Consider the following 109,178-nt stretch of genomic DNA (forward strand, 5'->3'; position numbering starts at 1 on the left):
TATGTGTTTAATCTCTATTTATAATGTAAATTTCAGGAGCATATATATATATATATATATACACACACACACACATATATATCCCTTTTTAGAATTTTTTTTCCATTCAGAATTTATAAAATATTAAATTTAATTTTTTTCAACTTCTTACTCTAGGTCTCCAAAATTAACTAAAATATCTACACCCCTCTAAACATTCTTGCTCAGTGTTGAGAGGAGCAGCTTGAAGAAGGCAGATACACACAGGCAATATGGAAGTCAAAATAAATAGCTTCACAATTTCTATGAATTATGTGAATGGGGTTTTTCCCCTACTTGCACATACTTTCCTACTGTGACACCACAATACACATCTTGAATTAGGGATACAAAAACACACAGGAACTTCTAAATTTGAACATTTCCTTATGCTCAATTCACAACAGAAAATTAAAGAAATTTGGGATAGACGGCTTTGACTTTAACCTATGTGTTTCCTCTTTCCATGTGTTCCTGTACACTACATCATCCCCAGGATTTGCAGTTTTATAAACCAAGTGCTGATTTACAATTTTCGTTGCTCCATGCTTGGCTGTGCCTATCAGCCTATTAAGAAATTAATAGGGTCTCAGTATCTGTCATTGCTATCTTTAAGCAGGAAAAAGGACATGCCAAGCCATAACTCTGATGCATTTGTAAATATGTTAATTGTGCCTTTCTCATTATTTAGCTTACTTAACTACTTGCCAATATCACTTTACTAAATACAAGTCATGAGAGATTACTTCAATATTTTAAAGATTATATCTGGATTCCTTTGAAATGCCAGACATCTTCTATTAATTGAAAACCAGTTTTCATGAGGATTACTGTAGAGAGATCACCAATCAGAGATAAAAGCTAATGTAAAACTGGTACACACTACTGACTGATTTTTAACCTCAAATACTAATGGAAGTTAGGTTTCTGAACTCAGCAGAGTGGTAACTAGATTTCAGTACCAGCAGTTCTCAGCCTGGGTGTAGAGCAGCTGCCAACAGTTCAATCAGGCTTTTGTGGCAAAGTATCTGGGATAGTTGTAAAATGGGATGCAAGAAAGGGAGCATATTTTTCTCCCCAGCACATCTGGGTGACACTACTAATGCTAACACAAGACTCTACAATCCCTTCAGACTGTGAAAGGATGGTGTCACTGTGTATCAATGTGCATAAGGAAGCATAACAAATACTAGTGATGATTTAATACATAATTTTCCCCTTTCTACATGAAAACCTGTGATTCTATGGAGGGTCCTATTCCATTTTAACTTTTGAGAGGACACTAGATGTGGATTTTTTGGATGTGCAGGGAGTAATAGCTCTTTTAACATTTAAATGTAAAGTTTCCCGTTCTGGTATTTCATGAATGGGCTGCAATATCTTACGGGTTAACTGAGGTCTTATCTACACAAAATTTCAAAAATCGCCTTCCCTTTCTAGAGATGAAGTGAGATGGCAGCCTTTCGAGCAAGAAATCAGTGAATGTGAGCAAGAGAGGCAAAGAGTTGTGAGGGGGAAGAAGGGGGAAGAGCACATGCTTCTAAGAGTAAGCTAGTAATTTTCACCACTGGTATGCTCTTAAAAATAAGTGATAACCATCTTATGGGTTACAACTTTTTTGTCTCTATTGCTTGCCGTGTTTCTGTACCTCTCTCTTCTCTGAGACAGAAAGAAATGACTTATCCAAGGGGTGCAGAAAAAATTCACTCCTTAGCACACCAAACCACATTCATTTTGTATGTATTCATGCACATAAGATCACAAGCTGAAGAAGAAGAAAAAAGAAGGAAAAAGGAAGAATCAACCAAGACATAGATGGAAGAGGAGGACATGGGTTCAAAATGTCAAGAAGGGAGGAATTATGTTTGTTCAAGTTTAAAGAAAAACAATATCCCAGACGTAGAAATTCTCTGTAACTTTAGTGTCTAGTCTCTGATATTCAAAGAAACCTTTGCATGATCTGCATGATTGAGGACACTCAAATCCTCCCAAGCTGCACATAAGATGTTTGATTCTCTGCACATCTGCTAAAATAAGCCTAAATTTCAACATTATGTTTGATATCCTTATCAAATACTAATATTATTTATATCATTATGTATCAAATATTATTTATAATGTATACTGCATTCCATGCATTCTCACAACAGTGCTATGCAGGAAGGAAAAAATTCCTAAAAAGCCAAATTGACCATTCTACCTGTGATCTTAGATTAGCAGCCATCCAAGGAGTCCGTTTGATTTGAGGCCATGATAGAGCTGATGAATTTACAGCTTCTGGACAGCAGAGAACTCAGGGGCATGTCGAAGCCCAACCAGACAGTGCTGGTAACTTATATCTCAAAAGTTTCAGCATCTTTTTGTTGATTGCTAATTTATATGCCTTAGCATGGAAAAGAAAGTGTGATAGAGTTTCTTATGGAGTTTAATTGTAAATGAGTGTAAATTGCATATTGACTCCTGCTGACAAGAGCTGAACCATTCATACTCCATGTAGAATTCAAACAGGATTTTTGTGTCGTGACAGTGAGCATCCAACACCAGGTAAAGGATGAGGCTTGTATCAGATGGTGCAAGAAGGTCTGCCATGTTCCATGTCTTTGGAAACCTGTGCCTAGATTCCTTCAGCACTGGGACTTTTGTCCATGAGTGGTCCTGCTGGACCCCTAAATCAACCTTAAATCCAGGCCTAAAGTTAGCCCCAAGTTGTGAGGCAAACCAAACACATACTTAATGTTTTCAGCCTATAAAGGAAAAGCAAAAGAGAAAGTCACAGATCCACAGAATTCACTAGGTTGGAAAAGACCTTGGAGATCATCAAGTCCAGCCTACTGTTAAACATGACCTTGTGAACTGAGTGCTACATTGTTCTTTTCTTAATCACCTCCAGAGTCAGTAATTCCACCATTTCCCTGGGCAGCCCATTCCAATGCCTAATGACTCTTTCTGTAAAGATTTTTTTTTTCTAATGTCTAGCTTAAACTGGTGCAGTTAAGACTGTGTCCTCTTGTCTTTTCACAAGTTGCCTGAGAGAAGAGGCCCATCCTCAGCTGGCTACAATCTCCAATCCCCTTTCAGGCAGCTGGAGAGAGTGATAAGGTCTCCCCTGAGCCTTCTCTTCTCCAGACTAAAAAACCCCAAATCCCAAAGCTGTTCTTCATCGGGCTTTTGTTCCAGGCTCTTCACCAGCCTTGTTGTCCTCCTCTGGGTGTGTTCCATCATCTCAATGTCCATCCTCCATTGAGGGGCCCAGAACTGCACAGAGTATTTAAGGTGCAGTCTAACTAGTGCTGAGTACAGGGAAAAAATATCTTGTGAAAGGGGAGAAATTAGACATATATGCCTTAGAAATAGAAAAAATGTTGGTAGAGTTTGACTCTATTCAACTCCCTTTCCATCCTTTAAACCAAAAAATAGTGTGAATGTTCTGAATACAGTATGTTTCACTAGTTAGAACTTTTTCCAGTGTAAAAGTAAAAGATTTGTGTCTTATTCCATTGCAGCCCGGGCTTCATACTCTTTATTTTGGTAGGCCATGGCTAAAGACATTTAGTGTTCTGGTTGGTATTTGTAAGTTTTTAAAAATGGTAACATATTCTTGTACCAAGAACAAGCTGTGGCCAGTCGCAGCAGTAACTTCATATTGGGCCCCCCAAAACTGATTCCCCTGCAGTCCAGGGCAGGTGTAATGCAGTCAACAGCACTGACAGGTGAAAGACAAAGTCCTTGTAACCAAGCACTGCAAACCAAAGGAATATCATAAATATATGTGTAAAATGAAACTTGAATCAGAAGCATTAAGGGATGGAAGGCAGAAGAAAACACAGACTATATCTCAACTCTGTGCCACATGTCTTCCAATACAAAGAAAGAATTTATGACAAATCCTCCTTCATCTATTTTTCTTTTACACAATGGATGCCTAATGTATTTGGTGATTGATCCACTGCAGTAAGGAAGCAGTACAAGAATATACTGTCCTGACAGCGAATTCACTGTGAGAACTGCATTGAGCATCCTTCTCCAAACTTAAGAAATCCATGTTTTTTTAAAAAAAAGTTAAAAATATGTCTATATATGTGTTTCACAAAGTTTAAACATATGACAGGAAGCAGTACAACATTTTAACTTCTTTTCTTTGCTCTGCTATTTTTTTGTGGTGGCACTTTGGTCATACCTTCCATGAGTGTTTATCTTTTTTTCCCCTAGTTGAATTGGGTTTGTATAAGATAAATCGAGTTTAATGAGTTCCAGGTCTTTGAACTTCCTGATCACTGGTTCAGCTCTGTTATCCCTTTCTCTCTATCTGATGGTGTAAGAGTACATCATCAGCCAAGGAAGACAGTAAAGCCTCATCCCCACTCCCTGTCTGTTCACTCTTCAGGAGGCAGCAGGTAACAAAATGCTGCATCTAAAAAGGTGAGGGAATCATAGGGGAAGACTTTTACAGGAAGAGCTATGTTAGGTCTAAGCTGTAAATGGGAGTCTAAGATCTCTTTTTCTTCACCCTTAACCCAGAAAGCAGGAAAGGACAAGAAACAGTCATTTTCTAGTTCTGCAGTTATTGGTGAGGATCATGGGCTCTTATTTCACATGTGCCAGCTCATGGGAGACAGAATGGTGTTCAGACTGCATCTCATGAAAAGAAGCCTCAATGTTATTGAAGAGCAATGAGTAAAATGACCACTTAAACTGTGCTAATATAAAAAAAGCCTTGTCCTTAATAGGATGATGTTGCTCTCCAAGGTGCACATCTCCTCTTCAAAATCTTTTATTCTAGAGTTGGTGCATCTTACTATTAACCATGTACATGGGGAATTGCACCATTTGTTTTCAGGTTTTACATTTACAAAGAACGCTGATCTCTGATTGTAGAATCTCTCTCACAGTTACATGCAAAATATCTGAGGTATTACATAACCTCAGGTGTGGTCAAAGGGGAAAAAACATAGCTGTGGAATATTCCCTTTCTTCCTCATAAGAATGCCTCTACTGTTGCATGGTTTTAGCCATAGCAAAAGGTCTTCTGCTGCCACAGTAAGCACAGTCCTGTGATGTAAAAGAAAAGAGGGGGTGGGGAGAAGGTTTGCACAGCATTTTGTTCAGGGGAAAGCATGTGGCTCCCAATATACTCTGGAGACACAGTCAATCAATTTGTTCTATGCAAAGTCCAATCACAAGCTCATTAATCAGAAGCAAATGAGCTCCCCATACCCAAGAGGTGAGGCAAGTGATATGATTCCTGGAAGTAGCACTGCCTGGGATGCAAAATCAGAAATAAGAAATTCAAGCAGCTCCTCATCACTGATGCCTGCATTAAAGCAAGCTGTGAAAGAGAGGGAGATGGTAAGGAATAGAGATAGGTGATGGGATAGGGAGAGGGAGGAGAAAGAGAGGAGAACATGCATCCTAACATGACTTTTGGCTCCTGCCCCAGCACCTGCATTAACAGCAAAGACTTGCAATTGACAGATGCATAGAAATAGAGGACAGGCAATATCCCAGTCCTATAGAGCACCACCTTTACTTCGATGTTGCTTGAATTGTATTGTTTGTATTTCTGAATCTGCAGGATGTCCTAAAGGGCATCAGGGTGCCACTGAGTGCAGTTGAATGCACCAATAAAGTCTTCCACAAGTCACTCATCCAGAGATTGCCAAACACAAAAGAAGTGTCCTTTCAGTTTCTAGTAGTTCTCCACTACATATCATGGATCCCAAAGCCCTGGCAGCAGCTGCAGAGGACATAGATGGATGTGTGACTGCATGATCACTGCAGAAGGGCTTGGCTCTATTTACTACAACCAGCCAGGGCAGCAGGGCACATTCCTCCTCTCCTTTAATTTGATGTTGCTTTCTCACTCTGGAAAAAAAGAGGTAAAAGACAAGTGGTTTTCCACCAAAAGAGGCACAGCACAGGAAGAGTTAAAATAAGAAAGCCTGAATGTTTAATCTGCCAGAAACATATGAGAGGAGCAATCAAATCTGGGATAAGTAGCTCTGAATGAGGTATGCCTGATTGCTTTAGACCATGCTGTTTGTCAGTCTTTTAAAATTCAAGTCATTACCAGATGCTGATCTGCTCTAATATTGTGATATTTTATCTGATTACACTTATGTGATTGTGCTATATCTGCTATTTGCCTTCCCATTTTTCCATGTATATTAAATGCAGGTGGTTTTATTATTCAAAGAGATAGAAAGTGTTGACTGCTCTGAATATAAATGGGGATATTATATCATTACCTTGCTCTGAAAGCAGATTCATTCAGTGTGTAAATCATATGCAAGGTACCTAGTGGAGACACAATAAACCATAATGTCTTGAGAGAGAGAGCAATGAGAAAGAGATAAGGAGATAAAAATTTAAGGCATTGTTAAAAAAGGATAATCTTCGTAATCCTATTTAGTTCTTTCAAACCACCATTTGATAATATAACCTTTATATTAAAAACTTTTTTTAAGTTCATTGAGTATCTCTTGGTGAAGTTATTGTTACATGGAACCTTATCAATATTGAGACTGAATAAAAAACAAGATCACCAACCAACCAGGCATTTTAGCCGATTTCAAAAAATGCAGAAGAGGCCCACACATTTCTGCAAAGGCTTTGTGGACCCTTTTTCTAAAAAAAAAGTCTTACTGTGGGTAAAGGGATTTGGGATACCTTAGAAAAATATTTAGGAATCACTTACAGAATATCTGAAAAGCAGATCAGGATAACAGGGCAATCTGGGAATCCCTTTTTCTTGCAAGCAAGAAAATTCCCTTCAAAATTTCACAGTGATAAATTGAAAGCATGATAAATCCCACTGTGAGGATGTTTAGAAAAGTTACTGGATCATAGAAAGGCTAAGACTAGAGACACCTCTGAAGAAGAGCTAGCCTAGCTCCCTTGATGAGCTAGAGTAGGTTGATGAAGATAGTGTGAAGTTGCATATTGGATATCCTTCAGAGATGGAGATTCCACAACCACTCTGAGAAACCTGTCCAATTTCTCAAAATCCCACACAGGAAAAAAGGGTTTTCTTATGTTTAAATGAGTACTCCTGGTTTTCAGTTTGTGCCCATTACATTACATTATGTCCTGTCACGAGGCACATCTTCTTTACCTCCCCATGAGGTACTCATATATCTTGATAAGGTCAGCCCCAGCCTCCTCTTCTTCAGGCTGAACAGCCTCAGCTCTCTCAGTTCTAAGAAGAGGTGCTCCAGTCCTCTGATAATCTTTGTGGTGCTTCTCTGGACTTGTTCCAGTGTGTCCATGCTACTCTGGCAGGGGGAGCCCAGGACCAGGCATTCCAGGTGTGATCACCTCCAGATGTTGCTCCTCTCCTTTGGCTGTTGTCACATAACCTCTGGTAGTCTTGCTCAACCTCCAACAGCTGTGACAGACAGATCAAAGTAAATGCACAACAAACAAGTGAAAAAGTAAAATAGCTAATGCCTCCCCATCCCTGCCCCCATCAGTTCTGCTTGCATCTGCTTCTGCATCGTTCTGCTTCAGGATGACACCAGGGCTGCCAAGTCCCCTAAAAAGGTTACAGCACAGAGCCCCACCTCCTCTGTGTTACAGGAATGATTTCAGAGATTACAGGAATGATTTCTAGGAGTCCAGAGAGACATAGAGTTGGCCAAATGAGCAGTGTCTTTAAGTAAAGCAGAATAACCTTATGTAGATGCTGATGGGGGAAAATGTATAGAAGGCAGACAAGGGGAGGCTATACAATTAACACATATCAGACATCAACTTTTCTGAAAAATAAGAATGCAAAAAAACCAAAAATATAAGGAGAAGGGGAAGCCAGTGAAAAGCCATGGTTGAACAGTTCAGAGACATAGAAGCTTAAGAAGAAAAGCTAGCAAAGAAAGAAAAACAAACAGGAGAGGGCCATAACTATCACAGGTTGGTTTAAGCTTGCAGGGTAAAGCATAACTGCAACAAAAGAAAAGTAAACTCTAGTGTAAGGTGACAGAATTTAAAGTAGAGGTGGCTTGAAGTCCAAACTGAGGAAACAGAAATGCTCTCCACTCTGTAAAGTGCACTTTCAGAAGCAGAAACCACAAAAACTTTGAAAAAAAAAAAATAGACATAGTCCTCCAAATAATGGCAAGAGTCAGATGGGCAAACCACTGGCTAAATACCTCTCTCACGAATCTTTACTGATTTTATCTGCCTGGAAAATTTTAAGTAACAGCCTATTGACATTGTCAATACATACAAATCTGGGCACTAAAGGAACTAACTGCCAAGCTTGAAGAAAAATGTGTGATTTTATCACAAATATCACAGAATCTTATGTTGATTAAGCCTCTGCTACTGCAGCCATGTGGCACAGGGAAATCCTTGTTTTGAGTTTGTATTTCCAAAGTAAGTTTTTAGTCCCATCTGTGAGAAGGATATTAAAGACATCAGCCTAACATTAAAAGTGCATAAAACAAATAAAAAGTACTTCATGTTTAAGCAACTATGTTTTTTAACATTTTCCAGAATATAATTTTCAAGAATTTTGAAACCTTGATCTATCATGCTTGAGCTCAGTTTCACTTCTTTCTCAAGTCTCCTGCATAGAAAAGCTAACAAGTGCCATACTGCTTTTCCCTGATAAGCTGTCTTTCTAATCACCATCTCATACATACAAAGCTGACCAACAGTGGGAAAAAATGGAGGACAAAAATATGAAGACAGTTCAAAAACTTCAAGAACTAATGGTTGAAGTGCAGTGTCAGTTCAAAGTATAGAGATTTCTGCAGGCAAGACACTTGCTGAACTGAACTAGGGCATTTTTAGAACTTTTTATCTCCTTCTGTTAGCAGTTCTTCAGAGGAGGAGCACTGGTTTTACTCAGCCTTCAGAATGAAACTGCTTGAGCTAGCACAGAGGCTCATTCCCATATCTGCTTGGCTGCAGCACCAGACCAAGGATTTAAAGATAAAATATGACCAAATGGAACCATTTTTTCTATTATTTGACTTCTAAGATTGGAAAATAAAGGGAACATGGGACTAGATGGACTGTATTTGCATGTTGATAAAGCATTTTCGTGTTTTCAGGTTTCAGCATTTTTAAGGAAACTTACCTCAAAACTCACTCAATTTTGTTTGGATAAAAAACAGTATTTTACAGAATCTGAATGGAAGAGTTAGAAGTGTTAGAAGACAGTGCTGTAAATTTTCAAAGGTACCCAGATATTCATGGAAAAGGAACTCCGTCAGTCTCGGCTCTATTTAAAGACTTTCTTGTATTCCATTTTAGAGTGAATAAATATTACATTTGTGAAAGCTGCAAATTATACTAAATGTAGAGGGTCTGTAAACATCAATTAAGTCAGAATGAGGTCAAATCTCTTTTTAGGAGATTAGAAAGGCAGATTGATAAAATTTACTACAACGCTCCGTGTATGTTATTCTGCCAGGTGGTGCACTCAAGGTTAGAGGCTTTCCCAAAGTGCAAATGTGCCACCACAAAGACCTACGAAACCATAACAGGTAATCCTGGATGGATTTACATCAGACTTATTGGTCAAAAGGAGACATTTGAAACCTGTGGGTTTCAGATCCCTCTCTCAACTATTTTTCCTCTTGGTATAAAAGAAGATGGGAAGAGCAAGCTGGGCATTTCTCAAACAACTGTGACAGGCACAGAAGAGTTTGTCAATTCTTATTCACATTCATATGCAATAATTTGCCTTCCCCTAGAGAAAAGTCAACTCATTTGAGAAAATTATATCAGAAGAAAAACAGCTTGAACAGTTTCTTGTCTTTCTCTTGCATTTTTTATATGCTAATTCCTGTAATATCTCTGCTAAAAACACAACTTTGTTTTGATTGTTAAAGAGCAAGAAGCATCACTACAAACAGAGCCTGCAAAGTTGTGCAGTTCATTCTTCCGCCTTACAGAAAAGCCCTTCAGGCACAGTGTTGCAAAGCCTGAACGAGCTCTTCATCAAATCTACCAACAGCACACGTTTTCCAGCTACACACTGTGAATTCTCTAAGTACTGTGTTCCACTGCTGTGGCCAGGAGTGACTCTAGGCTGTATAGTATCCATTTTTATTTGATGAGAAAGCTCAGTCAGCTTCTTCAAGAGACCTGTTCAGACTGCTGTGGGAATTTTACAAAGACTTAATCTGGTTAATACATGTCCAGGAGTGTCATTTTCCAAAGGCCTCAATGACCTCTGAGTAGTGACAAAAGCGACTTTTTGGCTTTTATCACTCAGGTCAACCTAGCAAGAAATTACTTCTGGAACTATAATTCAACAACTTGATATGTTACAGAAATGGTGCATGCAGGAAATGGACTAACAATTCCTCTGCTAAAAACTGTCACTGGGATAAACAGATGAATGTACAGTTCCATGATGCAATGTGTATTAGAATTAGAGAATCATGGAATATGCTGAGTTGAACGGGACCCATCAGGATCATCAAGTCCTGCTCCTGGCCCTGCACAGGACATCCCCAAGAGTCACACTATGTCCCTGAGAACATTGTATAAATGCTTCTCAAGCTCTGTCAGCATTGGTGCTGTGACCACTTCCCTGAGGACTCCGTTCCAGTGCCCAACCTCCCCTCTGAGTGAAGAACCTTCTCCTAATATCCAGCCTAAATCTCCCATGACCCAAGTTCAGGCCATCCCCTCAGGTCCTGTCACTGTCATCACAGAGAAAAGATCAGTGCTGCCCCTCCTCTTCGCCTCATGAGGAAGCTGTAACTGCAAGTGAGGTCCCCCCTCAGTGTCCTCCAGGCTGAACAGACCAAGTGACCTCAGCCACCCCTCATATGGCTTCACCTCAAGGCCCTTCACTATCCTCATGCCCTCCTTTGGATACTCTCTAACAGCTCAAGGTCTTTTTTGTGTTGTGGCACCCAGACCTGTCCCCAGTACTTGAGGTGCTCAGCTCAGAGCAGAGCAGGACAATCCCCTCCCTTGCCTGGCTGTGATGCTGTGCCTGATGCACCCCAGGACACCGTGGCCCTCCTGCTGCCAGGGCACTGCTGGCTCAGGGTCAGCCTGAAATCAACCAGGTCCCTTTCCATGGAGATGCTCTTCAGCTTCTCATTCCCCAGTCTATACAGACAACCAGAGCTGCCCCATCCCAGATGTGGAATCTGGTACCTGGCCTTGTTAAATTTCAGAGCTTTGCAGATTTTAAGATACCATGCCACAGACTGTTGTTCCAAGGGAAATGTCAGTTTAAGGAGTACAAGATGCTGGGGCATTATTCCCTGTGCTGTCCCACAGTTACAGTGACACAACTTTCAGTAAAGAATTTCCTTGTAATATCTAATTCAAACCTACTCTCAGTTTGAAGCCATTGCCTCTTGTCCTATTTCTACAGTTCCATGTGAAGATTCCCTCTCTGGCTTCCTTGTAGGCTACCCTGGGATACTGGAATGATGCTATGAGATCTCCAGGCAACCTTCTCTTCTCCAGGCTGAACAGTGTCAACTTCCTCAATCTTTCTTCACAGAAGAGGTGTTCTTCTCATGTTTTAATGTTCCATTAGCTCTTAAAAAATGATGAATGCATTGGTGTAACACAGAATTATTTTATTAAGAAATACGTCCTGCTTTGCTCACATCTGACCATCAAAATACATAAGCCAACCATTATTTCTGCCATTACTTAAAATGTTTCCATTTACAGATGGAGAAATTAAAATGTACACCAAATCTCTTGCAATGTCTTGTCTATTATTCCCTCTACAGCTATAGAGAAACTCATATTAAACAACTACTAAAATAAACAAATTTTTGTGGAATCTATGATTCCTCCTGACCCTCTCAGCAAAATGCAGGGATTCAGAAGAGAATCCTGCCTAAAGAATGTTTAGTTCAAGCATATTCATCAAATGAGTCCACTCAGCTTTCACATACTATGGCAGTGGGTTTTCATAGAATGAAAACATTGGCAGCCACTAAATTCATCAATCCTGGCCATGAGCTGTTTCTGATTTTTCTTTCAAGAACTTTTGTGCAGTAAACTCATCAATCCAGAATCCCATATTGTTTTCTAGTCATTCCTTTCCCAAGAACAATCTTTGTTACCTCCATCTGCTGGTAAAAAGAGAGGCTTATTGTTTATGTATGTATGAACATAGATGCTGAGCATATTTGAACACATGGGAACCAGTAGTAGTGTGCTTTTATTCCACTTTAGCCACATGGAAACAGGCTTTTGTAGCTGTTAAAACCTTCACAAGCCAACACTTCTGCTGCATTTCTGAGCCACAAAAAAATTTGCAGACCTGAAATAACATGCCTAAAATTTGACAAAAGAAATCACCCCTCAGTTGAATTTTGCAGCATGACTAGCATACAAATTCAGGCAGTCTAAAAAAGTATGTAGAAATCTGTTCCTGATTCTTTGCAGATGGCCCCTGAAATATATATCTAAATATGACAGCAGTGTATTCATTAGCAGTGTCATCAAAATAAATATTTTCAGTGACAAAAATACATGAAACGTAAAGGAAATATTGAGTCAGAGCATCATACTGTATAAACAAGCACAACACTGTTCAGAAAATTCTTCTCTTTTTATATAATAATCTATAAATGCAAGTAATTCAAACAGTATGGAGAATGATAGGCCAGTCATTTGGAAATAATTGGTCTTATGTGGAAGAAGAGGACTTATGCTACAGTAGGGGACATACGACAAAGACTCTAATGAGGAGTATGCCCTTCTAAAAAAAAAATAAAATGGGTGCCAAACTATTGTAAACACTCTGCCTCAGTTTTTAATTCTTGACTAGTAGAAATATAGACCCTTAAATATTTTTTAATGCTATTCACTACTTAGAGACCTCATGATAAGCTTTCTTTCTGCTTGAAACTTTGCACCATCTGGGTACCAAAACATGCTTTAAACACTGTAAAGTAAAATATGTACAGCAGAAAAACTTTCTATACCCAATTTTGAGAAAAATTCTACTATACTCTACTACTCCTAATAATTTATGAAAGCATATTTTTCTAAAGGTAAATGCATATTGGAATTTTTCAGTTCTGTATTAAGGACAATATTATATTAAAAACACCGAGAAATCTTATTACCACCTTCTTTGGAATTTATAACTTAGGTCACAAATCCGACCAATTCTCTGTAAAAAAACAATAGATCCTCTTTTTCTCTCTTTCACCTATATAAAACATCTGCTCAATACCTTTTTCCCCATAGACCACATAGTATGTTAACCTCTAGTTGCTGCCAATAAAAGCATTGTTGGCTATGAACAACAAAAATCCTTTCTCATTAGCTGAGTGAAAGATAGGGCTCATTAAAACTAGACTCTTCTTCTCAAACAGAGAAGGAAGAGAAAAAAAGATATGAAAGGGACAAGGTCAGGAAGAATGTCTGGCAGGTAGGGATGATATTTTTAATTGTTTCCTCCATAAAAGTCTCAGGTTTACTTCAAGAACTGCCTGTATTTTAATGACATTAAGAAAAATTTCTATTTATCTGGGAAGGCATATAGGGTGGTCCAAGAGATCAAAACATTGCTAGCAAAAACCTTCACAGAGAGACTGAGCCATAACCTAAAACCAGAGAGACAGGAGCAAGGAGGTATGAGAAACAGGTGCAGGGAACGTAAAAAGATAATAACTAGTTTGAACACAACTGCAGAGGTGCATGAGTTCTTTTACTGTGAAAACTCCACTTGTATTTACTGTAACTGCACAACACCTCTAGTCTCAGAGGCAAGTCTGCAAGACCCAAATTAATATGCCAAAACAAGAAGTTTTACAGGTTATCAGTTTTTCCCATAAGAGTGTCAGTTTTCTCTCATAGGTATGAAAGAGGTAGTTCTGCCACCACCAAACAGTAGACTGAGAGCAAACCAAGACATCATGAAGACACAGTGAAAAGGATGCCTGATGCCCATTTTATTGAGAAAATAAAGAACAAGGTGGGAACCTCAAGCTCACAGAACAGCAGCTAAAAAAGGATATCCACTCCAATAGTCAGCATGACATTTGGGTAGCTTTGTGGAGTGGAATTCAAATTTCTATGCCTTAGCTGACCAGCTCAGTAAAAAATATCTTAGGATGCCCTGCTCCACAGTGCAGTTCATTCAAATTCTCATTTGTTCTGAATGCAGAGCTCTAAATCAAGAAGAATGAGGGTTTTTCATCATGGGCTTACAAAAATAAAACCAAGGAGCTGACAAAAAATGCTGTGGATCCCAGATCCAGTACAGTTGCAATTCATAAGGTGGGACACTACTGCAGGAGAACATGCCTGAGTGGAGAAAACTAACAAATTATCAAGGAGTGGAGAACGGACATGTACTTTCTAGCTGGCAGGTGTGCTAGAGCTAATAAATAATCTCTCTAGTTATCATGTCCATCACAGAGATCAGGATATGCAAAAGAAAGGATCCACCATGCCTCCCATGCACTTGAGGCAGTAGCACTGTTCAGCTGTGTTCCAGTCAGGCAGAGCCCCAGCAGCATTGACAGTGGGGCCTGGCACAGACCTGAGGATAAGGTCCTGTGTCCTGCTGGGCACAAAGCCAAACAAGGACAGAGAACCTGGAGATAAGGGAAATATTTTTCTCCATAGGAGAAGCCACAGCTGGCTGTATGGCCTGGGAGGTGGTGCTCTCTCCCTCCTTGGAGGGTTTCCAGCCCCCATGGGACAGTGCTCTGAAACCTGGTATGATTCTGTGGCTGAGCCAGGTGGAGGGGGGTAGAGCACAGACCTCCTGAGGTCACTGCTGGCCTTAAGGATTGTACACTGATTCAGTGTTCTCAATTACTCCTCAAAACAGAGGATATCAGAATGTTAGAGAGGATTCCTGGAAGACCTGATTAAGGATGAATTAAGTAACTGGAAAAGGTGCAGTGCAGAAGAAGGTTTTAGGGATCTCAATCTTTTTACCTTATTAGAAGCAGGTTAGTGGATGCATTGATCACCTGTTCTTAAACACGACTTAGGAAGCACAAACCTGGTAACTGAGGGCTCTTCAGTCTGCCAGAAGTTACAACTTCTCAGTGACTGAGACAGAATAAAAGCTACAGAAAGAAAAAAGTATGGACATTTATAAAAATTAATATAATTAAGTCAGGATTTGTGACAATCCTCTGGTCTCAACAGAATGTAGGTAAGCTCAGTTACAATATTTGATCCTTTTATTCTGAGAACCTAAATAACTCTTTGTTTTTTTTTAAATAGTAAACGTGGGTCAGAGGTTTTATTCTAACCAAAAAAATTAGAAAATATATATATTAACCATTGGGTAATGAAGAGACAAAAATAAAGTCTAGGAAGAGAGCTTATGGAGGGAAAGAAACCTAAGTCAAAAGGAAACCAAGGTATGGAATTGTACAGGCGACAACTATAAACTGGCATAATACAGAAGACTGAAAAAAGAGATACTTGCACTAATTCAGTTCATTCTGTCTTTGTCATGACAGGTCTGTAGAGTTATCAAAAATTCACATGCCCAGCAAATCAGGCATTATGTCTATAACTTTGCAGCATACACGGAGAAGGAAGATTATGTGGAGCAGGAACGAACAGTCTTTGTGTTGAGAAGGTGGTGTCCCACTAGTACTACTATTGGGCAGTACCGTTAGGAGCTGTCAAGGCATAATAACAGCATGGCCAATGCTGATGCACAGGCAGAGCAGTCCTTTATTGTGTTCTGGACCCAAACCAATGTTGAACAGGGAAGAAATGTGCCTTACAGTTCCATAACAAGTGGATGGAAAGGCAAATCAGAAGGTTAGATAAATGTCAGACAATAATAACAGCCTGTACATGGTTAATATTTATTTTTAAGTACAAACACAACAGAAAAGAGCAATGATTAGCTGAAAATGCAGCAAGAATACTGTTAGGCATAAAACACAGGTGTTCGAGAGAAATGTCATAAGTAATGAGTAATTTCAATATTGTTTGCAAGTCTGGTGCTGAGCTAAAAGCAGAAGCTACAGTCAGAACTTGCCCTAATACCAGAGTGACATTAAGAACATATTATACAGAGTTTTCAATGTGGTCGGATTCACTCTTCTTTAAAGGACACAGAAAATAACTAGAAAACCTTTCTCTTTGTATTACAACCAATGTTGGCTGGTGCTTTAGTTAGGGGTGTTTGTGTGGTGAGTGAAGAGCTTTGGCAAAGGAAAAGGTAAAACTGCTTAAAAAAAAATTAGAGTTGGCAAAGAAGTTTGAGGATGCCTTCCAGGATTTGAAACTGCCTTTTGTAACACTTACAAAGCCAAGTGGCAAGATTAATTTTATCTAAAAACTGTACTACATTTGAAGTCCCTCTTTTCCACTAACATTTTTCTGTTTCCTAAGTGCTGCATGGCAGGCAGTATGGTGCCAGTACATGTCTCGCCATGTAAAGGGTCAGGGTAAGGTTTCTAGGAAAAAGCCAGGCAACAAGGAACCTGCCATATGAACAAGCTCTGCCCTCTCCTCTATAAGCATATGCTCACAACCACCCCAATTATCTTTGATGAAATGGGTTTGGGATCAGCTGGGTTCTTCAACATCAAAAACCTGAAAGGAATCAAATTTTTAAAATTACAGAGTATAAGCATAATTTGTCACTGAATGAAAAATGCAATCTGAATTATAAGAGCAAGTTATAATTCCTTTCTGGCATCATCCCTCCAAGGCTACTCTATCACACTGCTGTTGGACTATGTGATGGAAAAGTCAGAAAACTTAGTTTGGAAAAGACCTCTGAGATCATGTCATCCAACTTTTGACTGATCATCACCTTGTCACCCAGACACCATTGCCCAATCGTTTCGTGATCATCTTCACAGATGATGACTCCACCACCTCCCTGGGCAGCCCATTCCAATTTTTAACAAACCTTTCTGTAAAGAAACTTATCCTGGTGTCCAGAATTCCTTCTGATGTCCTGATGTCCACATTCAATACCAAGAATCCTTCTTCTGCAAAAGTTCAAGAACCTTGCCTATCATCAGCAATGCTTCTTCCAGCAAAGTGCACTGAATCACCACAATATGCTTTCTTGATAACTGATCTGCAGATTTTATTTGTAAGTCAATGAAGAGCCCAAGTTCTGTTTAATTGCTGCATTTTTATTTATATTAATTCAATGCATTTTAAAGGCTGCTGTGGTAGGAATTAAAAGATTGTTAGAGTACTGAACATTTCTCCTTTAGGCTGACAAAAACAATCTGTCACTTAACCTGACAGCAATGAAAGACAGTGAATGAATCACTGCTTGAGGAAACCTATTTTTTTAGTCACTGTGTCATTGTTATTTATTACTTATCAGCACATGCTGTTAGTTCAATTAAATACAAAAACCTAAAGTTCTCTTCCAGTCTTCTTCCCTTCTCAATTTTTAAAAGCACACAACAAACCAGAAAAGTATTACTAGAATCTGCAGTGCTAAGGATGGACCCTTTAGGTTGATTGTGCTTCTCTTGTTTTAATTAAACTTTGTTTATTAAACTTCTGCAGCTAAATGGGGATTATTAATCTTATTCAGTAATTAAAAATATTGGTAGAGAGAGGACAAAAAAAAGAAATTAATATTAAGATAAAGTGTTGATTGCAACATTTTACCAATAAAAATACAGGGAGCTGCAAAGAGCAAATATTTTCTCCCACCTGCTTACAAAGGAGTAAGAAATAAAAGTTCCTAATTTTTGTGTATGTGCATGTATGTCATTTAGAATGTTAGTAGTAAATGTATCTGCCATTTCACAACATAATCACAGATGTATAAAACCAACTATAATCAGTTCAGTACCATCTTTCCTCCTGCTTTTTGTTTCCTGTGTTCTTTATTTGAGACATGATGAGAACAGAATTTTTGTTCCTCGTGAGAGGATTCTCTGTTCTTTGCTTAATGTTACAATTAACATGAAAAGACTTTCTCATTAATAATTCAAATATAAAAGGTAAAATAAGTAAGTGTGAAACCTTCTGGTCTGAAGACCAAAACTGGCACCAAACTGACATTTGTAGATCTGCTTAGGAAGTACCATTGCTGAAGTAACAATAAATTAGAATTACTGTACCCAAAACCATTTTAGAAGATTAAAGGGATAGTCTGAATCGCAATTCCAACTAGGGTTACACATCAGCTGTGTCAAACAATGCCTATTAATTCCTGACTCTGATTCCAGCTTGCAATGATAAGCATGTATTATATCCCAACAATTTCAGGGGCTGCCATTCATCACTGGCCCTCACTTCAGGTAAATTCATTCATTTTGGACAGTTGATATTTAGTGAAAAATACTGGCAACACTACCTTTCTTCTGCAGCAAGCAGAGGTATAATTAGGGGTCCAGGGGTTCCTTGTTCTCACCTTTTTTTCTTCTGTTTGGCTTCCCAATATAAATTTTAGCGTTAAGTGGCAGTGAAGGAATATATTTTTTGCAAAAAAATGGTCCACTGAAAAGTGTTTCAGGCATTTACATTTTTGACATGCAATTCTTTTAATGAGACAATAAAAATCTTAGTTAACTTCATTCTCAGTTGTTAGGCAGACAATGTTTTTATTACAACATCCCAAATCAGAAAAAGTAGAAGGAACAGGATTCACCAGGCTGTACCCTACCCAGCAAAACAGGCAGAGATGCCTGCAGAGCCTCACTACTTATGCTAAGGACACAAGATGCATCAACCAGAAATTCAGTAAAACCATCATCTACCAATCCCAGTAGATAGTTTGTGTCACCAAAGGAGAGTAATTTACTTATGACAAATATCACTATGACAAGATATGTATGGAGGCATTCTTCATGAACAATGAAAACACAGAAATTCTCTCCATGTTCTCTACTGCAAAGCAGATATTACATCTATTTTTTTGAAAAGAATATGCAGATTAGTTTAGCAAGTAAGGAAACTCCACTATTATGTGATCTAATGCTAATATTTGGTAGGAAGAGACATATTTGAATGGTCTAATCCTGATACCTGACTCTCACTGATAGGGGCTCTCAAATAATGTGAAAAAGTAAGGCTCAGTAATTTAAAGGAAATTCATATTGCCTAAATAAGGTCCTGCTATAGTAAATGCTGCCTATTTTAACTTCCTTGCAACAGCAACAGCTTTTCAATATTTCAATACAAATATATATTCCATAAGAAACCCGTTTCTTTAAAATACCCTTTTCTCACCCATTTTTAAGAAGGTAATATATTAATAGAATTTTTTAGATCAGTTAAATGTTTAAAAGGTTTAGTAGAAACTGAGGATAGAAAAGATATTACCCACCTTTACAGTGACAGGAGGTGACTTCAGTTTATTTTCCAATACTGCATCCACTTGAGCTCCAGTATACCTCTATGTCAATGTCCTGAGGCCTGGAAAGCAAGTTGGAGAAGATACCAAAAAATGCATCTCAATTTTATTTGGGATATAGAGCAAATTGCTTCATAAAATGACAGTTTAAGGAGTGCCATATCTGTAGCAAAGCAATCTTACATCCTATAGTGACGACATGTGAACTGGTGCAGTCAAAGAAACAGGGGACTAATGCAGAAGCACTGGGATATGCAGTGAAACTGGGACATGCTCTGTATAGAAAATGCCCCTTTACGAAGAAAAAATGCTACAGGTTGCTAAATATTGATGAAGAGCAACCTACCTGTCCCCAGTTCCAGCAAACTGGGTTAGTGCATCCTAGGTGTAAGGAGTCATGCCATGACTGAAGTAACCAGGTCTCAGCCTTTCCACTCATCTCATGACAACAAGAGCATCACTTCATCCTTCAACCTTTCAATTTTTTATCAAAGCACACAGATAAAAAAGTTTCTTTGCTCCTATACTATATTTGTCTAAATTGCAAGTCATCCCCCTTTACTATTCGGCTCCCATTCACTTTATTATGTAGGGAAAAGTACTGCTTACAAGTTGTTTGGGCTCTGCTTAGTACATTACTGCTCAAAACAGACATTGTTAAAGCAACACAGCCCCCTAGTGTGGATGTAATACAAAAGTTTAATTCACATACAATTAGGAGGCACTAACTTTCACCAGACTACAGGTAGTAACAATTACAGACTTCAACTAAAAGCCTCTAACCAAGCAACAACACCAACAAAAAACCCAAAACCTACACACAGAAAAACTGCACCAGCCAATAATCAAGAATTTAGATTTAAAAAAAATTTACTAGATTAGATAGTTTATATTTGGAACGGCTCATCTAGCATTTTTGAGTGAAGATCTACATGCTTTCAGAAAGATGGAATGAAGTCATGGCCCTTAATTCTGATGCCTCATATCTTAAGAACTGGAAGAACGTGGGGTATCAGTTATGTAATATAGTCCAGCATCATTCAGCAGCTGGACTTTCATTAATCATTCTGTTGTGCCAACACAGCAAATTCAATCAGAATGGTGCCCCAGGTTAGAAGCAGATAGGCAGGATTCCCTATGAAATGAGTGAATGAGTTTCCTGATGTGGTTCTGTACATATCCACATAAACACTAGCTGCACAACAGCAGGGAGGGGACCAGAGACAGCCTGGGAATAAGCAAACCAAAATGAATACATAGTTCCTCACCAGCACTCATACTCAGCTTAAATGTCTTTCCCAGTATTCTGTTTCTGCCTGCCTTGAAGGCTAGGTTCAACATGCTTAGATTAAAACTCTTTCCTAGCTGTGGCTCATGTCCTGTGCTCTTCTGGAGACCTTGGAAGACTTCTCCTTCATCTGTTCCACTCCCAGTAGATACACCTTCAATACAGCTGTGCAGAGCTGCACACAGTATTCCAGTGAAGTAAAGCTGAGAATTCTTAAGTAAAGTAAGATTGACTGGAATCTGGAAACACAAGATGGAATGCAAGGCTTTAGATTAGACAAGTCATGGCTTTGTGGAACCATTAGATACAAAAGACAAAAAATCAATTTTGAGATTGACAATAATCAGTGAACCCACAGACAAAAAATAACATTTACACACTGTTTAAAAAAATGATGATGACATGAATGAACAAACGAACATGTCCCATTTTCTGGTTATTTTTGGTTTGGGGTTTCATGTTTAATAAATGTGCTGTATAATGCAATAGCGTGTAATATTTAGATTTAAACTTTTGGGATCTTCCTTCCCTGACTACACAGTCAGCCTGATTAAGTGGTATGTGGCTAACCCTTCCTACAAGCAGGAGATCTTTTCTTTTACACCTTTTATGTATTATTTGGCAATATTTTGGCAATATTAATGCCAAAAAGGCCCATGAAAAATGAGATTTCACACCCTTCCCCACAAAACTAAGTATTTAGACATCTATATTTTGCCACAAATAAGGTGAACAATTTTTTTTCTTCTTTACATATATTGCACATTGACTTAGCAATAAACATGAAGGTTTACATTACTGGGATTAAATTGCAGGGCTTTATAACCAGGTTTTAATTTGGTGCCTATGCCCTAAAGTAATGCTGTTCTTATGTTTCTGGATCAATTAACCACCTCATCTCCCTTCCTGACTAAAGGGCTTATTTCACAATTAATCTTCAATTATCTTCTGTGAAAAGGGCATATTTACCAGCGTCAGTGATCTTGTAAAGCTAAATCAGTGTTTATAATTTTAAGATAGGCAGAAAAAATGCCATATAATAATTTACTCTGCACTCATGTGCATAGAGCTGCTTTCTTCAGTTTCCTTTCAGTTGCTTCTTTCTTGATTTAGAGAATGCTTTAGCCACAGAAGGAAAAAAGAGTAACTTTAGTTACAGTAACTGCTTTTGTAAACTAATTTTTTTTAAAAAGTAGTAGTAACCAAGCAACCATATAGAAACCTTAAAGCTGACATTGTACTGTATCAGCTGGTGAAAAGACATTTTGTCCCACTACAAGGTACCCTGAGATGGCTGCTGTTTTTGAAACTGTGCTCCATTAAACACAGACAAGGCCGCAGTGAAGTGCTATCCAGCTGACTCTTTTGGCAAGACTCACAATGCAGTGCTGAACTGCTCATGTTTCAGGTGGCGTTTCAACAGTATCCAGTTAGAACAGCAGCATCTTATGTCCCCTACACAGATTATCCGACTCCGTTTTTTCAAATACACTTAGAAACAACCTGTAGTTACCTGTGATCAAAATTTCATTTACTACAATTAACAATTATAGTAATTTCAAACAGTAAAGAACATATTTTATAAAATAGCTTAAAGAAAGTTATGTTACTAAGTCTCTTAGGCAAAATACTTTTGAGAGTAAATTCTATATTGAAAAGTGTTACAAGGGGAACACTAGTTCTTTTCTGTGGAAATTCTATTTCTATGGAAATATTTGTGATTCACCTCTCAAAACTGACATCTTGCTATCTATTTATTATTCTCTATAAAATCACTATAACAGCAAAGCCTCCAAACAGAGATAAATGCTTTTGGCTCTCTTTGGAGTCATACCTTGTTATTTATCTGGTACACACCCAATCAACCCTCCTCCTCCTCAAAAAATCCATGAGGACAGCCAAAACTTTTTAGAAAATATTGTTGCTGCTGTCCAAAATACAATCAAGATCATGCTGACCAACTCCCAGTGCTTAATATTTATTTCCTGAAAAAATGCTTGATCAAAGCCCAGTAACACTATTTCAATGTTTCATAAAAAATTCAATATATTCTACATACAAATTGCCTCTTCTTCCAAATGAAATAATAAATTTATTTTTCAAGGAAAAATCACAGACATATTTAAAAGTGAAAAACGAAACAGCTATATAATAAATATTTTAAATACACTGAATATTTTTCTCTTCAGTGATACAAATCAATGCAAGAACACATGAAATTTAGCTGATTTGTTTTTAAACTAAGCAGCAACAGTACAATATCCTAAAAAAGAATTAGCACTTGTGTAACCAATCACATTAAGTATCTCATATGATTTTTTTTTTATTTTATTTTTGTAAACAGCTTAATTGAATTTTCTTGGAATACTTCTCATCTTTTAATTTTGAATTTAATTAGTCTGCAATTACAAATCTTCTCTGTCATATGCATAGTAAACCTGTTTCATCTCTGTCACACTACATGCTAAAGTTAGCACTTGCAACTTTATATAGAGCTTGAAATAACCTTTAACAGTTCAACATGCTATAAAAAAAAATTTTAAGGGTGACCTGGGAAACCAGAAGGAAAATAGCAAGTACCATACACCTCCTCAAAGTAGTCAGTAGAAGGCAATTACATTCTAGTTTATCATTACTTCTAGCAGTGTTTTTGTGTTGCCCAACAACTGAAGTGTGTTGCTTTGCAACTTCACTGAATAAACCTTATACATGTGGCTTCTCCTGGTGACACAGGAAATGCCCTTGCAAGCAAGATTTTCACTTCCACCACAGCAGGCAAGGTGAGGTATTTGGTGCCTTAATGACCTAAGTACAGCAGCACTAAAATATATCTTTGAAATCTAACATAGCTCCACCAGCCTATCAGCACATATAAGTTTTGCCAGATGTCTTTCTTGATTACTTCTTTAGTTTCTCTCTACTCAAATATAACACAAGTTGACCAAACAGCTAAATTAAATCAATCAAAGACAACACCCACAAATTTTGAGACAGTAAATCTACCTTTTGAATTGTGTGTATGTATTTTAACTTACATCCTCCATTTGCTACAAAATAATGGAAAAAATGTTGAGGCTGTTGATAACACTAGAGTTAGGTACACTTTACCCAGGTCACTGACATCACTTAGTGGATGCACACTGTAATTTTCTCAGATGTATTTAATGAAAGTTTTAGTTTATTATCAAATTTACACTGCACTAGCATTTTACAATAATGCTGATTCTAGAAGAAATCAATCATACTCAAGAAATATACAAGAAGCTTGCTACAGAAAAGGGTTTAAAAGGAAATAGGAAAAAAGAAAGGGAATAAAGAGAAGAAAACGGATAAAATGGAAGAATAAAAAGAAAACTATAAACCTTAAAAGAATTCAAGACATAATATCTGAATAGACTAAAGTTTGCAGTAATACTACACAATCGTAGGGGAAATTATCTCTGCTACTGTTGCAAAGTATGTAACCAGTTTTCTAAGTAACTACCAAGGAAAATTCATGAAAAAAAATACATAATACATTATTTTACTTAACAAAGACTATAATTGTAAACTTCATACCTTTAAAGAAAAAAATTGGTATCTGCATGTGTAAACAAACACACAAATATTTTAACATGCTTTGATTAGCAGCCAGATATAAAAACAGCACTAATTCTAAAAAAATTAAAATTACTTTAATTGTTGTAAGATATTATAGCATGAAAATTAATTCTAAAATTCAATTTATTTCTAAAGGAATGCCATGAAGTGGATAAAAATATAATTTATATTTTAAAACCTCATAAATCAAATGCCTTTTCTAAAAAAGCATACTGAAATTAGGTGGATTTTTCTACTTTCAGGGGACATGAAACAATTCATCAGCTGAATGCTAAAAGTTCAAGGTCTTCTGAATGGTCTGATTTGCTAAATATTGTACCAAATATTCAAAAGAAAAGCTTTACAGTTAGGAAGAAACTCTGCTTTCTTCAGTTACAATACAAAAGATAAGAGTGGACAAAACTACATGGCAGTGTAAACTCTGCTCTGTCTCTTTCAGGCACTTTCATAGCTCTGAAAATAACATGTTCAACTGTTTATTTATAAGTTAAAAATTGTTCCTTTTATGAATTCAATTTTTAAAAAATGAGTATGCTTTTAAGCAAATCATCACATTTTAATTAGAATACCTACATTATGATGAGATGGGCCCCAAGAAGAATTAAGCAGTCTCAAATCCCTTCCAACTGCAACCATTCTATGATTCTAAGTTTCTACAACAACCTTTTTGGAAGGACCAGGTTCCTGGCACAGCTCTGTATGTATTGTGACTCCTTAAGGAGGTGACCCAGCACAAGGACACCATCTCAGGGGAACATCAGCATGTCTGTGCATGTCATGGAAGCAGCACACTGAAGGCAACAAAACCACTGGACCACAGGTCAGTATACACAGCACAGTCTGAATGAGGAATGTCATACCCAACCCAAACATACTATAGCACTGAAGAGAAACAGACATCACCTTCTTCAAAACATACAGTGAAAACGAAAGCTGAACAGTCTCAGGGATGTTTTTTTACATCACCAGCTTTCATCAGAGCCTTAATAGCTCTGGCTCTCATCTCGAGTTCCAGAAGCTCCAGCTGTTGTGCTGATGGCTGAACATCTTCTGATGGAGGAACAGCTGAAGTTGCTGCCTTGGGCTCCTTCGGGCTGGACTCTGCCAGCCCCAGTATCTCATTCACACTCTTCTCAATGTCCTTCTGAAGGTCATCTATCTGACCAGCTCCACTTCTGACAGTGCTATCTTGCACATCTGGGCCATCCTCTTCATTGCATGGGCCTTCTATATCACTATCATATGCATCTGCATTTATGCTGAGGACATCACTATCTTCTCCCTTGCCTGAAACACAAACACAACTATCACAGAGTTGCCTAACAGGACTGTTTTTACCTCAACTTACAAAATCACTTCTGCTTAAAGTGTTACTGTTCAAATTAAAAGAGTGAAAAAAATCTACAAGATAACCAATTCCTCTTCTTTTTCTCCTCCAACTTTTAAAGCTAGTTTATAATACATTTTTATGCCAATCTAAAAGAACATGCAGTACGGCAAAGCAGCAGTACCAGAAAAATGTATTCCCCCTATGAAGTTACATGATCTCTTTTCCTGAGTTGCCACAGAATTTTATATTAAAGAAAGCTTTTGCAGTACAAAACCGATTTTTGTTTATTTTTTAAAGCAAACCTAATTTTCAGAATGCAACTTCAAAAATTATGCTCAACTATCTTATGTATTTTAAGAGGAGTGGGACTATAGTGTGATGCAACACTAAAAATTAATAGAAACTCTAATGCTTATATTGCAACTACTCAGATTTTATCACTAGTCTTCCAAATGTATTCAACACAGATGTAAAAGCATGGAGGAATTTATTATTTTGGTTTTTAATTGTGGGTTGAAGTTGGAGTTTATTTTTAAAAACATAATTAGAAGAAGCAGCCAAATAAAATAAAAGCAAAGCTCTAACAGAACCTGATTAATTGTTCTCTCAATTTAGCTACAACAAGACTTGCTTCTGTCACACTGGCCTCAGAAGCTCATACTCTTTCAACAGCTTTTGTAAATGTGGAATCTTAGAGCAGGATTGGTTATAGCTTTATATAAATAATGTAAATGTACTCAGATGATGGAAAAGTTACTGATTATACAGACTTTATATTACTTTTTATTACTTTTGGTAATACCATTTTTATCACTTGCACAAGAAAAACAAGGGTTTATAAAAATGTTACACTTTTTTAACATTTTAATATGCTCTATGGTACCTGTATGCACCTGGTATTAATACACGAAAAGTGCCCAAAAACCTTAGGAAGATCTGTTTTTCTTGGGGGTTACAACGTTGTCCCATCCAGAGGGTGTGGAAAACAAAATCAATACTGAGTACTTTGAAAGCCAAAAATGTAATTTCTCTACTTAAAAAACAAAGATAGGGAGCAAAGGAGGATTAAAACATCTCAAAATGGTTTTATAAACAATAGTAATGTTTTAAAACATTAGGGTTTTGTTGATTCATCATTGAAAATTTTTTGTACTACAGATACTTAATTCAGTTACTTGCTCCTGATCACTCTGTATCAGGCTATGACTGTCACAGCATTTAAGTTCAGATTTAAGAATGCACACTCACTCTGAGAATGCACTCACATACACAGCTAAGGTATGTGGCATCTCAAAAATTCCAAACAAAGCCAACAGGAAAGCAAATTCAGCTCAAGAAAATGTATGTTAAGACATATAAAAAAAAATTTACAGATAACTTTTTACCATTTTTTCTTTTTGCAAGATAAATCACAATTTTGAAGTAATAAAATATGAAAGCCTAAAATATAAACAAAGCTACAAAAAAAATCCTCCTCACAGCAATGTGTATAAAAATGACTCATGAAATGAACATACAAGGGTTGTCTTTGATTCTAAGTAGTTTGGCCTGTTTCTACTGTGACAGTAACTTCAAGATTAATACTGACATTTCATAAGCAGTTTCCCCTATTTCCCATACCAATTTAGTCATCTTTGAACAATATCTTTCTAACTTTACCTTGCAAGCCACAACCTATATGAAAGATCAGACCATTTTTTTCAATGGGAATAAATAGGATTAAGAAATTATAATTTTTCTGTCTTGCTTCATAGCATCAGTCAGCATTTACCTATCATGCTGGTCAACCAGGCAGCATTTACATGGATCAAAAAATCAGCTGTATCACTGGATCACAGGTCAAAGCCTGAAACTCAACATCTGAGCCTGCTCATCCTAACTCACTTCCAAAGTTAAACTGTCCTGTACTGATTCTGGCTGGGATAGAGTTAATTTTCTTCACAGAAGAGTGCATGATGCTGCTTTTGGATTTGTTTCTGAAGCAGTGTTGATAACACACCAGTTTGGCTACTGCTGACTAGTGCTTGCACAGCCTCAGGGCTTTCTGTTTCTCACTCTGACCCCACAGAGAGTAAACTGGGGGCGTGCAAGAGGCTGGGAGGGAAACAGCCAGGAGCAGCTGAGACAAACTGACCTAAGGGATATGCTCCACCATACAACACTGGCATCTGCCTTCCCAAGTAACTGTCATGCACGCTGAGTCCTCTGCTTTCCAGGAAGAGGCAAATAATCTTTCTGCCAATGGGAGACTGTGACTAAGTCTCTAATTTTGCTTTATTTCAATGTACAGTATTGCTTCACTTAGTGAAGAATCTTCATGTTGACTCATAAGTTGTTTTCATTTTGTTTTGCTGATTGCCACCTTTACCCCACTGGGGGACAAGAAATTCAGGGCTAGGGATGCGCCTACTGCTGGCTGGAGTCAGCCCACCATTGGATTCTTTTTGGAACCAATTGGTCACATTAAGAAGGAACAAAATATTAAGTAATTCATGTCTGTCCCAGACTTATTAAGGATGAGAAGCTGGGCAAAACAACCTTGAGTTCTATTTAGAAATTGGAACATCCAAATCTATGTAATTCAGTGTTCATACAAGCTTTTTGGCCAACAGATGTTTAATGAGCTAATAGGCTTTATTTCCCTCTTTTGCACCTGTGTTTTTACAGTAATAAGGATCATTCCTGGCATTTCTCATTATCTTTTTCTTTTTGGTAACTTTTAATTTTTACTTCATCTACAGTTGCAAAATTCATTTTAGCACACTAAGTTCCATTTTCAAATTTTATTTTATCCACTTTTGCTTATTCTCTAATTCTCTCTTCTTTTTCGCACAGCTTCTCAGGCTGCAGTGAAGGAGAATGACTACACAATATTCTCTAAAGTTCTTTAAAGCTAAAACCTTGAGTGGAGCCACTGTTACAGCCCAAAGCCATCATGATACTCTGGTTAAGTCATAAAAAACAATTATATCACTTGCAACAGGTGTCAATTCCCTTTGATAACACAGACATGCAGGAAATCTGCAGGAAATTTGTCAGTTCTAAGGTTCCACCATATAGTACAGCAAACAACATTTAAAAGATTATTCACAGTCATAGCAACTCACTCCTAAGAGTTTTGATGCTGTTATTATGTTTGACTCTATGACTCCTTCCTTTCCCATTTAACCCTTCTCACTAAGCAATTCAGAAAAGAAACAAGTTTCACAAAGTCATTCCAAGAGAAATCTTTTAGGCAGCATTCTGAATTGTGAAATAGCAGTTGCAAAGAAGCAAGTTAGATCTTTGCTGAAGAGAAATGTAGCTCAGAAGAATTTGCAACATTCTTTTATTGGAAAAGCTGTTTCTGATCTTTCTGCTTAGAGACAGTAAAAATGAAAATAAACAGACTGAGACAGAAACATCTATAGTTCTAATGCTTCATGCACAAACTAACATTGGCAATTGTATGTGCCAATTTAATGACTGAATAAAACAAATACTACTGCAGGCTAAAAATACTGCTTTCTTGTGTAGAAAGTACAAATGTGCACCAATAACTTACTTATCTTTGCATTTTCTATCCTGCCAATCACTGTAGTACTTGAATGTCTCACAAGCTGCATTTTTGCATTTAAGAAGAGAAAGTACACAAGACAAAATATTCTTTCTCAATGAATGTTCATTCCATGTTCACAAGAGACCTGTCAGTTACCTGGAATTAGTCACTGGCCAACATCGAGAGCACAAAATTTCAGCTTTCTCTACTACATACCTTGTTTTGATTCCTGACCTTCCAGCTTGCTGTCTTCTCTCAGAGAAGAAGTTGAGTCTACACTGTTATCCTGTCTGGAAACAATTAAGAACACATTTTAATCACCGTAATTTAACATTTAAGAGAACATTTTTAAGAAACTGAAAAATTTATTAGCTGGTAGGCCAGTAAGCCAGCTACAGTAGGACTAAGGGGAGAAGGAATACACAGAGAGCTAATCTGAGCACTCGAAAATGAACTTTTTTTGTTTCGCTTTGTGATACACAAGGATAAAGCAAATACTTCCACTACATCCTTGCATTTCAGAGTAACAATCCTCAATGGTTATAACTGAGGAACTACAGATGAGCAGTTATAAAGGAAAAGCTCCTCATATTAGGAGTTTTCTAAAACTCAAATTGTCATATAATTAAATGGTTAAGGAAAACAATAGTTTCTGCTGCACTCAAATACTATTTACTGTCTTATTTTGAAAGTAAAAAGATATTTTCATGAAATCATCATCAGCCCATCACCAACCTCTCCTAAATCAGAATCTTCTTGTTTCACAAAGGGATACTTTTTAAAATGAAACTGTTTACAACTCAGCTATTACAGTGTATTCAGTACCTGCGTTTCTCCATTTCTCCTATTTAAAGACTTATACCCTTGACGTGTAGAGTTTCAACCCTTTACACAAGGGTAAGGAAGAGACTTCAGTGAAATGTTAATGTCCATCACATACTTCACACATACTAGTTACACAAACTGTGAAAATAAGGTAAAATACAGGAAGGGCACAGGTGTAAGGATCCAGAATCACAGGAAGAGTTCAGCTGTCACATCCTGTGAGCATTTTGACAACAGAATATCCAAATTCCTAAACTGAATGTTGGTGTGGCATTGGTTTAATCTGTATTAATATGGAATCCATGCAACTCTCCTGCCCATGGAAGCTTAACAACACCATAAAAAGGAAGCACTATTCCGGTATCACAGATGTAAATATAACGACTAACTTGTTTTTCAGTAATAGTTTTTAGGGTTTTCCTGAAAGTGAAGACATATCTATTGTCCTCATGCTCTACAAGTTGGGTTTTTCCCATGTGTCTAATGGTTTTATCAGGAGGAGGAACAGTTCTGGCCATCGTGGCCCGAGAGTAAGTTATTTTCATTTCTGTTTGCTTTTCTGAAGTGGCAAGGCTACATCAACAGACTCTCCTTTTTCTCCCACTTTTTTATAACCATTGGAAAATAAATATGTAAAGTATCATGCCATAGCTCATTAAGGAGAATAAACAGGTCAATACACTTGCCTAGCAAAGCCCTGGACATGGACCAACAGTCCATTTATTAAAGCACATCGCTATACTAACTACTTTTCCAAACAAGATGAGAACAATCTAAATCTGCCCACACGTGTGCCAGCAACTGCATAGGGAACCACATATCAGAAGGGCCTACAGGACTGTGCTGCAAGAAATCAGACAGAATGAAAAATGTATACTTTCTCCAGGATTTTCAGTGTCATGCAGCTCTAATTAGATGCTTCTAATTCACCAGCAAACCTCAAGCTACTCTAGACAACAAGCATGATGTGTGGTTTGGGACTAAGGTATCAAATAGACTGCAAGATCAGAGGTCAAATTCCAAAAACAGATGAGGTTCTGCAAGTAAGAAGAGGGGACCATAACAGAGAACTAGATACCTCAGAGATTAACAGCATCAGCTACTGGGGACAATCACAGGCCTGCACCTGCCATCAGAGAAGCCTGCATGCACAAGGAGGTCTGAGCAGCAACTACAGCAAGGATACAAATCTTGCAGACTTCTGTGCCAGCAGCCAGGGAGAGATGTGGATTTCGGACCAGGTACTGGTCAGCAGATGTGGATGGAACCACCTGTTTTTTTGGCTTGCTTGCTTTCTTTCTTTTTTTAAAGCAACTCCTAACAATTTGTTATATTTAATTACTTGACTCTTGACCAAAATTAGGTTGTGATATACCCTGATCATCACTAAGAGCAGAAGCAGCTTAGGCTGCCCTTGTCCCATCCTCCTTCACACACATACTTCGCCATTTTGAACTCTGTAGTCATGGCTGCACAGGACAGCAGTGTCACTTGAAAAAGCCTGATCTTGCACCAGGAGTATCCAGACAATGTATTTAACAACTCTGGTATCACCTTGATGTTTGATGAGGAATTGTAATCATCACTGAGAGAAAACTCAGTGACCTCTATAGTTCAAACATTGACTGTGAAACTATCCACAACCATTTTAACAGCCATGTAAAAGAAATTACCAATCTTAAAAAAATCACACAAGGAAACTTGTAAAGTTTTCTCCTGATGCCTTGACTTTAACAATTACAGAAAACCCACACTCCTTTAGAAATTACCTACTATCAGCAAAAGAATTTTTAGGACACAGAAGTACTTCTACAGCATATCTTACTCCCTCAGAACTGATTGGATTGGACTCCATTGCTTCATGGCTTTCTTTCATAGGCAGGCATTCTGCACCATCTACTGGCCCAAAAGATGCATTTTAAGTTCTCTGTTCAGTTTGGCTTTCACCTTGTTAGCCGTGTTTTATTTATTTGCTAGTGAGAAACAATTTTTCCCTAATTACCTGTACAGTGGTATACATTTAAGAAAGGGTAGCACAATACCATGCCTTCAAACAATGGCAGCAGAAGACATGTTATTCTAAAATGTGCATATTACCTTTTCACACTCTCTTCTTTCATGTTCACTCTCTTCTTTCATGCTATGCTGGCAAATGACAATAGTAATTTGGAGTTTCTCTCTTTTGTCAGCGTTTTTATTTCTCCCTCAAGATGACAGTTAAGTTTGAAGTCCATCTCCCAAGCAGTAAACTAAGCATTTTTAATTTACTTTTTAAACGGAATACCATTTTCACAGTATGATCTTTTCAGTAGTACAGTTACAATTTGTTGACAACCAATGTTGTAAATTTAAATTTACCTTATTTTACATAGAGAATGCATTTCACATTGGCATGCACCACATTAGTGTAAGACCTAACTGGGTTCACACAATCAAGGTTCTGTACACAATTTGCTACAGGAATTTGTACAGCTCTCAAAGACCTCTGGGTTTGAAGATGATTTGGTACCCGACTCCAGTAGATTATGCAAAGTGGGGTAAAAACTCAGCAAAGGTTAGGAAAAGGAGTACTGGCAGAGGAGCAGATGGCTAAGGATTAAGACAGTAGCTCTCCAATACTGGTGGTGGGACACCACATTTCAGTGGTAACTGGGGCTGGAGCCCAAAAGGAAAAGTATCATTCACCTAAGACACCAGTGAGACTTGAGATCAGGACCTCTGTTATTTTTGACATGATGTAATTTCCTGGATTAAAATTTGCCTTCGCACCTAGTTTCAGGCCTAAAAAGCATTTCCACGAGTCCCGAGTCCTTGAAAGATTCTTGCAAACTTTTGTTCCAAGGATAGTTCTCAACAACAAATGAGAACTAAAATAATTAGCAAACAATAAGTAGCAAGTTAAAAAAACGTAGTTAAAAATTTAAAAAAGGAAAAGAAGTCCTTACAAAGTAGTGTTTCTCAAGAAAGGTATCTCAAAAGACAAGTGTTAATCAAATAGTTTAATGAGTTATGAAAAGTCCATCAGTCCTGTTAGAGGTGAACTTTGAGGACACTGCAAGAACAGAAGGCAGAGAAGCAAATTAGCCAAATGCTAATGTATTCCAAATGATGAAAATACCCAAACTGTCCTACAGGAGTAAATATCAGATGGCAATTGCATGCTTGTGAACAGCCCAGTAGCCAGGAACACAACACATTATAACAAGACAAAACTTTAAATTGCTAACCTTTCCAAAAGAAAGCAAGCAAAAACTGCACTTTCGACTGCAAAGTAATAAAAAGCCTACAAATCCTTGGAAAAGCAAATATTAAACTGTGAATTTTCACTCGGTGAAAAAATAAGCCCATTATGATTTTTGAAGGCAAAAAATCATTTACCCATGTGAACATTGATGATTATAATGCTATTAAAATGCTTGTGCTTTTAATAATATTTTACTACTACAGCATGTAACTTACTTTCTCTTGTTCTGCTGGAGGATATTTGAAGAATCAATTCAGGTAAAAGAAATAGCTCAAAAACACATTAACAGCTCTTGAATGAGATGAAGAATACCTGCTTGGTTTTACAATTTATTATTTGGTTCCTATCAGTTAAATATCTGATATTTAATTGGAAGCTTTATATACAGTAGTAGTCTTTGTTTAACAGCATTCCACTGCAGATAGTAACACAGAAACAGCAACAAAAATCTGGTAACTGCTCTATACAGAGCTCTCAAGTAATGAAAGATATCTACTGCAACAGCATTTTCCAGTTACTGGCAAACATAGGCCCTGCTTCTTCCGTTCTTTTGCATGGTTATTGCAGATTTCTAGTGCTTAACACAGAACAAGCTGGTGAAAAAATAAAGGAGCAAGTGTTTTACATGCTAATGTAAGCACGTGAAGCTTTTACATAGCTGAAATTTAGGAAAAGCCACAGGACTTCCAACTCTGGTAACAGAATAAGGATATGTGCAAAAACCATAAAAGGAAGATTGCATTCACAATTAGATGCGACACCATCTAAAAGCTTCACAAAAAAGATCTTAATTTTGCAACTTTCCTGTACCTGAAGAAACTTCCCTAATTCCTGCTACTTTTAGCTGGTACAGACAGGAAATAAGTCATTAGAGACTGAGAGTCATTTGCTTATTTAATTTGGAATTTCTTTATAAGTATTGATTCAAGCTTTCTTGAATTTCTGCTGATATATTTTTTCTGTTTGATCAATTTCTGTTGATATATACAAATTGCTAAACATTATGTTTGTTGAATTTATTTTCTTCAAAGGACAATAATGAAAGAAACAAAGGGATATTATCAAACAGTTAAAATATTTTTGATGAGAGTACAACTTGCTACTCATTTTTTCCCTTTCCACATTTACATTTCCACGAAAACAACTGTGCTGGTTGTGCATTAATTGATATTTGGTGACCAGGGAAGAAGCCACTCACAGAAGTAATCTTTCTTAGAGAAGCTGCTAAGAGCTCCCTCTGTGCCTGGCAAAAACCAATAGCTGGCTAGCTCTGAGAACCGACAATCTATTAAACCCTTTAGAAGTTGGGTCTGCCTCTGTGAAATTCACATTTTAAAGACAGGCAAGTCCAGGAAAGCTCTCTTCCTTCAGGCTTTGAAGAGGTGTGGACTGACCCCACTCTGCCACAGCCTGTGTGGCCCCAGCGGCTGCCGGGCAGAGGGAGGAGAAGCCATCAGCCCGCAGCTGAAACTGAGGGAAGCAGGGGCTGGAGATCAGTCATGCAGCCAGAGCAGCCACCACCCTTGTGGTCAGGCCCCTGGGATCTTGGCACAGCCCCCAGCACAGCCTGAAATCCACCACCGTGACTGCTTCGGCCACTGCCCAGCAGAAACCATCATGACCATCCTCAGGCCCCAGGTGAGGTATTAACTCTTTCACAGCACAGATGAAATTTGTGATTATGAAAACATTGATCCTCTCTAGAGTTAAAGACAGAGTGAAGACACATAGAGGACAACATGAAGACACCAAGGTCACCAAAGACGGAGTCAAGTCCCAGATGGAAGGAGAATGAGGAGATGCATTAGTACTGGGCTGAAAGCTCTTTTGGCAGTACCATGGAGATGAACAATGATACACCAAAATATCCCCTTCATGAAAAAGGTTTGGAGGGCTAGAGTGTTCAAACTGTAGACATGAGCAGAGGCCTCCACAATGAAGCAAAGCTGATGTTGAGGTAGCTGTGATCCCATGAGAAGCTTTAACAGAGATGACCATGATGATGAACCTTTGCCCCCAGGGAAAGACCTCTGTTCCCAGAGATGATCGCAGAGACAGATGAAGAGAACCTTTGTTTCTGAGCAGCTCACCCTTAAAACAGTACCCGATAATGTGACATGGCCCATTAACTCAGCTGCAGGTCGGCTGTGAAAATGGGAGAAATTTCACAATTGCAGATTTTTCCTAAGCAACTGCTATTTGTGAAAATTCAAATGCATGAAAAAACCATTTCTTGTGGAAAAGTCTCCATGGCATGCAAGAGAAACTTTTCTCCCTACAAGAACTGATGAAAGACTATTTGTAGGGGTGGTAACTGATTTAAAATCCCAGGTTTTGTCTCTACATTGTGAGTTGGGAAAGAAGTGAGCAGAGGGTGAAGTGTTCTGTATGAGGTGCCTCAGGGAAGCAAAGATTTAGTTTCAGATAAACATTGTTAAAGTGAGAGGCATGGCTGTAAAGCCCAGCTAGTGTGAATTCTGAACTTCTGCCTCGGGGCCTGTGCCCTGTGAGCCCAGGGTGTTCTGACTGGGTTTGAGCCCCTGGGGTTTCTCCCTTGTTGTGTTCCTAGTGGTCCCTGACCCTGAACTCCACCCTGGTTCTGTCCCTCAAAACCCATCACCCTGCCTCTGTTCTGGGCTCTCTGTCTCTGGATCTGAGTTTGTTCTTGTGCTGAATAAATGGTTTCCTGAGCAGAAGCCCATCTTGTTGGTGTCCCATGCTAGTTCCTGGTAACTACAGCTTCTCTGGATGTGATCCTGTGGCTGTGGAATGCAACAGTTCTGAAGGCTTTATTCTGATTCTTCTTATTTTAGTTCTGTTAATAAAGTTTTCTTTATACTTTTTAAGTTCTGAGCCTGCTTTGTCTTCCTCATAACTCATATCTCACGGCAGCAAGTGAGTAAATAATTCAAGTAGGTGCGCTGGTGATGTTAGCCAGTGCTAAACCCACTACATTATTTGGTGCATTGGCTGGGAAACTCCAATTGGTGAACCTAAACCACTACAACAATACAAGTCAGATTTAGAAAAAAAAAGCTGTAAAAGAATGCAAGAAAAAGAAGTCATTTACATGAAAGCCACAAGTAATGAAGATGACCTAGCAAGAAGTGAAACAGAGAAACTGCCTTTTTTTTTATGAAGTCTTTTCTGTTCTCAGGGCAAACAAATTCACCTACTTAAATCCAGATTATAATTAATGATTGCAAACAGTGCTTGCTTATCAATACAGTTTTCACTATTTTTTTACAGTTGCACCTTGAGCCTCTCTGGTGGCTGACTTGTTGCTGAAACACAGTTTTCTGAAGTTTTGAAAACTTTCATTTATAATTATTTACACACAGGTAACAAAGAAAATGACCTAAGGCTCTAAGATTTACTTAGTAAAAAGGACTTGTGACTGTTTACAGTTGTAAAAATATCATATTTGGTCTACTTACTGAGCACTGGACTTCAAGATTAACATAAAACCTTTATTCTCCTAATTTTCTCCTATCCCTTTATTTTTTAATCATCCAAACAGCTTTTCTGTTTTGTTTTCTTTTTGTTAATGCTAGCACACAGCTGAACCATGGAGCTAAAGTTCTCAGATAGCACCCAGCTATGCAGAATTTTTGAAAGGGAGAAGAAAATCCCCAATACTTAAAACATCCTATCTTATCTTATCATCCTGCCCAGTTTGGAGAGGTCTGAAATCCTCAACGATCAGGATACAGATTCAAGAAAAAGGGGCACCTCAATCACTGTTTGTCAAAGGAAGCAATTTGCTCTACAACTATGACCAACATAATTTCTTCTTGATTTACTGCCAGTTACTGAAACCATCCTAACTGACATGGGAAAATAGGCTAAGTGTCTTCAAATACCCACTAGCTAAAAATTGGTAAATTCTGATTTTTCCTATTTTGTAGTTTTATTCATTTATTTCCTCTTCTTGAATTTTCACCAGCTCAAATAATTTCCATATAAGAATTTACCCAATCTACTGCATCAAAGTATCATAAATACATCTCAACAGCAGCTTTGAAACATCTTGCGACACAGAACAACCTTACTGAAATACAGAAGCATTATTCCTGCCTACATCTTGAAGATAAAGAACATTTTAAGTATTTTTCAATAGTAAATAGCTTGTGAGATAGTCCTTAAACAAACACACAAAGTGAAAAATCACAACATATAATTTCTCCAGGAATCAAAATCCTAGGGTATTTTTTATGGCTTATTTAATCAGCAAGTCTGTCTTCTAATTCTATTTAGAAGTTCACTGGCAAATTATCAATCACTTAACAGACACTACTCTACATAAATAGACCACAAAACTACATAAAGAGACAAAATATTTAGTATATTTAGTATTTTTTAAATTTTTCTATCTGATTTTCTAAACACCCAGCAGAGGTCAATGTCCAAAATAAGAAAAATAATTTTTAAAGCTAACTAATGCTGACCGCATTCAGAGATTATGTAGGCAACAAATATCACAGAGGGGTATATTAATAATGGACTCCAAAAGAACCTTAGAAGAAACAGCATCAAAGGGTATTAAAACTGTATTACAAGGGAAAAAATGAAACATAATGTTGTATTCACTCCATTTTCTAGTATATTTGTATGACGAAAAGTCATCAAAGAAAATTATGCAATAACTTCAGAGCTTTTTTTGAATCAAAGACAGGATCAGAAAACAGGTCTCTGCTAAGGAAAAATACTGACCAGAATGTGAAAGAAGTTGGATTAGTGTTAGTACCTTTCCCATCTATTTGTTCTTATTCAGGAGGTTTAGATAAACTAACCAAACCAGTAGCTAGGAGGTTACTTTAATCTGGTGCATTGTCTCTTACTGTCTCTGAGGTTTATTAAGTGTATCCCAAACCTGTGAACCACCTGTAATCAGGTCAGTATTAAAAATATAAAAGCTTATTAGTCTTCTAGAAACAAATCAGCCTCACTAAATTTGATGCATTGTGCGTTATAAATAGTAACTTTCTTTTTCCTTTCAGTACTTCCATAGAAATTGTCAAACAGGTGAACTCCTGACAAACAAATGGTCTTTAAATAGCAGAGAAGCATTTTAAGAAAAGGTTAACAAGTGATGTCTTTTACAAAACTTACAGATGCCAAGGTAAGAGCAAGAAACCAGAAGCCTCTGTTCTTGAAACTACATTCTGTAGCACCTCTTATACAGAGTACATTGAACAGGCGAGTGTCAGTGCTGCTTCAGCTGGGGCAGGAATGAAGGACCAGAATGAGAGTTGAAGAGAAGGGATAAATCTCACCTGAACTGAAAGTACACTTAAACAATTCACTGACCTAAGTGGGAGGGGTTTACTGCTTTAGCTCACACAAAGACAGTTAACCTAAATCATACCACTTCTGTTGCAGGACACAAGCATAAATGTTTAATTACCATAACTCAGCTGATGGCTGATATGCCACAATGAACCCAGCTATGTGCCCAAGACACAATGTCGCAAAGTGACAAAGTCATGTCTGTAAGTTTACTGCTTGCTAGTAGTCACAGTTCATTGTCCTTCAACTAGAGTAATTAATTAAGGATATAGAAATAGGGTCTCTCAATGATATATTTGATCATTTCTAATGAAAAATCTCTGAATTGTTCAGTCTCCTTAAATTAAGTTTAAGTGTTTTGTCTTTTACTCACTGACTGACTGAATCACCTCCAGTCTTGTCTCCTCCATCTGCCTCCTCGTCAGTATCAGAATCAGCTCCAATCTTGCCTAGATATACACAGTTTCAAACATGAAAATTTAGGAAAGGGATATAATTAATACTACATAATTAGGTTTACTCTTAATAATTAACTCTATTGCAATCAGCAGAAGAGGATTTTTCCCAGTTAAAGCAGAAGTTCTAAAATTAGACTTAGTTAAAACCAAAACCCTTATTTGTGAGTCTTCTGTTAGCTACACATACATTTATACTGGATTACAAAAAATCTGATTAGCTATTCTTACTACAATATTATGAGCGCTAAAAATAAAGTACAGATTAACAGCAAGATACTCTGAAGCACTCAGATGCAAAGAGTTTATCTTCATTGACAAAACAGCAATATGTTTAAAAAGAAGTTCTATATCCCTTAAATATCAAGTGCAAGTTCAATAAAGCCATGAAAAACTGGAATGTCATATCCTTAATCAAAGTACATGAACTGTGTGCCTTGCTGGAACTGGGGGATTATATACACATTAACATATACTTCCTAGTGTGTGTTTGCATATATACATATATATTTAAGTTGCTAGAAAAAAATGCAAATTCAGCTGAGGCAGACTTTCTCTTGAGTACAGTGGAGTCTCAAAGTTTCATTCATACCTTCAAGTATCTTCAATAGTTTTTTTTCAGATAACAGCTCCAACTGCTCCATGCAAAGTCTTTTGATTTCGTCCATGGAACAGCTCTAAGAAGACAGATAAGACAGACCAGAAGCTACTAAAAATTTCTGAGAAGAGAGTAATTAAAAATGTAAGGAGTAGTCCAACTGTAATTAAGAGTTAACTTGGATTAAAGCCTCTCCCATATTCTGATCTGCATTAATGCAACTGCTATAGAAAACCAGGTCTTTCAGTTTTAACAACCACAAGAAATAGCATATGTGTGGGTGCTGTCTGAAAAATTAAGCAATCCAGACTATCAGTTATTTGACCTATGGCTTGGAGTTTTTACTGCAGCTGCAACACTGAGCACCAGAAACACCAGAGCATATGTGTGAAGCATGGAACAGCACAGACCTGGTTATTCTTAATTTTCCACCACTTAGGGGAAGACGCTTAATGTAATTAAGCTTGTAAAGACCAGAGGCAACTGTTGAATCTATGTCCACAAACTGGAGAAAATAATGCTATTGACAACACACCAACAATCGCATATCACAACACAGAAATAAAATAGAAATAAAGAAAATAAAGGACGTATGTAAACTGAAATCCATTTCTCATGCTCGGTACATACCGTACATTGCCACGTTATTTTACTTGTATTCCAGTTACTTTCACATCTCATACTTCCTGGTGACATTTGATAATTTCACATGTTCAAATGAGCTATGATGCCACATACATGTACCAAAATTAGGAGGTGCTAAACAGGTTGGAACACTCACAGTCCTACTGTAAGTTTGATTCTACACTATCAGGCAATTTCCCTACAAACTCAGTAATGTCTTTCCTTGCAGCTTCTCAACTTCCTTTTCTTCTACCAGAGATGAGAAATGGACAAGCCTGTGTGCAATGTACCATGTGTTTAAATGAAGAAGTCCTGTTTCACTTGTACTAATAATACAACTCCCTAAGATAAAAATTTATGACAGAAAATTTACAACTACTAACAAACATTAAACGGATGACATTTCACTTGCAGCCTATTCTTCTGTACAGGCTGCTAGCCTAATTTATTTTTACTAAATCCTACTGTTCATAAAACAAAAGGTATATGTTCTAAGCCAGTAAAACTCCAGCTTCAATCCACAGGAGTTACAGCTTCAGAAGCTGTTTATGAAGAATGGACTTTATTTTATGTCAGACATTGCTTTAATACCATACAAAGAAAATAAGCTGCCACAAACAGAAATCAGTATTTTATTTACAAATCAGCATATTGATTATTGAACAACACTACTGAATTTACTCCTCACAATCATTAAAATCCTTCTGCATTTAACTAACCAGTACAGTGACAGTCTAAAGCTAAACCTGAAGTTCAGAAGTGGCTGAGCAGTAGCAAAAGGAGTAACCTGAAATAACTACAGCAAATCTTTAAGAAGTCTCACTTCCAGACACATGATTGGGAGTTACTTAAGAAAGGTACTTGACTTTGTAGAAACTTCTTTAGTTGAGCAACGAACAGGCAATTTTAAAATGTAATGCACTAGGCTTCAGAGATAACTATTCTTTGTTACACAAGCATTCAAGGTCATGGTAAGCATATAAATAGTAAGTCTATTTCAGTACCTTTAAAGTATCAGGCAGCATCTTCTGTAGTTTCTTCTCCCCTATGACACAGAAACACTGTTGAAGCATTTCCTTTTTGTCCCCAATGTAGAAACTGACAGGTTTGAGTGACACAGTGAGATCTAATCCTCCTTCTTCTATATCACTGGGTTGTTCAGCCTCTTCCACTTTTTCTCCAGAGAGTACACTGCATTTTGTTTCCTAAAATCAAGGAAGGCACATTTTCTAGTGAATTAGAGAAGACAGAAACTTACAGCTCTACCTGTGCTTGCAATAATTTTCCCTTCATAAATGCAAGATACGTCTTAATGTGGACTTTTCAAGTTCCAGTGTTTCATATTGCAAGGTAACTGCAATACAGAAGTTACATTTTTTTAATAAATGACAACATTCTTGTGCCAGGAAAATTTTTTAAAGCTTCAAAAAGTGAAAAGTACTTATAGGTACTAAGTGGGAAATACCATCTTTAAATACTTCGGTGATGCTTACACATGAAAGCATACTTTAAATCAGAAGAAATCCATCTGATTGGCTGGGCAATTAAATCATAAAGCCCATCATTTACAATTATCCCGCTAAAACAGAATTTGGCATACAATTCTGTGTGTGGCACAGTCTTCATAGAATTAAAATGAGCTTCGCATTAGAAAATATGTCCTCCATACATCAGTGGAAGACCTCTAGAATTAAAAAAAAAAAAGTAAAAAACACAAAAAAACCACCCACCAACAAAAACACCACGACTGGGACCACCTGAACTTGAAAGCCACATCTCTTACACCTGGAAAACACCTCCCGGTGTTCCCGGCTCCGCCTGCCCCCGCGGTGCCCGTGCCAGCGCTGTCCCTCTCTCTCCCTCCAGCCGCACACCGAGCATTGCGACTGGACCCGGCGCTTCCCGCAGCCAGCCCACGGCAGGGACCGCAGCCAGGCCTCTGCCGCCAGGACGCCGCGGGATCGGGACGAGCCCGGGAAGGCAGCGGCGGCACGGCACCGGCCAGACACCGCGACTCCGCCCGCGCTACCTCCAGGGCACCGTGGCTGGACTCGGTGCTCCGCCGCTTCCTGTCGCTGCCGTCCGGCCCCGGGGCTCCCTCCGGGCAGCAGGAACGCGAGCGGCGCCGCTTCTTCTCCTTGGAAGACTTCCTGCCCGGCATGGCCGCGCCGCGCGCACACCGCGCGCCGCCACACGCGAGCCGCTTCCGGCGGGAGTCGCGGGCAGCGCCCCCTGGCGGCCCCGCGCTGCGGCCTCCGGCGGGGCCGCTCCCGAGGCCTGAGATGCCCTGGGCATGTACGGGAGCATGGAGCGGCGTTAGCGAGGCCACAGTAAAACTGCAGCCACATTTGGGCACGCCGCCTGTTTACATAAATATCCGTGATCTAGGGCCTAGAAAACACGTCTTATGAGGAGCGGCTGAGGGAGCTGGCGTTGCTTAGTCTCCAGAAGAGGAGGCTCAGGGTGACCCCATCACCTTCCAGAGCTCCTGAAAGGATGGTGAAGTGAGGAGGGGTCAGTCTCTCCTGCCGTGCCTGCAGTGAGGGGACAAGAGGAAATGCCTTAATCTGAGACACGGGACATTCAGATTAGACATTAGGGAAAATAAATATCATTACTGTGGTGGAGTCACCATCCCTGGATGTTTTCAAGATGAGTTTGGATCTGGTGCTGGTGGTGTGGTTCAATGATTCAGTGGTTACAGTGATAATGATGGATGAATGGTGGACTTGATGATTACTTGAAGTTCTCTTCCGACGCTGATGACTCTATGATGATTCCACAGTTCTATCCTCTGTAACTGCTGTTAAATTCTGAGCTTTTCCCTGACTTTCAGCCTGTCTCAATGGTGCGAGGACCTGCATACTCTTTTCATGGCAGCTGTTTGGTATTGCCAATAACTTTGGAATAACAGTAAGTTTAATTTTTCCATGATATGTAATGAGTACTGGAGAAGTTTTTTCATGGGATGCAAACAATAAGGAATTGCAGCAATTGCAGAAGCCTGTTAAAGGTAGGTGACTGCTCTGTGTGATTCAGTAAGACACGGATCAGCTTTCTGCCACCAACAAGATTAGTTACAGAGGGAACTCTGTCTATTATCCTAAAGAGGTTAGTCAAAATTAAAGATTAGTAGAAAAAAATGTCTATAATTATATAGAGAGAATTTGTATTAAAAATATCCTTTTCTGTGCAGAGATATGCAGTAATTTTCTCCTTTATTTAATAGAACAGAATGCCTGTTCTTTTGTGTCTACTTTCTTTCCCAGAGTCAAACATGTTGCCATCCATTTTGTCCATATTGTGTTGGATCTTCAAATGGGAGGTACTAGCCCATTTAGGTAGAGGTCCACTGAATCCAAGTTGTACAAAGCTAGAGGTTATCAAAAGTGCTGTGGACAGATGACACACATTGCATGGTCTGATACTGTTTTCAAAAAGGTTAGAATTTACTAAGTAACATTAGTTCTTTTTCAGCAAGTATGAGTTCCTGCAGAGGTGGACATCGGAGTCCTGATTAGTCTATGTTGTTAAGATTACCTGCATAGGTGGGAATAGATGCTTATATTTATCATCAGCAAATAATAGCCTCAGCATAACTGAAGGTGGCAGAGGTAATGTAATTAGGAAACATTGAAGAGGGGTCTAAGTTTGGGAGGAAAATCGGATCCCCTGAGCAACTATAAGGAAAGTAAAAAGTTCAGCAATGGATGCTTAGGCATGCAAACTGTGTTTTAAAGGTGTACAGAATACAGAAGCTAACCGGGCTGTTGATAAAAATATTTGTAACAATATTCAAATTTTAGTGCTCACAGGTTTCAAATTCTGCTGTCAAAAAGGGGTAGTTCATACTTTAAACTATTTTTTTAAAGTGTTTTCTAGAGACAAACAGTGTTATGAACATTGCAAATTTATCTTTGCAATTGGGAAGTCTAGAAACAAAATTTCCCACCAAAACTGAACCTTCAGTCTCTACAGTGAATAAGCATCAAAAAACCACTGGAAGAATAGGACATGTGAAAACACCTAGTCTTCAGGCTGTCAGCAGCTGCATATGGCATCTTGTTGCCAAACATTTAATTTCACAGTCTATTCAGTACACTTTTTGAAAAGATGGGAAGCATCTACTGTTCATAGACTTTTGATTTGTTGATAGTTCAAGGAGAGACAAAAAGAGGCAAGTGATCATAGTATATAATAATGGATCACATTCAGCTAAGATGCTTAGCTAAGTATTTTTTAAACAAAAAATTTCACACGATTGAAAGCAGCAGGTTTTATTTCCCAGAAGCATTCTGAATTGCCCCTGTAGTACTGATCTATGGTAGGACTCCTCCTGTAGATTATAATAGCATATTACATTATAAAAAAGTCACTGCACCTAATGATTCATGAATGTATAGTTCAGTGTAGACACCTTTTAATGAAATAGGTTTGCAGACTGAAGTTACTCTATTTCTGGCTGTAGCCTGAACATGACTGAGTAATTAACAATGCCTAACTAGGTTCTGATATGAGTAAGGTGCATAATAAGACATTACAGAAACCTTGTGATAGATTAGCCTGATTTATGTTACTGCAATCTTCTTTAATCTTGGAAAGTACAGCGGTTGGTGTTGACATAAGTCAGCTTTGACTCCTTACTTAGTTCTTAGGAAGGCATTTTATACTTGTCCTGAGTTTTGATCTAAGTAGATCCCAAGTTCTTCCACTTCATAAGAACTGAGCCATGCCTAATAACAATGCTTTAATGCGAGATGCTACTGTGTGCTGTTGGCTAGTCTTTCTAAAAGCTTCCTTGCAATCTTAGGAAAAGATGCCAAAAAAATTCTGTCATCTACTGAGATACTTTGAATTCTTAACAGAAGACACAGCCTCTCTTCAAGGGGCCCTTGAAGTCTCTCAAACATATTTCAACTATTCCCCTGATGAATGAAATCAGGAGCCATTAGCACATAGATCAACTTAATCAAAATTTACTGTAGATAGTAGATAGGAAGATGTAGATAGGAAGCCAGCTCCCAGTTATGTGCCAGGCATGTACTTCTTTTCAATGGCCTCTGGTCTCAAAAGATTGCACACCGTGAACTTCATGTCTGGAACGTTTCCTCACTATAGATACCACATTCTTTCACTGCAACAGGAACTTCATGCTGCTGACATTCCTAAGAAATTCTTCTTATTGGTGGTCCCAGCAGCAGATTGTGCAGTACCCTAACATGCATTTGTGTGTTTATGCATGTGCAAGCTGACGTGAACCACAATCAAGCTCTAAACAGCACCATTTAAAACAAAAGCAAAAGCAGTTCCCCACTCCCTGTTTCCTCAGATGATGCTAGATCATGGAAGAGTTGGTATCACAGTACCCAGAGACAGCATGCACCTTTCCCTCCAAACAGTCCTGGCCTGCTTTATCTCACCTAACCTTTAGTGCCGCAGTTCCCAGAAGGATTTTTTGCTGTGCCTCATCATTTCTCTAAGAATTCAAGTGAATTTTGTTTTATCTTTTAATATACCATTTCTTGGGAGTTGCCAGAGTATGTTTATTAATATAAACATAAATTTTTGGTCTGGGAAATTCATAACAATTTTCATGTAAAGAGATAATCTATAACAGAGCAATCCCACAATAATAGAACAAAAATATTAAGACAAGTATAATTTTTTAAAATAGCACAGGTACAAACACAGTTGAAGAGTACAACATTAGAAAGCTGAAGCTTCAAGAACAATTGTATAGTAGGCAACCAAAACTCAACAGACAGGCACATTATTTCACAGACATGTTTCCTAAAGGTAGCTTCTTAGATGCTTTCCCAGGAAGGAGTTCATCTATTAAGCACTGTAAATCACAAATAATTTGTCAGACTGCCTCATATAAGAACCTCCAATGGATCAAATCAGAAAATGTTTGACTCAGACCATGATCAGGACTGTGAGGGTATTATTCTGGAAATCCATTCGAAGTGTAACTGTACAAGTGTGCAACCAAGGATCTGAGAGACAAAGTTTGCTGCAAGCAGTTAACTCAGTTTAGGTAGCTGGAGCACAATAAATGTTAAGATCTCTTGGTCACAAAATCCTTCATATCTGGCATAAACATAGGCAGGTATTGTGATACGGAGCTCATGTGCCAGAAGTTTGCCCTTTTTTTTTTTCTCCTCTTTTCTATTATATAAGACTAATGAAAAACTTAGCTTAAACATTGTCTTCAGTTCATCTTAATTCTAAACCCAAATTTAACAGTTGCAGTAGTAGAAAATAACATTTCCCTTTTGAGCTGATCATCTTAGATCTGCTGGAACAATCTGAAAAAGTATTATTTTCCCTTTTAACAGTCACCACATGAAGTTAATGAAGTTTATGAAGTTAAAGCTACTTCATAAAACTTGACTTTAAATTTGAGCAGTTTACAACAGAGTATTTCAGTTGAAAAAGACCTGACTACTTCTGGACTAACCAAGTGGTAGAGCCTCTTGTCAAGGACACTGTCCAAATGCCTCAAACACTGACAGGCAGGATACACTGACTACCTTTAGGAAGCTTCTTCAAGCTTCTGCCATTCAGCCTCTTTTCTGGACGTAGACTGCTGTCCCACTCTTCAAGATGACTTTTTAATCATCTAGATTCTACAACATAGAGTAAGACACCTGCTATTAACTAGTGGGGTATTCCTGTCCTTAAAAATTAAAAAGTCCAGTTAAAGGCTTCTCTAGAAGTTTATGCCATTTTACAAGCTGCAAGATATAAATTTATGAGTGAAGCACATCTGTATGGCAGGTAGAGGTTTTACCTCTGAAAAAGTCATCTAGCCCCTAGGGTTAAAGGCAGTATGAGCCATAAAAGTTAAGTGTCAAAAGGAAGTTGAGGAAACTAACAAAAAATTTCCTACCAGGCTGTTTGACAAGGGTTAATATTAACTAATGTTAATATTAACTAATATTAACTAATATGCTTGTAATAATAACTAATATGCTTGTAAAATGCACTGTTGAACTTAAAGAGATCTCAGGGCCTCTCATCTGAAAAAAACTCCACAGTCAAGAAACGGATTAATCATGCTGAAACACAGTATGTGATTGGGATGGGTGTCAGAATTGACAGACACAAAATAGCAGCCATTTCCTACTTTTCTGTCTGGATGACTTGTAAATACTGATATGGTTTGACTTCTTGGTGGTCTATTTTTATCTGAGCAATGTCAAGACTCCTTGCAAAGTTCCTGTACACTGATCACTTCAGAAAAGCAGTCCAATGACAAACAGTGAAAAAAGTTTTATTTGCTCTGTGTCTTGCAACAAGTCAAATGTAATTAATCCACAGTATTTTCCCAAGTATAGTCTGTCAGAAAATATGAACAAAAGCATCTTTTTTCTGCATACACTGTCTTCCAAATGCTAAGAAAAAAATTATTATAACAGATTAAGAACAAACCTACAGCATTCTTTTACTTTAGCTGGTTCTGATACAGAGGCATACTTTTTTATTTGAGCATCAACTCCCAGAGACTTAGCTAATTGTACAGCATTTGTATCATCACTGATTAGCGTCCCAAGAGCCACAAGAAGTCTAAAAATGGCTTCAAGATCTTGAACAACTTCCATAACTGTGCTGATTACTGATAAACATTGAGCTTTTCCCTCAACGTTGTTGACTTTATGTAAACATACAGCGTAGTTCAATGTCAGCGTGGCCAGTGCAATGTGGATGTTCTTATTATTGCCTGATTTAGTTTCTATCGCTTGTGTCATTATTTCATCCCTCTGTTCCATCATGAGCTTCTGGCCTGCATGGCTGACAAAACAATTGCAAAGAGCTCTAAGTGCCAACAGCTGGTTTGCTTGCTTGCCTTTAGGATTTAGAAATTTAAGGAGGAGGATGATAAATTGTACGTGCTCCTTTTCACTGCAGAAGTTTTCATTCACAGTGGGATGCCTGACAGACAATCTAAGAATGTCTAGAGCTGGAAAGACAATATCTAAGAAACAAAACAAAACAAAATGTTAGTATTAATACTGCATTATGTATAAATTTATCAGTGAGTTTCTTTCAGATGCAGAGGTTCTTAGCCCTGCAGGTTTGGGAACAGACAGTAACAGTTTCATGCATACGTAAAGTATAAATTGTTTCACATTCATAAAGACAAATACTGACAAATCCATACTAGTAACGCTTCAATTATCATTAAAAAAATCCATAATCCTTAATTTAGGATTAGCATAGCACTTTGCAGAAAATTTTAATATCTCTTCTAAAATCTCTAATTGATAACACTGAAGGTAAGTACAAGATATGGTAACTAATCCAAAAATGTCTCTGAAAGCTGAAAGTTCAGTAACTGAACACCCCTACACAGACAGCATCTCCCGTTGTCCTCATTCTGTAACTTACAGAACAGTATAGCCACAAAACTCCTCACAGGAAAAGAAAATTAAAAATATGCCCTTAACTGATGAGTTGGAAATCTTATTGGAAATGTAAGCAAACCGAAATGAAAGTCTGTAGTGTCCTTCCTTTGCCAAATTCTAAATATATCTGGCTCCTTGGATCTATTACTGGTATCCAGTGCTCACAACCAAATCAAAGCTGAACCTGCTCAACTACTTACAGAGGTTTTTCCTTCAGATATGCAGAAACTTTAGAATTAATGCTTTGTACAGTACTAAGAGTCTGGAAGGTATGACACTGGCCATCACCAGCTCCTTGTTATGCAAAAGTTTGATTAAGCGATATTATAAAACGAGCATGAATTTTTAGTATTAGAATGTTCTTCCTGTTAGTAAATCTTTAACTGCAATTTTAAGAAAGTGCTTAATTTTGACCATGCTTAAAATATTTGTATATGCAAACAATTGTTTTTTCCAGAATGTGCTGTAGCAACCAATATTAGATTCTTCCAGCATGTCATTTCACTAATGCAATTTTGATCATAAAGCCTAGCATCAGCTACATTTGATTTTTTTTTTTCCCATAATTTATCTCCATAATTTCATCTCTTATTTGGTAACATCTTAGGATGCCAAGTTCACACTCCCTTACTTTATTTCTTGACAAGTCTCACACCTTTGTGAGGATGGCCCTGCTAATGAAATTATCATAACTGATTTTTATATGAAGTTTCTCCTTTATGTTTATTATTGTGACAACAAAACCTGACAACCAATTGCCAAATTTTCCCCTGAAGGTGATCACTGCTGTTAGCACCTTTTAGTTCTCTTCTGTTTTCTACTTAGGCTACCAAGTCTTTGGCACAGACTCAGTGTTACACACAGCATGACAAGACTTTTCGTTCCTGGTGAAGGACTGATGAGATGACACATAAAACAATTGCAGGAGTTTACCTTCTGGCCAGTTAACTGCTCTCCATAAAGTCTGAAGTTGCTGCGCTGTAGGTGTTTCCGTAGAGGTGTTGCATGTTGCAGACAGTAGCTTTTCTAGGATTATCAAGTCATCTTCAGTGAGCTTATGTTCTTCAGCTGCACTGCCATTAAGTTCTTTTAATTTGCCTGTAATACCAATAGAAGAGGCACACCTTTCTGAAAATAGAACTTCACAAACCAAGATCTCAACTGAAATGCTACAAAATCCTGTTATAAACAAATAACAACTATTGCAAATCAGCATTTTTGGAGGGGTCAGATTTTTAAACACTTTTCCCAGTTTGACAATTTCTAATTTTAAGCTTTTAATTATCGGTGATTGCTATTATTAATTCCACTTTAACAGCGCAACACAAAGATTCAGAATTTTTTCAGAAAAAATTCAGAAAATGCCTACATAAAGATAAAAATGCAGAAAAGAGTCATAACAACATTAAAGCTTTCATAATTGACATACAACTTATTTTTGTTCTTCTTTCTTATTAGGTAGTAAAAACAGTATGTGATCACAATTTTTTTTTATTTTTACTTAAATCGTGATCATGTTTTGATTATGACAGGTGATATATTCAAACTTCAGTGTGATTTAAAAATCCAAATATTAGATTAATGTAATGGATCTAGCATTAAGGGTAGTTTTTTAAAAAAAGCTCAGTCAATTAAGTTACTTCAAAAGCATTTAAAAAAACATCCTTGATATTAAAACACTGACCCAGTATCTGTGTAGGGTTGGCCTGGTCAAAGGTGACAGCATCTTTCTTCGGAAAATAAATATTTTCAACTTTAGCCGCAGCTGACTGGTAGGCACCCATTCCTACAGAAAGACAATACAGAGCATTCAAGCGTGTACAAAGGAGTCTGACATAGAAAGATGTCCTAGCAGTAACCCTCTACTTTCTCAGAAAAATACAGCTTGAAAAAAAAATTAATGTCTATGCAAATAGCTGTCATTCCTTACATTATTTTTACACTCAAGGGTTAAAGCTGAAAGCAATACCTTCAAAAACTGTTCCCCCCTCAAGTAAAAATCCACAAGCTGAAATTATTAACAGCCCTTTCTTAATTACGTGAATTAAATATACAGTCACTTAAAGCAATGGCTACTGTAGTTAATACATGAAAATGGCAAGGGTCTTTTTAGAAAAAGGATCCCTTCTGCCCCTGAAGTCTTGTATTTTTCTTATTTTCATATTGAAAGTGTTTACAAATTAGATATGCACATATGACCAACTTATGGCACATGTAATAGTAGCCTAAAATTGTTTTAAAGAGTAATAAAAAGCTTTCATCATCACCTATAATTATTTCTTAAACTGACAGGTCATTTAGTGGCTGATATTGTGTAATGCCCATTAACTATATATCAGTTTCTGTGATAACAAGGTAAGTACTAGGAGATCAATAATCCTCTCAGATTATTATTATACATTTTAAAGCTCGTGTGCATGATTTCTGCACATAAAGGAAGGATCTGTTATCCCTATTTTATGAACGATTTCAGAATATAATCAGCTTCAATCTTCTGTTTTTAGTACAGTATGAATTTGCATCAATGCAGAATTCATATCAGACAAAAAAAAAACCAAAAAACCAAAATATCAAGAATGTCTTTCACTGGCAGATATTGTCTCTTACCCGTAAATGGATCAACCCCACCCAGTGGAGGTCCTGCATTTGATGCTGAACCAGGAACATAGCGACCAGCACCTAACAAAGATGTTAAGTTTTTAAACACCACCACCAGTAAAGAGGTAATGTATACCTGTTTAAAGCAGTTAAGTAAATATATAAATTATATATTTATATTATATATATATAATAATATTTTATATATTTGTATTTATTTGTATTTATTATTAATATCTATTTATAATATATTTATATATATTATATATTTATTATATAAACAAAGTAAATTATACCTGTTAAAAGTAGTTTAGCCACTACTTTTCAAACAAGACTATTAAAAGGGATTATTCTGCACTAAAGGGATTACAAAGTAGTGTTCAACACTTCTTTAAGGATTAAATCCATGCTTGTGTGAGGGTGATGACAGCATTCACGAGCCCACAGCTGGGAGACACTCTCTTGCACTGAAGCCTCAGTGAGGCCTCCATCTGCAGAGACCACAGAGCTGCAAAAGCCAGGGAGGAGGAACAGCTGGACACAGAAAGACTGTCAAGATAGGGAAGACTGAAGACTGAGTTTTTCTAACAGCACAAAGGCTTCTGTTCTACCTGTACATCTGCAACTGCAGAACAGAGAGTGAGTGCCCTGGCACTGGTGAGGACTAACACCCATCAGTGATGTGTTAAGAGTCAGCTGAGACTGCACCTCACGTCTGCAAAAAGAGGAAAGGCAAGCAGCAGTGATGGAATGCAGAGTAACCTCCTGCAGGGTAGAGAGGCACCTGCCTATGCACGTGGCCTGGTAACTTGGGAGATGTGTGTCTGGTGGGGGCAAGGATTTAGGATTCCAGAGATACTGCCAAGCCTTGCCTGGCCTTCAGACTGTTATCCTGCTGCTCATCTACATAGCCTTCAATGGTTTTGCCATGGTATCCTCAAGGGTATCAAGAGTGATTAGAGAGCTCTGAGCACATGGATGAAGAGTGCAGGATGTTTCTTTGATACTCTGAACAAAGCAAAAATGCTTCAATAGAAATGGACTCATCAAGCAGGTCAGCAACCCACTGCATGGCTCATTTTGCAGGTGAGACTTTGGCATTGAGTGATTACAGGAACCTCTCTGAGGAGCAAGAGCTATTAACCAGAGATGGGGTAAGTCTGCCAATGCAGGGCTGGAACTGGGAATGTCTGCAAGGTTGCTAAACTAGTGAGGAGGACTTGACAACAGCTGTACCAGTGAGGATCAGAATCTAAAATACAGGGTGGATGGTATCAATAAAGATCATGTAAAAAATAAGTAAAAATGAGAATAGAAAACTATCTCTATGAATTTACCTAATCTTGTGTGGTTCATTCATGTAAAGTCTGGAAAACAAAAGGTTTAGGTCCTTACCCTTCTACTGCATTGGACAGAGCGACAGACATGAGGCAAACCTGACAGCAGAGGGCTCCCCTCTACTGATCAGATCTCGGTAGGCTTTGCTGTGGCCGAGCCAAACTACTGCCACAAACAGAGAACGGCAAGAAACAGCTATCTGGGGCTAAACATGGAATGAAACAGAACATGACTCAAATGCATATTTTAAGTGCTAGCCAGACAGATGTGAATTTTACATTACCTGTAAATGGGTCTGCTCCAGGTATCGCACTTGATCCGGATGAAGACCCTGGAACATAACGTCCAGCTCCTAGTCAAACAGCGAGAAAAGCAACAACTATTAAACACACCTTGATGTTATTAAAATCCAGAGAGAGGTTACAAAGCTGGTGAAAGGCCTGGAGTGCCTATCCTATGAGGAGCGGCTGGGTTGTTTAGCCTGGAGAACAGCAGGTTCAGGGGACACCTTACCACACTCCAAAACTCCCTGAAAGGAGGATGTAGCCACCTCTTCTCCCACACAACCACCGACAGAAGGAGAGGGCACAGCCTTAAATTGCACTAGGGAAGCTTTAGGTTGCACATGAGAATTTCTTCACAGAAAGGGTAATTAGATGTTGGAATGAGCTGACCAGGGAGACAGTGGAGGTGTTTAAGGGAAAACTGGATGTGGCACTTAGTACCACAGTCTAGCTGACATGGTGGTGTTCAGTCATAGGTCAGACTCGATCTCAGAGGTCTTTTCCAGCTTAATTACTTCTGTGGTAACTGCAGCTTTCAGAGCTACACATAACCTAACAAGTCTGTATTTGCATTTACAGTCCCTTAAAAGAAAAAGATTTAGCTAAATTATTTTATTTTCTTCCTAAATTCATCTTTGTGAAATTAATTGAATTAGTTTGTTTTGTCAATGTCATAAGCAGGGTGTAATTGAGTAACATGGTTCAGCTTATCATTACTCAACTTATTCTAGTTCCATTTCCTGCCTGAAAAAGGTAATTTATGTATTTCACTCAGTTTTGATTAATTCTCTGGTTAAATTTTTGTATTTTTTTAATTGCCTTAACAGCATCTGGCACTTCTTGTATGAAAACTGGACCTTTCACTGGAAAAAAAAGACTAGAGTAAAAAATAAAATTGGCTTGATTAGAATTTTGCTGAAGATTTTTTTATTATTATTTTTTTTTTATTTTTTGGTCCCAGAGCTATCTGTGCCTTTGCCCTCAATCACTTAAGGGTATGAAAGTATACTGTAGAACTGTAGAAGTTGTTCAAGAGCTACAATATTGAAGTCTGCCTGGACAGACAAGTCTATGAGGTTGAACAAGACCAAGTGCTGGGTCCTGCCCTTGGGTCACAACAACCCTGTGCAAAGATACAGGCTGCGGGCAGAGTGGCTGAAAAGCTGCCCAGCAGAAAAGGACCTGGCAGTGCTGATCATGACCTGCCTGACCATGAGCCAAGAGTGTGCCCAGGTGGCTAGGAAGGACAATGGTATCTTGGCTTTTATCTCAGTAGGACCAGGATGGTGATTGTCCCTTTGTACTTGGCCCTGGTGAGGCCACACCTCAAATGCTGAGATCAGTTCTGGGCCCCCAATAACAAGGAACACATTGAGGTGCTGGAGCAAGTCCAGAGAAGGGCAATGGAGTTGGTGAAGGGTCTGAAGCACAAAAGAGAAGCAGCTGAAGGAAATGGGAGTGTTTAAGTTCCTGGAGGAAACTGCAGGTAGACCTTACTGTTCTTTACAACTATTTGAAAGGTATGAAGGTGGGGGTCAGTCTCTTTTCTCAGTAACAAGTGACAGGATGAGCAGAAATGGTCTCAAGCTGTACCAGCAGAGGTTTAGATTAGATATTAGGAAAAAGTTCTACTCTGGCAGGGTGGTCAGGTATTGGAACAGGCTTCCCAGGGAAGTGTCTGAATATCATCCCTGAAGTATCCAAAAAAACTATGTGGATATCTCACCCGAGGATATGATTTAGAAGTGAACATGGAAGCAGTCAGTTAATGGCCGATCTCAATATTCTTAGAGATCTTTTCCAATCTTAATGATTCTATGATGTGAGGTGGATTGAAAACTGAACAACCACAACCAGAGGATGGTGACCAGTGCAACAACACTACTGGAAGCCAGCCATTGATCGTATACCCCAGGGGTCACTACTGCATTCAGCCCCGCTCCACATCTTGGAGCAGGAGGACTGGATCTCCAGTCCATCATACACCTAATGATGGTGTGGAAGATCAGTCAGAGTGCATCTTCAGCAAGTGTGCTGAAGACACAAAACTCGGAGAAGTATCTAATATCACTTAAGTTTAAAATATTTACCTGTAAATGGATCTGAAAATTGATTATTTGTACTCAACAGTGTTTGCCCCTTAGTGTTGTCCATAATAAACTTGGCCACTTGATCCAGAAACATAGGATTTAGATCATTCTTTTGCAGGAAGTTGTATGCAGTCAGCCAAGGATCATCAGTGATGTTATATGGCAGTTTGTAGGAAGGCCCATTTTCATTTACATCAATGGTGAAAACATAGTCATATTCCTTTAAGCAGAATAAAAAATAAACACTTTAGAAGTCTTCCAGCACTTTTTACATAAAGATGTATTAAATGCAGTCTAACCAAGAGACTACCCCAAGACCTAAGCCTAAAAACTTAAAACACTGCAACTTACAGAACATCAGTAATATTCTCCTGAGAGACTGCAAGTAAACATTTGCTGATTTAGGGTAAACACTAAACATTACTTAGCAACAGCCAAAACATCAGTGTGTTATAACACTGTTGCTATACTATATCCAAAACACATACTACTGCACCGGCTGCTAAGAATACAAACTCTATCCCAAACAAAACCATAACAGACTTAAACCTGTATTTTCCAGAATTCTCTGCTCAAGAAGAGCAGAGTAGAACAACATATCATGATAATGTGTGTACAGATATACTAGAAAATGCATCAGGTCACTCTCATGACTCCCTCCAAAGCTATACAGCAATCAGATGACTCAATAAATTTCAGTCTTGAAAGCATATTTTTAATGCTAGCAAATGATTTCTTAATGTTTCTTTAAAATCTGTGAGAGTGAAAGGCAGTATCTTGGAGGCCTTTCTTCTGTGGTGGACCCGAATAAGCTTTCTGTGTATATTTCAGTAAAGGAAACATTTTTCAGCTCATATGTCTTTAGGCCAGCTTACCTGTCTTTAGGTTCAATAGGTACTATAGAGAAGTGTTACAGAAGGCCTGGTACCTAATACTTTAGGTAAGCCTTGCATTATGAATTACGAAGTTCATTTCCTCTGTGAAGGATATTAAAACTAATTTCTCAAGGTATTAACAATAAATACAATAGAACTTGACAATTTCTCTACTGATTTACGTTTCTCCAAAATAATTTGTGTCCACTGGTTTGCTCATTTTACAAAATATGTTTCGTAAGCAATAAAGTAAACTGTACTTACTTATATTTCTACCTCTGAGATGTCTAAATTGTATTTTATCCGAATATCTGAAAATTATATTTTCTGAACTATATTTTATCAGATAAAATTATATTTTATCGGATATTTTGTACTAAAAGTCCAGTAACTTAGGAAAGAATGAAACAAATTAAAGTTTGTATATACCTTTCCTTCAAATAAAACTTTTCCAGATGTTTGTTGTGTAGCTCCAGAAGAACCAACAACATCACCAATCTTTATCCATCTTCCCTCGCTAACACTCCATTGATATGCTTCTACTTTCCCATTATCTTTAATAAGCCGCGTCTGTCCATCTCTTGTTCCTGTAGGTAGGAGTTCAAACAATTTCAAGGACATGATTTACTTTGAGACAGAAAAATATTCAAATGGTGCTCAGCATTAAAAGTTAAAAAATAGTTCAAAAACAGTTGAAGTAAGGGCACAGGAATTAAGAAGATACATGCCATGGTTTAACCCCAGGTGGCAACTAAGTACCACATTCACTGGACTCCTGTCTGGGATGCAGGAAACAATCAGATGAATAGAAGCAAAAAATCTGGGGATTGAGATACACTTAAAAAGGCAAATCAAAAACCACATGTACAAGGAAAGCAAAACAAGGAATTCATACACCACTTCCCATGGGCAGGAAGGTGTTCAGCTTAGTCTGTATGTTGAGCATAATGCTAAATGGTATAGGCTATCCCTTGGGTCAGCTGTGCTTGGCTGTCCCAGCTATGTCCCCTCCCAGCTCCTTGCACAACCCCAGCCTTCTCACTGGTGGGGTGGGTGAGAAGCAGCAAAGCCTTGGTTCCGTGTCAGCCCTGCTCAGCAATAACAAAAACATCCCTGTGTGATCAACCCTGTTTCCAGGACAAATCCAGAACACGGCCCCATAACAGCTACTGCGGAGAAAATCAACCCTATCCCAGCAAAAAACAGATAAAATACTACATCTCACAAAAAGAATAGCAGCAATCTTAATGAGCGTTTTACAGCAATCTTAATTACCATTTATGGTAATGGTATCTGTCAGCAGATTTAGTGATATACTTAGGTCAAGTACTTCAAAAGTTTTTTATCTTCTCAGTGAGATGTCAATTAAGAAAGGATATTCTCCCATACTCTAACAAGATGTAAAATTTTGTACGGATGTAAGATCTGTGTCACTTCCTGATCATAGCCAAGGGCTGAAGTCACTGGTTACTTCATCTTGGGAAAAAGCATTTTGTCTGTTTAAGAATAATGTTTACTACTGCTTCTACTGCATTCTCAAGAACTTCTCAAGTACCTACCAAGTGTGAACTGAGCCCATCAAGACTATCTTTCAAGCCAAAAGCTAAAGCAGAAAATTTACATCTACTTTTTATTAGGAAGAAAACTGCACATTCAGTACTCCTTTTAAATATCTGTTTCACATACTGTTGGTACAGCTGGCAGAACAGATAGAAAACATCTGAAACACGCTGTAGCATTAATTCCACCTTTTTCTAAATTATAGGAGAATAAAAACCCCCAAAAACCAAAAGACCTTGAGTCCTGTTTCCAAAAGAATCACTGAAAGGATAGTAGAGCAAAATTAAGCCATTTCCTTCAGTAACCCTATTGAAAGGGATTAAGCCCTTAAATTTGGAAACCATGAGAATTTTCAATACCTCAAACCAAGATTTGGAGACACCTCTAATGTGACAGAACTACAATAATTTACCAGGATCCTTAAGGTGGTCTCTTCCAGGAAGGTCATCAGCATTGATATCTCCTAAATCACCAGTTTTAGGGTCAATGGATGCTTGGGCAAGCTCATTTTCAAAAGCTTGAATCTCCTCAGCACTTGCTGTACGTTCCAAGGATTCTGTAAACACCCTTATAATTCCATCACTGAAAGGAGAGAAAACATTCAAACAGAAATACTATTTTAAATATCACAATGACTGCATAAATTCTAATGGTGATTTCTATGTCACAAGAAATGATAACTATTTTCTAACTACCCCTCCCAATTATTGTTATGAAAGGAATTCACCCTTATACTAAAACCACATAGAGAAGGAATCAAGCAGGTAACCCTGTCTTCAGTATAATTTTAAAATCAAGATACAATATGCCTGTCAAAAGGGTTCTTTATACTGTGCTTGCTAAATTTATTCTCAAGTCTATTCATGATTTAACACATTTCCAAAGAACTCACTCTACCTCTGTGAATTACATAAAAAAAATTACTCTTTGGATGAAGTGTAGCACATGACTAAATTTACACACACACACACTTTGATGGCCGTATTTTTTAATATAAATGAAACTGACATCCAAAGTGATGCTGGCAATTTCTTCAAGGATTGTCAGATTTGGATCTACAAATATATTGAAAATCAAACTTCGATACCTTGCACCAACTACGATGTCACCATTGTCTAATACACAGCAGCACCATACAGACTGAGCTGGGAGTCTGATTGTTTGAGCACATTCCCCTTTTTTCCAAATTCTAAGAGATCTATCCTCTCCGGTAGTTACAAAATCTGAAAATAAAAGGATAAAAATACTTTTGAAGTAAATTTTTAGCATACTAAGATACTAGATGCCATTCTGAAACTGGGTATCTCACAGTAAAGGAATCTTTCTGCAATTTAGTACTTCTTTCAATTACAAGTAGAGAGCAAAAAGAAAACCACTGTTCACTTGTCTTCTCAAAACATCCAAAGCGTATAAATTGCAGATTAAGCAGCAAGACAGTGAATGAAACTGTGCCCAAGACAAAAAGTCCCTTCAAGGGCTTAAACAATTTTGTAATCATAGTTTTGTCTTGTACTATACTTGCATAGGTTCACATTTGTTTCAAATTAAGTTTTGGAAGGTAGGCCTGATTTATCAGAAAACATGTATAAAGCACTTTCAAAAGTCTACAAACTCAGTGAGGAATTTTAAGGCACAGGAGGTCAACAATATATGCATCAACTCGTATATGTGCACTTTACTTGTTGAACAAATGTGCAAGTGTCCCATACACCACACGAAGGTCACTGACTTAGAATTTCTTCTGCAACTGGCTCAACAGTTAGTTCTGAACCTCTAAATCTCTAACTTTGTAAACAAATGTTATTAAGCCTCAAACATAAAATTCTTAACCTAAACTACATATAAAGAACGTTGTGGAAGTATCTAAATTTACATTATCTCAAACTGGCATGCCACACATTACTATTTTACTAATCTGCAACAACACTGAAATACAGGTGGCAGGTAAGACAATAGTTTTGCCTACCACTGCACCTAAGTTTTACTTAAACTTTCAACTAGCCCTAACCCAGGACCTTTTATCCCACATACTGCCAGAGCAGTTTTGACAGCAGTGCAATTTGGAATCAATAACAATGTCCTTTTTAATATATTTATACTAGGTATAAGAAAAAAATTTAATGCTATCCGTGCTCTTTAGTTGTGGCAGTGCCATGGAACATCTGAATATGCACCCTGCCATTTCATTTTGAAGAATGATCTGTAACAGGAAGGAATCCTACCTTTACATCGAGGAAAGACAGAGATGCTGTATATGTAATTTGTATGTCCATAATACACCTGCAGACATTCACCAGAGATCTGCCATCTTCGAACACTAGCATCATTAGCACAGGAAAGGAACTCCATTTCACTGAGAATAGCTAAACCTCTCACACAATCTTCATGTCCTTTACAAAAGGAAGAGAAAATTTTAATGCAGTTATTGTTTCCATTAGCAGCAGTATACCACATCTATATAGCTCATATCTAAATCCAGGCAACAAATATTTCCAGGAGCTGTCACCAAAAAAAATCAATTGCTCACAACTCTCTGAAAAAAAATCATGTTTTTTTAAAAGTAGTGTGGCTTCTGGGCATACAACTACCCCATGACTTAAAAAATCTTGCCTAAATATTGTTCAGTTTATCCATGCTTTTTTAAGATTTTAATGTTTATTCTCTTCTGACAGATCACACCAATGAAATTATCAACCACAACAACATTTACCAGTGAATGTTCTTTCACATCTGCCTGCCTTCCACAGTTTTATAGTTTTGTCAGCTGAACCAGTCAACATTAATCCCTGTTCAGGAAGTATCTTCACTGCCCATATTGCAGCTGTGTGACCCTGCAAAAAACCCAACATCGTTAACACTTACCAAATCAAATTCAGAGTACTTATTTCATATCCATGTAAAGGAACTTCATACCTGTAATGTCATCATACATCTGTCATTCAACCAGACTTTTGCTGTTGTATCCCATGATCCACTTAATAACGTGCCAAATTTCCCAGATGAAAGGCTGCAAACTGGAATGAACATTCAAGTCAGAACTGACAAGTATCCTGCACTGCCACAAATCTTATGCCAGCAATTTCAAGAGATTCATTTAAGAGGATTTATTTGGTATTAGTAGCACATTTAGAGTTGAGGAGTCTAGAGAAGAATTAAGTGAACTGTAGTTGTATTGCAACCTAGAAAGAAGCTGCTTAAAACTCTCTTAATTTTAGGTTAAAAAAAATGAAATATTTTTGCCACTCATATTTTTAAATTTCTCTTAGTCACAGATCTCTTCTCTCAGACTAGATATAATAACAAGTTAAGATAACTAGTCAAGACACACAATGCAAATCTGTGGTTTTTAAGATTAAGAAAAGTTTTGTCTACAGGTATTAATTTATGTCTTCAACAAGTTATTTCATATGATAAATACTTAGCTCATCTTCTTGGAAGGCAAAATACTGCCACCAAAAAACTGTGGTGATATTCAAAGATTTAGTAAAAAGTTAATCTGCAAACGTTCCAGTAACAGAGTAAAAAAGCTCTGTATCTAAAGCACCAATTAATATTAAATACCCATCCAAGTAGCAAAATGGGTAGAGGAAGTTTATTTAGGAAACTGACTTTTTCTACTTGTATCACCTTTGACAAAAAAAATAAGTTTAATACATGAAGAACTACCTGCTTCTTAAAAGAGCAATTCTTGTCAAAAGATTAATCATTCTGTGAATTTCTGGGAATTCAGAAACAGAAAAAGTTCAAACATTCATCAGGATAAACCTCGAAGTCCTTGCAAGGAATGGCCACTGCATGAATTAAGATTAGAAAATCCTATTTGCAGAGGCCATAATTAAACAGTTTGCTATACTGTATCCCAAATAAATCAAAATAGATTTTTATAAATTAGATTTAGTTTCTTCTCTAATAAATCACATTAACTTCTGTGTAAAAAACTACAAAGTACAATTTCTACGTACCTGTGTTTTTATGACCCTTAAGGACATAAAGAGGAGCTGGGTTGTCAACTGTGAAAATGCAAATATTATGATCATTGCCACCAGTTGCAATCAGCCCACGAGGATAGAGGTCACTTGGAGGTATGATGCACACACAAGATACAAAATTTGAGTGGCCACTCATACAGTGCATCTCAGTAAAACCCCTGTTAAGACTTAAACATAGGTGATAGTCAGTTTAGAATTGTGACAGAAACAGTACTTTGTTTGAGTAAATTACAGTACTTGAACTAACAACTACACTTGCTTTGTGCTGAATAAATACTATGTCTGGCCTAGAAAGAAAAAAAAAATTAAGACAAAAATTACATCCCAGAATGCCTCTCCAGTACACAATACTAAAGCTTTCCACTTATTTTTCAGTGCAATGATACGCCTGGAAGGGTGTTTGTTTCTTCTTGCTCATTTTCACACACTATGCCAAATTTGATTAGAAACAGTTACAGTTTGTCTTTATGGCATCTTCTTCTGTCTGAAAACTCAAATATATATGCTAAAGTAAGAGAACATAAATGAAGTTTACTGCCTGCCAAATGTATTCACTGTCTCTTCATTAGAAGCACTACAGAGGAATAACAGTTATACAGATCATAACTGACTTGAGCAGTACCCTTATTTCCTCACCCTGAGCCAACCTCAATAGTTACAGCACTAACTGGAAAAAGCTACTTACTCCCATAGAATAAAAATACAGATTGTGGTGCCATGTGCTTGTTTTGTTTTCCTGCGCTTGTTTCCCCCATCCTCAAAAACATAACCTATCATAGATTATCATACTGTTATCCTTAATACCCCAATGCTTGGCAAGCTTGAAATATGTAAGGAAATCATGATACTCTTCTAAATTCTGAAACATCTTCTCCCCTTAAGGCACGTAAAACAAATGAAGGTAACATCTCTTTTTGGAAAAGCTAAACCAAAACAGTATAAAGCAGTGTGATCACTCACTGAACCCTGACTACTGTAGTCTCCAATCCTTCAAAGCAGAGAAGAACAATCAATATCAACATTCTAAGTAGATACAAGTATGTCTTCTCATGTCTTCTTCCTCACAGAGTTCTCAAAAACTACAGGTTAGAGAATTCCTTTCCTGCTGCAAATTTCTGTGCAATTTAGCAAGTTCTTTCTCTTGTGATGACAGACTTAATAAGACTAACTTAATAAAATTAGTTTTTCTTCACCTCAGATGCAGAGCTCCAGAGATCAATATGGAAGCACATGGAAGCATTCAGAAAATTTGAAAATTATTTCTATTTCACATTAAAGCAACGGGAAGAATATTCATGCCTGGTAACTTCAGAACAGAGATCACAATGTAAAACTAGTGCAGGGACAAGGTGTATCTTGTAGCTTCCAGCAATACCCCACACCTCTTATACACATTGCTTAGCAGTACTGCTTCTGGTCAAGGTAATATGCAGAAAAATTCACTTTGTGAACTCAACTACACAAATTCAGTAGGAGACTAACCTGTGCAACTTGAATATCAGAAAAATTAATGTTGCTGTGTTTTTTCCATTTTCAATGTCTTTGCATATCTAATTTTCTGTACAGTCTTTTTGTTCACATTCCATTTTATGTTTAAAGAAGCTTGCTTAGCAAGGGTGAGAAAGGATAGGGTTTTTTTTAAACATTCAAAGCACACTGCCTTACTGTCAAAATCACAGCACTGTTACTCAGCAGGATTACTTTGGTACTGAATACCACCTGGCGGAAACAATTTTATTAATACCACCTAGGAAAAAAGATACCTAGAAAACTATTGACATTGTTACCAGTTCCAAAACACACTACAAAATCGATGTACAGCAAACTGCTTAAAAACATACATCCTTCCCCAAAAGCAGGCATGCAAAGTTGGGCCTTCTCGGCCTGAGAAAACTGCACGTAGATATCGTAGCAACCTTCCAGTGGCTTAAGGGGCCTAATACAAGGAAATTGGAGAGAGACTCTTCCTCATGACTGCAGTGATAGGGCAAGACGTAAGGGGCATAAATTGAAAAAGGGAAAACTTAGGCTACATATTGGGAAGAAAGTTTTCACTGTGAGGGTGATAAGGCAGTGAAACACGTTGCCAAGAGGTTGTGGATAGCCCATTCTCGGAAGTGCTCAAGGCCAGGATGGATAGAAGCAAACTGCTCTGGTGAAAGGTGTCCCTGCCCGTGGTTGAGGAACCAGGTCTACATGATATTGAAGACCCCTTCTAAACCATCGACGTGATTCTATATAAGTGACAATGCCAATCACGAACGCCTGCGAATAGGCTCTCACGGCCCGCCACCTCCCTGGGCCCCGCCGATTCGGCCGTCAGCCCCTGAGAGCTTGGCTACAGAGACGAGCCCAGCGGGGCATGGGCGGAGCCCCTACGGCGGCACGTCCATGCCCTCCCTCCTGCGGAGCACCGCCTGGAGCGCCCGGCCCGGCCCGGCCACCGCCGCGGCCCAGCACTCACCCGTCAGGGGCCCAGAGCCGCGCGGTTCTGTCCCGCGAGACGGACACGAAGCCTCCATCCGGAAAGAGGCCACGGGTGAGGCCCCGCACGTCCTGCCCGTGCCCCAGCAGGGAGCAGCGCAGCCGGAACGTACTGCCCTCACCCGCCATGGCGGCAGCGCCGGCCTGACACAGCACGGGACGCGCCGCGCCGGAAGCCGTGCAGGAAATGCCGTCATAGGGCGCGCCGCCAGACCAACGCGAGACCTCTTATCCCGGCAGTCATCGCGCGCCACGCAGGCTGTGGTGCCATCGCTCTTTTCTCGTGAGGCCCTCTGGGAGTCGTAGTCTTCGGGAAGCACGGCAGGCTGGAGCGAGACTTGTGGCCATCGCGATACTCGGTGCGGGGTGTTGCTGCGATACGGCGGCACTGCCCGCGGGCTGATGGCTGCTGAGGGGCGCGGTGAGGGGACAGGGCCCTCCGGACGGTCGGGGCTCTGCGCTGCTGTGCGGCTGGGATGGGCTCTCTCGGGGGTGGCAAAAGTTGCCGGGCTTTGTCAGGGATAGCGCAGTTTGGGATCGCCGTAGTGACGGGTGACGGTTTACAGACCGTTCGTAGATAACCCGAATGAGTATTTGCAGCAGGTACTCGCTTCGAGTTTGTTTCATTAAAGATTTGCATTCAGATACTGAAACAATAAATGCCACAAGAATAAGCTGAGGGCTCACTAAGCACTGAAAAGAGACTGCTGCCTCAGTTTACTCATCGGGGTTACATGGTCCTTCCTGAGCCCTGCCGCTGTCTTGTACCATCCAGTAATTAGGTACTTTGCAGATCAATAAAAAAAAACCAAAAACAGCCCCCCTCAACATTCTAATAGGAGTTATGCTTTAAAGACTCGGTTTCTCACAGTCCTAAGGACCTTACGCAAATCAAAGGACGATTTCTTTCCTTACCAGAGAGAAGTTAAAAAGTAAACGAATATGGCCAGCAGTAACAGACCTCCCACAGCTCGTTCTGCTTCAAGAGCAGGAATAGGGCCGACCTCTTCATCAAGGCCTGCCTCTTCATCAAGGACTCCATCAGCAGGCAGAATAGGAACAGCGGTATGTTAGAACATGTTAAAAATCAATATAACATTAATTTTGATGTATTTAGGGGTTTTTTGTTGTTACTGGTTTTTTTTTTTTAAGTACCGTGATGAGTTAGGAGAACCTCTCTTTTATGAAGAATTTAAGATTTCAGTTTTGTATAAAGTTTTGCTAACATTGTCTGGGGGAGCTGGGGACTTGCAGCATCTGGAGTTCACCTGGGAGACCTAAATAGAATTAATGTTGCAGATAGATGGAACAATGAACAGCTGCTCAAAGGTAATCCCTTACCTTCTACAGCAGATGTTTGCCTGAAACTTTGCTTCCTTGAAGAGATGTAAATGCTAAAAGATTCCTACGGAAAGTGTATAGGGACTGAAATTTTTAACTGCTCTGGAAGTTTCTTAAGGATAATAAAGTAATCATTCAGACTTGGTAGATTTTTCATTTGTTTTTTTTATAGGTGCCTCCTAGTACAGCAAGACCTGGTTCTCATGGGGGTTCTTTGACTCCTGGAGGAGTCTTATCATCTCAGATTAAAGTTGCAGACCGTCCAGTGACTCAACAGGGATTAAGTGGAATAAAAACTGCAATGAAAGGTATTTTATACTGAAAATAGCCCTCAAGATGTCTGCAAACATTTTGAAAGAATATTTAGGTTTTTAAAGGAAAATTTTTCATCACTGTATAAATTGCAGAGTGAAGAGCAGTGATAAAAAAGAGCAGCAAAAAGAAAAAGAAAATTAAAGCATCCTTCTTTCTGTCATTACTCTTGGCAGCTGAAGAAGATAAGCATTTCTCTGTCACTGAGCTGTCTTTAAAAATAACTCAGAAGAGTAGAACAAGGTTGTTGTGTCTTCTTCCATCGTTACAGAATACTTAAAATACTCTATTAGGTAGTAACTATTCATATATTTGTATAAGTAATGTTATCTTCACAGCAGTCTAAAAATGCCTTCTTTTTTAATTACGTGATAACTTTAATAATAGTAAAAGACATTAGTTGTATTTTTTTTTAATATAAAATTTTGCAGATGGTTTTCTTAATTTACAGTTCATCTAAATTAGGGGTTTTTTTAACAAAATATCTGTGCTCTCTCTTTTATCAGGTCCTCAGAGACAGATAATGGATAAAACATACTACCTTGGGATGCTAAGGTACGTCTTAACAACACATTTAATGGTCTGTTCCCTTTCAGACACAGAATTGAAGCTTGACAGTAATGTGCAGTAACTGGTGTTCACATATAATGAACTTGATATATAATATATATTCATATAATGAATAAGTGCTGCTGTAAGAGTGAAGGTTATTTTGCGTATAGATATTCTGTAGGAAGAAAGGAAGTAGATTCCCTTGAGATTTTGTTGTTAGGCTTGCTAAGTTAAATGTTCTCTCAGAGCATTAGTAAGGGCAGGATCAGTGATTCTGAGCTTCCACCTCCAGTGTTTGTTAGCCTGATAGCTCCATTTTTAAGAAGTAACATCGTAAACTAAACATTTTTTATTGTACATTTCAGATGGTTTACTTGGATTATACATTCAGCTAGCAATGACAAAAGCAAGACCTTGTGCAGACTATTGCATGCAGGATTTTATCAGTTGCTCATTAATCCTAAATTAGTCCTAATTAGTCCATTAGTTACAAATTAGTCCTAAAAGTTGTCATTTTAAATATGGATGATACCCACACTCTGAAATTGCACTGTCATTTTTTTCTTTCCACATCTGTTTTGCTAGCAAAGACAAAAAGCTAATTAAAACACTTTTTTTCATACCAAAGTTTTTCAGCAACTACTTAGGACTTTATCTGATACAACCATTTTGCTTTTTTCCCCACTTCTTAAAAATGCTGAGTTGAAAGTGCAGTGTGAGGGATACCAATTGCAAATCTCCTAGAGTAAAATATATAAAATACAAAGCTGTGCTTTAATTGTATACCCAAATGTTAATGATTCTTTTTTCTTTCTTTTTTTTTTCAGAAATAAAACAAATGAACTTACAGCAGAAATTAACAAGCTTCAGGAAGAAGCAGAAATGTACAAGCAAGAGAAATCTGCCTATTTGTCCTATGAAAAACGGTGAGATGTATTGCAGCTAGTGCAGTGCTAACTTTCTAAGTCACAAGACTATTTTCAAGTATTGGGCAGGCTTCAGGGAATCAGTGAATAATTATTTTTTTCATTATTTTATTTTTACATATATAAATCTTAAAATTTGAACCATTTGAAATTTGACTTTTTGTTTCATATTTAGGGCAGAGGCTTTAGCTGGTGAAATCAAAGATTTGCAAGGTCAGCTAGCAGACTACAACATGGTATGCTGCTGTCAAATTTTGATACTGAATGCTATCATTTATTCTCTTGCTTGCTTTGTACTGCTTTTGCTTTATTCAGAATAAATTTTTTTATATTTCTATGTAAAAATGTACATTTTTATGGCTAATGCTGCCTTTATTCACTTATTGGAAGGAGATGGAAACAGAAGAAAAGTGTACTATACATTAGAAGACGCGTCTGCATATGGATTTAAGAAATTGGTGCTGTGCAGTATTTCCATACTTAGAACAGCAACATATAATGATTGTTTCTGAAAATGACATGTGATCTACTCAGATTCCCAAATTGTTTTTTCCATTCACAATAACCAAAATTTGCTGTGTTTTCATGAACTCTTTATCTGATTTTTTTAAAAAAAAAAAAAAAAAAAAAAGAAAAGGAAAGCAGTAACTGGTTGGAATTCTTTCTTGTTTCAGGTTGTGGATATACTTAACACCAGAACAGATATGGCAGAGGTGATCCGTGATTACAATATGGTAAGAATTAGGATATTTGCTATGCTTTAACAATGAAATGATGTGTTACTTTTTAGGTGCTTTGAATGTGTGACATATCAAAGAAAGCATAGCACTGACTTAAAATAGGCATTTTTTTCCCAGTTAAATTCTTATTATGTTGGCAACATATTAGCACTAAGACAATTGCCTGAAGTCTTGTGCTAATGCCCATGATATTTTTCTGTGATTTAAATTTGAGAGGGCTGTTATCCCAATGCAAATTATGAGTGTTATAATACCTTTTTTATTTTTTTATTTTTTGGGATGGCATAGAAAACAAGTCTTAAGAGAGACAAATTTAAGCAGACTGCACTCTCCTGTAAAACTACCTGGTGTTCTGGGCATTAAGTTCTCTTTTGTTTTCAGCATTTTAAATGTTTCAAGTGTGAAAAATAATAAATAGGTCTCTGACATAGCTACCACAAAATCAAAGAGTTTTGTTCTTCTTTTGCTTTCCTTACTTTCTAACAGATCTTCTGAGTGTTAAGCGTGAATGGCATTATACATATTTGATTTCTTATGATCAATTTGTCCACAAACAAAAGGATTCAGCTTCAGTAAAGGTTGTTTTGGTAACCTGAAAAATGGCCGAAATATTTCTTGGTCAAAACAACTTTTTTTTCCTTGCATTTGATTGAATAATAAAGATACAATGTCTGTGTCATAAAGAGGAGAATGCTTTTCATCCCATCTATGTAGTTTTAAAGAGTATATTACTCTTCATGTTTTAGGAGTAGATATCACAGAAATCGTAAGTGAATCCATTTCTCTGGAAGTATTTAAAGGATGTGTACAATTTGTATTTAGGGATGTGGTTTTATGGTGGACTTGTCAGTGCTGAGTTAGGGTTTGGACTTGATGATCTCTAGAGGTGTTTTCCAACCTGTATGATTCTATGATTGATTATAAACTTGATTATATTTTATTTTTATTTTTTTTTTAAGTTAAAGGTTAAGAATGACCAAGACGCTCAGGATATAGAAAAAATTTTCACAAGAAGACAATTGTAAGTACATTAAGTGTATGTTTTTCATCTTGGAATAACTCAATTTCTCATAACTCAGTTTGGGAAAGTTGACATGTTACCTGTTACCCTAACAGTGCAATACATATCACAAGTGTTAGCTGAACAATTTCAAGGTGATACATTAGTGCCAGATGGCAGCTCGATTTCCTAGTGTTAAACTCTGGTTACTCATCTGAAGATAATTACCATTACATCCAGGAACAGTTAGGTGGCAGTGGGGACTCCTGTCCTTTGGCAATCTGCCAAATCAAGTTTTGGAAGTTTTGTTGTGGAGTAGCAGAGTGAAGAAAGCAAGCAGGAGTGGGAACTAGACCTTCACCTAGCAAGTTAGTTGGGGCTGTGTAGAGGGAAAGATGAAGGTGGTGAGGTGCTTGCAATAAGAATTTGTAAGCCATGAAAATGGCTTGTGTATTGATAGTTAATTTAGGCACAAGAGAGGTGCAGGAGAAAACTGTATGAGCCTGCGTGTGCTTGTTCCTAGTGAAAGCAATCTCAGCAGTGAGATTTTATGTACCCATAAGCACTCCAAAGCAACCAGTTTACCAGTTAATAATGTCACATTGCATTAGAACTGTAGTTTTCAACAGCTTGCAAATGTGTCAGTTCCACCTTGAATGCATTTTTAAGTGTTAAGAAAATATGAAGAGAAAATACTTGGTTTAGTAGCAATGCATTAACGGTAATTTATCGTTTCACATACACATACACATTTTTGGGAATAGAGCAGTTGGTCTTTCTTGCTTTGCTAATTTGGGTAAAAAATATCCAAATGCTCCATTCTCTCTTTGTGTTACTTTTGCCCAATAGACTGCAGAACTGTTACAAAACTGATTTGGAGCAAGCCCCTAGTCTGTCTGTGGTCTGTTTCAATATTTTAGAGAAATTATTTTTTTCTTCTAGACCTCTTCACAATGAAATCATTAATGATTATGCCAGCTTCACCTGCTACTTTTTTCATGTTAAACAATATACAGTAAGCCCCCCAATATGAATAGCCAAATACATTATTATAAAAAGTGGATTATGAGTATTTTTTGCAGGTGTTGAAGTATTTTTTGTACCAGTAATGCATGCATATGACCCCATTTTTTAACTTAATGACTGATGCAGTAAAATCTTACTACGGATTTGGCAAGATGAGGGAGGTAGACTGCATAACTTCATTCTGTATTGTATGTAATAAAGCATACAATGGAAGCACAAGTGTACTATGTTTTTGAAATGTTAGTTCAGCATCTCTTGTTTAAGATACTAACACTCCTCATTTGCATATATGTCTATGTATTTATCCTCAATAAATCCATCTTCTTCATCTCCACATGCATGAGCTTTCTCAAATATTACAATGGGTTCTTCACTGCTTGTACCCAATACTGAAGAAGAGCTGATGTCAGCTGAGAACTCCTGTTCAAACCTTTCTGAGTCATTTTCTTCCAGACGACGGTGACGGTAGCTCATCAAGTAGTGATACCATGCCGGGCATTTTACAGCAGTAAAAATCAGGAGTGTCGTGCCTAGGACAAATCCTAGGACACCCGCTAGGAAGGTCCAACTTTTGCCAACAAGTGGTAGCCCTTTAAAAAAATGGGAAAAGAAGAGCAATCTTTATGAGGAATACTAGCAAGAACTCAAGTATATTTTTTTTTTCATAGTTAAATTGAGAACTCACAAAGTAAACATTGATGGGGGAATTACAGAGTGACTCCAGAACTTTAGTAGAATTTTGTTGCTGTGTTGTTATTGAGTCAGTAACATCACAGAGTCTAATAATGTATGTGAATCTCATATTTCCTAGCAGTATAAATCTGCCTTGCATATTTATAAAAAACAATTGTTTCAAAGCCTATTGCAAAGATAAAGCTCTGAGGACATATAAAAGATAAAAATAATAAATACATATAAAATATGGTGTTTTTTTCAAAAGTTAAATTCCAAGATTAGCCTTTGGAAAAAAAAAATCAGTATTTCTGGCTTCAAATCCTACTTCCTGGGCTTTACTTTTTATATGGTTTTAATGTCTGAACCTTGAAAATATCATGTCTTGTTTGGCATATTTTTTCAGTGTTTCTTTTATAATAAAAATTTCAGTAAACTGTAGCCAGTAGTCCTTATCTAGCAGCTGGTTTGGTGTGCTGGCCACTACCCTAAAATAAATTGTAAGGTGGTACAGCTAAAGGGAAGTGTCACAGTGGTAGCTTATAATTTGTGTGTAGATCTGTAGATAATTTTCCTGCTTTAGACAGAAGAAAGAAGTAAGGCATTTCAGGATGGAAGAGTTAACCAGCATGTAAGATTAACATTGAAAGGAGAAGAATGGTGAGGAGACTATCACTGAAATTTCCAGAGAGTGTACAATGGGCACCTTCACATGCTTTATACTGAACACAATCAGGAAAGGAGTAAAATCTCTAGGTTCATGCTGTCACATTTTAGGAAGACAACTGCACCTAGAAAGCAATTAGTTTTGGAAAAAAACTATTTTTTTTCAAGTTGCTTCCCTAGTTCTGTTAGGCAGAGATCTAGACAGTTACAGGCAATTTTAGGGCTTTGGAATTTCATCATAATTTTTTAGTATCATTGGAAAATTCTGGAGTTTATCTGTTTTGAACACTTACTTGGTAGACCTTAACAATCACAGTAATCTGTGTGACTGTCTTACCAGAACATGGAAATATGCTTGTTCTGTACCCCTGGCTTTTGTGAAAGAGCTAGAGTGTACTGGGAATGCAAAACAGTATAAAGTCATGAAGCAGCAGATCAAACAGCTCATAAGCAGTAAAGTGAAATATCCATGTGTTACCTGCACGAGTTCCATTGTTTCCAGTGATGTTCTTTGGAGTCTGAGCTGTTATTAAGGCACTACTTCTAAGATTAACAGCAGGAGTGGAAGTTTCAATGTTTTCTAAAGGAGTCTTTTCAGTTTTGCAGTCAGTTGCCATCTTGATTGAGATTTTTTCCTTGTTTGGAAATGTACATGTAGTGTTGCTTTCATTTTCTGTGAATGTGAGCAGTGAAAAGGCTATGAGATGCTGGTAATTTTTGGCAGTCTAATGAAAAAAAATCTCATGGATTTCTTTGTATTACTGCATAATATGGGTAAATTGACAGTGGATTTTATCCACATCAGACAGAAATGCACAGTGAAGTTATTTGATGTAAAAAAGATAAGAAATGCTGCTCTTACCAAAACTTACCTAATATCACACTGGAGGTGTTTAGCCATATCTGTAAGTCAAGGAGATCACAGGAGCAGATCCATGGGTTTCCAGCTAAAACAATTTTAACCAGTTTAAAAGATGATTTTATATGAAAATATTTCAGAAAATTATACTGTAGATTTAAAACTGTCAGGCTTTTGAGAGAAGTGAATATTTCTGAATCCAGCTGAGCAATCATGTTATAGGATAGATTCAACACTGAGAGTTGATTTAGTCCTGCAAATGCTGCTTTATGAACTGTGCTAATACAATTGTTGCTAATATCCAGAGTTATAAGATTTTTCAGGTTGTAGAAGCTGTTATTGTTCAGTACAGTAATGTTGTTTTCATTCAGATGAAGTTCAGTGAGGTTAATAAAACGTCCAAGAATCTCTTTGTCATGATCTTCTAAAGTGATTTTATTGTTTTTGAGGCTTAATTTAGTAACATTTTGAAAAAGGTAGAATGAGATATTAAAGAGGTCCTTTCCAGACTCCTCACAAGCAACCTGTTGAAAAGAGGATGACAACAATTAAATACTGTAGAGAAGTCTGCTAATGAAGGTGTCTCAGTGAGGACTGCTAAGGGCAAGAGAAAATGAACTTCTATTTTTTTAATGCTGTCACTTTGGAAGAAAAATTATGTTGATCTTCATTAAGTTTTATTTACATCTTTCTTAAATAACTCATGGGCTGGTGATACAGTGGAATGAATCCTCCTAGTGTCTGGAGACCTGATATTCCAGGCCACTTAGTGCTGAGCTCAGTGCTTAGATGCATGGGTCTTTATGTGATGGTCATCCAAAATGTAACTAGTTTTGGTTACAAACCAAATGCATACAATTTTGGAATTAATATTTGGAATTAATTATTTGTTGGGTAAAAAAATAATTAATTTCCTACATAATGTGGAAAGAAGGTGTCATGGAGGAAACTTATTCAGGGCTGCAAATAAATTCAAATATGCCTTCTAAAATGTATTCTTTTAAAAACATCTATGTTTACTCTTCATTTAAAATAACATCTTTAGAGCAGACCTTCAACAAAACATTTATTATATATATTTTTGCTATAGCACTTCATTTTTTTTTTCTGTGTTAAAGTTTAGCATAGCTACAGTTTTCTGATATGAGCCTTTGCTCTCAATACCTTGAAATATTTTTGTTTTCTGAAAAGAATACACTTATGTATATATGTAAAGAGGCATTGCTGTTGTCTGGAAGAAATTAAGATACAAAGTCATCTCAAATATGTTTAGTGTTATTCACCCATTTACAATGACTACCATCAGCTAATTGTCCATTACACAGAAAACCACTTCTTCTTGCATTTTTGTATTTCTTTCTTCAGGGCTTTCATGTTTATGAAACAATTTTTAAAATGCCTTCTGCTTCAGGTGTATGTTTCAAAAATACAGGTAGTTCAGATCAATGTAAAACTTACGATTTGTGAAGTAATGTTGCAGACAGCAGTGACTGGACTCAAAAACAGTGTTCCAGCCCAGATCACAAGCCAATAGTGTTTCATGTTTGGAGCCTAGTGAAAAAACAACACTTTTGACCAGTGTCTTCTGTAGTGGTAGTTTAAGAAATTAATAGATACAGTTATTTCAATGATAGTTTAAGAAATCTTTTTCTATATAAATACTTTGTAATGTGAAATTAAGTGAAAAAATAGGTGTTATCAGAATTAATGAATTCAGCTTTCACTTAATTGAGCCAAGTCTAAAATCCAGTGTGCAGACTGTATCAGCAAATAGAAAAGGGTTGGTTAGACAAATTAATAGAGAAAAGTATCATGAATATATAAAACAAATAGGTAGGGCTGTACTCATTAATGTCCCTGTTAAAGCAATTATGGGTACTGGAAGACTATGATTGGAGTAAAATGCAGAAAGTATTGATGCTTTCATGCTCTCCTTATACAGTTTCTCTTGTTGCTCTGGCAAAGGCAGATTAGTCTACTAGACAGTATTTTATTTGTCCAGTCAGATTTTTTTTATGTACTTCTGTAAGTTACTAAGGATTTTGTTGAATTTTTAATTAGAATGTCAATCTTTTAATCTCTTTTTTGTCCCTAATATAACCTATAATATGACATAAACCTCAACTTGTCTATTATGAAGGTATAGTTGTTGCTCTGATCTTTGGAACTTAGTAAACATTCAATCTCTAGTGATGGAGTTTTTGTACAGATTCAAGCCCAATTTTTTGGAAGTCAGGAAAGGTCCTACAAATGGTATTTTCTGGGGCATTAACATCTCTCAAAGAAAGGGTCTCTCAGTCATTGCCTTTGAGTCAGACACTATTTGCAGTATCTATTCATTTTGAGCAGAAATGTTGCACAATGTCTGTGAAATGTTAAGTTTGTCCCTGTTTATGCCACACTTGAATGTAAATGTTATATGAAAGGTAACAAACCTTTAAGTTTTCCAGTTTTTCTTAAGTGTCTGCAAAGATAGGGTGTTGAGTTGATTTTAGTATCTCCTTGCCAGATTTCTATCTTCCAAAGTAATAGAAACCCAAAAGGTAAAGTGTAAGATACTTGTTTAAAGTGAGCTGTACAGAGCATTCACTGAATTTAACAGAAAAAAATGGGGGGGATTACATGAGGAAGTTTAATTGCACAAACAAGGCTACATATAGGCGGCCTGTCAGATTTATGAAACCTCCACTGGTCCTTAAAATGAGTGCTGGGAGACCTTTGCTGATCCTAGTGAAATAAATGAGGTCATAGAACAAACTGGTCAAGTCTGCTTGATAACTTCTGTATTCTTGCATGTCAGAGGCTTGACCTCATTCACCTAACTGAATCAGCCTGGAAATTTCATAACTTCTTGGAAAGAAGAGGAAGATAAAGGCCACTTAGAGTGCTCTGATAGATGCATTGTGTATTTCTACTTCTGTCAGGAACTTATATTGAATACAAAAAGAGTTCATAAAGCTTTAGCCATTATCTGTGGCAGGGACAAACAGCGCTAGCAGCAGCAGCAGCCATTGTGGAATTATGTTCTGTATTAGGTTTTGCACTTGTCAGTGGTGATACTGGTTGCCTGCATATTTTTGTAGCCAGTTTGTGTATTGTTAGTGGAAGATATAATGCACTTTTAGAACTCCCTAAATGACCATTTTAACATCTGGATCTTACATTATTTGGACTTTAAAGATATAGCTTTTCAGATGTTCAGAAACAGAGCAGGTCTTAACTTGGTAATTTATAAATATAGATCAGTAGTAGTTTTCAGATTACAAGACAACAGCCATCTGTTTTTAATGTTTCTCTCCAAGTTAATAACAACCAAATTGAAAATTTAAGTTGTACATAGGTCTAAGTCCAAAACATAACTCCTAGCTCTTTATTTTCTGCTGATAACATAGGGATTTCTTACAAATGTGACTGCCTGTATTTTGTGTGTATAAGTCTATATAATCAGTAAGAGAACAGGAAAGCATCTGTAATTTTAGTTGAAGTTTAGCATTTTAGTAGAACCAGATTTTACAAGCTACTATTTAAACTAACTGCTTTGGAAAGAGACTTAGCCTGGCAATTCACTGGTAATACATTGCGAATACTTTGATATTTCCTTGTAATTAGAAGTGCTTTCTTAAAAATTTCCGTCTGAGTACTTTTAAAATTATATAATTTAAAAATAATGTAATGGTTTTTATTTTTCTGGGGAGGTAATTGAGTTTATATAATCATAAAATTATATAATCAGTCTGGTTTTCAGAGTTTGTTCCCCAGGTTTCTAATGGAGTAAAATTTACTTAACAACTCAGCATGTCCAAGGGCTGTACTAATTCCTGAAATTTTAGTGTACCTTGAGATGTGTTTGCTTCCAGTCTAGCAACAAAGTTACAGTAATAAATCTTTGTCTGCATTTTGAATTAGACATGCCAAATGTCTTACCTTTCTGTTGCTTCTTAGAGGTATCATGTGTACACATGTGTAGATTTTTCAGTGCACTGAGAAGAAATAACACGGTGAAACAGCACTTTGTTTTTCTTCAACCTTTGTACCTGATGAATAACCAAGCAGTGTAAAAAAAATAATAAACCTAGAAAATCCTTAGCAAAAGATTGACTAAGTTGAGCAAGTTCTTATAATCATCTTGGATTTAATTGGATCAGCAGCCAATAGGAAAGCCAGTAGGAAATATGCTGAAGTGTCAAGTTCCAGATCATAGAGGAAGCAGTGACTTTAAATGCCACAGGTGATTCACCTGTATGTTGAACTGTATGTAAGTATGTTGAATTATAATCAACTGAAAAATGTTGGGAGACAGAAAGTTTTGCATTTTTAATTTGATCATTCATCAAATGAAGAAAATGTCAGGATATTGGCATTCTGAAGTAAAGCTTTCTAGTAGCTAGTTAACTCTGTATTATGCTTGTGTTTCGGAAACATCATCGTCAGAGGAACTGCAAGGTGATACATAAAGTTCTTTATTTGCAAAGAATTACATGCACTGTAAGGATGTCTGTAAAAAGGGCTGTATTTCAGGAAGGAGTTCTAAAAACAAATCATACTTGCTCTGGAGTAAATGTCTATGTACGGGCTGAAAAAAATGGATTATATACAAGCACTTTGTCCTATAAATTTTTACTTGCATTAGTGCTCATTCTGTCCAGTGCATACCACCAAACTACAGAACAGTTCATCTCCTTTCCATCTCCATTCCTCTCCAATATGTGGCTGTAGAAATTGTCTTACTTCACTATGTCTTTGCTGTTATTGGCACTTTTGCTTTGCATAATATCTCAAAACATACTACAATTTTCCAAGCCTCATCCCTGATTCGGCTTCATCCATAGTGTTCAAATTACCTGTGGTAATGAATTGTGTTTCTGTGACAGCCATTGCTGATTATTTTAATGCCTTTTGAAAAATCTCTAAGTTGCAGCCTCCCCTCAGATGTCTCCCCTCAGGAGTCTGACAGAGAAGATGCATCATAGTCAATCAGACATTTCTAGTCTCAAGGACATATTTGAACATCCTGAAGGATTTAACTAGGAGTCAATATCATGTCAGAAAAGAAGAATTGCCTCATGTAAAGAGTCTACTCTACAGTGTGTCCACACACACTTTAAATAGAGGGAGCAGGAAAAGTGGGTTTCTTTCTGTGTCCTGCCTTGCACACTTTAAATCTCAGTCATAAATGAGAGAAATCCCATCGAGCTTGGAGACACCACTGTCCTCAAGAGTGGCATTGCTATACATGTAGCAAACTGTATTCACACTCTTTTGAAGGTTCCAGTGATCTCCAGGAAAGGCACCATGTTTGTATTTAAATACAAGCTCCTTCTAAGTCGTGCTGCATTGTCTCCAGGAAAATTACATCTAGAGTGGAGATTTTTACTGAAAATCAGCACCCTTAGCATTTTGTTGAATTTTTTGCTGCCCTTTTCTCTATTTTCTTTCTTCCAAGTCCACAGATGGGCTTAATTTGAGAGAAACTGTCACTGCTGAGACCTTGCAACAGCTTTCATTGGCCCACATTGAGGCATGAGGATTATTCAATAAAAGATGTAACATGAAAGCTCCCTGACACAGAGCTCCTAGCTCTATGCCTTTCAGAAGGTCTTGGATCAAACTACTCCTTGTAGCTTAAAAAATGGCTTATTTCCACTGCCACATGTAACTGTAATATAATTAGCCATTTATAAACTAGTATGCTTTCAGTGAGGGCCTCATATTTGGACTGGGTCTGAATAAATTTGTTTTAGTCTCAAGAGGGAATTAAATTCAATGTCACATTACAACCATCCAAATTTGCCATATTAAGTGGGAGATCATCGCTTCAATTTTTTTTATCATCATCAGGTCCAATGCACTTTTGTGGCTGACAGAGTCAAAACCTGACAGAGTTTCTACATAATATTCTCAGTTTCCTGGAGATTATAGATCTTTCTTGGAAGCTAGTTGGAAGTGGTTATGCTTTTGAAACTCTTTTGAGAATTTCTTGTAAGGGATCAAAACTGTGGGGAAAGGCTGAGGGAGATGGCATTGTTTAATGTCCAAAACAGAAGGCTTAGTGGGTATTTTGTCTAAGTAAATACCTGATGGACAGAAGTTAAGAAAATAGAGCTGCTCTTAGTGATGCCTAAGGGCAGGACAAAAGAGAATGACCACGTGTTGGAGAACAGGAAAGTACATTTAAATATTAAGAAAAACTTTCATGTTTGTAAGAGTGAAGAAATATCAAAGCATTGCCTAAACAAGTTGTGGTGTATCCATCCTTCACGATACTGAAAACCTGAAAAAGACATAGACAGCCTGCTGTTTTGAAGAGACTGTGCTTCAAGTAGTGCACAGGTTGGAACAGACAACCTTCAGAAGTCCATTCCAATGTCAACTCTACAATATTTTCATTATTGTCTTACCCTGAAATTATCATTATGCAGTTCAACTGTTTTGCATCATCTCTTAAACTTGAGGGCATTCTTGACTGCAGTCTTTGATCCAGTCATGTCAGTTATACAATTTACAACTTGTCCTGTTACAACTCAGGAAGAGTTAATGAAAAGGAGAAGGAAAAAAATCCTGAAGGAAGGTATTCAGCTGATTTAGACATTCTTAACGGGAGAAATCACTCTGGAAACAAGCAAACCATTTAAGCAATTTTTCATGATCAGTGAAGGGAATGAAGGTATACTCTTCAGGGTCGCAGGAGTGTGTGTTTTTTTAAAATTTCCTCTTAGTATGTTCTCAAATTGACTCTAGCTTTCAGGAATTTCATGGTAATTACTAGACTTACCATAAAACAGTGAGAACAGTTCTTTATGTGTCCTTTAAATCTTTTAAGACAGTTGCTTATAGCTCACTATAGCTGGAATGGTAAAGCTTTTATATTTGCAAACTATCAATTTCCTAATAAAATTAAAGTCCTGGATGAAGAATGTAAAAAACGCCTAATTTCTTTGCTACTGCTTATTTAAAAAACTACGCTGCTCAGACCTCTGGAGCCACCCTCCATTCTTGAGTAATCAACAATTTTTTGTGAAGAGTAATCTCTTCATCATCGTCTCCTGCTGCCGCCAGGTCCTGTTATCTGTATAATTTATTTTCTTAGTGTGTATTCACAAATTGCATACCAGCTTCCTCATTTGAAACTGCCTGTTTTTACTCCAGAAATTCACTGATTGAGAGGGAGTACTATACTTTTGCCAGTGTTGAGACTAATGCAGATTGACAGTGTAGGAGTGTTGGAAAATACCATGCAAGTATTATAAAGGAAGATAATTCTTCATCTTCTCTACATTTTTTGAATGTTTGTATAGCTAATTCAGCTCCTCCAAGATGATATACAAGTTGGTAACTACTTTTTAAAGAGTCTAGGCTTGTTGTGTTACACTGAGCACTTCAGTGAAGCTGAAGGAATACTGGAGTTTGAAATGAGTGCTTACAATAAACACTAACTAGTGAAACTTAAAAAACCCATATTTTTACAGCTTGGAACAGAGAATTAAAGATGTAGAAGAGAATATCGAACATGAAAAGGTTGCAGCAGATGACATAATGAAAGACATGTCGCAGGAAAATCAAGCTAAATATATGGAGCTAAAAGCTGCTAATGAAAAACTCTCCCAGGTTGGTTTGTTTCATTATACTTACCTAAAATATTTCTTAAACTGGCTTCATGGGGTTTAGATAAAATTTAAGTACTAAAGAGCTCAACAGCAGAGTAATACAACAAAAAAAGCTTGCTGTTATCTTTATCACTTGTCGAAGTTCCTGAAAACAGAGTTATTGACTAAGAACAAATACTTTGTCTTTTTGTATTTCATATTTCAAGAAGAAATAATGTTTACAATTTTCTGTTTTAATTTAGGGTTTGACATGCAATTTTTAAAAGCTACTGCAATATTTAGATGTTTCATCATGTGTAAAAAGCAAGCAAAAAGGAAAAAGAACCCCAGCAATTTTTGTAGTTCACTTGAATAGAAAGTTTTCTTGTGGTGTAAAAAAGTGAATCTCTAGCTTTTTTATTATTATTATTGTTATTACTGTGTGTCTGAATGTATCAGGAAAAAATGGACTGGGCTTTATAAAATGTTTGTTCCTTCACTAATCCTAATGTTAGCAACAGGAGTAACATTTCTAGGCTCTCTGGGACGATCTAGTTCAAGCCATACAGTCTTAAAAGTTTCTCTGTATAGTCTGTACAGAGATGAGTTCAGTATTTCTCATCTGTCTTAGAATGAGCTGAATCAGTAGTCGGGGCTTACTTGTCTCTTTTTGGACTATGAAGAAACTGTCATGGCTGCTTCAGATTTTAAAACTTGACTCTAAACTTCTGAAGTACAGATAATAAGTTCCATCCGTGGTATTGATTTTAAGAAGAAAGCAGTAGAAAAAGAGACAACAATTTTTTGGTAGTAGCCCAACTGCAAATAACAATGATTATGGTAATGGAAAAGTTGTGTGCTGAAAGCAAGTGTCTGCTACATCTGAGTTATGTGAAGGAGCTGGACAGAGTCTTGTCTTTCAGATTTTTTAGGAGCAGCAAAGGGATGGTTAACAGCATTCAATACAGACTGAGGTTTAGAACAAAAAATTAGGTAACGAGGTAGTAACTTTTATCTGAATTTTGCATTTTGCTTCCTCTTTAGGAGTTGGTTGTTCAACAGCAGGAATTGGATGCACTAAATGTAAAGGAAGAGAGTCTAAGAGCTGTATGTATAACAAGTGGTCTCTGTACTCACTTCTGTATTCACTCTGTATTCACTCTACTCTATTCGCTTCCTTGAATAGTAGTGTAAAGAATAATACAGTAGATAAAATACCTATATATTCTTTCCCTTTAGTTTTCAGATATTGTAGGATCATGCTCTAGTATGGGAAGGCAGATCTGCCTCTTTGGTTTCCACTAATAAATTCAAATCAATTTTCGGTAAAAATGCCTTATGAGGAGAATTTTTTCATACTGGGTCTTTCATGAACAAAAAGATCTATGAGCTGAAGCATACAGTCAGAAAGTATAATTTTCAAGTACCACTAGATATTTTTCAGTCCTTTTGAATGTTGTATATAGTTTGAAATCCTATAGAAACTGTGAAGTAATAATTCTCCTCAGAAAATTGGCCCAAGGAAGAACTTGTAGATCAAAAAGTAACCAATAGGGATTTCTAGACATTCTAGAAAATGTAGTATTGACAATGTGTATTATAAATTTTGCTTTTTATAAAGTACTTTATAAAGTGCCTTTTACAGTCTCTGTGCTTTCTGTAAGGAATAAGCTTCACTTGCAATGTGTAGGTAATTTTTGCTTAACTAAAGCATGATTGCCCCAATGCTATCTTCCCATCTGAAAATACCTAGTAGGCGTTTGCTTTTCCCAACAGGAAATAGCACACTCTGGGGTGAGACACAGAGCTGTGCAGATGTATGAAAAGCTCCATGAACTCAATGAACGTCGAGATCAAATGATTGCTGAGGAAAAGAGCATGGAATCTCCAGAGGAGGAAAGAGAGAGATTACTAAAGCAGGCAAGAATAGAAAATGTTGTTATGTAAAAGATTCTCCAAGTTAGTATTATTAGGGGTGATAATACTTGAAAATACTTTTTTGACCTTTGCCTTTATTTGTGCTCTAGGCAGTGCAAATAATCTGACATTAAAAATAGTTAATGAATTGGGAGGTTGGGATATTCCAGGTTCAGCCAAAACCTAGAAACCTGTTGTAGTGGGTTCAGAGGAGGACTGTGAAGATAATTCCGGGGCTGGAGCACCTCTTCTGTGAAGGCAGGATGAGTCAGTTGGAGCTGTTCGTCCTGGAGAAGAGAAAGCTCTGGAGAGACCCTATAGCAAAGTCCAGTACCTAAAGAGGGTTTATAAAAAAGAGGGTGAGTGACTTTTTTACACAGGTAGAAAATGATAGGATGGGGAAAATTGTTTTAAACTAAAATACAGGAGATCTAGACTAGATGTTAGGAAGAAATTCTTTATTGTGAGGATGGTGAGGCACTGGAACACGTGGATGCCCCATCACTGGAAGTGTTCAAGGCCAGGTTGGATGGGGGCCCTGAGCAACCTGATCAAGTGGTATCCCTGCCCATAGTGTAGGGATGGGGAGTAGGGGGACAGGTGAATTAGAAACAGATAATCTTTAAAGCCCCTTCTAACCCAAACCATTCTATTACTTTAAGAAAACAAAATTTGCACAGTGAGGTTTTCAGCTGGTTCACTTGCTCCTATTCACGCAACTTGTTGGTTGGGAAAGCTGATCCAGCTGAACAGCTTTTGTAACCTAACTCCAGAAAGTATCCTTGTGGGGTACTGAACAGGTGTACTAGTCCAGGAGTAATTGGATCAGTTTACAATGGCCTACACTGTAAATAGCCATTTATACTTTTAATTAACTAGACAATAGAGATTACTGGTTTGACTGATCAATGGTAAGTAAGCGTATGTGATTTTTTAAGGGTTGATTTTTAAACATTTGGAAAATATAACACTTAAATCATATAATTTCTTTTTGGACTATGTCACACATTTGTAATTTCAAATGTTAAGTTTCTGTTCTCTTTATTTTGAACTCAGATTTTTTAAAAAAAATTTCCATTTTTCATTTGTAGATTTAATTTCTGATGTTCAAATTGTTGAACTTTTTTATAGGTTAAAGATGATAGTCAAAAAATTGCAAGCATGGAAAGACAGTGAGTAACCCCATTATACTGTTGCCATAAATTGCATGCATGCCCTAAAGATACATAGTTGTGTTCCTTCACGAAGTCTGTTTCTGCAGACTTTGTAGAACATCACCACATCTTCAAACCTGTACTGGGCTTAACCTTCCACAGAGTATAGAATATGTTCTTCTCTTTCGGGTGAACAAGCTTTATAGTGATGAGACATTTAGATCTGCATAATAAGGTATTTCCATCCCTTATGGACAGATAAGGGATAGAAGAATATAAATATTGAGAATGTATATTATTATTGAGAGTATAAATATCTCAATATTTATATTGAGAATATGAATTGGTGAGAGCACTGACTTGTTTAAGGCTGAGCAAGACATTGATTTGCAAGAGCTGTTCCTCTGGGATAGCTATGAGATGGAACTTTCATTACACTGCAATCACATTTGTAAGTTTGTTTATGTGTTCTTAAAACCTAAGAGTTACAAAATTTCAAGTCTGAAGAGTAGAAGGGCATTGCTTTTGATTCTTGGTTAATGGGCCTTTCCAAAGACTGGCCAGAAAGTCAAGTAAATTTTATGATAAATAGTAATATATTGAGGGGTAGATAAAAGAATACAATACTTTCTGGTTTTGAGCTTTTTGATTTCTCTTTCTTGAAAGAAAAATTGAAGTAATTCATAAAATCTCCTAGAAACAATTTTAATTTTTTTAAAGCAATATTCACAACTATAATTATTGGTTAATTTTTAATGCATTTTAATTGGATGGTAAGTTGCTTATCAGAATTTTTTAATAGATAACAACAGAGAATTATATTTGAGATTTTACACAGAAATGTGTTAAAGGTAGTTTCGTTTCAGACTTTGACTGATTATGTAGCAGAGAGTTTTATTTGGAAATTTCTTAGTGGATTTTACTGAAAACACTTTAAGGAATAGTTGTTGAAGTTTAACAATTATGTTGTACCTCTCCAAAGCTGAATAGCAGCCAGCAGAGGGCCTAGTTGAGTAAGTTGAGAATGATGTTTACTGATTTTACTGATACATAGTTTACTAATGACTTAACAAAAATTGGTGTTTAATACAAAGGAGCTACAGTACTTCTACTTAATAAACAGAGAACTAAAGTGACAGATGATTTACATACACCTTTTATTGTAAAAATAATCATCCTGGTATTCTTTCAGTTTTGGTAAATTTATGTATTTTTTTTTTATTCTTCTCTCTGTGGTTTTGTCTAAAATAAAGCAAGTAATTTACAACACAGTTTTAACCTTGACTTTAATTATCTGTTTCTTAGGTTGTCAGAAGTAAAAGAGAAAACAGATTATTTTAAAAAGGTCATTCAAAGAATTGATACGGATCTGGAAAACCAACGAGGTAATATGATTGGAGTTATAGCAGAGTATGCAGAGCTGCTTCTGTTTGTTCTATAGAAAACTGTTACACCTGTGAGTTGCTTGGAACTTTCAGGCTTATGCAAACATCCAGTGCTTATAAGCATGAGAAGTTCTGTGCCTACAGGTACAGCCTTTGCTTTTCAGACATAGTAAATGGGTCATATTCACTTCAGTGATACATTCAACAAGTTCGTATTGAAAATTACCGTATAAAATGATAGGACAGCTGTCTGGTTTTCCATCCAGTTTTATTTTTAATATTGTTTGAGGAATAGATGTGTATCTTAGTGGAAGCACTACAGAACAAGCTTATATTTAGAAATGCTTTCATTAATTTTAACTTTTATATGATCTGTTGTACTGTCAGTGAATGTGGAATTGAGAATATTTAACAGCAATGTGTAAAGCAGACTGCATTCAGTATTATTTTTATCTGTCTTTGAAACTTCTTGGGTTAATCTTTGCAGGAAGAGTTTGTAAGTATTTGCAGTATTTTTACAGTAAAAATTGCAGTATATAATTTGCAGTATTGCCTTAGCTTATATTGAACTCCAGCAAATACATGCTGCTAGTGCTTAGGCTAGGTTAGTTTGGAATTTGTCCTAGCACTGGAAGTTACAGTTCTGGAAGAAGTAACTTTAGTTTGAGCACGGGCCCTTAATAGCTGTGAAAGGTTCTCCATAAAATGAAGATTCATGCAATGGAAAACCTTCTTTTGATGATAAGAAATCTTGTTCAGATAGGAATTACATAAATACACGCTTGCATTATGAAAGTCTTTACAGCAGGTTATTTAAGGAATTGATATTCTTCTTACTTTATGCCTTTTTTTGTGCAGTTAGTGTAAAATCTAGCTGTAAGTTTCTTCCAGGTGAATAAGTATCTAAATATCTCCATCTAAAATGTTTCAGACATCTGTTTATCATCTTTTGCATAGCAAAGTATTTAATATCTCTACAGTATTTCTTCTTTTTTTGTGAATAATTTATTAAGACTGCTTTATTAGCTTTTGTGTTTCCAGATAATACCATTGCAAACTTTATTGTTCTTTAATTTTTCCTTTTTTATTTGGCTTGCAATCATTTTTTATTTTAATTTTGGAGAAATGCAGAAGGTAAGAAGCAAGTTGCTTTTCACTTTTTATAGTTCAGTGTACACACACAATCATTCATTGCTGAACTGGGTTTTTCACTGTTTTAGGAAAATAGGTCTTTTGAAGAAGAGAGTTTGAGGAATATGTAGGAGAAAGCACGTGCTCTCTGTCAGCATATCAGAAGCAGTCAGAATATTCAGAATCAAGTTACTTTGTGTTATAATGCAGAAGGAATTATACCTCTCTGTGTAACACAAAGGGAATAAAGGTATTCATATAGAATAGCTTTAAGACACAGAAATGTAAATTCCCAATGCTGCCTTCTCTAGTGAATGGAGAGAGAATCACAGATGGCCGTTCATACTTCTGCTCTAAATCAGCATCTTGGTGTGTCCCTGAAATTTCTGTGCTCTCTCCATCACCAGTGACTTTACCTCTGGATCAGTATTTAAACATCATTACATAGCATTCCCCAAATTCAGCTCTGAAGTTTTTTATATAAATATCAGGTGAAATAGGCAGTAAAAAAAAATAAACAAAGGATTTTATAATATTTTAGGATAAATATTTCTGTGTTAGAAATATTTCTGAGCAGGAAAAAGACTAAACAGACCATGTTGAAATAACTATTTTTAGGTTTTGCCTGAAAAAATATAAATAAGTAAATAATTCACCCACTTATTACTTTATATACTAATAGGTAACTTTTAATGATTAGTCAAAGTTAGCTTTAAATCATAATGTAGCAGACTTAATCCTTCATATATTGAAGGAGAGGTTAAAATATTTGTGTATTAATGGCATATTTTAAAGAAAACTTAATGAAAAAACATATCAAAGTTGTGGTCGTCAAATATTTTTTTTCTACAAACACTTGACAGCTCATGTAACTCTGTTTCATGGCTGACCATTACTAGAATTTTTAAGAGTAGAACAGGCTAAGTTATTAATTATTGGAGCCTTGCCTTGCAATATGAGAGTCCAGCAAGGAACAAAGCTGCAGCTGCAAGGAAGCTGAGGAATCAAAGTCCCTTAGGGCCCCTCAGGTCTTCTGATTGTATATACTAGATAAAAAGGAGAGCATGGGTTGCATAAATAGAAAGTCGTGGAGAAAATTGCTTGCTCAGTTTTATCTGTACCTGTTTTGATTCTTTTACTTTGTATCCTTTAAAATTAAAAACATTACGTTAAAAATAAAACAGACTCAATTAAAAATGTAGATGTTTGAAACTTGAAATTATTACTAAGAAACAAATTGTCTCATCTTCTTGTGACAAATGTATCAGGTGTCCCACTTTACTAATGCATGTAAATTATGAGTTATTTATTTAGTAGTTGAATTTAAAAATAAGGTGAATATGTATGTTATTCCTTACTTCTAATACCAGTCTATTGAAGGTGTATGGAAATGGTCTTTCAAACTTAACTGTAGAAAGCTTTCTGTACATTTTATATTCCTAGACCATTGCTTGTACAGTACTCCTGTTTATTTCGTTGAGATTATCAGCTTCTTGGAAGCTTTATGAAAGTCCATTCTAATAGGTAAAAGTGCACTTGAAGTGGCTTATATATTAAACAGGGCTGCAGAAAGTTTTAACTAATCATGGTGCTGAAATACACACAGACATTTGTTCTCTTTTATTGAAATTCACTTGACTTCAGAGGAACCCTGTGAACTTCCTTTGTCCAAACCAAGTATTATCCCACTCTATCTATCTGTCAGAAATTGTAAACCCTAAAAGGTTGTCAAAATTGCATCGAGGCTGATTTATTAAGCTGTCCTCTTTTTTAATATATGTAGATGTATATGTAGATGTATATGACATACATAATGACATATATACATATATGACATATGACATATATACATATATGTATATGACATACAGTTAGTTGAATACTGACTACAGTAAATTAAATAGGATGAATCCTGTAGTTCCTAGGCATGTAGAAATTTTATTTTTGAATCAGGCATTTTACCTTCCTGAAGGAATCCAGGCCTGAGACAATATAAAGTTAAATCAATGTTACATCTCTTGTAGGAGAAGAAAATTGGAAATACAGGGAGTTGAAGAAGAAGGAAGAAAGCATGGACAGTAAGTTGTCTAATATTATTTTCCCTAATAATACATATATATATATATATATATATATATATATATATATATATATATATATATTATTTGGCCTAATTTCACTAAATTACACATTTTGTTTTATTCTTAAAACAATTAGTTCATAGCTGCAAAGAATTGGTATGCTGATCTTTGCATAAAGTTCTGTGGTCTTGTTCTGTGGACAAAATAATTGATTTCTTATGGACAGTCACAGATATTTGGAGCTTCTTTCAAGGTTTTTCGTCAACCATTAAATGTCTTAGGAACACAACATTATTTTATGAAAACAAAACTGTAACTAATTGATTGAGTAATTAAAAGCAGAACTTCAAAATGGAAGACTGTAGCTATAACATAATTCTCTAAAAGTAGGGCTTCTCCTGTCTATTTACTCAAGGTGAATATTGCTAAAACTTAGATACATGTCAAAAAGTTTTAATGTTGTAGAGACTTCAGTAGCAACTAACAGAGGATGAAAACAAATGGGTCTAAGTATACCTTATTCCTTGTATAATGTAGGAGACAGCTTACAAAAAAAGTTGGTCTGATACTCAGCAAAAGGAAAATGGTCAGTAAACATGCCGTGGAGACTCAAGGGGTATAATACCTTTTTTTAAGTGTTCTTTAAAAATGTTTGATATAACTTAGAGCTAGCATGATACTGAAAGAAAGATCTTAGGTAATAATAAAAGAAGATGAGTAAGAGAAAACAAGAGGAGTTTCTGCGTTTTCAAGTTAACAGATTTCCTAAGAAGCAAAAAGACAAGAGCTCACCTGACTTGCATTTTCAGTATTAGTACAGATGGTGTCCACAGGGCTTGACTTTTTGAGTTTTGATTCTGCTTCTACCCTTCATTAAAGATTATTGATAAACTTCCAGACCAGTTAGTGATTTGGGGGACCTGTGACCTAAGAGATTTGTGGGAACATGCCAGGAGTCTTAAGGATGGGAAAAGAGTAAATATGGTGACTATGTAGAAGAAGAGGGGACAGGGAAATAGAGGCCAGTCAGATTAGTATCAGTTTCCAGAAATGATCCGGGGAAAATATGCAAGCAAACAATAAGTAAATGTTACAGGAATGGGAATGTGAATAACACTAGTATTGACTTGTCAAGTACAAACAACTTGTTTTCCTTTTTTTTTGTGTCAGAAAAATACTGCAGAAAAAGGAGGATGTAGCAGACGATATATACTTTAACTTCAATACAACTTCTGTTGTGTTGTGCTGTTTTTTAGAAGCAAGCTAGGCAAATATTGTCCATTATTAACCTCTGTTGTGCTTTAAGTTAAAAAAATATTAATTGTGAAAGATTCAATGCCAAAATGAAAGGATGCCTTGCATGGAGTTTTGCAATGTGTCAGATGTTCAGGTTAGTCAGTATTTTCTTGATAGGTTGGATCGTGGGAAAGAGCATCTGACGAACAGTTACAGAAAATGGTCTATGAGAAAAGCTGAAATCAGGTTGGAGGACATGGTTAGAATTTAGTACACTTCTGTTATGTTAGAAAGTAATTACAAAAAAGTCTGGAAAGGACTAAGTGTAAGTTTCTACTCTTGGGTAGAGTAATCAACAGCAAAAATCCAGAGTAAAGAATAGTTCATTAGGTACAGCTCTGCAGCATGGCTCAGAGAGTGAAAGACAAAGTGAACATTGCTGAGCAGTTTCAGACTTACAAGAAAAATACCACAACAGTAGGTATACATTGGAGTGTAATTTGATAGATATCTGAAGTAATCTTCCCTGTGCTTCAGTTTTCTTCAGATGGGAGTATTGTCTCTAGTTCTGCACATAAAGAGGGCTGTCAGTTCTGAAGAAAATTGATGGGGGTATGCAGGAAGCATGACTGGCAAGGATATTATAGAAAATTTATGGCAGTTGTCAAATGTGTAAAAAGGCTGTTTCAAATAATAATGGAAAAATTTATTTCTGCATATATGTGGAGGATAGGAAAAAAGTAACATACCACTAGCTGCAGGAAGACTTCAGGTCGGGTATTAATGAAAACTTCCTAACAATAAAACTTACCAAGCATTGAAATATATTGTCCAGAAGGACTGTATGGTATCTCTCAGGAGCTGTGTGTGTGTGAAGAATATAGACAAGCCTCTGAATTACTGACACAGAGCTCCTGTAGTCCAGGAGCAAGTAGATTAATTAGATGAGCTCTTGCACTCTCTTGCATTCAGGAGTTTCTATGAATGTGTGAAATACACAGCATTCAAATGCAACAAGGTCAATGAGGCCAGTGTGATAAAAAAGGAAGTTGCTTGCAAAAAAAAAATGCGATGAGATGTAAATACATACTTTGCTTAATGTTTCTAAATAAATTCAAATGTTTGAAACAAAAAACACATAAAAGTCCAGAATGACAAAGGAGAAAAACACTAGCCAAATCATATAGCTACTTTTCTGAGGTCCTAATTTCACTGTTGCAGGCTCAGCTTCATAGAGTTAAATACGTGTCTGTGGGTGTTACACATGTTAGTTTCATTGTTCATATTTATAAATGCCTGAAAATGCTTTTTCATCATTATCAAATCCTTCTTGCCCAAACAATGACTTCTCCAGTTTCTATCCTGATAGAAAGTGTACAAACTCTTAATGGTTCCCAAGTGCTCCTGTGTGTATAAGCTGTGTTTCAGGAGACCCTGCAGGAAAGAAGTGATGGTAACTTAGAGCTCTGGGCGGTATCTTACTGGGCTTCTAACTTCTGTGTGATGTCTCCCACTCGTTGCATTTTAGAATGTTTGTGTCACCAGAAATACAATGTTGTATTCTTAGAACACAGAACTCTTAGATACAGAGTACCTACCACTATTACAACTGTGTTGTCAGGTTCAATTGGACAACTACTAAAATGAACATAAATTAGACATAGAGCTAAGGGACATCACACAGAATGGAAGAGGTCATACCAGGTCTCAAGTCTTTCGCAGTGTTTAGCATTTAGTCCAGGCCATAAGAGATAATAATCCTGTTTCCTTTATTTAGTAGCCCATGCTGATAGCTTTCAGAAAAATAAAGACTAAAAACTGCTGGAGAAGCATTTATAAAAGCATCAGAAATAATAGGGATGAAATTTCTTTCCCATTGGGTGGTAACCCTCACCTAAACACTGTACAACAAGGTGGTGGCTTCATTTCCAGTATGTGTCACTGGAAGAATTCTTCTCATTTTCATTCCCTAATTAATTTTATTCAACCCATAAGTTGACAAGTTTCAATGTCTCTACCACCTGGCTTTTAAATAAACAATTAAAGTAACCTATCTGAAACTACTTCTTAGCAATTTAATACAAGGTTTTGACTGGTAACATTGCAACCATGTAAGTAAGAGCCTTCTTTTTCATGTTTGTCAATCTGTAGATTTTCTAGAAACTTTTGAAGATGTGAAGAATGAGGAATTGGAAAGAAAGGCCCAAATAGAAGCCAACATTGTTGCACTCCTGGAGCACTCAAGCAGGGTAAGCATTTCCATCCTTTCATTTCAGGCTAGGGCTTCAGACACACAGAACAGGAGAGTGGCTGGATAAAGAAGGGTGATGGATTTGATATATTTATATTTATCTACGTAATAGTCTCTGAAAATTATTAAGCATTAAGCCATGCACAGCTTTAGTAGTAGTTAAAAAAAGGATTTGTTTAATTTCTCTCTTTTTCTGGGGGAAGAGTTTTGAACAGTACGTAATATTGTGACCAGAACAAAGAAATATTTTCATCATTTCTATAACTCTTAATCTCTGCTATAACTAAAGTTAATAATGATAAACGTTTCCAAATACTGCAAATAAAACTATTTTTAGTTATAATAAACAATATTTTGTTTATCCAAAGTTTGCAAGTTCATGCGTGTTCTGTCACTACTATTACTGAGCTAAATATATTCCAGATGTCCCTCTGATCTACTAAAAATATGTCTGAAATATCCTGATGCGTAATATTTAATGTAAATATTATAAATTATTAATGTAACTGTTCATAAACTGTTTCCATTTGCAGTCTGCCATTTTTTTCACTTTCAAGGCTTCTATTCTTTTAATGTTTTGGTCTCCCATGGATTTTTTTTTATGCTATAGAAAATTTTCATCTGAGTAATATTTTGATTCTATGATTATTTTAATTGTCTCACACCTTTTTCTGTATAGTATACCATAAGGTATATTTTAGGCACTGTCACTTACTTTGTAACAGACCTATATGGCAGCACAGTTTATATCTTCATTTCATCTGTGCTGGCCGCTCAATACATCTTTTATCAGAAGTTGTCAGAATAAAAGTTATTCACATTTAAATCACTCAAATAACAGACAGTGTCATAGGACAGGAGAGGTTCTTGTTCAGTTACCACTTGTTGTTTCAAAAATACGGCATGTTCTTATCATTGCTGTTGGTAACACACAGAATCTGAATCATATGAAGCAAATTTCATCAGTTACCAATCAAGAGCTGAAGATTATGCAGGAAGACCTCACGTTCAAATCAAATGAAATGCAGAAATCACAGAGCACTGCTAAGAATCTGATTGCAGGTGAGATCAGCAACGGATTTTCTAATTAATTCCTTAAAATAATAAAGACTACCTGCAGAGTTACACTGATATCATGTAGAAGATTTGCGAATATTAGATATCAAGTGATCTCCAGATATTAAAATGCAGCGGTAAGCTCACAAATTGAAATGCTTGTGGATAGCAAGCTATTTTTATTTTTCACAATTTGTTTCTAATTATTATATTTATTTATTTATATCTATTATCTGTTAGATATTGTATACTATTTGTTTATAATAAGTATGCATACTTATTTATACTTACCTTACTATTACCACTAAATTATCATCTTCCTTGCACAGATGCATGTTAAACAAGTGTATTTCAATACAGGGGTTGAATTGAGCTAGAATTTGATTTTACTAATACTTACCACAAAATAAGATCTTCCATGATCTTGAAATAATGTTTAATAAACTGAAGCAGTCTTCCACAGTTATCTAACTATATATTATTTGTAAGTGTAGTTCTTAGTTTCATTTACTTATGGTTTATGCTTTTCCAAAGGGATATGTACCACAGGCAATTAACTGACAACAACTGTGAATAGCTCTCAAATCCTGAGGCTTCGATTCTGCAGAGTGAATGCTCATTTTGACTTTATTTACAGAATACTCAAATGCTTATTAGCTTCTTGAGGATATTCTCTGTAATTTCAAAAAGCAGACAGTAGTTTTCTCTCATTCCCGTAACAAGTATCTCTTTAGATCTTTATTTGCACTGTTTATGGTAAAATTGTCTTCACAATTCTGTGTCTTTGCCAATATCATTATTGGTTCAGCAAACCTTTTCTTGTTTGTTTGGCTGAAAGAAAGGGGCAGGAATTCAGAACAATAAATCATTTTGTTAGAAGGCTGTTATGTGTTGTACTTCATAGTAATTTTTAAAATAGGAGCTGGTATTGTGACTTCAAAGTAGTTATGAGCAAATAAGTTGTTTGGCAAAAAATGTTAGAGAAATTGATTTTCTGTTGTATGTTTCAACACTTAGTGTTTACTTAGTGTTTACTTGAACTACAAATATTCATTTTGCAGTTGTAGTGTAGTTTAAAATTTCTGGGCCTTATATTAAATGTTCAAATATGACTTTCTGTTCTTTCATATAAGCATCACTTCTGACTATTTTACAATATGAGGATGTTATAAGGTAGTGCCATAGAGGCATTATTGAAAGAAAAAACTCTCTGCAAGAAAAGAGGAGGAAGTTACAGTACATAATTTTCAGCAGACAATTTAGATTATTCCTAAGTAAATGTCTGATAGCTAGGATTCACACATAGTATAACAAACAACTTAAGATTCTTTAAGAAATACTGTGAATGCTCAGCTTGAAGTTCCTTCTAACCTTTGAATTATAGCACAGTCATCTTCAGGATTCTTTTGTTATGGTTAGAATCTGGATTTCCATATTTTCTTGCCATAGCAAAGATATAAAAAGTCCACCAGAAGAATCTATAAAAAAAAAAATAAAAGGAAACCATGAAGGGTAAACGAAAGTGCTGATGGCATGGTTTCCCAAAAACATTTCCCTGGGTCACTCTGGTTTGTTCTGAGAATTTACCACTGTGTACACACTGCATGCAAGATGCTGCAAATTCATGGCCTATCAGAAGGAACTAGGCTGCATCCTCTTCCTGTCTCTTCCCCTAGAGGAATTTTGAGGTTTTTTTCAGTTTTGAGGATTTTTTCATTGACTCTGCTGCTGGATAAGGATAAAATTTGCCCCTTCTAGTTTTTTATTTTTCTCCAGAAACTGTGAATGGACAAGACTATCCATTGTGGTCTCATCATAGTTGTATTAGACAGAACAGTCCAAGAATTTTTTTTGCCTTTTTGGCATTAATGTTGGTACTCTTTACATGTAAGATAAATTTTAACTGGTCAACTCTGTATAATTTTAAAATAACAAAATACAGATACTAGAACAACTACATAACAAGTGAAAATGCTGTGATAAGATGTCTTGCTAAGTAAATTCTCATGAACATCTATAGTTGTCTTCTGCTATTTCTCTTCAATCTGAATTAATTTTATATAATTGTATTTTTTACTGTTTCTGATCTAAAACTATCATTTATTGATGTCCTTAAACATTTGTCTTTAAACCACAGTGCTGCAGGAACAAGAGAAGTAAAGCTGTGATCTGTTCAGTTGTGGTTTACAATCTGTCATCGATCCATACTAGAAACTTCATTGTGAAACTCTGAGCAGTTATGAAATATTGTAGACACACTGAAAGTGTTTTCTTAAGCCCTTTGCATGAGGTGGCAGACTCTGGATTATTTACATGCGAAGCAATCAAAAATATTTTAATTTAAAATCCTTCTTTTAAATTGCATGGGAATTTTTCATATTTGTATAAATGCTCCTTTTACATAGAGGACACTTTCTTACCTGATCAATCAGCTTTCCTCAGGATAATTGGAAGTGGTACACAAAAATCTTGGCTTTTCTTTTATTTGGGGTTCCTAAAGAAATCTTGAAAGTGCTCTGTAATAAGCCAGAAATGTCGATACAAGCGTTTCACTCTGAAATATATGGCATAAATACACAAGCAGGGAGATGAGTAGGAAAATCTTGCTCTGAGAGTGTTTTGATCAGGTGAGATTTTCCCATCTAATTCCACTCCCAAACTATACCCACAGTTTTGGTAAAGGTGAACTCTCCTTCTTTCATGTAGACATATCTTTCTTCTGCCTTAAAGATTTATACTGCCTTAGTTAAGTTGTGGAGGAAATTTTCTATCCTTTTTCCAGCAGATCAGCACAAATCTCAAAATCACAAACCTAAAGAAAAGTTTTCTTGTGCAGTCTCATCCCCCCTAATAGCCCTGATGCTTCAGAGTGTAGGAAAAAAACTGCATTATCTGTATCATTCTTCTCAGTTAGACACAGATCTGAAATGTAAGAAAATGTAGCCATGTGTTTAATGTTCAGGAACCTGAATGAAATACAATGACAAGTCAGGTCACAAAACCATCCAAACTAAGTCTAGCCAGCATCTAGTCTTTTCCCACTCCAGGTAGGTAACTTACCCTAAGACTGAGTCGAAGTATTATTAGTTTGTGTATCTGTATTGTTTCTCCTCTCACATGTCTCGTGTCTGGACACTTTGTCTCTACAGTCCTCTTTATATCAGAATGCACCCATAGTTCTAATTCCTGTAATCACCTGTAACTCTGTTGTGTTTTCAATGGAGTCTCAGAAGTAAAAACTGTATATTGTAGCCCATGTTGATGTTGTACGCTCTGACTCTTCTGTGGATATATGAAAGTGCTTTCCTTTACAAAGCAAATGTTGAAGCAAATTTGGCTATTTGTTGTGCTAATACTAAGCCTTATCCATATTCAAGCAGCACAAATAAAAATAACAGGATGCTAAAAACTAATAAAAAATACTTCTTCAATTTGTCTGCATAATTGCAATAAACTTCTCGTAAGATATCACCACTGCTTTAAGACTGTGGTGCAGTAATTAATTGTGTGGTGCTATCAGCATTAAAAATAGAAACACTGTGATACAGAAGGTCATCACATTTTCATTATTCTTCACTTACGGATTATAATACAGTAATTATAGTGTATGAGTGACTTACGACATGGTTGTGAAGATCAAATTTTTATTTCCTTCACATTAATAGTTCCATACATATAAAAAATCCGAAGTATATTTAGGAGCTGTTTATATGGGTTAAATATAGCATAAATATTTATGTAATAGGCTGTGTATTATGGAAAAATAGTACTGTTAATTAGAGATTGTGTGTCTGGTGATCTAGAGAGTCAAAAACTGCAGATGGACCTACAGAAGATGGAACTGCTGGAGGGCAAGATGGTTGGTGAACTGGCTTCTCTTAAAGACAAAATTGAACAGACAAAAGCAGAGTTGGAGATCTACAATAATTTGCCAGCTCTGAAAGCATCAGGAGAAGAAAAGAAAAAGGTAATGAAAGGGATGAAACATAATGTATGCTTTTGAATAGCTAGTGGAGGGGAATCCAGTTTTGTGATTAACAGTCCTTCCCGACAACTGAAAAACAAAATTGTGCATCAGTTCAAATGAATACAAACACTATTTTGCTTAAATATGTGACTTACTGAGTACCTGTAGCAGTTATTCAGCTGAGTATCTTTTGATAACCTCCTTGCATAAAATCTCCCCATTCTATTTCAGTGATTCAGCTAAACTCTTATTTAATTTACGACTCCTCATAGCTTTGAATTTAGCAATCTAACACAGAACGCAAGCAAAAGAGACTTTCCTACAAATTCTTAATATCAGCATTCCCACTGGTGCTCTTTTTTCTCATTCTTTTTTTCTTATTACTGTCTAATGCAGTGCTAGAGAAAAGCCAGTGAGTTGTTTATGCATATGCATGTGGTCTTGTTCTAAAAGGAAAAAAAAATAGCATCTTGAAAGGTAAATTGAAGTAATGTGCCTGAAGCCTACAGCAAATTAACTCATTCATTAATCAGTTTATATTGGGGTTTTTTCTAACTAGAAACTCCAGGATGACAAAGAAAAATTAACAAAATGCAGCCGTGCTTTTAAGAAAATAATGGAGCATTTGAATACAGAGTATGAGACACTAAAGAAGGAGCTGCAAGAAAATGAGACCCATTCTCAGGTATAGATCAAGTTACATATTATCCCTTCAGTTGTTTCTTTCTTGGTTTTCTTATACATATGAAGCATTGTTCAGTCAGAATCTGTTTGTTCCTTCCCAGTGAGTTTTCTAAGTCATGCATTGTAAGTGTGTAACTGTATTTGCTGTTTTCAAACAAAAGTTAATATTGTGCCAGCAAGTGGCTTGAAAGTTTTGGTTTACTAGCAGAGATCTTTCTGAGCTAAAAGTTATGTGAATCCTTTGTTTAAGTGTTTGTGTCAATCTTGCTCGGATCTCTCTACCTTCTGCCCTTCCTTTGCTTAAGTAGTTCAAGGATGAGCTTAGAAAGAAACTGCAGTAAAAAAAAAAGTCACTACTAATTAGCAAAGATCCCTCTTGCTATTAAAGTCATGGTGATATTTTTTTTTCTTTAAATTTGTGCTATAAATTCCATTCTCCTTTTTCAAATTCTTCTGCTCCTTGCAGGCCATTGAAGTTTTAGACTCTGTTCACATTTAAACAACTTTGGTGTACATGTACATTTACATTTCAAAAGCAGATCAGGAAAGATGTTTATAACCTTGAGTGGCTTTTATTCTTTCATTATAAACACACATAAATTGGTGTCATTTTGGCAGCAGAACTTTACGAGCATGTATGTTTGAATGCACAGAAGAAAAATGGTTAACTTTAAAATACAATGGAAAGGGAAACTGATTTTTTTTTATGCATTTCAATGTTTTTTATTGATTGAGGTTGCTGAGATATTTGTCCTTTAGAACTGCTATTTTTTCTAATACAGTTAAAAGATGAAAGTCACATTGTACATGCTTAATTTCTTCTGAAATTAATGTGATGGAGCAGATGAGAAAGCATAGGTCTGACTGAGGCATATGTGTCCATTTGTAATACACAATTATTATAGTCATTCTAGGGTAATGATATAAATCCTCAAAGCTACATGCCAAAGTGTGCAAGACTTCAGATACTGTGTATCTTTTTTTTCCAAGATCAGATTCTAGAGTTTAGGTAAATTAGAAATGCATACCCAAAGAATGTTATGATACTTGCATCATGAGGCTTAATATTTTATATAAAATAGTAGTTGTATGGCATTTATTTAGTTTATTGTGCTGTTCCATTTTTATGTGTGTGAAAAGGATTTGTTTCTTTACTGTTTATGTCCTGAACATAAAAAAATGAGGTTGAATTAAGATATGTCTTAAAACAACTGATCATTTGATATTAATCAAGCATTTTGAAGTACAAATAGTGTTCGTAAATATGGATGACTTGGGCACTTTTGCAACAGGTCATTTGGTCTTCAAGCAGATACTATAATAATATATTGAACCTTTCCTTTTCTGTGTGCAAGATAGGAAGTATTTCAGTTCCAGGCTCCTTTACTGGCTGTGTTGTGTGCAGCAACATCTACAAAGAAGACAGTAAAAATTCTAATTGGTCAGAAATACCAAGTCTTGGAAACAAATTATTGCCTTGCTTGCTGTGAACAACTTTCTAGTACACTAGAAAACTGATTCTTTACTATTAAGGTTGGAGTTACACAGAAACTATTTTCATCTCTTCCAGCTTAAGGATAAGCTTTTAAGTAAAATACTGTAATATTTTCCTTATTTATTACCTTAGTTTTCACTTAGTCTCAGAATGATTTTCAGTTTTACTTTTAAAAATAACATCCTCATATCTTGAAATGCAGAACCTTGAACAGTAGCATCAGAAAAACAAATACAAAATTGTATTGTAAGGAAGCAGCCATCAATATAATGTCCACATTAGCTTCCTGTTGATGCTGAATGTATTGAAGAAGTGCCAGCACTGAACCCACACTCGTACAATCTTCTTGCTGCAGCTCTGTTCTTATCACAACTTCTGGCATCAGACAGGAAACTTAACTATGGAAGTAAGGAAGTTTCTTCTGTGTAGTGCAAAGTCCAAGACAGTGTCAGGAAATATTGAATCTTTGGTGATTTTAGATCCTACTGATTCTAAGAAGAGATCCATCTAAATGATATGAAGCATAATGAGAATTAGTGTCTCCCTGAATGGTTCACTTTTTAGTCCTGACTTGCCTGTTAACTTCCTTATATGACAAGTCTTGAATTCTCATCTGATTTTTTGATCTGTCACTGCAGTTGCATGCAGTGCTTTTATACAGATTTATTATGAAGTGCTAAGTTATATGTGCAGGTTAATCATCAGCAGCTTTAAAAACATTTTGACATTGTTTCATTTCTGTGTCTTTTTTATGTGAAATAAGTTTGATCTTATAATTTGATAGAGTACAAGGTATTGATACAAAATCATTGGTGTAAAATATATATGTAATTATTACAATTTTAATTTTTGGCTCTTTTTGTGGTTTTGTGTTTTCAGCTTACAAATTTGGAGAGGAAGTGGCAGCACCTTGAACAAAATAACTTTATGATGAAGGAGTGTATCCTTTTCTGTAAGAAGTAAGATTTAGATTCACACACTGTATAATTGAGGAAGAAGTCTGTTTCCTCCAGCAGAATAAGACAGGACGGAATGGGCTGCAGAAGACAGGGGAGGAGGGGAAAGGCAATCCTTTGCAAATATCTGGTTAGCTGATAGATATTTTATATAGCAAAACTTGCATGTGTTGTCTGAAACAATTAGGCAGGGTCCTAAAGCATGAGCTCTGCCTTGCAGTCTAAAAGTTTTCCTTGTTTCTCAGGTTTGTCTCTGTTTCATAAAAAGTTCATCTTCACATCTCTCCAGTCTTATCTGACACTAATCTGCCAGTGTAGCATTGTTAGAAAACATGCTGGAATGAGGGAGCTGTCTTGTAGCTCTCTCTTTATGGGATTCAAATTAACAAGTTGTGTTACAGTAGTCATATCAGCAAAATCATTACTTGCTGATTTGAAAATGGCTTTCATAAGATAGTTTTTAAAATTAAAAGCACTGAAGTTTGTTTTAGTTAGAATTGATGGTTCTTCTCATCTGGTACTTTTTTTCTTTTTTTCTCCTTAGTTATGACAGAGATCTGAATAGTACTAGGCTGTGCTTTTACTTTATATTCTAGGGACAGTGAATTCACTGCAATAAAATTACTTCTTTAAAATTATTTAAGAAATAAATTTTATTTAAAAAATCTGAAATCCCTAAGATGCACAAATTCATATTTACATGATCACAGTACAAATGTCATTGGTAAAGATAACATCAAAACTAGACTTCATCATCTAGTGTAGTGAACATTCCTTCATGTCTCAAAAAATGTCAGGGGGAATATATTTCAGGCAATTCTGTGATAACCTAGCCATCACAGAAATAATACTGATGATGATGATAATTATTTAGTAGTTAATGCATATACATATAGCTATATGTATATGTATATATGTTGTTCTCTGCATGTACCAAATATCACATTTCTCAAATCCACTAAGTGCTCTGATTCTTAGAAAAATATCTGAAAAAAAGTCTGGTACAGTATAATACTGTCGGAGCCACCTCCTCTTTGAAGGAGGCTCTACAGAAATATTTTATCAAGGCAATAGGCTTAAACACATTTTTTTTAACAAAAAAGACTTTAAGACAAATCAAGAGAAAAAGTTGATCAGGATATTAAAGTATTTCCTAACTTGGTATGAAATACTGCTTATCCAAGTGCAGACCCTTATAGTACTTATTAATATCAGAGTACTTACATCTGATTGAGCTACTGGAGGGAGGCTGTTTTCATGGACTGGGACTTCTGTAGCCAGACTGTATGGCTGTACATAACTGAGTGCCTTGAAATGGTTTGATTTGCAATATAACAGTAGGCAGAGTCCTTCATGAGGGACTTAATGCCTATATATATATACACATATGTATATAAAAACAAAAGTGACTCAGGCATGTAATCAGTTCCACTTTCAACAGTGCTTGGCATGAGATAACAGCTGTTAAATTAGTGTAAGTCTTCTAGCCCCAGTCTGAGTTTCTTTGACTATTTTCATCCTTGATATTTTTCACAGAAGGAAATGTATGGTGGTGTGGTTCCCTTGTGATCTGTGATTATGCTCATATTTACACTGGCAGTTTGTTTCCTTAATTCTTTTAATCAGTCATAGCAACAAAAAGTCAGGAGAGTGACTACCAGCCAATAATGAAGAATGTGAGAAAGCTGGTCAAAGAACACAACGAAGCTCTCATAGAAGCTTTACAGAACACCAAGAACTGAACCCAGGCATTTCCTTCCTGCTCAAATGGACCAACAATGAGAGATGTTACGGCAAAGCCTGTATGGAAAGCTGGACTACTGAGATCATTCACTCACCACTAGAGTGACAGATATGCTTAAAATTATTTTTTCCAGGTTTTTAGAAGTTACAGGTGTTAATACTGTCCATACTTTTGCACTGTTTATTTTTTTTTAATAAACATCTGAATTTTAAAAACAAAAAGGAAATGCTGCCCAATGAGTTACTGAGGCCCATTGCTGAATCGCATCTCAAATGTGAAATTTTAGTCTGCTTTACACACTGAATTTCTAATTGCCTAAGTACTACCCCTGCCAAACAGAACAGGAGGACTGCTTGACAGGCTGTCATATGCATTATCTTAAATTAAGTGTATAATAACATAAACGGTAGTATCAGCATACCAGACATCTATAGATAGCAATTTATACCAAGTAAGGAAAGCATCTAAGGATGACAAGCATTTTCTAAAGTAAAAATTGCATCATAGTGTAAAATCTTACAATAAAAGCAAATTTCAGCAAATTCTCCAAAATAAGGGAGAAAAAACTTCGTAATTTTTTAAGATGTAATTCTAAAGATCAAACTCAGATAAAAGTAGTGGAACACTACTAACAGTGATTTTGTGTGGAGTATTTTACTGCTGTATATTCACCAGTAAAGGAAATAGCAGAGCAAATTATTTGTCTTTTCTGCAACATTTTTTTTCCCTCAAGTTTCAAGCAGCAGTGTCATATGGAACCTCTGACAAAAATCTACAAGAAAGAGTTTCAACATAGAACAAAAACAGGACTTGTATAGAAAATAACAATGTGCTTTGTGATACAGAATTATCAGAAAATGTTCAGATTAAAAAAATATTTCCATTTATATATTTGTCTCAAAGTCTACATGTAATGTATTTATAAACTGCTTATTGATCATTTCTTTCACCTGGTGTATTGTAAGCTAGTCCTAATCAAATAGAAAAAGCACAGTTCAATATAGATAGAAATCTTAGCTAAACAGTAAACTAGCCTTGTGAAAGAAACAACTAAAAAGCGGTGGGATCTGGATTTATAGTTGTTCTGCTCTCTTATAAAAGTTATACAGAAAAGAGGTAGACTAAGCATCTTACTTCATTAAACTGGAGTAGAGAAATTATTAGGAAATATTCTGTGTCCATTAAAATAGTTCTATATTTTTGTCACTAAATTTCCTCAAATCTGAGATTATAGTTTTGAGTATAAAGAAATCTGTAAGCTAAAAATATTGAAATTTGTGCAGAAAGCACTGTGTTTGCTAATTCAGCACACTAAATTGTGTTGCTCTATATATTTAGAATATTTAGAGATAATGGAACAGGATTTCTATAAACTAAGGTCTGTTATCTAGGGGAAATTCCCATTAAAGTCTCTTCCTTCCTGTCAGAGTTTCAGCTATTCCAGAGAAAGCCCATTATTTGCAGAGATAAAGTTGAAGTCTAATATTCTTACCAATCAAACCATCAGCCAGAGGGATCACCTCCTGAATTCCACTTGTGCTAGAATAACATTGTAATGAACAATGGAAAAAGGCTGCAGACTGAATAAACAGACTACTTTGACTTTGCTTTCTCTGAGGGCAGGGGAAGGTTTTATTCCTTGGTAGTGATTCTGTAAGATAGCATGGTAAAGTTTACAGGTTTTTGCTGTGTTCCCAGGGGGTGCCTGTCATGAAACCCCTTTCTCCAGCATGCTTTTCTTTTCCTTTTTCTACTGAAGGATCTTCAGATAACATGTTTCTGTGTAAGAATCTTATCACTCATTCTTTCTCTTAACAATTCACCCTTACAGTCCTTGACAGCAGTCATAGTACTCATGGCTAAAAAGAACTGTATGGTTTCTGAGTGATGAGTTATACTGCAAGTGTTTCATCTCCCTCTGGAAGATTATTAACTCACTCCTAGTAGTGAGCTGAGTAAATTGTACCATTATGTAGTTCCTTAAGTATCAGTGAAATCACCTTTTCTTTAACTCTTCAATCTTTTTTTTTTTTTTTTTTTAATATGGTTGAAGTACTAGACAATGTTTTTTCACTGAAGCTCCTACTTGTACATCAAGACAATAATTCAGTAACACAGGCCTCTCTATACCCAGGCAGTCTTTTGTCCATTTTATGCTATGACTTCAGACTGAGAGGACATGAATTAACTGGCAGCATCTGCAGAGTGGAGATATGTAAAATTTCTTCTGCCCACCTCTCTCAGCAGGGCTGAGTAAGTATCATCTCCCTCAGTCTGCCTGGCAATGCTCTTCCTAACTTGCCTCAGAATATTGCTGGCCTGTTTTGCTGTGCATTGTTGAGTCTTGGTCATCTTGGTGTACACCAGGAAGGGCCCCAAGGTCCTTCTCAGTAAAGCAGGTTTCCAGTCCCTCAGCCCTCAGTGTACATGGGTGCCTGGATTGTTACTCCATGGGGGCAGGACTGTGAATGTATATCTGTGGATCTTCATGACGTTCTTGGCTACCCACTTCACCTGTTTAGATCTCTCCGAACAGCGCTGCACCCATATGGTGTATCAGCCACTCCTCCCAGCTTTATGTCATCTGCAAACTTCCTGAGGGTGAACGATTGTCATCTGTGAAAACGTGAAACAGCACTGCCCCCATATCCATGGCTGTGGTATTCCACTACTGTTGGCCTCCAGCTGGACTTCAGGCCACTGACCACAGAGTGAGCCCCAAGCCTGCTTGTCTAACCATACCTCGTCAGCTTATCTGTGTGGATTTAATGGAAGACTCTAGTAAACAACTTGCTTATGTTGAGACAGACAACATACACACCTCTCTCCTTGCACATTGAGTTAGTTGCCTCATTGTGGATGGCTATCAGATTGGTTAAGCATAATTTCTGCTTCATAAATCTGCTCTCTGCTCATGATCAACTTCACATCCTTTATGTGTCTGGAAATCATATCCAGACTTGGTTGCTCCACAGCTTTCTCAGGGATTGAGATAAGGCTGATCAGTCTGTCATTCCCTGAATCACTCTTCTTGCTCTCCTGAATGCAGGAGTGACATATTCTAGCTTTCATCAGAATCTTCTCCCTTAGCACCATAGAAAAAGACGTACTCAGGAATGACCTTGCAGTACTTTAAGTCAGCTACCTCTCTACACATGTGGGTACATCTCAACAAGCTCCATGGAATTATGTGTGTGCAATTTGTTAAAAGTTCCCTTACCTTGTCCCCCTTCAGCAAGATGTCACTGAGGCATTAGAATACCAGGTTTGACAATTACTGACTCCATTTCCCGCTTCAATGACACACTGTATGAAAAGAAGCATTTCAATTTCAAAGCCTCCAGTCAAAGGGCCTGTTCCTGCCATGTTATTTATGCTTGAGGACAAGCACAGGAATGACTGCTGTTGTTCCCAGCTCACAATGGCATAATTGGGTGCACCAACCTTTTCCCCATATATTTAGGGATGTCATCATATCTCCAGGCAAACTTTATTTGTATACCTCTTGTTGGTCTTCCTGTTTCATCTTGCCTTCATTACTTCTCATGGTGATTTTAAAAAGCTTGTTTTTCTTTCAAAGAAAGTTTAATCTTTATTTCTCTTAGTGAGCTTAGAAAACAACAATGCACTATTCCTAAGAGCAATTCCAGACAGGCAGAAAAATGAAACTTCTTTCTGCCTAACAACTTCAGTTAATGCCTCTTAGTGCTAGTATGTGCTGTTTCGCAATTGTGGGGATGTTTTCAAGGTGAAGTGTTTGTAAGTTCTTGCAGGACATTTCTATTTTCCTGCTGGAAGCATTTAACAAAAATACAAGGCATAATGAAGGCCTTATGAACAGGTGCTGGCCATTAGAATGGCTTAGTCTGAGGAGAAAGATTAAAAGCTTATTTTGTAACTGTTCTTAAAGTATCTGCTTTGAGTGAGCTTTGTGGAAGCGTTTTGTAAGTCATCTGGATAGCAGGTGGACCTAGCAATCGGAGTGAAAACCCTTCAGATTCTGAAGGTGGTCCTAAAATTGGAGCTTGCTTGAACACCTGCATGATGTGAATAGCATCTGAGCACCAAATGATGCATATCTTTTATGTGCAGAGCAAGGCTCTGAAATTCAGGTCAGTCACTCAGAAGGGAACTGGATTACTCCCAAGCAAAATAGTTGTCATCTTTTTGAGTAAAGAGGAAGGAAGCCTTTAAGCATTCACTGGTACAGAGATGAGCTGAATTCAAATCCCAGCTTTGATCAATCATTTGTTGGGATTGACAGAATCTTGGAGTTGTGGAAAAAATGTTCTCGCCCTGACTTGTGCTCAACACTCAGACGTCCTCCTTTCAGGAAGGAGGACTAACTGGACAATATGCCAAATGTGTGTAATGGGAGGAAATATTCTACATTAACAAAAAAAAAAAAAAAAAAAAGAAAAAAAAAAAAGAAAAAAGAGAAGAAGAGCCAGAAATGTAAAATTATACACTTCTGTTTCCTCTTGTAGAGCTCATTCCTTGAAAGCTACATTCATTTAAAGTGACTGAGCTTGACTGACTGAGCACTGGCATCTTTGTATCAGTACCATGATTTTTGCTGTGCAGCAGAGGATGGGTTAAGTGCAAGACCTCTGTTGCAACATACAACTCAAGTTTGTCCACGAATACTTGTAAGGGGGGCTCAGCACCTCTTAAAATTAGGAAGAAAAATAAAATAGTGATTATAGTAGAAATTATCTGTTGCATCAGTGAGTTTAACAGTTGTGCATGAGAGACAAAATTCTAAATAAAGTCTTCAGATTTCCAAGATTCCTGCAAGATTGCTAATCCCAAATTTGGAAGAGGCAGGTGGAAAGCAAATTTATCACTAAGTTGTACTTTAGTGTAAAATCACCACTAAAAAATACAAAAATTGTGATAATAAGTCAGTGGAAAATAGTAGGTCCTGCAAACAGGATATTAAGTGTGAATTTTTGTTACCCTAATGGCTAAGAACACTACTCCTGAGATCTGGTTGACATGACCCATTTCCTGGTCCTTGGAAACAATAGTCAGATCTTCAAAGATCACATGCATTAAGAGGCTTATGAAATTAACCTTTATTTCTCCAGATGGAAAAAATATTAAATTTGCCTTTTTCATGCCCTTTTACTTTAAGCAGTAATAGTATTATTGCTGTTAATCATTTGGGAAGATTTAATATCAATATCTTAAAGATATTTGGATATACAGTTGTTGCCATTAAACATAAATACATAGACTCATTTGTCCTTCCAAATATATTGTAAAAAGTTAAAGTGAAAGTAGTAGAACATAGAAGCAATTTTTTTTTTGTCCTGCTGACAACAGACAGGCCAATCTAAAACATACCTGAAGCATCTTTCAGAGGAATACAAGTGACTCACAAAGTAGAAGTTTTTAGAGCTTAGATGTTAGACAAATGGCCTAATGTCCTTCACAATGACTTTACTGAAACAAAAGCTCTAAAGTACTCCTGTGTTTTTTCATTAGCTGAGCTTTCCTTTTAAAAGAAACCTGAGATTCCCATCAGGTCATGTGTTTAATTCTATTCAGTAAATTCCCTATCATTTCAGCATCAAGTAAGACAGGAAAGAAACAGCTCATTTTGGCCAAGGCTGTTCTGTAGTCTGCTCAGTACTCAACCATTTTCCAGGCTATGTTATCCAAGAGAAACTCTTTTTAGAAAAGAAAACAAAAATGCTGAGCAAAAAAAGTGGATCATAGCTATGTTGCAACCCTGAATTGCCTTCTAAGTGTGCATATACAGGAGAAGCAGAAGAAGAAGCATAAAGAAACTGTGCCTTCTCAGAGAGAGGTGCATCAAAAGACACTTTTCTACGACACCTTAAAATTTCTCAGAACCAACTATTTCAATAGCACCGTCCTTCCATACTGTCCTGTCTGTGTTTGCATGACATGTACCCCAGAAACCTTTTCCTCTCTCCATTTACCACTGCCACTGAACTGGTAGGGGCAGTGCTCATCCTGCACACTTACACCAGCTGCTCCACATGGCCTCTCCCTGGCCTCCTGGCTGCTACCTCTCACTTCCAGGTCATCCCAGATAGGTGACTTAGGGGCTGCAGCTGGCCTCAGTGGCATAGGCCATGTTGCAGAGGAAAACAGGATCTGTTTGAGAAAAGAAGCTTAAACCCCATCATTTGTGAATCTTTGTTTCACATTAGCTGATTGTGATGAGTAATAATTCCTAAAGTTCCTTTACTGCCTCTTACTAACACATATTAACATCATGTCAGGGCCAAAGGAATGGCTCAGTTCCAAAAAATGTAATACAACCAGACACTGCAAGAGGATATGTGATTTCTGCTAACACATCTACCTGACTAAAGAAGTGCAGTAGCATTGTTTCTTTTTCCTCCTCACATATTTCCATATGGTACAGCATGTATGAATGGGTTGTCCTTGAGACAAGTATGCTGCTTATCTAAAGAGGAAAGCCTGGTGTCAGGAGTTCAGGGTACTTGACATATCATAAAATTAGCCTTCAGCAAAGAGAGTTTTGAAAAGCCATGTTTAATGCTAAGGTTTTATTTACATGTTGGAAGACAATTTGTTTCCCTGCTGCAGCTAATTTGAACTCATGCATGCCATTGTGTTAGGGGTTAAGATGTGGATATGTTTGAATCAATAGTTAACAACCAACAAAACTGGTGTTTCTGAGGGGAACTCTTTTGAAACTTTTGAAGTCTTTCCAAGTACCTTTAGAAAAGACAAGAGTGGGAATATGGGGCCAAAATACAGCTACATACCTATCTGAGGATGTGGCAAGGATGCTCACTGGACAGCCTGGTAGTCACCAGCCCCACATGCATTAGAAGTTAGAGTAACACAGCACCATATTTTATTCCTTGTGCCATCCTTACTCCTAACCCAGTTTCTTTTGCTGGCCATATGGTTTTGCCAAAGGCTATTTGGAATTCTTCAGGTCATTAATAGTGAGAGCAGGCTGAAACTCTGTGTCCCTGTTAGCTAAGGACTATCTACTTGGTGCTGGGGACAGACAATTCTATTGCAGTTCTGTGTCACTAATCAGAGGATTACAGTTCATGCAGTTTTTAGTTCATGGGACACAAAATTAATACAACCTACCTTAAAAAATACATTCTAGTCTCACGAAATATAAGGATGAAGATATGAAAGGTAGACCTAGCAGACACTTCATATTGAGTGAGAGTAAGCCAAAATATTGAAATCCTTTAAATTCTGCAATAGAAGAAGTTTATCATGTGGTTAATTTTGACTTCAGTGGGAGCAATATTTAAATTGTGGCACTTAAAAGCTTTCCAGATAGAAACAGACCTAAGTTTAAACATATATTACATATAAAGGAGTACTTAATATATTGTTTGCTGAATTATAGATGTTATTCTTTATTTCTTCAAAAAAGAAATTTTGTAATGAAACAGAAATCAAATACACAATCCTGCTCATGCTGGTACCCTAACCAACTTCTGACTTGTGTTAGTATGTATCTCCTCTCTTCTGGCTTCAGCAGGACTTTGTAACCTTCTTGTATTTGTGGAATTCTACATGTTTAGACTGTGCGCTCTGTCCTGGAGATAAGTAACTACCTTGTCATCATGGCAGATGAAATTACCAGTAAACACAAGTTGGTTCTTCAAAAAAAGAATGAACAGCTCACCTGGCCCATTTTTCATACTGCAAAATCAATATCAGGAGCATTGCTTTGTATTTAGGTGTATGGAGACATGATGCATTTCTCCTCAGTGACCTCTTTACAGCAGGAAAATGAGATTTAAGTGAAAACTTGAAAAACTCCTCTAAGGTTACAACAGCAATCTGAGGAACCACAGCCTTATCTACCATTGCTTAACTTCCCTCTCTTTCCTCCCTGCTCCCCATCCCTCAACAAATCAAAAGACATTAAAAAATAATCAAGGATTGGCCAACTTATAAACAGGTTAAATGAATGACAAAACAGAGTTTTCCAGTCTCCTATAGGAAATATGATAGTATTTAGTTATCTGCTAATACAGTATTCTGATATTGGAGGGATCTCTTCTTGCAGGCTTATAAAAGCTAAGGTGCAGTTGGAAAGGAGTAATCACTGCTGCTTCACACCTAGGAGTAGAAAGAGTAGATGCTTTCCAAAATCTAAAATGAACGACATATGTGTAGATTTTTTTAGTCTTAAACCAAACCACATAAATATCTTATATTCTGCCTCCTTTAAGCATCACAAAGGAATTTTAGTAGCGTTTGTACCTCATACTGTGTTTTTTTGCACCCAAGGGGTATTTTCAGTATAAATTTTCACTTGGTTTGGCTTTCAGTTATATGAAGGGACAGGAGGGACACACGTAAGGAACTCTGGGCTGCTGCCTTCCCATTTGCTGCGGTTGTAACTCTTCTCTCCATGTGGCAATAGATCTTGGGTGTGAAGGACTTCCTCTGTGAAATCTACACTACAAGCGAAGGCTAAAAGGAAATTAAACCAAAGCAGGATAAACCCATACACCATTTCCAAAATTATGCTGAGCATTCCTTTTTCTGTACTTCCATAAAAGTAATTTTGGCTGTTGGCATCTTGGCAGGACTACAGAAATTCCAAATGTTGTATTGCCAGGGATCATGTTTAGTTAAGTGGTAAATATGATTGTTCTTTGTGTCCAATTCTCTTTATATATTTGAGTGCTGCTTTTCCATTTATTTAAATTTTTTTTCTGCCTTTCTTTGTATTTTTTCTTTGTGTTTTGTTTTAGCTTC

General features: G+C 36.9%; 4 protein-coding genes and 4 long non-coding RNA genes across 17 annotated transcripts; 2 read left to right on the forward strand and 6 right to left on the reverse strand.

Moving 5' to 3' along the window:
- Positions 1–5,839: 5,839 nt before the first annotated feature.
- LOC147648296 (uncharacterized) lies at positions 5,840–6,312 on the reverse strand. The gene is made up of 2 exons (XR_015281001.1): positions 6,264–6,312; positions 5,840–5,880 (listed from the first exon to the last, which is right to left on the reverse strand). It is a non-coding gene; the product is annotated as an uncharacterized LOC147648296 (long non-coding RNA).
- A 400-nt stretch (positions 6,313–6,712) lies between these two features.
- LOC111941190 (uncharacterized) lies at positions 6,713–20,806 on the reverse strand. Of its 2 annotated transcripts, XR_002869893.2 has the most exons (3): positions 20,548–20,806; positions 19,253–19,341; positions 6,713–7,402 (listed from the first exon to the last, which is right to left on the reverse strand). It is a non-coding gene; the product is annotated as an uncharacterized LOC111941190 (long non-coding RNA). The 2 variants fall into 2 exon arrangements; XR_015280997.1 differs by lacking the exon at positions 6,713–7,402 and having other exon boundaries at positions 15,186–19,341.
- Positions 20,807–22,639: 1,833 nt separating this feature from the next.
- CAAP1 (caspase activity and apoptosis inhibitor 1) lies at positions 22,640–46,758 on the reverse strand. 2 transcript variants are annotated; one of them, XM_086869200.1, is made up of 6 exons: positions 41,801–46,758; positions 41,075–41,275; positions 39,441–39,525; positions 38,767–38,842; positions 29,252–29,325; positions 22,640–25,454 (listed from the first exon to the last, which is right to left on the reverse strand). In XM_086869200.1, the coding sequence occupies exons 1-6, from the start codon at positions 42,416–42,418 to the stop codon at positions 25,111–25,113; spliced, it is 1,398 nt and encodes a 465-aa protein (XP_086725326.1). In that variant the 5' UTR covers positions 42,419–46,758; the 3' UTR covers positions 22,640–25,110. The 2 variants fall into 2 exon arrangements, with proteins under 2 accessions (XP_086725326.1, XP_086725327.1); XM_086869201.1 differs by having other exon boundaries at positions 42,100–42,576.
- A 572-nt stretch (positions 46,759–47,330) lies between these two features.
- On the reverse strand, positions 47,331–63,894 carry PLAA (phospholipase A2 activating protein). Of its 3 annotated transcripts, none has more exons than XM_023944438.2 (14): positions 63,677–63,894; positions 61,186–61,379; positions 60,137–60,237; positions 59,934–60,054; positions 59,446–59,613; positions 58,311–58,446; positions 57,636–57,805; positions 56,093–56,250; positions 54,789–55,008; positions 52,698–52,766; positions 51,086–51,157; positions 50,163–50,264; positions 49,412–49,576; positions 47,331–48,048 (listed from the first exon to the last, which is right to left on the reverse strand). In XM_023944438.2, exons 1-14 carry the CDS (start codon positions 63,823–63,825, stop codon positions 47,483–47,485), a joined length of 2,391 nt encoding a protein of 796 aa, XP_023800206.1. In that variant the 5' UTR covers positions 63,826–63,894; the 3' UTR covers positions 47,331–47,482. The 3 variants fall into 3 exon arrangements, with proteins under 3 accessions (XP_023800206.1, XP_086725321.1, XP_086725322.1); XM_086869195.1 differs by having other exon boundaries at positions 62,695–63,678; XM_086869196.1 differs by lacking the exon at positions 63,677–63,894 and adding an exon at positions 63,054–63,674.
- LOC147648297 (uncharacterized) lies at positions 51,072–55,035 on the forward strand. Its single transcript, XR_015281000.1, has 2 exons — positions 51,072–51,201; positions 51,473–55,035. It is a non-coding gene; the product is annotated as an uncharacterized LOC147648297 (long non-coding RNA).
- On the reverse strand, positions 51,373–52,619 carry LOC147648298 (uncharacterized). Its single transcript, XR_015280999.1, has 3 exons — positions 52,472–52,619; positions 51,688–51,791; positions 51,373–51,610 (listed from the first exon to the last, which is right to left on the reverse strand). It is a non-coding gene; the product is annotated as an uncharacterized LOC147648298 (long non-coding RNA).
- On the forward strand, positions 63,766–100,651 carry IFT74 (intraflagellar transport 74). Of its 4 annotated transcripts, none has more exons than XM_086869197.1 (20): positions 63,766–64,055; positions 64,615–64,761; positions 65,210–65,345; positions 65,856–65,904; positions 66,729–66,827; positions 67,003–67,063; positions 67,502–67,561; positions 68,527–68,588; positions 79,257–79,395; positions 80,418–80,480; positions 81,150–81,293; positions 82,422–82,462; positions 83,750–83,829; positions 86,985–87,038; positions 90,429–90,526; positions 91,464–91,590; positions 95,388–95,551; positions 96,111–96,236; positions 98,610–98,670; positions 100,313–100,651. In XM_086869197.1, the coding sequence occupies exons 2-20, from the start codon at positions 64,639–64,641 to the stop codon at positions 100,426–100,428; spliced, it is 1,803 nt and encodes a 600-aa protein (XP_086725323.1). In that variant the 5' UTR covers positions 63,766–64,055; positions 64,615–64,638; the 3' UTR covers positions 100,429–100,651. The 4 variants fall into 4 exon arrangements, with proteins under 4 accessions (XP_086725323.1, XP_023800211.2, XP_086725325.1 ...); XM_023944443.2 differs by having other exon boundaries at positions 63,894–64,117; XM_086869199.1 differs by lacking the exon at positions 63,766–64,055 and adding an exon at positions 64,073–64,478.
- Positions 69,778–75,837, reverse strand: LRRC19 (leucine rich repeat containing 19). 3 transcript variants are annotated; one of them, XM_023944444.2, is made up of 5 exons: positions 75,715–75,819; positions 73,249–73,341; positions 71,804–72,314; positions 71,410–71,604; positions 69,778–70,183 (listed from the first exon to the last, which is right to left on the reverse strand). In XM_023944444.2, exons 1-5 carry the CDS (start codon positions 75,739–75,741, stop codon positions 69,861–69,863), a joined length of 1,149 nt encoding a protein of 382 aa, XP_023800212.1. In that variant the 5' UTR covers positions 75,742–75,819; the 3' UTR covers positions 69,778–69,860. The 3 variants fall into 3 exon arrangements, with proteins under 3 accessions (XP_023800212.1, XP_086725328.1, XP_023800213.1); XM_086869202.1 differs by lacking the exon at positions 73,249–73,341 and having other exon boundaries at positions 71,804–71,878; positions 75,715–75,837; XM_023944445.2 differs by lacking the exon at positions 73,249–73,341.
- Positions 100,652–109,178: the final 8,527 nt, after the last annotated feature.

Source organism: Cyanistes caeruleus, chromosome Z (genome assembly GCF_971803275.1).
Source record: "Cyanistes caeruleus chromosome Z, bCyaCae1.hap1.1, whole genome shotgun sequence".
Lineage (NCBI taxonomy): Eukaryota > Metazoa > Chordata > Aves > Passeriformes > Paridae > Cyanistes > Cyanistes caeruleus.

What these genes read in the sequence shown, in the direction of transcription:
- CAAP1 (XM_086869200.1), bottom strand. Translation starts at nt 42,418, where the DNA reads ATGTGGCTGCAGTTTTACTGTGGCCTCGCTAACGCCGCTCCATGCTCC. An exon ending in TGCTGCCTGATACTTTAAAG is followed by an intron (nt 39,526 to 41,074) that starts GTACTGAAATAG and finishes CTGTCTTCTTAG; the next exon opens with AGCTGTTCCATGGACGAAAT. An exon ending in ACTATTGAAGATACTTGAAG is followed by an intron (nt 38,843 to 39,440) that starts GTATGAATGAAA and finishes GTGTATATCTAG; the next exon opens with GCAAGATTGGAGCTGATTCT.
- PLAA (XM_023944438.2), bottom strand. Translation starts at nt 63,825, where the DNA reads ATGGCGGGTGAGGGCAGTACGTTCCGGCTGCGCTGCTCCCTGCTGGGG. An exon ending in GACATCGTAGTTGGTGCAAG is followed by an intron (nt 57,806 to 58,310) that starts GTATCGAAGTTT and finishes CTCTCCTTTCAG; the next exon opens with TGATGGAATTATAAGGGTGT. An exon ending in TGGGGTTGATCCATTTACGG is followed by an intron (nt 50,265 to 51,085) that starts GTAAGAGACAAT and finishes GTCTTTCTGTAG; the next exon opens with GAATGGGTGCCTACCAGTCA.
- IFT74 (XM_086869197.1), top strand. Translation starts at nt 64,639, where the DNA reads ATGGCCAGCAGTAACAGACCTCCCACAGCTCGTTCTGCTTCAAGAGCA. An exon ending in CTAATGAAAAACTCTCCCAG is followed by an intron (nt 79,396 to 80,417) that starts GTTGGTTTGTTT and finishes CTTCCTCTTTAG; the next exon opens with GAGTTGGTTGTTCAACAGCA. An exon ending in GGATCTGGAAAACCAACGAG is followed by an intron (nt 83,830 to 86,984) that starts GTAATATGATTG and finishes CATCTCTTGTAG; the next exon opens with GAGAAGAAAATTGGAAATAC.
- LRRC19 (XM_023944444.2), bottom strand. Translation starts at nt 75,741, where the DNA reads ATGATACCTCTAAGAAGCAACAGAAAG. An exon ending in GCAACATTACTTCACAAATC is followed by an intron (nt 72,315 to 73,248) that starts GTAAGTTTTACA and finishes TCTTTTCAACAG; the next exon opens with GTTGCTTGTGAGGAGTCTGG. An exon ending in CACCTCCAGTGTGATATTAG is followed by an intron (nt 71,605 to 71,803) that starts GTAAGTTTTGGT and finishes TCACATTCACAG; the next exon opens with AAAATGAAAGCAACACTACA.